The following is a 144,179-nucleotide window of genomic DNA, read 5'->3' as shown; positions in this document are numbered from 1 at the left end:
CCTGAAAGATCACTCTGCGGATCTCAACCACCTTCTCAGGCTGCCTGTGCATCTTGTCTTCATGGAAGACGACATCATGGCTGCGTACTATTTTCCGCGCCTGCGGATCCCATAGGCGATAGCCCATCTCTCCTGACTCACCATAGCCAAGGAATATGCATTTAATGCTCTTTGGATCCAATTTACTCCTCTTGTCCTTGGGCACATGGCAGAATGCCTCACATCCAAAGACATGGAGATGCGCATAAGAGGGTGGCTTACCAGTCCAAACTTCCTCTGCAACCTGGAAATCCAATCCACTGGAAGGCGATCGGTTTATGACATGCACTGCCGTACTAACTGCCTCAGCCCAAAAACTCTGGGGTAGGCCTGCATGGCTAAGCATAGAGTGCACACGCTCCTGAATAGTCCTGTTCATGCGCTCAGCCAAACCATTCTGGGGTGGGGTGTAAGGGGTGGTCAACTGACGCTTAATACCCCTGTCATCACAAAACTGCTCAAAAGCATGCGAGACATATTCTCCCCCATTGTCAGTCCTAAGGCATTTCAGCCTATACCCAGTCTGGTTCTCAACAAGAGCAAGCCAACGCTGAAAGACTGCCAAGACATTGGACTTTTGCTTTATGGGATAAGCCCACACTTTCCTAGAAAAATCATCAATGAAGGTAACAAAGTACTTCGCGCCACCCATAGACATGCAAGGCATAGGCCCACAAACATCGGAATGCACCAATGCCAAGGGCTCACTCATGCGTGGCCTACCCGATTTCTTATGCGTAGACCTATTCTGCTTACCATAAAGATAATGATCACACGAGTCAAAACATGGATAATCCAAAGGCGGAAGATACTGCAAACCAGATAACATTTTCATTCCCTTCAAAGACATGTGCCCTAAACGAGCATGCCAAAGTGATACATGTGGGATAGAACCCACTGCCAAAACATGGTCAAGTGAGGACCCAGATACGACAAGAGGATAGAGGCTGCCAGCCTTGGCGCCTCTAGCAAGCACAAGTCTGCCACGAGAAATCTTCCAGGCAGAATCCCCAAAACATACATGAAATCCTGCATCATCCAGCTGTCCTGCAGACATAAGACTACGCGTAAGCGCAGGTACATGATGTACATCCCTAAGCAAAAATGAACTGCCAGTGGGAAACTGCAACTGAATATCACCCATGCCCACAATGTCAAGAGACCTGTCGTCTCCAAGTCTGACTGAACTAGATATAGTGCGGTAAGAGTGGAACCACTCACGGTAAGGCGTCACATGGAAGGATGCTCCGGAATCCAATAACCAGCACTGTGCATACATACTAGATGTCTCAGTCAAGTGTGAAGCATCAGAAGAACTAGCTGCAAGTATAAACTCATCACCACCATCGGACTCCTCAGTCTGCGTGACATTAATTTCCTCAATCTTGACGTTGGACTTCGCAGGTACTATGCTGCGATCAGAGGACTTCTCCTGCACTTTATCTTTCCCCTTATCATTGCGCTTCTCATTGCGCAACTCATGACACTGTGGTCTAATATGGCCCTTTTTCCCACAATGATGACAAGTGACATTTGCATTGTGCCCACGCGACTTGCCACGAGATTTAGACCGACCCTTCTGCGAGTCACGGCCACGGTTATTACCACGATCATTCTGTCATTCCTGCCTCTAACTGTCAAAGCATGACTACCACGAGAGGCATCCAAGTTTTTGCGATTCATCTCTTCCTGAAGAAGAGCACTCTCAACATCTGCCAATTTTAGAGTAGCACTAGAGGCACAAAGAGCAGTGCGGAATACATCCCATGACTCATTCAGAGTCCCAAGCAAGAAAAGAGGAGTTACTTTCTCTCCAAAGGTGATATCCTGCGAAGTCAGGTTCTTCAGTATAGCATGGAACTGGCTCAAGTGAGCAGACATAGTCGCATTATCCTTCATGCGCAGATCCATAAGCTGCTTCAACCAGTACATCTGACTCGCCGGACTTTTCTTATCATAAAGATTCTTGATCTTATTCCATAGATCCCATGCACTCTGTGCTTCCTCAAATACATTATAATGTACTTGTTCAGTGAGAGACAATACAATCGTGGACTTGCATAGCTCATCAAGTTCAAGCTAGTCGTCATTGTCCATAGTTTCAGGCTGCTCCCCACTCAACCGAAGTGGCTTAATCTGAGATTTCTGCACCAAGACCTGCCAAATTTGACTCTTCCAATAAGAGTAGTTGGTACCATCCAACTTTGTAATGTTAAAGATGGCACTATTATGCGAAGATGACGCCATTATGCAGGCTAGAAATGCCCAAACAGTCCAAAACTGCTTGCTGTTTTACTGCAGAAACTGCCCAAAAATGACCAAAACGGGGTCCAAAGGGCGAGCAAAGTGTGCCAAAAGTTGCTGCCCACTTAGTACTAGGTGCGGTATACCAAATCAGGATATTTCAGCATGAAAAGTACACCTCAGTCCACCAATAACTACTTGCTGTAATAAATTGCAGGTATGCAGTCTAGAGAGCAAACTGTCCCAAAATAGGATCCAATGTCAAGCAAACAATGCTAGGTCCTAAGCCGGCATGAAACGGACATAAGCAAGGCCAATGACAGTGAAAAGAACATGAGCTCAACACCGAAGCATCAACAGAACTCTCAACCATGAGCCCACCAATGTCTCCCAAGTACCTGAGAGCAAGATAGGCAACATCACCACATGCATAGCCACGTAGGTAGAACATGGATGCCATGAATAGACAAACTGACCAAGAGCATTGGTAGGAAGCCCATGAGGCACAGGAGGGAAAGACAATTGGCAATTTGCTCAGCACACTTATATCAACTCCTATAACATTGCCAATGGGAGAATTACTTAGGTAAAACCTTGCAATGTGGCAAGTGTTGAAGCAATGGGTAGAATGACCCGATAGACATGAACTGCCAGAATTGCTCGATCATGATACTATGGCACACATACCAAGCCTAACATTGGATCCAATGTTTAAGTCCCCACAAGTGAATACCTTTTGCGAAAACACTGAGATGCACACAGTCTTACCTGTCATTGCCCTAGGATATACAACGTGAAAGGGGATAGTAGACACATGAGCACAAGTTAGTGTACTAAGCCATGTAGTCCTACAAGCTTGGGGAAACTCATCTGTAGAAACTACATGGTTCAATGTCACTCTAGCAAATGGGATAAAAGTCAACGAGAAGTTAGCGGACCCTTTAGAGTCCTAAAGGATTGGCCTTTAAAGATATCAGCAATTCAATTCTTCCTGAGCTTGGGAAAACTCATCTGTAGAAACTGCATGGTTCAATGTCACTCTAGCAAATGGGATAAAAGTCAACGAGAAGTTAGCAGACCCTTTAGAGTCCTAAAGCATTGGCCTTTAAAGATATCAGCAATTCAATTCTTCCTGAGCTTCATAGTCATGAAAGGAGTGGATTATGATATCTTGCTAGGCACACCTTGGATGAGGAATGCTTGAGTGATAGAGGATTGAGGTAATGTCCTGATATTCTTAGGCAATAGATCAAAAGCAGTCTAAGTAGAGGTAGACACTTGGAAAACCTCACCAGTGGGCCTAGATGCCATCTCTGCCATACTAAAGGGTGGCTCAAAGGCCATAAGCAATTATGGACCTCTAACTAAGTACATTCATTATCCTGAAGATGAGTGCAATTGGATGTATGTGTTGGCAACCATTGATGTACCATTCTCGGATTGCGAGCAAACAATTCTTTTCATGATTTCATCCTAACACAATGTATCATTGCTAAGGAAACACCGAGGTAATTCGTACTACTACCTTTCTTTAGAAACTTAAAATGAATGAATTCTATATGTCAAGCTAAGCATAAAGTCATATTTCAATGGATTCTTAACTCCCCACAATCTTTCCCCCCTATGGTTTAGGATTTTGCATTCGTTGGTAGGTGTAAATAGTATTTTTGTGTGTTTTTCATATGCAAAAAGCAATAAATATGCACTTTAACATAAAAAATGGGAATAAGCTAAGGCTAAACCTCATGCCCTAGCCCCACCATACATTCATAGACATATTCATAAATTTTTGTAAAATTTTTAAGCATAAAATCTATTTTTTCTTGATTTTTTCTTAATTTATATTATTATTTATTATTGGTTTTTCTGATTTTAGACATGTAGATCTTGCATAAACTAAGAACCAACATTACATTTTATATGAACCAATATGAATACCAAAAGAACCATGAAAACTCATAAAAGTCTTAATTTTCTCAAAATCCTACAATTTTCACATTGCAATTTTTCTCAGTTTTCAATTTTATTACACAAACAATAAGAACTAATTAAGAATTCTGATTTTTCAAGCAATGGAAATCATATTCAATCATTTGAAACCATTTCCCATAATATGCGTGAAAAGATTCATCATGAAAAGACCAAATTGAGCACTTATGCGATCAATTTAATACGAATCCGCACGTATTTCAAAGTTGGGAAGTCATTGATGCTCTTCCATGGCCACTGACACATCCTCAACCTTTGATTTATGCTCCATAACACTTCAACATTATCATACGTCCAAAATCTATCACTTCAGCCCATCTCCCTCTCACATAGATTAAGCCATGGGAACAAGATGCAAAGAGGAGAGAGAATGACTAAAATAAGAGATTTTCATTCCTTGCATCATATTATGCATGCATACGCTTGGATTGAAGCCTTCAATGCATAGATCTAGGATATGCCTTCCATCTCTCTCTCCAATTGGCCTAATCTGAAAAGCCATGATCATGCAAATCAAGGAGGCGCCAAAAAAATGTGCCCCCCCCCCCCCCCCCCCTTCTCCACACTGCAATTCATGAATTTTTTCAGTCTTTAAGCTTTAAACATTAACCTTTGAAGTTAATCTATTCAGTTTTCTCATGTACACACTTCCCGAAAGTGGTTTCAAATCCTAGATGGAGGGCAAAACGAGCTCTAAATTGGGAATGGACTAGATGGCTAGCTTTGTGGCATCGAAATTTATTAAGTTGGCCTCCATCACACACTTTTTGGCTCTTGAATCCAGTAGCTGCTTCATAATGCTAGACCTTGTGAGGATTAAATGGGGGGTCAAATGGACTCTGATTGACAATCAAATACTTATGTTAGGTTCATGAAATCAAAATGCATCTAGGAAAACTCCAGCTCCTTGATTCACAACATTTCATTTTCCATGAAATTTTTCTCTTTTACATCTCGTGGGCCACTTTTCGCACTTTAAATTGGCTTCAAAAATCGGCTCTCATCTACAAGTTTAGTTCCAACCTAGATTGTTGGGCAACTAGATGTTGCCTTTACTTGGCCATCCAAGTGGGCTTTGTGACTGTGCAAGTGGTCAGCTGAGGGTGCCCGTGTCTGACTGTCCAAGTCTATTGTCCGAGTGGACTGAAGCAACTTGATCATCTATTTTTTAGTGGACTTGTCCGAGTCCGAGTGTTTGACTGGGACTAAAGTTACTCGAACATCCAAGTGCTCGGGAGGATCTGGCCATCCGAGTCCTAGGGATGCCATCTAAGCAACAAAAAAACACGTTGAATGCTAAGAAATTAACTAGAACAATTAAATGCACTACTCATTGCTACAACCACGATTCTAACTTTATTCAATAAGCATCAGGAAAGACTCATAGTATACCCAAAACACATGAATGCAATGACACCACAGATTGTTGATGTTGCTACCCTCTTGACCTATGGTTCTCTCTCTTCTCTCAGTAGCTCTCTCTCTCTCAATCTCTCAGTATCTAAATGAGATATTTCTAATTCCCCCTTTCTCACCTTTTGTTTCTCTCTTTCTTCCCTTAGTATCTAATTTTCTTCCCATGTACTCAAAATATTTTTTTCTTTATATGTTCCCCTATTCATGGTTATTATAGAGACTTATCTTTTCCTTCTTTTTTTCTTATTTTCCAAACCTTAATGCATCCTACTCATGAAAAACACCATAGCACTAATCTAACTAATTCTCTTAGATCTTCCAACATCTAAACTATCAAGAAAAGGAGATCGAACACCCTCCACTCTCTCACTTCTTATTTTCCAAACCTTAATGCATCCTACTCATGAAAAACACCATAGCACTAATCTAACTAATGCTTCTAGATCTTCCAACATCTAAACTATCAAGAAAAGGAGATCGAACACCCTCCACTCTCTCACTTCCTACCCAAATCAAGCACCATTTCTCAAAGATGAACTCTTACTCCATTGCTTGATTTGGAGCATGCAAGCACTCAAGTTTAAATCCATTTGTCTCGACAACAAAACCAAAATGTCAACTCTCTCACAAGCACATCACCAAGACCCACGGATCATGTATTGCTTCAAGCATTTCAATCTGAGAACTATGGGTACCTCTCACATAGCCATGTTCACTCTCTCACACACAAGTGTAGTGAGCTTACCTTTGAATCTGATCAAGTTACTTCCACCCACAAATCCATAGGTAGCTCCATGATCCAAAATGTGCTTTCAAGCAAGCTCCTTCTCCAAGCTCCAAGCTTCAATCTCTATAGCAACGCATGCGAGAAAAGAGAAGAGAAGAAGGAGAAGATGAAGAGAGGAGAAGAAGAGCTAGAAACAAGAAGAGAGCAAGTTTGGCCACACACCAAGAATGAGCTCCTTTATTCACTTTTTGGCTTTTATACATGCTCTACCTCCTCCTTGGGTGGTCATCCCCTTTTTGGGGCTTTTGTCTTGGCTTTTATCCATTCCTCCACTATTTTTCCTCCTCCTTTCCTATTAGTATGGCCTTAATCTATGCCTCTTACTCTTCACAACTTGCATGAGAGAGAGCCCGATGCTCTTTTACAAAATAAATTACAATGTGCATGGCACTCTTTTTGCAAAAATATTAAGATATGCTTATTCTTATGCTCCTCCCTTCTAAATTTAGAATTTTTTATTACACTTTGTGTCTTCAAATTTTCTTAGTGCGCCTTTGTCATCCATCTTCTTCTTGCCTTGGGACTGTCTTTTGCTTTCAATTTTTTGGGTCTTCCATCTTGGTCTTCCAAGGGTTAACAAAAACATTAGAAGAACTTGTGTGAGTGACTCGAGGAGACAGGTTTCCCTATGTATGTCATGCCCTTGATGTTTCCTAAGTTTACATGGGAAACTAGGAAGGGGCTAGGGGATTAGGGGGCAAAACCAGTTGACCAAGGCAACCGGGCATACCTAACTTAAGGACCCCTAAGTGCGGTGTCATATTTATGCATGTATTATTTTTGTATTTTCTTCTTTTCTTTCCTTTGAAATAAAATACAATACAAAAGGACTTTCCAACCTCGATGAGAAGAATATGGAAAGTTCACTTAAGGGGGGATAACTCAATTGATGTCAAATAAGTAATGATGGAGTAGTTCATCTCTAGGTGTAGCTAAAATTATGGCTTGGATGGTATTGTGCCTTATTTGTTGCTAGAAAGAATAGCCAAGAGAATGCCTATGGAGGCACACTTGTATATGGAGCATGATCTTTGTAGATATGGTTCTTAAAGTCTCTTCCACTGATATGTTTTAGGTAGGCATTCATCTCTTGGTTGTGCTTTTGGTAATTCTTCCAGGTGATGGTAGTCTTTGGTGGCTTCAAACATTTGATTCACAACCTGCATAGCTAATTGTACTATCCTACATTCACTTGATAGAAATATAAGATTACATGTAGTTGACATGCTCCAAACTTCATTAATAGGGCTCTTTTAGAAGAACTATCACTTACTTGAATATTGTTTTATTGACCTTGATTCTGATTACTTCTTGTTGAAAATCATTGCTTATAAGGTGTGCAATTTTTTTCTTGTTTTTTTATCTATAAAAATTTATTGAAACCATATTAAAAGTCTGATAGAACTTAGAATTATATTCTAACATAACACAAGCATCAATAAGCCATGGGAACTTTTCTAGGAAGGATAAGTATTGTGCAATATCAAGGAGTGCCATTCCTTGTCCTAGTCTGCTACCAACCTATGGCTCCTCGTTTGTTAGAATTTTTTCAAGAAAGGGATAGTCTAGGATGGTTTCTACTAAGGCCATACCATGGACAATAGCAAATACACACAAGCAAGTAGAGGCTACATAGGTCAAGTCTCTTTGAGACTACCATATGGCTCATCGCTCCTCTAAGATAGGTCAACCATCAAAGCTTGATTTATTAAATTAGCATTTCTCAAATTGGCCTCATCCCTCAACTTGTTTTTTTAACTCCTCTATCTTCAACAAGTCATGTTGACAAAAAATTTCATTGAATGTAATTGTTAAACTGCACTCTTCAACTTCCTCGTCTGAGATGTGTCATAGAAGTTTGTACATAAGCTCAATGCACTCTTTTCCAAGATATTCTTGCTCTTTCCATGAGCACGGGTTGCTCCTTTGAGGAGAATAACGAGTTACAATCTCCAACCGCCGTCTAGCCCTCTCAGCACATTCTGCTTTTTGTATTTCGGCTTGATGGTCCTTGTTAGAGGACATAAACTAACTATTTGATCCTTAGAAAACCTAGATTCGAGAATCACCACTTGTTGGCGGCTCCCAGCAGATGCACCACTGATGGGACCTAAAATGGGTCGACACTGGCTAAGGCATTAGCCGGACCTCATGCCCTCAACAGACAACCCCACCTCACGGCCTCGCGAGCCAAGAGCGTCTATCGAGGGATACGCTATCCTAAACACTAATTACTGCGCGTTTATAGTATGTAATCCAACGAATGTTCCCTTTCCCCCGTCTCCTCAGAGGGAGATTATACATATATTGACAATAAATGCCACATATCACAAACACAAGGGCACCCCATCGACTGATTGCCGTGGCCCTACTGCAGCTCTCCTACAACTTGGGGATTGGCTCCTCGTTGATGCGCTGCTTCCACACATAGACACATTCAAAACAAACTCCCCTCTTAGTGCCAATATATTTAATGTTCCAGGAATGCACTTATCCTCACTTATCCATCCCCTTGGACCCACCATCTAGACCTACAGCCAGGTTGCTCACTCTCTCTCTATGTGGGTCAAGTCCTAAAGAAACCAAGTGCTATGCATCCAGGAGTTTGTAATTGATACCATTTAACAATGCTTGATGAATATGTGTATATGATTAAGTGTTCAAAAAATTGGAAAACATCATCGTGCATTGTGCAAATCCATTCTTTTCATGTTTCCATACACTAACGCGTAATTGCTGCGATGAGAGAAGACACCGAGCCTTACACTTGTGCTGTACTTCCCTTTATTTAACTTAACGTCATCCTTTATGAGTAACGTAGCAAATACAACAGATTTTATATTATATTTCAGCACTCAAACTTCCCTCCTCCCCTACCGTTTAAGGTTTTGCCTCGTTGCATAGGTAAAGGGGTGATTTCATGTGTATTTCACACGAAATAAGCAGTAAGTACTCACAAAAACATATAAATGGGGATAACCTGAGGAAAACCCTCATGCTTTATCCTCATTATACACTCACAAACACATCCATATATTTTCATAATTTTCCTCGTCCATTTCCTATTTTTTTCCCTTTTAAAAAGCATTTTTTCCTATTTTTCCTTATTTATTATCAATTAAAATGGAAGAAAATTAGCATTATTTCAGAGCTGTGGCTCTTGAATCCTTAAACAAAAAACATGTAGATTTTATTGGTGTTTTGTTTCATGCTTTTCACATTTTAAGCCCAAAAACTCCATTTTTACTCTAAAAACCATGCTTTTCGGGTTTTTCCCATTTATTTTCCACACTTTAAGTGTATATTTTTTTATTTTTTTAATTATGAAAGACTAAAGCCAGGAGAAAACAACGTGTCCATCAATTTTCAGCCCATATGAATATTGCTAACCTCATCAAATGCGGAAAAAGAGCCATTTTCTTTGTAAAAATGCCATTGCCGTGTATCTTTTATTATTTCGGGTTTTGAAACTTGTTGCGGGTCTGAAAATCAGGCCCCGCTTGATGCTCAGCCCACCTCCACTCTACCATCTTCAGGTCACCTTCGGTTTAGAAGCAATCGAGTACTGCACCGAACAAGCATTTATCAACCGGGCTTCATTCTTCTTCACATGCAGGAACTGTCCCTTGCAGGAGAGAGAGGGAGGAGATAGAAAGACTGAAATCTGATCTCCACAATTGGGCAACCATTTTTCGTGCGGTCTGGAGCGATGGATTTCGAAGATCAAGTGTAGAGCAGGCATGTAATCGGTTGGGGGGGTTGCTTACAGTCCCCATAACCCATCCTCAATGATTGGAGATGGCGCCCTCTTCCTGCACGTCGCATGAAAATCGACCCTGCCCCCCCCCCCCCCCCCCAACCGACAAATTCGTTTTTTGGGGGGGGCTCCCTAAAGGGAGCCCCCAAAGGTCATAACGTTTTGGCTCTCCTAAATTCCTTTCACACTTGACTTTGAACTTGGCCTCCCGGGCACTCCCTCTCCCATGTCCGGTACCCGAATTGAAGTTTGAAAAATCTTGGGCATCCATCTTGAAGTCCTCCACTATGGGGCATCTCCCAGGGTCCCATCTAACACGCCAAATAATTATGAAAATTCATCAATTGTCGCAAGTGGGACTTTTAAGCCTTTTTCGGGCATTGCCGCTTAAAATTGTACTGATTGCCACCGCTGCCTTCGACGAAGTCTATTTTTTCCTTGAAATTTGGAATTTTTTTGCTATTTTTAAGCACTTCTCGGCATAAAAAATCATCTTTCACTTCTTCTTTGATGCGGATCTAGTAGTATCCTATTCTCAAATCAATCTTGGAGAAGATTTTTGCTCACTAGAATCGATAAAGTAACTCGTCTATCCTTGGGATAGGATATTTATTTTTTATGGTTACTTGGTTCAGGCCTCTATAATCGATGCAAAGGCAAAGTGTACCATCCTTCTTCTTTTGAAACAAGACTAGAGCTCCCCAAGGAGGAGAACTGTTAGGCCATATGTACCCTTGGTACAATAGTTGTTTGAGTTGTTCCTTTAACTCAATAGCTTCAAGAATGGACATCTTGTAGGGCCTTTTCGCGACTGGTGCAGCTCCTGGTATAAGCTTAATCTCATGATCCACTTTCCTCGGTGGTGGTAATTCTGTCAATTCCTCTGGGAATACATTCGCATACTCTTTTAGCCATGATCGTTCTTCATTGGAGTCCTCTACTTGTTTTGGTTTGTTTAGCTTGATCAGATAGACATGTAATCCTTTTCTTATTTCTTGAGCTATTTGCGTTGCCTTAGCTAGCTGGATCTTTGGTTTACTTGCTTCTCCTTGAGTTGTAACCTACTCACCCTTAGGATTCCAGAAGGAAACTTGACCCCTTCCACAATGGATGTGAGCGTCATTGGGGATTAGCCATCCATCCCGAGTAGGCACTCATGGACTTCTAAATTCATTACCCTGAACTTAACAAATGTGGGCTCATTTCAGTTCGACAAGAAAAATAGAGTGGCTATCCCTAATCTTCTTGCACAAGCTAGTGAGATGAAAGAATGAGTGTTGCCACAGTCAATCAAGGTTTTGAATTTCTTACCTTGGTGATCCGATGGTGTTTGGATCACCAAAAATTGGTGGTTTAGGCCCTTTTTATGGAGAGTGGCATGAATGGATGTCCTCTCAATCTTAGCTTCCATGGACGGGTCTTCTTCTTCATTGATTCCCTTAGTGGTGATATTGGAAGTTTTTTCCCTTCCAATTGCTACACGATCGTGGCCACGGGTAGCTCTGGCTTGGCCACTAAATTTTCATTGACAATGATCTTCGCCAAGTTTGGGACATTCCCTTTTGAAGTGGCCAAGTTCATTGTAGTGAAAACATCACAGGCTTTGATCACTTCTTTGAGTGGGGACAAAGTCATTGATTGCATTTGCCCTCGTCTTCTTCCATTGGCCTTGACTGTGTCCTTGCGCTCGTTTAAATTGAGCTTTCAACATCCCTGGATTTTGGTCTTTGTGAGACCAAGGTCTATTATTCTTGGACTTCGGTGGACTTCGGCTAGACTTCTTAGGTGATAGGTCCCACTCTTATCAATGCATCTTGTAAATCCAAAGGACGCATTGATTCCAACTGAGTGTTCATTGGTGGATTCAGCCCATCACAGAACTTTGAGACATGTTGGGGAATACTCATTGTCGGGGTGTATTTTAGCAAGGAGACAAATCTCGAGTAGTACGCCTCTAGAGACAAGCCCAACTGTTTCAACTTGAAGAACTCATTCATCTTCTGAGTTCTGTATACAAGTGGCATGTACCTTCCCTGCACTGCTTCCTTTAGCTTATCCTAAGTTACTGTGCTTTCAGTCATTGCTTAGTCTTTACACCATTGCTTCCACCAGAGCCTAGCTTCGTCGGTAAGCTTGAGCTTGGCAATCATAGCCTAGTTTATAGGTGATGTTCCTGCTGCACTGAAGTAATCCTCCATGGATTCAATGCATACTTTGGCATCAACTTCAACAGTCTTCCCTTTTTCGTCAGATTTTGGTGGTTTAATTTGTTTGATAAGAAACCTCTTCTCTTGTGCCTCCACTGGGGCTTAGTGCGGAAACAAAATTTTGGTTCTACGCTTGGGGTTGTATATGGTTTTCCATTAAAACCTTCGCGTTAAGATTGCATTTAGAAATTTCTTCACAAATTATCTCAATGCGTAGATTATTTTTCATCAATACTATGCAACAAATCACATAAACATAAAATTATTATTTATTCATAAAGAAGCGTAAGCCTCAAGTACAATTATTCAGGAATAGATAGAGATTGAATGGGATGATTTTCTTTTCAAGAGATACATCAATGCCATGTTAATAATTCCCTATTGGATTCAACTATAGGGGTAGAATAGCAATATAGATTGGGGGAATGGATTCTCAGGAAGTGGTAAGTCATGGGAAGTTCCCGTTTTTTATAGCCATGACGTTCGTTTCACCCCATTACTTGAATTCTGTCTACTGGCAAGACTTTGACCATCTCCTCATAGATATAGTGATTCTATTCTACTTGCCGGCATCCGAGGTGTAGGATCAAGCTCACACGTTGTCGTATTGCTGCGCATTCGAGGTGTGTAAACCACCCAAAAGTCGTGTGTGTGATTTGATACTTTGTACATATTTAGTTGTTATGTTTGTTCTTTTATTCTATGCTGAAGACGAAGAAGAACAAGGAGTTTTGGTAGACTGGTAACTCGAGATGCAATCTCATGGGCTACACTTATTTCAAGATATGTCGATTATGGGCTTCGTGAGGATGTTTCTAACATCTACAACTAGATGTTCTATGTGTGAAATGGCAGTAGTATGGGCACAGAACCAATTGATCATGATGAGTCTGGAGAGCTTATCAAAGCGTATCTTAGCAAGATGTGCGAATGCCTTCCGAATCTGAATGGAGAGAGTGTTGTGGAGTGTGATCAAGTTTCTTCCATGCTCACAGTGACCTTTATGATAGGAGGGAACATTTTGATCTTACGCTTGAGTAGTATATCTTGAAAGTTGGAGAGGGTAATGAAATGTAATGTGTTAGTGGGTTTATGGGTCTGGATGTTTCTTCAAGGCCTCTATGGATTCTTGGAGATGTTTTCATGGGCCTTTTTGGGAGGTTTTGAAATGCTTTTATGCAATGCAGTTGGAGGAATTCTCTCCAGATAATTGGACATTCTCTTGCATCTTGAAAAGTGGCAGCCATCTAAGAGCAAAAGACCAGGGCAAAGAAATGCACATAGAAGTTGTCTCGTGTACCAACAGAAGCAGAACAAGCATGCTGAGTTTTCCAGAATTGTGTCTAACTTTCTGCAAATGTTGATCTATGAAGATATGTTTACTATGACAAAGACTTGATACCTATGTTGAGAATGCTCAAATGTTCGGGTCGTATGACATTTTTGGTTACAAACAGTCTGTGGGATTACACGCATGTGGTAATGAACTTTCTTTGTGGCAAGTGTGGGACCGATGGTAGCATAGCTCGAGATGTTGAATGGCTGTAATTCTTTGACCTTGTTCTAACTGGCAGTGCCAAGCCTGTTTGTTTTTGCTGATGGCAATCGAGCTCTTTTTTTTTTGAAGTAGACATCCGATCTGGAATGCTTAAAAATAGTGATAATGGAAATCCATTGGCACAGCCTGTTTTTTTTTATATACCAGTTCAGTATGAAGCATAACAGAAAGGAAGGATAAATAGATGGTCTAACGAAGAAGGGAGGATGCTCATGAAAAGTGATGTCTTTAAATTAATCTTACCAAGTGCAAACGAGATTGCGTTTGGACAGTGTACAAGAAGCTGAAACCATGAGAAACTATCTAGCAGAAATTGAAGCTGTAGCAACTGGCCTTTAGTCACATGTCAAGGAGCTAGAACTTTCAAATAGTGGATAGAGTGCTACTCTGTGGAAGCGTGCAGAAATAGAAGATTTAGTCAGAATCAACAAGTCCTTCTTGATAGCATCTCATCCATATGCCGCTTTTTCACCCCATCTACTCCATCACCAAAACACATTAATTATTCTAACAGAGAGACACACATGATATATACTATGCAGAACTCTTCTATGTTTTTAAAGATGGTTCATTCAATACAAAGAATTCTATATGATCATGATCATTTTTTATCTTTCCAACTGATCAACATCACAGGAAGTTTTTGCAGTCATAACTGATTTGACTTCATTCTCTTGCTTGATCTTCTAGCCTGAAATTTATCAAGGACTTCTGAAGTTGCGACATTGCTTTCGAAACCCTTCGACATCTTTGGTGAACCCGACGTGAAAGCGTCGCAGAAATTTCAGGATGGGAGATACTTCAGCCTCTATTTCAGCCTCTTCTACAACTCCAGCTGCGTCTACTTCAACTCCATCAATGACTGCTGCGTCAAGTACTTCAACGGAGGATCTAAAGCAGATTTTGTAGAATATGTCCATGTATATGCAGCTCCAAAATCAGCAAACACAATTGTATATGCAGCAGCAACAACAATTGCATCAACACCAGTTGTCTCAGCAAAGGCAACTCTATTCGGAGCAGGAGAATGCAAACAGCGCGACTAAGGCTATTGAAGCAGTTGAGAGTGAGAAGAAGCTATTTGACGGCCATAATGTTTCAGCATATTTGAAGACATATGAGATCAAGATGGGGTTTTTTGGAGTTCCAGCTGGACTTATGAGTAAGTACTTCCTTCGTCTTGTCACACCCGCTTTGAGGACAAAAGTGACTGATCTTTTTATTCAAAATACACATTGGCAAGATTTTAAGAAGGCCTTGAAAGAAGAATACTTCCTTGAGGACTTTGGTATGGCTACTCGGCGGTCATTCCGAGAGTGGGTCTACATGCCAAACAAAGGTCTAGCTGCTTCAGAGTTGATTCGAGAATTTGAGGAGAGGTATAGTCAGCTTGATGCCATTGAACAAAGAGCATTGGATGTTGAAAAAGTTGAGCTTTTCTTGCAAGCTGCAGATCTTGCTCTTCAAGAAGAATTGGGTGAGCTTCTTGAGGATCGCACGAAACCTATGGGTCTTAAAACGGATTGGCAAGATGCTCAGGATGCAGTCTCGACTTTGACCAAGAGGAGGATATGGAAGACTCGTCTACAGAATGGTTCCATGACACCTACACCATCATCTCCTCCTATGCCTACTTCTATCCCTGTTATTTCTTCTCCTCCTCAGCCAGTTTCTTGGCCTATGCCAGTGCCTACTGTTTCCACTCCACCTATTCCTCCTATTCCACGACCGATGCCTGCACCTTCTGCTCCAAAACCATCCGCTCCATCGGTGCCTACTTCTCTTGATGACATAATCAAAGGCATAACAGATTTGACACTGGAGTCAGTCAAAGCGGAGTTGGTGGGAAAGTTGAAGGAGCAGTTTGCTTCGACTGCGCCTACTACTTCTTCTAGTGCTCCTACTGCACCTAGGAGTGCTCCTAGTGCACCTAGGAGAGATCAGAGATGTATTTGGTGCAATAGTATGGACCATCAGCATTGCAGGGATTGTGAATCTTTTCAAGATGCAAGGAGGAAGAATTTGGTATATTGGGGGCAAGATGGTAAGATTTGGTTGACTGAGACAAGAGCTCCACTTGCTACCAACTTTGGTAAAGGTGGAATGAAGAAGTTAGTGGATGATATGGCTGTGCGTACTTCTTATGTGACAGCTAGAGGTGATGCTTCTGCATATGGAGTCCAGATTGAGAAGGGATCAGAGACTCAGTTAGCGCTATGGACTTATGCTATGGAGACTGCAAACAAGGGGAAAATTCAGCAAACTGTTTTGACTAGTGCAGGCTCTAGCATCAGATCAGAGACAGGTTGGGACTCGCCTGTTGACGGGTACTCTATTTATGCTTATTTAGCTAAATCTCATGGTCCATATGTATTTGTTGAGGAGAAGCGTAAGAGGGATGAAGAAAATCCAAGTGTAGCTAAGAAGACTAGAGGGGGTGAGTTTGTTACTCCACCTACTGCAGGACCGTCTTCAAGACCAGGGCCAGATCGACAGATGGAGGATGCTCAAAAGAGAGAAAAGAGGCAAGAGCCTAGAGAGAGAAAGCAGCCATGATTCAGATTGATGTCCGATATTGAGACATCTACGGACATGAAGAAAATCTTTAATGATAAGATACTTGGCAGTGAGGTGACTTTCACTATTTCTGAGATTTTGGGCATCTCAAAAAGAGAGTTTCAGGATCAGTTTCAGGAGGACTTGAAGAGGAAAAGACATGCATTGTCTACCACTGATACACAGGGAGTTTTGATTGGGGAGTTGGATGAGGATGGTGATGAGGTTATGGTTGATAATGCTTCTGTTTTTCCGTAGGTAGAGAAGAGGGTTCAGCCTATGCATTATGCTGAAATTGATGAGCCTGTCATGATACCGCGTAGTCACTTTTCGCGGAGCCATTGGGCTAGGGCAACTACAGAGACGATGGTAAAGATTGGAGAGAAACAGGTGCCTTATGTTGCATTGGTTGATCATGGTTCAGAGATTAATCTCATAGTTCGTGGAGTTTATGAGAGTAACAGATGGCCTATGGATGTAGAGCATGGGTGGCGTATGAGTATCAAGATTGTGGGAGAGAAGGAAGGAGTCTCACTTGAAGCTTTCTTGCTTGCACAATGGGGGAATACACACAAGGGTGGAGGCTGAAAACAGTTTTCCTCTTCTTAGTTGTGTAAGCCAAAAGAACTCAAGTACAAAGAAATAGAAGAACCCTATATATGGGTCTCAAACCAAACTCAACTAACTAAGGTGGCATACTAACTGAGCCATGAACTAGAGTAGATAAGGATAGCTATCATGTAGCTATTATTCATGGGTGGTGTACCAACCGCGTCTGCAACTGACAAGTCGGTGACATAAATACACAACGGTCACCCTGGCGTATCACGAGTGGAGCTCGATATCTCAACAATGAGAGCCGCCAATAACACTGCAGGTGATTTGTATGCTGCCTGTCCTAGTGTCAGGGTTTCTATTGGTGATGTAGAGGAGGATTTTCATTTCTTTGTGTAGGATTCATGCTCTTATCCCATAATTCTTGGTCAGCCATTCATTACAAAGATGCGCATGGAAACAAAGGTCATGGATGATGGATCTGCTTATGCATGGATTCGCAGTAAAGATGGTATGAGAGCAGCTCAGTTTATGACTATATGTGTGAACCATGTTAGAAACAGAGATACTCTCAGAGATGCACCTTTGCCCACTGTGAGGGATTCGGGTTTTCATTAGGTACCGCCGTTTCGCGAGACGACGGTGGTACAGAGCAGAGGAGATTGGAGTTCTCGCCTCTTGGCAGCAGTGTTTTCTCCTCCGGTTTTGTTGGGATTTCAGCAAACAGTTCGATGAGTTATCAGAAGACTTCTAGGTTGCCTAGAGCTGCCAGGCAGTATATATGCAGGAAGGAGAAAAATTTGAAAAATGCAGGAATTTTGGAGGATGATGAGCATATAGATGGGATGTATGACAGTGTGATTTGTGCAGATACGATGACAGAGATGGGAGATATGCTGAAAACTGATATGCTGAATTGTCACGGTAATGTATTAGTGCAATCCCTGGACATGTTTCATGAAATTGCAGATTTTATGTCATAGATTGAGTCAGAGGCTGAGGAAACTCAGCAAAGAGTGTTGAGTGCTGAAGAAATTCAGCAAACAGAGTTTCCAGCTGGTTATGATCAGCTTTCAGAGAGACAGAGGGCTGAAAATTTTCAGCCAACAGAGTTTACTGCTGAAATATTTCAGCATTCAGAGTTTGGGGCTATTCCTATGCAGTCCATAGAGCAGAGGGCTGAGAATATTCAGCCATTGGAGTGCAGAATTGCTGATTTACAGCAAGGTTTATGTAATACAGAAGAGCATAATGAAGCCAGGGTTGATACGAAATACAAAACTGTGGATAAGAAGGTGAAGCCGGTTGCTGTACCGCTTCCACCTAACAGTGATCAGCAAATAGAGAGGGCTGCTAAATAGCAAATTTTGAGGAATCCGGAGCATATTGGTCATAAGTTTTCAGTAGAGACTCTTGCTGAATTGAAAATTGGAAATGGTGATTTCTTGTTACCCATAGAGAAGAAATGCTTTCTGGATATGCTTGAGCATCATGGAAGGGGATTTGCTTTTTTCCCACATGAGATTGGATGTGTGAATCCTGATATTGTTGCTCCTATGGTCATTTTTACTATTCCTCATATTCCATGGAATCTCCGACCTATTCCAGTGCCTAAAGCACACTTGCCAAAGCTGATTGATTTATTGAATGAAAAAATCAGGATGGGAATCCTTGAGCCTCCATCTGCACCATACTCAAACAGGTGGTTTACAGTTCCAAAGAAGAATGGCACTCTTCGATTTATTCAGGACATGCAGCCAGTGAACAGAGTTACTATCAGGAATGTTGGTATAGGTCTAGTTGTGGATGAGTTTGCAGAGGCATTTGCTGGATGTGCCATCTATTCTTTGGGTGATTTGTATTCAGGATATGATCAGTTTCAGCTGGCTTTGGAAAGCAGGGACATAACCACCATGAGAACTCCTATTGGGCTTGTCAGGATGTGTATCTTGCCTCAAGGTGCCACTAATTCTGTTGCACATATGATGAATGCCATGCATAAGGTTCTTCGTGATTATATACCTCAGCTTACTATGCCTTTCTTGGATGATGTGCCCATTAAGGGGTGTGCAGAAGAAGAGAAGAATGAGAGCCTAAATGAGCAGGGATGCAGATACTTTGTGGCTGATCATATTTCAGCATGTGAGAAGATTTTGGCCAGGTTAGAAGAAGTGAACTTGACACTTTCAGGGCAAAAATCTGTTTTTGGAGTGAATGAGGTTGTCATTGTTGGGCATATGTGTGGATATTATGGCAGGAAACCCTCACCTGATAAGGTGAATGCTATAGGCAAGATTGCAGAGTATTGTTCTACTACTTCAGAGGTACGGAGATTCATTGGTGCTTGTGTGTTTTATATGATTTGGATACCTCATTTTGCACACATAGCAGATTGTTTGTATCAGCTGCTTCGAAAGGGGCATAAATTCTATTGGGATGAGAGCCACACTAAAGCTATGCGGAAATTGAAGAAGTTATTGCAGAATGCTCCTACTCTCAGGAAAGCGGATTATAATTGTGATAGGCCTATTGTATTGACAGTTGACACTAGTCCAATTGGCATAGGTTGGGCTGTGGGTCAAGATGATGCAGATGGAAATAGGTATGCTATTCGGTTTGGGGCGAAAGTCCTAAACGAGAGATAGAGGAGATATCCGCAAATCAAGAGGGAGTTATTGGGGATTGTCACGGCTCTCAAATGTGACAAGGAGTACTTTATTGGAGCTTCAGTTGTGGTAGAGACAGATTGCTTGCCATTGATTGGTATGATTACGAGTTGCTCTACTCCGGATATAGCCATGTTGAGATGGATTGCATACATCAAGTCATTAAATTCGGAATTTAAACACATAGCAGGGAAGGATAATCCAGTGGCAGATATGTTGTCTAGAGCCAGATATGATGATGAGGAGACTCTACTTGCAGAAGAGGATGATGCAGAAATTTCAGCCACTATGGTTGATCATGTTTGTCATGTCTATGATATTGTGGCTTTTACAGAAGAACTCTATGTTGGAGATTGGTTGCAGATTGGCAGGTACCTTAGTACATTAAGCAAAAGAGATGAATGGACAGATGAAGAGTTCAAGAAGATCAGAAGGAAAGCCTATGGTTATTTTCTCAAGGACGGATTTCTTTGGAAGCATCCGAAGAAAAGAGGCGGATTACCTTTGCGGGTTGTCTATGATAGAGAGACACAGTTACAGGTGATGAGGGAATTTCATGAGAGTCCTTGGGCTGGTCATAGAGGAGTGTGGGCTACTTATGAGAAAATCAAGGAGAAATATTGGTGGAAAGGCATGTACAGAGATGTTTCTCACTTTGTTGAGACTTGCAGAGACTGCCAGATGTATTCAGTACTGCGTCATCGAGATGAGCTTCATCCGACCTATCCGCTATGCATTCATTATAAGTGGGTAGTTGATTTGGTTACCATGCCTATGGGTCTATGGCAGATGAGGTACATTGTTTTGGCTAGAGAGGATCTTACCAATCATGTTGAGGGCAGATCTTTGAGAACGAAGACCACTAGTGCAGTGTGTAAGTTCTTATTGGAGGAAATTTTCTGCAGGTATGGTTGTGTGGGTAAGATCACTGCGGATCGTGGTGAATTGGATGCAGATGAAGCTAGGGAGTTTTTCTCTCAGCTAGGAATCAAGTTGGCTTTAACAACAACATACAATCCAGAGGGAAATGGAAAGAGTGAAAGAGGGCATCCGCCGATAGTGAAAGCATTAGCCAAAGCATGCAGAGGACGGATTGGAGAATGGCCAAGATTTCTACCATTTGCTTTGTGGGCTGATCGTACGACTCATAGTGTTACCACATGATATATGCCTGCAGAGTTGATGTATGGTCAGAAACCTGTTATGCCGATTGAGACTTGTGCTTTAACTTGGTCATTTTTACCTTGGCAGGAGGATTTGACGAGAGAAGAGCTCTTAGCTCTTCGGATTCGACAGTTGGAGAGGAGACAAAAGGATATAACTATTGACAGGTTGAAGGTTGCTAGACTAAGAAATAAGGACAGGTTTGATAGCAGGCATCGCTTGCGGCCTAGAGCAATAGAAGAGGGAGATTGGGTATTGGTCTTTGATAGCAGCCTTGAAAATCAGCATACTGCACTTCGGAAGATGGTGAAAAGATGGTTTGGGCCGTATATAGTCAGACATGTCTTTGATAATGCAACATATGAGCTGACAGAATTGGATGGAACAGTGCTTAGAGTGCCTATTGCTGGAAAAAGAATCAAGATTTTCAAGAAAAGAGATGATGAGGAATATGCATTGGAAGAATTTTCAAGAGAAGAGCAACAAGAAGAAACTCCAATGGAAGAAACAGATGATATGACAGATAATCTTGTTGATCTACCGGAAATGCATAACGAAGAGATTGATCTGTTTGTGGATCTTGATGACAACGATCATGGGTAGTTGGCCCATTCAGAGGATGTGCAGGATTAGAGGGGGTGGATGTCGTATTGCTGCGCATTCGAGGTGTGTAAACCACCCAAAAGTCGTGTGTGTGATTTGATACTTTGTACATATTTAGTTGTTATGTTTGTTCTTTTATTCTATGCTGAAGACGAAGAAGAACAAGGAGTTTTGGTAGACTGGTAACTCGAGATGCAATCTCATGGGCTACACTTATTTCAAGATATGTCGATTATGGGCTTCGTGAGGATGTTTCTAACATCTACAACTGGATGTTCTATGTGTGAAATGGCAGTAGTATGGGCACAAAACCAATTGATCATGATGAGTCTGGAGAGCTTATCAAAGCGTATCTTAGCAAGATGTGCGAATGTCTTCCGAATCTGAATGGAGAGAGTGTTGTGGAGTGTGATCAAGTTTCTTCCATGCTCACAGTGACCTTTATGATAGGAGGGAACATTTTGATCTTACGCTTGAGTAGTATATCTTGAAAGTTGGAGAGGGTAATGAAATGTAATGTGTTAGTGGGTTTATGGGTCTGGATGTTTCTTCAAGGCCTCTATGGATTCTTGGAGATGTTTTCATGGGCCTTTTTCGAAGGTTTTGAAATGCTTTTATGCAATGCAGTTGGAGGAATTCTCTCCAGATAATTGCACATTCTCTTGCATCTTGAAAAGTGGCAGCCATCTAAGAGCAAAAGACCAGGGCAAAGAAATGCACGTAGAAGTTGTCTCGTGTACCAACAGAAGCAGAACAAGCATGCTGAGTTTTCCAGAATTGTGTCTAACTTTCTGCAAATGTTGATCTGTGAAGATATGTTTACTACGACAAAGACTTGATACCTATGTTGAGAATGCTCAGATGTTCGGGTCGTATGACATTTTTGGTTACAAACAGTCTGTGGGATTACACGCATGTGGTAATGAACTTTCTTTGTGGCAAGTGTGGGACTGATGGTAGCATAGCTCGAGATGTTGAATGGCTGCAATTCTTTGACCTTGTTCTAACTGACAGTGCCAAGCCTGTTTGTTTTTGCTGATGGCAATCGAGCTCTTTTTTTTTTAAGTAGACATCCGATCTGGAATGCTTAAAAATAGTGATAATGGAAATCCGTTGGCACAGTCTGTTTTTTTTTATATACCAGTTCAGTATGAAGCATAACAGAAAGGAAGGATAAATAGATGGTCTAACGAAGAAGGGAGGATGCTCATGCAAAGTGATGTCTTTAAATTAATCTTACCAAGTGCAAACGAGATTGCGTTTGGACAGTGTACAAGAAGCTGAAACCATGAGAAACTATGTAGCAGAAATTGAAGCTGTAGCAACTGGCCTTTAGTCACATGTCAAGCAGCTAGAACTTTCAAATAGTGGATAGAGTGCTGCTCTGTGGAAGCGTGCAGAAATAGAAGATTTAGTCAAAATCAACAAGTCCTTCTTGATAACATCTCATCCATATGCCGCTTTTTCACCCCATCTACTCCATCACCAAAACACATTAATTATTCTAACAGAGAGACACACATGATATATACTATGCAGAACTCTTCTATGTTTTTAAAGATGGTTCATTCAATACAAAGAATTCTATATGATCATGATCATTTTTTATCTTTCCAACTAATCAACATCACAGGAAGTTTTTGCAGTCATAACTGATTTGACTTCATTCTCTTGCTTGATCTTCTAGCCTGAAATTTATCAAGGACTTCTGAAGTTGCGACATTGCTTTCGAAACCCTTCGACAACGTGCCTCATGGAAGATGAATAACTTGATGGTCTTCAAGTCTTCCAACCATTTTAGCCTCTTTAGATTGTTTTGAAGATAGGCGAGTTGGTTGCATCTATGTAGCAGTAACCTGCGATCCAAGTCCAACGCCTTTCTGCATACAACGGTGAAGGGTTGTAGAGTTGATTGAGGATCCCCATCATGTTGGATCGTCTGCAATAACTTGAAGAGTTCATAACTGTCCTAAACATGGTATGAAATACAAGGAACCTGCTCCATGCCTCGTAAGTATGGAAGCAGCAACAATCCACAAATGAGTTTAGAAAAAATATTTTCTAGTGAAAACATCACTTCACTCTTCCCGATGTATTCCTATCCTGATTGTTTTATTTGTTGGTTTTCTTTGATACCAACTGTAAGGTGCTTGCCTATCGACTTTCCAAGCACATTTTTAGCGGTCCATTGAGAGAGAGACGAATCTAAGCGACACTTCTCGACACTCCCATGGAAGGACCTAGGGTTTCTCAAGTCTGCCTTGCAATAGAACATTCGTAGAAAACCCACTGGGATCAACCTGAAATTAGGATTCCTAGTGGACAAGGTCTCCTGACAGCATTCTAGCGTTGGGACTTGGACATCCTACTTTACGCAGAGGTATCCAAGCCGAAGTAGACCCATGCCACACTTGGTTCAAAGAGAATAGGAAATGAGAGGCATGCACGGCTCAACTTCTCTGCCCATAGGGCATAGTCCCATTTTGGTCCCCTAAAACAACACGAATCGGGTTCTAACCTACTAATACCTAAAGCTCATACGACTATAGAAGCTTGTGAGAAGCCTCCCAATCCTCTGGGATCACCCTTCCATAGGATGAACCAGTTGGGGGTTCCGCCCACCCGCTTCCCTCAATAGATGTTCTTTAGTTATCTAATTAGGTCCTACCACATTTATGTGTGACATTTAAAATCATTTTCCTTAATTAAGCCTTTTAAGGAACATGGTTCATTTTCATAACTTATGGCACTGACACGAAAATAGTTCAGACAGGTTCCTTAGAAGTAATCTTAATATTAGAATTTTAATTGAGATACAAGTCTTGTCCAAAAAGGACGATTCCTACAATCCATGAGGATGTGTCTTATTTCCTCCAAGTTTCCACCATTGCACTAGTAACATGGCCTCAAGAATCCATCTTGAGTCAAGTAGATCATTTGACTAGGACCCGAAGGCAATGAATTTTTAGCCAAAGCCCCCCCTACCATCGAAGCATCCTCCTACGTTCAAACTAACCCACGAAGAGACCTCTCATGGCAGGTTCGGTATGCATTCCCATCACGATTATTTAAACCCCCTTGGATAGGGTTGATGGCCAGCTGGGGGTGGTTTGGCACACCCTCCGTGAATTTAATCTAATCCATTGTTCCAATTTATTTTGTGAGTTTGGGGCCATATAATCCTTTCACAAATGGTGTTCCTAAATTAACAAGCATAAAAAATAATGAAGGCGAGTGCTCAAGACATCTGCTAAGGTGGAGTTCCTATCTTTGAATAGTTAGCGTTCACCCTTCTTGAATCTTTCTTGCCTTGGTGTCACTTGCCATGACCTATTGAGGGGTAGAGAATATCCTCATTCCGAACTCATCCTTATGTGATAAGAGCAAGTAATTACACTATTGGATTTATATTTGATAGTTTTCGGATGGTAGCTGCCCTAATTTGCTAGCCTTTAGTCCGTTGTTCTTGTCTCGGAATCACAGGTCCTAAAATAACTCAATCTAGGATTTTAATTGGTTATTTGGTAACCATTTTTCTCCTTAGAGCCTTATCGAAATCCTCAGTTTTACCCTAGGGTTTCACTCCCTTAAGAATTTGTAACATAAACTTTTGTTCATTCCTTTCGCAAGCCAAGAGAAAACTAAGTCCTTTGAAATCCTTGAGTAGTTGCGAGCATTAAACGACATGTGGAAAATGGTCGTTCTTTCTTGCAGATACAATAGTTAAGTTTTCTTGTATTGTCATCGAGTTATATCATGATTAAAAATGATATCCCTAAAGGTGTTATTGGACTTATTGTGGTCAGTTGCTAGGATGGAGACCTGTGAGCGTATTTACTTGATACTCAGTCAACCTATGATCGTAACAATAACTTAGCTTATTTACAATTAACCCTAAATAAATCAATTTAAATCCTAGCCCTACTTATCATATAGGATTTCATTCTCCGAACTATCTCTTGTAGTTAAGCTAACAATTTACATGTGCATCTTGAGTCCATCTTTTAGGATGAACCCCTATCATGTGGTGCAGTCAAAACTAACCACCAAGCCACACAAATCTAGATGCAAGTCTTTCTTCAGTTGATGATGCGATGTGGGATTCCCATTCGTGAAAATTCCTTCTAGTGAATTTATGTAAATCATAAAGCGTGACCTATGTATTTAAGTGTGAATGTACATGAGTTCATCATACCTAACATAAATGCGAGTTAATTCACTCTAATGGTCTATGGGATGCAATCAACTTACATGGTATATTTGTATACATTGGCAACCTTAGATGCACTTGCAAAAGATTCAAGCCTAATACTTGGCTTAGTACACAACAACCCCTACATGCTTAATTGATTCGTGGCAAATCATGGTCATTACACATTTACAACTACCTTTCCAGTTAAGCAACTTACGGGATGCAAAAGTATGATTTCTTTTTATGATAATTATGCTTTACTATTCCATTCATAGGACTAGACATTGTAACAGTACCTATTTTTGGAGTGTCGAATTAGCATTTAAACTTGAAAACCCATTCCTATTAGGGGTGACATCCTTTCCAAATCCTCCTCCATGGCTACGGCTTTTCGGGTTACTTCAGAGAGTTTGTGCCTCTGGGCCATTTCGAAGCTTGAAATATGGCCTTCACTTCTCTCGAAGCACTCCTTTGTGCTGTAGTTCCCTATGCCTTGCGTTGACTTTCGCAATGTTTTGGTCAACTAGAGGCAATTGATGGAGAGATCTCATGAAATAGTGATGGGGAGAGAGGGTACTCGAAGCTTCATCCAAGAAAGGGATTGCCCTTGAGCATTCTCTCTCTCTCTCTCTCTTTCTCTCTTGCCCTTTCTCTCTTACTCTAAGTTTCCCCTTCCCTCTCCCTCCCTCCCTCCCTCCCCCTCTCTCTCTCTCTCTCTCTCACACACACACACACACACACACAAACTAGTAGAAGGGGGGGGGAGAAGAAAATTATTGTGCCTTGCTTAAGGAGGGGGGTTTATAGAGGTGAGAAGGGTATTGATTGGGGGGGGGGGGGGGGGGGGGGAGGCATTGTGACAAGGGGGCCCTTAGCTCCACTCCATGGCCTATATGCTTGTCCCATGCAGCCCTAATTAAGGGTAAAAGAAGGGGTAGGGGGGGAGGGGGATTGGAGGTGGCACACGAGTGCCCCTCCACCCCATCACAATTGTCATCTGATCGTTGCTACAGCTTCAGCACCCCCACCACGTCATCTTGCTTTCTCCCAATGCCACGACCACTCCAGCTCCCGTGTCGTTGTCGTCTTCTTCACCTACTTCCACTAAATTACGGATCCCGCTCCCTCCGCCAGCTAGAGGCATTGACAAAGGGAGTGTTAAAAAAATTTGTTTAATTTGATTTTAGGGGGGGTCTCACGGCCATGGGGAGGTGTTATAAACAGGATCTATTGAGCTTTCAAAAACCACTTTGTTTCCTTCGAACATACATACTTTATTGCAATGCCATGTGTCCTAGTAAGAAAATATGCTTTGAAATAGAACTTCGTGTCCAACTATTCATGATTCGAGAAAATATGCAATGTAGAATCTATGATATGCAACCAATTAATCGATGCTCGCACAAAAATTATGGATGCATTGAAGAAATTGTGCCTAGCCTATCTACATGTGCTTGTGTGACATGCAAAATGCAAACAGGGTTCCTTGTTTATTTAAGATCCTTATCCTCACCTCTTAACACTCAAAAAGAAGAAATGTCATTTTACTCCTCTCCACCCACCCAAATTCTCACTATCGCTCAAGAAATGATGGTCCTCAAGATGTTGGCCAAGGAAATAACCTATCTCACAATTGACGGCATCCTTCACGACGACCCTCGAACTCACCCAACCACCTTACCCACTCAACCAACTATTCCTAATTCAGTGATGAATATCCCAAATATTGTGCATGCAAGAAACAGTGCGTGTTCAATGACAGGTGCTCTCTCAAGTGTGCGTGCAACTAAAATTTACTGCATATAGCTGCAATGGGCCTCACGCCATGCAAGTGCTCAATGATGGTGCAAAATGTGCATAAACCCAACCCATGGCATGGAAATATTTGATGAGAATAGGAGATGACCCCCGAGTGTAGTGTATAGAATAAGTGCAATGTGAAGTGCTCATGAACCCATAATCCCCGTGATGTGCAAGAGTCTTAGTAAGAAAACAAACCTGTTGCACAATGTTCGACAATTATGGGAAATCTTTAGCTCCAACCTATCCAAAAAATACCAAACTTGACTAAGTTTATCATGTTTCCACACTCAAAAACCCAAACAAAATAACAAAAATAATTCCTAAGAGTGAAAATCGAGGTTTTTAGTTTTCAAAAAAAATCTTGACAATGGAATCTTCAAAAATCATTCTTACCATCTCGGTCAAATAAATCAAAAGACCTACTCCATAGCTATCCTTTTTGGAGGAGATAAATCTATTGTGGAAAGATTAATATAAAATGCCAACTTATGTTGCTGATAGTGCAAAAAGAAGGAGTGATCAAGAGGAATAAATTCTTGGAGCTGCTCAAAACAAGTCCATAACAAGTCCATTCTTGATTGAAGCTTTCCCACCTTGGCTTGGAATAAAGAACACAATGTTTCATTTCTTTGAAAAACAACTAAATTTGTAGGGGATAGAAGGAACCGACTGCACAAAAGGACTTTGTGAAGCTTAAGGGGACTGAGCCAATTATTCCTTAAGTTGTTGAATTTGAATGTTATTCTAGTGTATAATAGTGTTGGTTGATTTGAGAATTTTTGTTTGAACTCTTGGGCTTCCTTCAGCAGCCTATCTCTCTCTTTAGTCATGGTAATGACTTTAGATTTGGTATCTACCAATGGAGCTTAAAAGTAGACATCTCTTCATCAGGGTATCAATGAACTTAGTCTGTTGCTCCATTTGTGTATAGAGGTCAAAAAAAATTTATGTGGTAGAGGCTAGCTCAATATTAGCCTTGTTTAGCTCCTCTTTGGACTGTTGTACCTCCTCATAAAAAGAAGAATAGAATTGATGAATACAAGCGGTAACTGAGAGTTCAATAGAGCTTTGAATATCTTTGCACAGAAATGGAATTGCATCTCTTGTCACTAGATGTTACACATAAGGAATTGAAATATCCAGAGTACCATCTCCATGTACTTCTCCATGTACTCTGAAAAGATTGGGTGTTGTAAGGAAAGGGGGATCTTATTTTTGTGAGCTTTTGTTTTCATTATTTTGCAACCAATCTCTTTTTTTTTCGAGCTTCTTCATGCAACATATCGACACATATAAATACCTCAATGCAACATACCCCCATGTGGAAGCATCCTAGGTCATATATGATTTGCATATATACATTCATAGCACGATTATTAATTCATAGTCATACAAACTATAGACATGAAGTGACATAAAAATAAAAGAGAAATTCTTCGTCATTACTAAAATAGTATGACAATTTTCATTTGCATGGACACACATCAAGAAAACAAGACCAATGTGGCATATTCTCAACATAACCAACCAAATCAAATATCCTAATTCATGCGATTCCTTAGGCAATCTCCTTTTGTGGTAGGAAACATTTTTCAACATGATATATTGAGCACCCTCAATTGGGCTTCCATGTGAAATTTAAGGCAAAGTAATGATAGGGAAAGAAAAACCAATATAGTCACATGCCAACAACATAGTTGAATGATATGGTATCAACACAACCAACCACAATGCATAATGTCATACTAAACAATGTAATAAGTTTGCATGGCATACTCCCACCAACCATACAATCACATGGCATACTCAAAGATCAAACTATAGTCACAGGATGAAGTACATGATAAACATCTAGAAATAGCAACAAAATGAGATGTCTAGAGTCTCTCAAAAAACCCTCATTCCCTCAGCAAAGTATCGGTCCACAAACAAAGGTGGATAAACATTCCCCATAGAGCACATCATCCATCTCTACACACATGCAATGTCTCATCTCTTGTGCACTGGCTTGTGCCAAACCACCAGACCTTGCAAATGCATCCAAAACATAGGTGTAGCATCTGTAAATGTAACCAATAACCACCTAACCATGTTACTAGTTAAGATATAAAACATTTGCAACCATGCAAGTAGAAACAATGAAATAACCATACAAGGAAACTTGAGAGCAAAAACATACAAAACTACTTACTGATAAAAAAGATGAGACCTTTCCACTCTACCTCTAAGAATGACACCATCAATATCTCGCATGTAGCTATGATGTAGTGGAAACAACCTCTTTGAAATCTTCTCCCCAACCTCTTTGTCATAGCAAGGTATAACATGACCAGCATGATGCCAAAGACACACAGTGAGATCATGTACCTATTCATGAGTGGAAATAGAATAAGTGATCCAAGTTTATGTTCAAAGCATGCAACACAAATCTTGTTTTTGCAACATATAACAATATGTTTAAAGCATCCAACTTTTTTATCTTATTTCCTATCTAGTAATAAGGTGCCGATAAGCCTTGGAATCACACATGAGCATCCAAGTGTGGTGAAGCACAAGCCCCACTCTTGCTACATTCACAATGAACTCACCTAAATACTATATTAGGAAATTTGGGAATTTTTGTGCACTTTTGGAACCCTCAATACCTTTATTATTTGACCACATGGTCAAATATTGTTGTCTTACTTAAAGGTGGAGTCTATCCCAACTGCCATATAAGTTACGTTCCCAAATCCCACTTTCAAATATGGATCAAAATTTAGCCACGTGGTCAAAAATTTATCATTTATTTGAAATTGGGCCTTAGAAAATTCCCAAAATCTCTAAAATGGTGTTCCTATATGCTTTGCCAAGCACATATTGACCAAGAATCCCTCATCGGCCAAATACTCATGAGCAAGATCCATGTAACCCATAACTAGACCCTTTGAGAATGTATTCCACTTGGAAATAGTCATGTCCTCTAAAAGAAACATAAGGATCATAACATATGGGAAGTAGTTTTGATGTAAACATTGTATGAGAGAAAACATAGCTTACCCCCAATAGAGTGGGACCTAGAGCATCCACAAGCAAGCTTGTAGCAAAATCTGCAAATATCAATCGAGCTACTCTCGACATGGAATGCCATCTTTGCTATAAAAATGTGCCTTTTGTGTTGCAAAAAACTTGTTGATGCTATTAAAAAAACAACATATAGTCATTGATGCTAAGTAAACAATGATGCAATGCTACATGCAATAGGTAAATTGACATTCTTGCAAAATGTGGTCAGCATGTTTACATATCAAGGGAAAATCTATCAATCTGAATCACATGCATCAGCAAAGCATTAATGTGTGTTTGATATTGGAACCTTGCAACAATTATTTCAAGTAATATATTTTTAATTATCATAAATATAAGTCTTCTTCATGGGCACTAAACAAAGCAAAGTTAATATAATAGCTTTTCACCTCCCACTGAATGAGTCATGGGTTGCCTCTCCCAACTCTCTCGGCCATGACTTTGTAACAAAGGAGGTGGTGGGCGCCATAAAAGATTGTGTCGCATTTTTTCTCCGTGGATTTGTGGAGGTGCTTGGTTGTTTCATAAGCCCTTTTCCTCTCTTGTCAACGGTGCTAGCAAGAGGTGTAGTATTGTCTCCAATGGTAGCTTGAGTAGCTCGCACATTATCTTGAGTACCTTGGGTGGTTTGTGTAGTATCCTTGCAAGCTTCAATGGCCTGAGTACTTCCTTATACAACCTTAATATCTATAGTTTCTTGCTCGTCTACAATAGTGGGTGTGGCAAGTGAATCATGAGCAACAACCTTCTCCATGAACCCTACAAGCAGGATTCAACCTTTAAACCCTCATGCATGAGCACAAAAAGTAATTCTACAAAAGTGACAAGGTGCTTTACATGGGTTAAAGTACTTACTCTCATGCAAATCTTTCTCTTGCCTGGGGATAATTCCCACAAAGTAATCAAGCCACCAAGGATAAACATTTGCCTCCCATGCTATCAATTTCCTCTCACATAATGTTGGAGAATACATAGCATTCTCATCATGGATATCAATCCATTCTCTTATGAACTCTGGAGCTACATCCAACCTCTTCTCTTCTAGACATTGTAGTATCCACCTACAACATTCTCGGCCCAAATGACTCCATAATGATCAAAGGACTTACCACCATAAGAGAAAACATGATTACTCCTCATGCACAACCATCAAAATAAACCTATAAATCACATGTTTGGATGAAAGCACAATATTTGGCATCTTCTTTACAGTGTTTGAAGACCTCACTCCATCCAAGAGATTTACAAAAGCTTACAAACATTTTATAAAAACTTAAAATTGACATGTACATTAAGAAAAAGCTCAAGAAAGTAATATGAATGTATTACGTTGTGTCAACTTGCAAAACATGATTCTTCAAGTTAAGTTTGAAGAACTCCTCAAATGAGTCTGATAGTTGTGGACCTTCTACTTGTATCCTTTGGATCTGTAGCACTGCCTCCAAATGCAAATGAGCCCAATATGTATGTTTCTTCATCTAAACTTGAAAGCGCTTGTAATCACCAAAGTGAGGGTATTGGGGATCTTTCAAATTTGTAAGACGTAGCAATATCTTTTTCCTATAATGCACAACAACATGCATGAATAGAAAGCATTGACGAAAAAAGGCAACACGCACACAACTTGCTTTATAAATACAAATTATCTCTCTAGAGGGATTTTTGAGCTTGTAAGACAATACAACTTGTCTCTTGTGATCTTGAGCATGCTCGCATCATCCCACCTTAGGCTAAATAACAACTTAAAGAAATCATCCCCATTTCGGCGATTGGCAATGCATAAGTACTTGTAACCCCTATCTTTGAGGCACTCCTCTTCTGCTCTTATAGACTTATCTAAATGTTTCTTCCTCTCTGTCTCATCTTGTAATGTCCCCCCGTGCCCCCTTGCCTTTCCCCATGCGAACCCCCCCTCCCTTAAGAATTTTTTTTAAAAATTAATTCAAATTTTTTTACTCTCCCCCTGCTGACTACATGGCGGGGAGAGAGAGTGTGTGTGTGAGTGAGTAATGATTAGAGGGGGGCATGCAGCCCCCTAGGTGGGAGGGGTGGCGGCAGTTAACGGCCGTCTCCTCCCCCTCCATACCTCCCTCCCTCCCCCATTATAAGGGGATAGCGCCCCCCCTACGGGACAGCAGGTAGTGGCCCCCATCATCACGGATGCAGCCCCCCTTCCTTGCCTTTAGCAGCACTCCCCCCTGGTCGTGAAGGAGAAGAAGGAGAAGATGAAGAGAGAGAGAGAGGAGAAGAAGAAGAAGAAGAAGAAGAGAGAGAGAGAAAAGGAGAAGAAGAGAAGAAGAAGTAAAACAAGAGTGAGAGAGAAAGGTAGAGGAAGAGAGAGAGAAAGAGAGAGAAGGGAGAAGGAGGTTGAGAAAAGTGGAGCTGAAGAAGAAGAAGATCTTAGCACAGTTCTCCACGATGGCACCAAAGCCAAGTATTGCGATGAGTCTTGATCATAAGTGGAGCCAGAGACATGAGAGATGCAAACGAAGAGGCAAGCATCAACTATGCCCCTACTCCTACGAATCAAGTCCAGGTTCCTCAAACTCTTGTTCTCTCTAGATGTTTATATCATCACACTTAAAATTTGTAGACACATTAGTGTTGCACATAGCTTGCCATAGGAGTTGAAATAATAGGACAATGTTAGCCTTGATCAAATCAGGATCAAGGGGAAGACCACTTAGATCATTTAAAGGATCTAGAAGGAAATTGTTAAATTGACCTTGCAAAGCCCTAACCCAAGGGGGAGAGCAAACTTTATGGTAGTTGATTTATGCTAAGCATGTTACTTAGGACTGTTGAAATGGTTTTAACAAAGGTTGATCTTGTTAAAGATGGAAAAAGTGATTGCTAGGTAGAGTGGTTACTTGCTGGATTAGGAAAGGATGTTTCCCTAGTTAAAGGATGTTAGGCTGGTTGTTTCAGCTTGATTGTTTTCGAAAGGATACTTAAGGATTGGTTGTAGTTTTGGATGAATATCCAAGTGATTATATTTTCATGGCGGGAACTGTAAGGAGAAATTGCCATTGGGACAAAAGGGATGTTTTCCCTAGTAAATGTTATTAGGCTGGTTGCTTCAGTTGTGGATGATTTCCTAAAGGGATAATTAAGGAAGGATGGCGCTAGCTACCCCCCGCGAACCACCAAACCCTAACCAAGGGGGTTATGAATCTGCATCGGGAATGTGGACCAAACCTGCCGCAAGAGGTCTCTCCGTGGAAATTACTCGGCATAGGAGGACGCTTGGGTGTCAGGGGGGCTCTGGCTATAAATCCCAATGCCTCCAGACCCTACACAAGTGTTCTATGTGACTCGAGATGGGATCTCGAAACGGAAGGTTTTTTCTGCAAAGGTAGAAAGGGACACTTAATTCTCATGTATGGGCGGGAGACAAACATTAATCTGAAGATAAGTTTAAAACCTGATTCATACCATTTTAGGGGACCGGAATGGGACTATGCCCTACGGGCAGAGAGGTTGAGTGATGCATCCCTCTCATTTCCCATTCTATTTGAACCAAGTGCGGTATGAGTCTGCTTTGGTCCAGTTGTATGTGCGCAAAGTGGAGCAGTTGTAGACCGACGCTAGAAGGATGTTAGGAAGGCCCAACTACAAGGAACCCGGACTTCAGGTTGATCCTAGTGGGAAGGGCCAGATAAGTTCCATTGCGAGGCGGACTCAAGAGACCCTAGTTGGAAAACCCTGTGTCATTCCTTGGGAGTGTCGGGTGGTGTCTTCTAGATATATCTCTCGATGGACTGCTAAGACGTGTCCCGCGATTTGAGGAGCAGGCACATTATAGTTCTTATCAGAGCGAAAACGTTAAAGGACTGAGTGCTGCATGATTAGAGTTGCGCAACAGATGCATGGTGGGTCTTAATCCACAGGTCATAAGCCCCACTAGTGCTTGTCTTCCCCAATTTCTTGTCGAGATGAGGACATCTCGATTCCTCTAAGGGGGAGAGGATGTAATGTCCCCCCGTGCCCCCGTGCCTTTCCCCATGTGAACCCCCCTCCCTTAAGAAATTTTTAAAAAAATTAATTCAATTTTTTTTACTCTCCCCCTGCCAACTGCATGGCAGGGAGAGAGAGAATGTGTGTGAGTAATGATTCGAGGGGGGCATGCAACCCCCCAGGTGGGAGGGGTGGCGGCCGTTAATGGCCGTCTCCCCCCCATACCTCCCTCCCTCCCCCATTATAAGGGGATAGTGCCCCCCCTGCGGGACAGCAGGCAACGGCCCCCATTGTCACAGACGTAGCCCCCCCTTCCTTGCCTTCAGCAGCACTTCCCTCCCCTCGTGATTACAGCGCTCCCCCCTGGTCGTGAAGGAGAAGAAGGACAAGAAGAAGAGGGAGAGAGAGGAGAAGAAGAAGAAGAAGAAGAAGAAGAAGAAGAAGAAGAAGGAGGAGGAGGAGAAGAAGAAGATAAGAAGAAAAAGAAAAAGAAGAGGGAGAAGCAGAAGAAGGAGGAGAAGAAGAGAAGAAGAAGAAGAAGAAGGAGAGAGAGAGGAGAAGGAGAGAAGAGGAAGAAGAAGAGGGAGAGAGAGAAGGAGAAGAAGAAGAAGAGGAAGAAGAGGGAGAGAGAGAAGGAGAAGAAGAGAAGAAGAAGGAGAGAGACGGAGACGGAGAGTGGGAAGGTGGATGAGAGAGAGAGGAGGGATAATCATAGGGAGAAAGGTAGAGGAAGAGAGAGAGAGAGAGAGAGAGAGAGAGATAAGGGAGAAGGAGGTTGAGAAAAGTGGAGCTGAAGAAGAAGAAGATCTTGGCAGAGTTCTCCATGATGGCACCAAAGCCGAGTATTGTGATGAGTCTCGATCATAAGTGGAGCCAGAGACACGAGAGATGCAGACGAAGAGGCAAGCATCAACTATGCCCCTACTCTTGCGAATCAAGTCCAGGTTCCTCAAACTCTTGTTCTCTCTAGATGTTTATATCATCACACTTAAAATCTGTAGACTCATTAGTGTTGCGCATAGCTTGCCATAGGAGTTGAAACAATAGGACAATGTTAGCATTGATCAAATCAGGATCAAGGGGAAGACCACTTAGATCATTTAAAGGATCTAGAAGCAATTTGTTAAATTGACCTTGCGAAGCCCTAACCCAAGGGGGAGAGCGAACTTTATGGTAGTTGATTTATGCTAAGCATGTTGCTTGGAACTATTGAAATGGTTTTAATGAAGGTTGATCTTGTTAAAGATGGAAAAAGTGATTGCTAGGCAGAGTGGTTACTTGTTGGATTAGGAAAGGATGTTTCCCTAGTTAAAGGATGTTAGGTTGGTTGTTTTAACTTGATTGTTTCCGAAAGGATACTTAAGGATTGGTTGTGGTTTTGGATGAGTATCCAATTGAATATATTTTCATGGTGGGAACTATAAGGATAAATTGCCATGGGGACAAAAGGGATGTTTTCCCTAGTAAATGTTATTAGGCTGGTTGCTTCAGCTGTGGATGATTTCCTAAAGGGATATTTAAGGAAGGATGGCGCTAGCTACCCCCCACAGAACTGCCAAACCCTAACCAAGGGGGGTATGAATCCGCACTGGGAATGTGGGTCGAACCCGTCGCGAGAGGTCTCTCCGTGGAAATTACTTGGTGTAGGAGGACGCTTGGGTGCGAGGGGGGCTCTAGCCGTAAATTCCAATGCCTTCAGACCCTACACAAGTGTTCTACATGACTTGAGATGGGATCTCGAGGCCTTGATACTAGTTACAAGGGAGAATCTTGGTAGGATAAACCTTCGAGTTTTTATTTCTGGGATACGGAAGGTTTTTTCTACGGAGGTAGAAAGGGACACTTAATTCTCCTGTATGGGCGGGAGACAAACATTAATCTGAAGATAAGTTAAGGAAGTGTTTGATCTTGTTTTATCTTGTCTTCGTGTCTGTGCCCTAAATTACATAAAGGAACTTGTGATTAATGGGTTAATTAAGGAAGCTGCTTTTATGTGTCAAACATAATGTGATAGGTAATTAGATAACTAAAACAACCCCCGAGGGAAGCGTGGTGGATGTGACCGTCGAGTCCATCCTACGGCAGGGTGGTCTCGGTTAGCCGAGAGCTTTCCTTAATGGAATTTATTTGATGCGAACGTTAGATAGACAAGGGCCTTAGAACTTGTAAGTTAAAAACCTGATTCATACCGTTTTAGGGGACCGGAATGGGACTATGCCCTACGGGCAGAGAGGTCGAGCGATGCATCCCTCTTATTTCCCATTCTCTTTGAACCAAGTGCGGTATGAGTCTACTTTGGTCCAGTTGTATCTATGCAAAGTGAAGCAGTTGTAGACCAACACTAGAAGGCTGTTAGGAAGACTTGACTACAAGGAACTCGTCGATCTTGGTAGGAACGGCCGGATAAGTTCTGTTGCGAGGCAGACTCGAGAGAATCTAGTTGGAAAACCCTGTGTCATTCCTTGGGAGTGCCGGGTGGCGTCTTCTAGATATATCTCTCGATGGACTGCTAAGACGTGTCTCGCGATTTGAGGAGCGGGCACGTTACACATCTATACCATGAGCCTCAACCTTCATAGGTTCCATACAAGCTGAGATATTAAACCGTAAGGAGAGTTATACCATGGAGCGGCACCATGATAATACCTTCCCTCTATACTCATCTCAGCCTTAGCCCACTTCCACATTTCTAGACCCAATCTATCTAGAATGGATTCTTTGTTTGCAGTACCAAACTTTTGGAACATGTACACCTTCATGAGCAATATTTGGAGCAACATGCACCCTAGAAATACTATTGGAAACAAACATAAGTATAATATGAGAATGTAATCATAAATATGCCAATGAGGAGCATAGTTGAAGGAAGAATACTTATGCTTTGAAACCTCAATGCGAGTAGTAGCTTTGCTTCTTTTCTCCTTAAGAACCTCAATGAATTGCCACCGTACACAAATATAGAATTAAACATTCTCAGAGTACTCTAAAATTGAAAATCAAATAACATAATAAGAGGATACATATATTCAATGCCTACATATATAATGGACAAAGTATAAATGATTACTTACTTTATTTTATGTGTCTCCACCATGTTTTTAGCCTATGGTTCCTAGCCCAAACCAAGAACTTCTTGCCCCTAAGATCTTGCCATTCTCTCCCAAGAGTCCTCTCAAACTTCTCATTCCTTTGACGCCAAATTGGACCCTAGCCATCTAGATTGTTGGTTGTCACATGCATGGTCTCCCCTTTGGGACCTACAGTTGACAGAAGGAAGTGTCCCATAGTCTTAATATAACCAGTGGAACCAATGGAAGGAATCAGTTCCACTGAGCATCATCTGTGGTAAATTTGACTGCCTCATGAGCCACCAATCTATAAAGAGGCATGGTAGGAGGCAACATCCTCTTCTTGACATAAAACACTAGCTTAGTACATCCTTCATCAAGCCTAGAGATACTTCCTTACCTAGGTACCTTGAATGCTTTTTTCCATCCTCAACCTCCCCTTGACCATTATCACCACTCATCTGCTCATTATTGTCCAGACCCTCATGGTGCACATTGCTCTCTATAAACATGGATGTTAATAAAAAAACAATAGTAGCAAAATGAAATGGATATATAAGTAACTACTTGTATGCTTAGAAGTCTTGTAATGGTATTGGAGTCCCTATCTACTTGTGCTTTGTCATCAATGAACACACATCTTTTTGGACCACATCCTTTCTTCTTTGGAGGAGTGTCCAAAGGTTTCATAAGTGATGATGCTTCCTGGTCTGTGATCCACCTCTAGGAGTACATCTTGAATATAGCTTCATGCTAATTTGACAATTACCATGAGGTGAGACATACTTCTTTCTGTAATAAAGCTAAATTCCACAACAAGCTTTTAAACTGAAAATACAAGAAATAGACATAAAATGCCAAGAAGCCATAGCCAAGGTGGCTTGGCAAGAAATGGTATTACCAATGTTGATTGAGAATCAAATGATGAAAGGCTGCAGCAAGGTATGCACCCCAAGCTATGGTGGCCAAGAGTATTCACCCTCTTAGATGGTGGGAGGTTGAGACCTCAAACAAGTAATGTTTGTAAAATGGCAAAAAGATGCTACACATGTTACACCTCCACCTTTTATACTTACCCTAGACTAAGGCATTTATGCTAGACATTTATGCTTTATTACAAGCCATTCCGGCCTAAAAAAGGCTTTGTCCTCAAAGCTGGAATTGGGATAATTGATGAAGAAAGATTACAAGAATAGCTTGTAAATGATGAATCCATGCTGTAATGAAACTCCAAGCTGAAGACGATCTTATATATCAATGAAGTATAGGTATGAAATTTGAGTATATTGCTGGAAATTGTCCAAAATAGGCTGTTGCACAAGAATGGCCATAACTTGAAGAAGGAATGTCCAATCATCATGTATGAGCTATAGAAATGTAGAGGAAAATCCCTAGTATCCAACCATGCCATAAAAATCTAATTTTGATGACCATAGAGTAATTATTTTTATAGCAGAAATTTAATACAGCAAGCTGTCATGTTCAGATATTACTCTGTTTCTTGCAAAAGCCATGGAAAAGAATCAAGGTATGATGATGGTTTCCAAGTAGACTCCTCCATGGGTAAACCTTGCCATCTAATAAGGTACTCCAGCATCAAACGAATCCTTAAAACCTTTTCTCTTTTGCCAGTAACCTTTTCAGGCTCATAAATGATAATACCATCTTCATCCATGGGAGGTAACTCTTCTAAATCCTTTATGGATGGACCCACATATTTCTTAAGTTGGGAAACATGGAAGGTAGAATGAATCCTTGTTGAAGAAGGCAAATCGATCTTGTATGTGAGCTCACCAACTCATTTGAGGATTTGATAAGCCCCATAGTAACGATGACCCAACTTATTATGACCGCCTTTGAGAGAAGCATATCTAGATCTAGGAACTTTCAGGAATACCCAATCTCCTTCTTCAAACTCCAAAGGTCTTTGCTTTTCATCAGCATAAGCCTTCATAACATCTTGTGCTTTCCGAATATTTTCCTTGCGTTGATGCAAAAGAGCTTCCGTTTTCTCAACTTCAACCTTGGCTTGTGGATTCACGTCTTCATGAAAAAGGGCTGAAGGTATTTGCACTTTGTATCCATAAAGTGCCTCAAATGGTGACATGCCAATGCTCATATGATGAGTGTTATTATAATAGAATTCAACAAGATGTAACCAATGATCCCACAAAGCTTGAGTGTCATGGTAAAAATGACAAAGATAGAACTGCAACCATTTATTGACATGCTTTGTTTGGCTATCAGTTTGGGGATGATGTGCCATGCTAGGAGTCAAAATTGTTCCCATAGAAGTGAATAAACTCCTCCAGAAGCTTCCCATAAACTTAGTATCATGATCAGATACTATTTTTAATGGCATACCATGAAGCTTAAAAACACATTCTATGAACTATTTAGCCACTTGCTTTGCTGTAAATTGAGCCTTGGTAGGGATAAAATGAGTTGATTTAGTCAACTGGTCTAGCATCACACAAATGCTATTCCACCAATGCTTTGTTGTAGGTAAGCCCACAATAAAATCCATTGTAATATCAGTCCACTTGCCTTGAGGAATATGAAGGGGCTGAAGTAAACCACTGGGTAGAAAAGAGGAATCTTTATTTTGTTGACATGGAAGACATTGCATAACATAATCCTTAACATCCCTCCAAATGCCCTTCCAAGAGAAACTCTTATGGATATTGTCAAATGTTTTGAACAACCCATGGTATCCCGCTAAGGGTGAAGAGTATATCTCATGCAGGGTACGGTCTTTGAAAGAAGATTGTGGTGTCAAGAATACTCTACCACGATACCATAAAAGATTGTTGTGCCATTTGAAATTTGGATACTCTTCTCCTTTGCCTTGCTGAAATTCCTTCATCATCTTTGATGCTTGCTCATCAATCAAATACTCCTATTGAATATCATGGATCCAATCCTTATGCATGATTGAAATGGTAGAAATGGAACATGCTAGACGCAGGGCAAAGGCGGAAAAAAGGTAGCCGGATAGAAGAAAGAAGAGGAGAAAAGGCCAAAAGAGCAAGGGCAACCTTAAAAAGCCCAAGGCAAATACAAAAGGGGAAAGGTGCATTTTAAAATACAAAGGCGCACCCTGAAATCTTGTAGAAGAGGGCCAAGCAATGGAAAATCTGGAAAGCTAAAACAGAAGACAAAGACAAAGGCCAAGGCAAAGAGAAACGGAAGACAAAGGCGCACAAGGAAAAGTGCAAGTCAAAACTTTTGTAAAAGAGCGCAAGCACATCATGGTTTAATTCAAGGAGCGCCGGGCTCTCACCCGTGCAATTTGTAAATATAGACGAGCGGTGGAAAGGAAGCTAGGAAGATAGAGGGACAATGGAAAAAAGGGCCTAGGCTACGGTTGGCCATGTAAAAAAGGGGGGAAAAGGGGATGACCGCCCAAAAGGGATTTAGGGTTTTGTATATAAAGTTGAAAAGTGAATGAGAAGCTCATTCTTGTGTGGCTAAAAGTAGCTCTCCTCTTCTTCTTCTTCTTCTTCTTCTTGCTTTCTTGAGCTTGTGCTCTAGAGAGGGAGTGTGAGAGTGTGAGGGAGTGAGTGTGTGAGGGTGAGGGACCGTGGGGTGGAGAAGCTCTCCATCTTCTCCTCTCTTCTTCTCTTCTCCTCTCTTCTCTTCACTTGCTCGCGGTGATGGAGCTTAGAGCGTGGAGCTTGAGGATGGAGCTTGCTTGAAGCTTGCACTTGGATCGTGGAGCTATGTGAGTGCACGGGAGAGGAGGTAACTCGATCGGCATGGAGGTAAGCTCACTACACCCATAGATATGGATGGCGCGTCGGCTATGTGAGAGGTAGCCATTAGTGCTCGGCTTGGAATGCTTGAAACAATAAGCGGTCCGTGGATCTTGGCAGTTGAGCGAAAGCTCCCACATTTTGGTTCCGTTGCCAGGACAAATGGATTCAAGCCTTGAGCACTTGCGCGCTTTTCGAATCGAGCATCGAAGTAAGGGTTTTCCCCGAACCAGTGCTTGAGATAGGTAGAAAGTGAGGGGGTTGAAGATGGTATTTGATCTCCTTGGCAAGTAGATTTTCTACTTTTTTGAGATTTATATTGTGAGATGGAGTAGTATAGGTATTTACTTTGTGATTTTGATGCATTAGAGTAGGAGAAAACAAAGAAAAACAAAGAAAAAAAGCATTAGGGTTTACTATTGTAAAACAGGATAAAAACAGGGCAAAAATCGTGCAAAAAATGGTAAAAAGCTCACTTGTGATGCCTAAGATCAGCAAGTGAGTGATTAGGGGCATCAATACCATACTTGGAAAGGGGTATAAAGGCTAAGAGTGGCAAGAAAGGCCACATTGTGCATTGCAAGGTTTCAAGAGAGCAAGAGAGAGAGGAAAGTTTCGTGAGTGGATCCGCTTCGATCTTGTCATCCGAGAGATATTTGCCCAGCCTAGGTAATTCTACACCTTCCCCTACATGAATAGGATGGATCTCGAGTTTCTTGACTAGGGGAAGGCCTCCAACGCTCGGTGCGGCAGATTTCGTGAGGTTCGGTGAAAAAATGCGCTGCCAAAATCGGCCCTCGGACCACTCGACTCGGCCTTTAGACCACCCGACTCGGCCTCGGCCACTCGGTCCTCAGATCATTCGGCCCACTACCACGCGAACACCCACCGCTTGGCCCGTTCGAATTGAGCACTCAGACTAACTTGGAATTCGGCCCTCGGCCCTCGGCCCTCCTGACTCGGCCCTTGGCCCTTGTGACTCGACCTCGGCCCACTCGGTCCCCCCTGACTCGGCCTCGGCCATTTCGGCCCTCGGACATCTAGGTTCGGACTGGCCGAATTTAGCATTCGGACAGTTACATACGGCCCCTTCTACTCGGCCCTCAGACGGATCGGGCATTCGGCCCCTATAATTCGGACCTGTTGGGCCGAATTTAGATTTCCTCAAATTTTTACCTAAAGATGGTAAAATTGACCAAGAGACCACATAGAGCCGAAACCCTATCACAAGTCGATCACTGGGTTGAATCTTAGGGCAAGTAGTTCAAAATTTGGCTATAAATGGTCTCTCAGATCACGTATGGCATTTACCATAAAGGCCCTATGGGCCGGGGAGGGACTGCCCCTCCAGACCCCCGCAGAGGGGGCCTCCGCACCTCCCCCAATGTTAACCCCAACATGAAGAAAGCAAAAGGAAGTGGAAAAGACACAGGGCAAAGGCGGAAAAAAGGTAGCCCGACTGAAGAAAGAAAAGAAGAAAAGGCCAAAAGCGCAAAGGCAACCTTGAAAGTCCAAGGCAAAGGCAAAAGGGGAAAGGCGCATTTTAAAATAAAAAGGCGTACCCTGAAGGCGCACCCTGAAATCTTGTAAAAGAGCGCCGGGCTCTCACCCGTGCAATTTGTAAATGTAGACGAGCGGTGGATAGGAAGCTAGGAAGATAGAAGGACAATGGGAAAAAGGGCCTAGGCTACGGCCGGCCATGTAAAAAGGGGAAAAGGGGATGACCGCCCAAAAGGGATTTAGGGTTTTGTATATAAAGTTGAAAAGTGAATGAGAAGCTCATTCTTGTGTGTGGCCAAAAGTAGCTCTCCTCTTCTTCTTCTTCTTCTTCTTGTTCTTGCTTGCTTGAGCTTGTGCTTGAGAGAGGGAGTGTGAGAGTGTGAGGGAGTGAGTGTGTGAGGGTGAGGGACCGAGGAGGAGAAGCTCTCCATCGTCTCCTCTCTTCTTCTCTTCTCTTCTCTTCTCTTCTCTTGTCTTGCTCACGGCAATGGAGCTTGGAGCGTGGAGCTTGAGAATGGAGCTTGCTTGAAGCTTGCACTTGGATCGTGGAGCTACCGGAGTGCACGGGAGAGGAGGTAACTCGAACGGCATCAAGGTAAGCTCACTACACCCGTAGATATGGATCACGCGTCGGCTATGTGAGAGGTAGCCATTAGTGCTCGGCTTGGAACGCTTGAAACAATAAGAGGTCCGAGGGTCTTGGCGGTGGAGTGAAAGCTCCCACATTTTGGTTCCGTTGCAGGACCAACGGATTCAAGTCTTGAGCGCTTGCGCGCTTCAAATCGAGCATCAAAGTAAGGGGTTTCCCCCGAACCGATGCTTGAGGTAGATAGGTAGGAAGCGAGGGGGTTGAAGATGGTATTCGATCTCCTTGGCAAGTAGGTTTATTGCTTTCTTGAGATTCATGTTGTGGAATGAAGTAGTGTAGGTATTTACTGTATGAATTGGGTGCATTAGGGTAGGAAAAAACAAAGAAAAAGAAGAAAAAACAAGCAAACAGTAGGGTTTTATGTTGCTGTATAACAGGCTAAAACAGGAAAACAGGGGACCAGATTCAAGTTTCTGGGTGAGACAGTGATAGGGAACTAGCTGTGAGGTTCTGTAGTGCTGGGAAAGAACCTTAAGAGGCCTGGGAGGCTAGGACAGACCTCATTTCCTTGGTTTGCCTTGTGAGAGAGAGAGAGAGAGAGAACTTCTGGTTCACAGGACGAGGAAGCGCTGCCCCGATTTCTAGGCGCCGGTGATTCGTGCTGCTCCAGGTGAGTCTGGTGTTTTCCAACAAGTGCCCTGATCAGATCTAGAAAGTCTGTGGTGATTGTGTGCACCAGACAGTGAGGAGGGGTCAAACGCGCGGGAATCGCGCCCGCAGCCGACGCTCTCGGACCAACTCGTTGTGGTCTGATTCCCAGAATCGGACCACCCGAGTTCGGGAGTCGGACTGTCTGATTCCCAGAATCGGACCGCCCGACTAAGAGTGAGTCGGACTAGTTTGGTCCGATTCCCAGAATCGGACTAGCTCGGAATCGGACGTGCCACGTGGCACTTGGACCAACCCGTCCGATTTTGAGAATCGGACGCTCGGACCAATCCATCCGACTCGGACACTCGGACGAGTCCATAATCGGACCACTCACAATTGGACCAAGCCGTCCGAGTCCCAGAATTGGACCAGCTCAGAATCGGACCACCCTGTCCGATCCGATTCCCAGAATCGAACCACTTGAAAATCGGACGACTTTTTGATCCGACTCCTAGAATCGAACGTGACCAAAATCGGACCACTGGTCCGATCGGACCCACCCAAAATCGGACGTCCGATTCTGATAATCGGACTCCTGAAAATCGGACATCTTACAATCGGACCAAAAACTGTCAAAATCGGATAGGTATCTAGAACACAGATTATGACGCATCTAAACCCCAAAATTGACCCCAAAGACCATGAAGAGCTAAAGGCACATCACAGATCCATCACTGGGCTAAAATTTAGAGCAGGTAGTTCAAAATTTGGCTATAAACGGTCCTCCAAATTGTGCATGGCTTTTACCGTAACGGCCCCCTCCGCACCTCCCCCAAGTAGATTGGAGAAAAAACACGCGCCGTGACAGGTCTTTTAAATTAGACCCTAGTATAGCAATGGCTCTGCACCAGCATGGAGTCTCACTTGCAATAGAGCAACCAAAAGCCCATACCCAAACAGAGAGAAACAGAGACCCTAGAACATCAATTGGCCAATCTAGCCATCAAGGGCAAAAAGGCCACACCACGAGAACACAAAGACATTGTGTTCAAACCGTGACTAGTCAGAGAAAAATGCAACTTCAGCAAGCTACAAATGCAAAGATGACTAGATATGACACTCTTGACGAGAGATGTACCTTGAATAGCACTGCACTGACGATCCAAGACAGCAGTGGAGAATCCACATCTGGTCGTGCAGTTGAGAACTCAAGGGCATCGGTCAGAAGGCTTAAATTTACAAGCCAAGACCCGGAAGATGAAGACATAGTGCCACTTGCTTATCTTAGGGTCAAACTCACCGCGAAAAGAGAGCATACTATCAATGCTCTGATTGATGAAGGAGCAGATTTTAACATCTTGACCTATGAATCATGGACCCTACTAGGCCAACCAGAGCTCACACCGACTAGTGCAACTCTTAGCCCTTATGGGGGACACCCACAAGCACTCATAGGGAAGTGCAAAATCCTTGCGACAATTGAAACGGAAAGCTTGCCTTTCCTATTTCATGTTCCTCCAAAAAGTGCTAGCTGTAGGAAAGAAACCCTCCTAGGAAGACCCTTCAAAAGGGCGACCAAATGTGAGGCTGACTATGTGGCACAGAGGATACACCTGACACTACCGGGTGTGAGGATAGTCATCACCTTTAGCAAGGGTGACCTCATCGAACCTCAAGGGAAAGGCAAGGAAGGTGATGAGATAACAGTCAAGCCTACAAACGAGGGCAAGGACTTGTTGGAAGAGTTGATACAAGCACAGGTCGAACAACGAGAACCAGTGAGTGAGGCCATGCCGGAGACAAGAAGGTCAAGAGACAAGGCCAAGGACAAGGTTTGGACTCACAAAAATCGTAGAAGACCACGAAAGAAGACCAAGCCTTATAGGCGAAGGCATCGATGGAGAGCTAGCACAATGCCGCGATGGATATCCAAAGCGTTGCTTCGTTCTCAAGGGTATTATGCAGGCAACCAATGGATTTGGGTACCAAAACCCCCTGCTAAACCACCTCTATCAGCTGAAGGCCAGAGTGCATCAAAAGCATGGCACACGAGGAAATCTAAGAGAAACTCTAGGTCTCAAGGCAAGGAACCAGACATGATTGTTCGAAGGAAAGAGCCCCAGCCTAGCATGCTAAATAGGCAGATGTCATACGTAGCCATTGAGCAGGCACAAAAATCATTAGTGCCCAAGGAGCCTTTGATTTCCCAAGGGGAGAACAAGCATCATAGGCACAACATTGCTCAAAGCAAGGCTGATCGCTCAACAAAGCAAATGGCACAATCGTCTAATAGCCTCGAGCAAATCATTCAGCGAGTGCCAAGTCCACCTAAGAGTCCTAGATCTCCTACATCCTCTTTTTCCAAACGGACACAGGAAGCACAACAGCAGTTGTCAAGGGCGACTGCTCAATTCCAATCTCTACCTCCATCTAAGCTTCCAACCGTCAAAGAGGTGGGACATGATGCCATCTGTACCTCTCGACCCAAGAATATGCCTGAGCCACCTAATGCGACTAGATCAGCTCATGTTTGATCTACACAAATGAGTGCTCAAAGGCCAACGAAAGACACAGCCACTTCTGATCGCCCTAGGGACTTGACACCGCAATCCACCAAGGGTAGCCAGCCCACTGAACTAGTTGCTACTACTTCCAATCAGGGATCACAGCAGTCACAACCCTTGGCCGTGACAATGCCCCTTGTGGAACGTGTCCTTAGTAGTTTACTTGTGGAGGAGGTGTCGCAACCAAATCCCTCGACAACTCCAGTACTTTCAAAGTACCTGAACCCTAGGCTTGAGGAGAAACCTCTCAAAGCTGTGGTCAGGGAGGTCACGCATCGAACCACTCAACCTGGCAAGGCTATTCAGCAGGCCACGGCCATGTCCCATAAGGACACACTAGAAAAAGAGAATGCTGAGGCCCAACCAAGCACATCAACAGTTGACCCAGTCCAAGGTCCTGAGTCATTGAGAGATGCACCTTCACTGACCAAGAAAAAGAGGAGAAAACAAGGAAGACAATAGCAATCACAGGTGGTTGTGGACCCCAAGAGCGATGGAGAGCTGGGGAAAAAAGCATCGAGTCCCATCCACCAATGAACCCATTGATGTCTCTCCTAATAGCGGTGAAACTTCAGTCACATCCGTGTGCTCTGAAAAATCAAAGCAGCCGTTGCCATCAACAGTTGCTTTCAACACTCAATCCACCGACAATGGAACTCACATCGACCAATCAAGAGTGGATACAACGTCGTCACAACAGGGTGACAAATCTATACCAGTCACATCCGAGAAGAACCATGACAAAATAGCAGCAAAACCTCAGGAAAAACATGAGAACCCCAAGAGCATAAGAAATCCTAGTGTTGACCAATCTTGCTCATCTAGGCCTGAGCCCCCAGCCATGCTAAAGCCTAAGGAAACTCTCAGAACTTTGCATGAGATAGCAACCGAGCAAGCCCTTGTTGAACATAGAAGTGTCGCAGAATGCTTAACTGAGTTGGAGGCTAAGCTCAAAGTGGTCGCGCGTGTCTACGTCCTTGCGGATATGGGCACGATCCCCAAGGAGCAGCTTGGAGATTACTTGACCTTCCCTCTATCGTGGGAAGAACAAGAACATCTTAACGGGCACTACGATAGGCTCCTGCATGAACAGATGCGACTCATCCCTGATGAGGAGGCTGACGAACTACGCTTAACCGTCACGTTCAATGAAGTGCTCTGCCGACCGAATCTCGTAGACATAAAGCTACTAAAGCGACTGTCAGCAGGCCAGAGTCAATTTGAGCAACGTTGGTGCAAAAGCCACGTTGTAATGGCCAAACTGGGGGCTCAGATCATGACAGTCTCTGAGGAGCGATTGGCCAAATGGCGATCCCAAAGGGACCCAACCTATATGGCACCAACTTCCCTTCGAGTACTCACTGACATTCGGGGTACGGACTTAGCTGGGACTAGGCTACAGGGCCCTTTGATTGATAAGGTTCTCACCGAGGAGGAGTTACATATTGCCAGTAGACTCGGTCAAGGTTCCATGCTACTCGACGTGGCAAAATATCTATCAGTATTAAGTCAACTGCCACGAATACTAGATGCGTGTGCCATGCTCCGGTACAACCCCGAGTTCTACACTTGGTTTTTATCCTCGTGATGTGACATGGATTCATAGATATGTATATAAATAAACACTAATTTTTGTGTCACCATGTATAAACAATATCGACACACACAAGCAATGATAGTCAAGCGCAGGGAGAAGAGTCGAGTTGGACAGGCTAAGCTCCTCAGGTCCTCCTCTCATCACACTTTTGAAAGTCGTGTGACCAGCCCCACCTCCAAGTGAAGGGCATGCAACCCATATTGCCGCCATAGGAGGCCTTGACCAACAACTCTGATGGTGTAGACAGGGTGTAGTCCCTTCCTATACACCTTCCCTTTTTTGGTCTATCCTTCCGAGGATGTACCCTATCCCACTCCACGACAACCAGTCCACGCGACTTAGCATAAACTAATATCCGCTAATGACTGGAGGCAACGCGAACATCAGCATGGGGACCATTCCTCTACAACAATCACCGCATGCCTCACCCCTCCCCTTCTTGTCATATGCGCTTCATAAACCACACTAAAATCCCTTCCATGCAAACAGTTGTACCCTGTATCAAGGTTTAACCCTTGAAGTGCGTCTTGCAGGTTTCCTTTTGCGGTGGAACGCATGGAGGATCATGGAGATCTAGCATGCAAAGACGCTCTGCGCACAAGGCGGGAGCATGTGGCACGCGCCCCTCCACCGGAGCGCTATGTGCCCACCATCAAGAGGTATGCCAAGAAGCGAGGCCCTAAGCGACATTGCCCAGGGCGAAGGCCGAAGAATCCTCGAGTCAAGAAAGTCGAGACTCGAAACGCGCAACAGGTGGCAGCACTAGTGGTGCGCACTCCCAGCTCCCGCTCAGGCCCCAGATGCTCAAAGGCAGAAAGGGCAGCTCGGGAAAGAGAAGAATTTAATGAATTATTTAAAGATATTCTGGAGACGGTAGCGGGCCGGGATTACACCATTCATGTCCCAGCCGACATGTTCCCTACTCACCCCCGTGGGAGCCCCACACCAACAGAGCCCCAATCACCCGGCCATCCAGACTCGCCCCGCCTCGTACAAATCAAGTAGCCCATAAGGCATAAAGGGCCTATCACATGATGACTGGCCAGGACTTTTTGTTTTTAAATGGTTAAGTGTTCCCGACTTGTTAAGTGTTGACATGTTCCTGACTTGTATGAACTTATCATATCTGTGTTTAATATATGCTACGCCTTTAGCAAAAGAAAAAGCTAATCAAGAACAGGTGATAAATGTCTAGTCAACACCATAGAATTCAAATGAGTGATGTCTCCTTGCATTGCACTGGTTTATTATAGTTGCGGCATACACAATGCATATGCTCTTATGAAGCGACAAGTGGATGCAGGATAATACAGGTCCTTGTGCGAAAATTTTCAATGCCCAAATCACCGCAACGCCCACAACCCCACAACGAGTAGCGGCAAAGCCACGCTGCCGAAAGCATCCTTGCCAACCGCCCACATTGCATGGCCCACAAAACATTCCTGGGCCACGCCCTCTTTCTGGGTCAAGCTCTATAGTTGGCTCACGGCAATCGTTACCTCAATTGTACCCACATCGCATGTGCCGCAAGGAGGGTTGCAATATCTCAAGTGTATCTCCCCCTTCCACCAACTGCTTCTCTAACAACGAGGCTAGGGCACCATCATCATTGTACTATTCATTTTCTGAGTCTTCGAAGCTTGACATTTTCCAACCCATTGAAAGGCCGATAGCCTCAACAGATTGTAATGGTTGTACTCAGGCAAAAAAAAAAAAGGAAAAATAAGAAGCACCCACGATCACAGCACAGCACCTAGGGGTCCTCAAATTAGGTACGTCTGGTGACCTTGGTCGACCGGCTTCGTCCCTAGTCCCCTAGCCCCTTACACTCACCCACAATTGCTCAGGGCACATCAAGGGCAGGACATACCTGGGGAGCTTGTCTCGCCTAGGGTTAGACCTGTCACCCTGACCCACTTGCACAATTTTCTTTTGCACTCTGCCTTAGTACCATTGCAATCAGTGGTGATAAGCACCGCACGATTGGCCATGAAAAGTACACCGTACTCATCAAGCAAGTCCAATAGTTTCCAGCTACTGAAAGTGCGGTGTCCTTGTATTCAATTATGCTACATCGTGCAGTCACAATGCAAAGGATGTCTCATATACCCTCATGTGTACTCCTTCTCCACAGGGACAACTTTGCTTCATCCACGCATTGTTATGAGAAACTAGCCACGGTCTTCTAACTATGTAATATCTGAGTATGCACGAGTACTCACATAATATCGGCACCGAAGTATATCTACACTTTGGGTCCTCAAGTGCAGGACAATACTCTAGGCTTGCTTAGAGTTCGACCTGTCTCCCAAATTAATCAAAATATGTCTAGTGCACGATGAGAAGCCTAGCACTACCCCTTAAGGAGAGACCACATGCGAGGTTTTCCAATTGCAGGTATAAGGTGTTGTTCGCTCTTCATCAACACTCAACTTTGAATGCTTGTCCCTTACCATCTGACAAGCCCGCAAAGAATCGTCATGTGCAGAATCCCCAACAAACCAACACTTGTGCGGCCATCAATGCAACCCCCAACACAGCATAGCCCTACCACCAACTCCACCAACCTTCCACCAGCCACCTTGGCCACCAACAGGCCCCCAGGACCTTCTGCCATACCACCATCAACACTCCTCCACGAAAACCACAGGCGTCCTTGTCACCCACGTCTTCGGTGCATGCTACAGCCTGCTACCTACGACGGTGAGTGCCATGGGACTGGCACTCGTCTAGGAGGGGGGTAATGTTAACCCCAACACGAAGAAAGCAAAAGGAAGTGGAAAAGATGCAGGGCAAAGGCGGAAAAAAGGTAGCCCGACTGAAGAAAGAAAAGGAGAAAAGGCCAAAAGCGCAAAGGCAACCTTGAAAGACCAAGGCAAAGGCAAAAGGGGAAAGGCACATTTTAAAATAAAAAGGCGCACCCTGAAGGCGCACCCTGAAATCTTGTAAAAGAGCGTCGGGCTCTCACCCGTGCAATTTGTAAATGTAGACGGGCGGTGGATAGGAAGCTAGGAAGATAGAAGGACAATGGGAAAAAGGGCCTAGGCTACGGCCGGCCATGTAAAAAGGGGAAAAGGGGATGACCGCCCAAAAGGGATTTAGGGTTTTGTATATAAAGTTGAAAAGTGAATGAGAAGCTCATTCTTGTGTGTGGCCAAAAGTAGCTCTCCTCTTCTTCTTCTTCTTCTTGTTCTTGCTTGCTTGAGCTTGTGCTTGAGAGAGGGAGTGTGAGAGTGTGAGGGAGTGAGTGTGTGAGGGTGAGGGATCGAGGAGGAGAAGCTCTCCATCGTCTCCTCTCTTCTTCTCTTCTCTTCTCTTCTCTTCTCTTGCTTGCGGCAATGGAGCTTGGAGCATGGAGCTTGAGGATGGAACTTTCTTGAAGCTTGCACTTGGATCGTGGAGCTACCGGAGTGCGCGGGAGAGGAGGTAACTCGAACGGCATCAAGGTAAGCTCACTACACCCATAGATATGGATGGCGCGTCGGCTATGTGAGAGGTAGCCATTAGTGCTCGGCTTGGAACGCTTGAAACAATAAGCGGTCCGAGGGTCTTGGCGGTGGAGTGAAAGCTCCCACACCCAAGTAGGTTGGAGAGAAAACGCATGCCGTGATAGGTCCTCCAAATTAGACCCTAGTGTAGTAATGGCTCTACACGAACATGGATTCTCACTGACAAAAGAGCAACCAAAAGCCCATACCTGAACCGAGAGAAACAGAGACCCTAGAACCTCAATGGGCCAATCTAGCCAACAAGGGCAAGAAGGCCACACTGCAAAAACACATACGTGTTGCATTCAAACTGCATCTAGTCAAAGCGAAAAGCAACAACATCAAGCTACAATGGCAAGAATGACTAGATATGACAGTCCTAACAATAGATACTCCTTGAATAGCACTGCAGTGACGAGCCATGACATCAGTGGTTGGAGAATCCACATCTGGTCGTGCAGTTAGGGACTCAAGGGAATTTGTCAGAAGGCTTAAATTTACAACCCAAGACCCGAAAGATGAAGACATAGTACCACCTGCTTATCTTAGGGTCAAACTCACCATGAAAAGAGAGCATACTATCAATGCTCTGATTGATGAAGGAGCAAATTTTAATGTCTTGACCTATGAGACATGGACCCTACTAGGCCAACCAAAGCTGACACCGACTAATGCAACTCTTAGCCCTTATGGAGGACCTCCACAAGCACTCACAGGGAAGTGCAATGTCCTTGCAATGATTGAAACTGAGAGCTTGCCTATCCTATTTCATGTTTCTCCAAATAGTGCTAAATATGGTAAGGAAACCCTCCTGGGAAGACCCTTCAAAAGGGCGACCAAGTGTGAGGCCGACTATATCGCTCAGAGGATACACCTGACACTACCGCGTGTGAGGATAGTCACAACCTTTAGCAAGGGTGACCTCATCAAACCTCAAGGGAAATGCAAGGAAGGTGCTGACGTAACTGTCAAGCTTACTAACGAGAGCAAGGACTTGTTGGAGGAGTTGATACAAGCACAGGTCGAACAACGAGAACCAGTGAGTGAGGCCATGCTTGGAATGAGAAATTCAAGAGACAATGCCAAGGATGGGATTTGGACTTACAAAAATCGTAGAAAACCCCAAAAGAAGCCCAAGCCTTATAGACGAAGGCATCGATGGAGGGTCAGTGCAATGCCGCGATGGATATCCAAATCATAGAGCGCTGGAGAGTTGATGAATAAAGCATCGAGTCCACCCACCAATGAACCCATTGATGCCTCCCCTAATGGCGGTGAAACCTCAGACACATCCGTGTGCTCTGAAAAATCAAAGGAGTCGTTACCATCAATGGCTGCTTGCAACACTCAATCCACCGACAATAGAACTTGCATTGACCAGTCAAGAGTGGATATAACGCTATCACAACAGGGTGACAAACCTATACTAGTCACATCCAAGAAAACCATGACGCAATAACGAAGCCTCAAGAGAAACATGGAAACCCCAAGAGCGTCAGACATCCTAGCATTGACCGATCCTGCTCATCTAGGCTTAAACCCGCAGCTACGCTAAAGCCTAGGCAAACTCCTAGAACCTTGCATGAGATAGCAACCGAGCAAGCCCTCGTTGAACATAGAAGTGTCACCGAATGCTTGACTGCGTTGGATGCCAAACTCAAGGTGTTCGCACGCGTTTATGTCCTGGCAGACATGCGCGCATTCCCTAAAAAGCAGCTCGGAGAATACTTGCCATTTCCCTTATCTTGGGAAGAGCAAGAATATCTTGACGAGCACTATAACAGGCTCTTGCAGGAACGCATGCTACTCATCTCGGGCGAGGAAGCCAACAAACTGCGCTTAACTGTCACATTTAGTGATGCGCTCTGCCAACCAAATCTCTTAGAGATAGAGCAACTAAAGCGACTACCAGAGGGCCAAGTCAATTTGAACAGCGTTGGTGTGAAAACCACGTTGCAATGGCTGAACTAAGAGCCCAGATCATGACAGTCTTCTCAAAGGAGCGAATGGCCAAATGGCAGTCTCAAAGAGACCCCACCTATCTGGCACCAACCTCCCTTCGAGTGCTGACTACCATTCGGGGTACAAACTTAGTTGAACCTAGCCAAGAGGACTCATTGTTCGATAAGGTTCTCACTGAGGAGGAGCTACATGTTGCCAGTAGAATCGGACAGGGTTCCATGCTACTCGATGTTGCAAAATATCTATCGGTATTGAGTAAGCTGCCACGAGTACTGGATGCGTGTGCCACGCTCCAGTACAATCCAGAGTTCTATAGCTAGTTTTTATCCTCATAAAGCGACATGGATCCATGGATATGTATATAAATAAACAATAACTTTTGTCACCCTGTATAGACACTATCAACACAGACAAGCAATAATAGTCAAGCGCAGACAGAAGAGTTGGGACCAATAGGCTAGGCTCGTCGGGTCCCCCTCTCACATGACCATTTCCACCTCTAGGCGAAGGGCATGCATCCCACATTGCCACCGTGGAAAGCCCTGACGAACATCTTTGATGATGTAAGCAGGGTGCGGTCCCTTTCTATACACCTTTCCCTCTCCGGCCTATCCTTCCGAGGATGAGCCCCGCCCAAACCCATGACCACCAGCCGATGTAACTCAGCGTGAGCCAAGATCTGCTAATGGCTGGAGGGTAAATAGACATCATCACTAGGGCCATCCCTCTACAACAAGCACAACACATCCCACTCTGCCTCTTCTAGTCATATGCATTTGATAACCCACACTATAATCCCTCCCATGTGAACGGTCTTATTCCGTATCAAGGCCTAAGCCTTGTTTTGCATATTGCAGGTCCCCCTACAAGAAAAACATGGAAAACCTAGGACAGCTGGCTTGCAGAGACGCTCTCCGTGGACAACAGGAACATGCGGCACATGCCCCTCCGTCGGTGTGCTATGTACCCATCCTCAAAAGGTATGTGAAGAAACGAGGTCCTAAGCGACACCGTCTTGGATGAAGGCCGAAGAATCCCCGGGCCAAGAAAGTCAAGACTCAAAGAAAGCGCAGCATGTGGCAACACCAGTTGCATAAACCCCCAACATACGCTCAAGCACCAAATGCTCAAGGGCAGAAAGGGCAGCCCAGGACAGGGAAGAATTCAATGAATTATTTAAAGGCATTTTGGAAACAGTGGCAGCCCGGGACTACACCATTCATGCCCCGGCCGCCGACATGTGCCTTGCCCAACCTCACAAGAGTCTCGCACTAGCACCGCCCCAGTCGCCTAACCAATCGGACTCGCCCTGCCTAGTACAAATCGACTAAGCCCCTATGATGTACAAGTAGCTTGACAAGTCATCATGCCATAACTTTTTGTCTTTTGATGAGTAAAGGGGCAAGATCCCCACTTGTACACACTTCCTTTACCTCTCGTTAATGTATGCGACCTTAACAAGCAATGGAATAGGCATCGCAATAGACATCATAGAATTCTGAAAAAATATGTCTTAATATGATTGCATTTGTTCGACGTACTTAACGCAAGCAAGCATATACTCTCATGAAGTGACAAGTGGTTGCAGGATGAGACAGGTCTTCGTGCAAACGTGCTCAACGGCCAAGCCACTGCAAGACCACCAACTGCACAAAGAACCACAACAAAGCCACGCTGCTGAACGCAAAAAATCACCCTTGTGAGTGCTCACATCGCACGAACCAAAGCATAGTCATGGGTTGCACACTCTTCTTGTGCCAAGCTCTACAGTGAGCTCACGACGGGTGTCACCGCAATTGCACCAATACCGCAACAATGTCTCCCCTAACAATGAGGCTAGGGCAAAATCATCACGGTCATATCCATTTCTTGAGCCTTTGAAGCTTGACATGTCCCAACCCATGGAAAGGCTTATAGCCTCAACATATTGCAATGGTTGTACTTAGGCAAAAAAAAAAAAGATAAGAAGCACCCACGATCACATCACCGCACCTAGGGGTCTTCAAGTTAGGTGCGTCTAGTGCCTTGGTCGGCCGGCTCCACCCCTAACCCCCTCGCACCCCCCACAATAGTTCAAGGCACATCAAGGGCAAGACATACCTAGGGAACTTGTCTCACCTATGGTTAGACCTGTCACCATAACCCACTCACACACTCCCCTCTTGCACTCTGCCTTAATACCCTTGCAATCAATTGTGGTAAGCCCTGCACGAATGGCCATGAAAAGTCCACCGTCCTCATCACATGGGCCCAATGTCCACAAGCTACTGATAGTGCAATATCCCTGTGTTCTATTATGTTAGGTCGTGCAATCACAATATACATGATGTCGCATATGTCTCCACGTGTACTTCTTCCCATCCGGGATGACTTTGCTTAATCCACACATCGTTAGGCCAAACCAGCCCGCGGTCTTCTACCTACATAATATCTAAGTATGCACGGGCACTCACATAATATCTGCACCACAGTATACACATAGTTTGGATCCTCAAGTGCAGGACAATACTCCAGGCTTGCTTCGACCTGTCTCCCAAACTAATCAAAATCTGCCTTGTGCACAATAAGAAGACTAGCACCACCCCTTAGAGAGAGACCACATGAGAGGTTTTCCAATTGCAGGTATTAAAGACTCCAACGAAAGCACCATAAGCTCTACATCAACACTCAACTCTAAACTCTTGTCCTTTACTTCATCATGCAAACCACCAGCGATTCATCACGAGCAGAATCCATCATGAGCATCCCACGAACATCAACCCCTGTGTCAGCAATGAGTGGCCATTCCCAACAAAGAGTAGCCCTATTGCCACCTACAATGATCATATCACTAGCCAATCGCAAGAGCAGAGTGCCACCAATGACCTTCATCCGCACCATCATCAGAACTCCCCCACGGCAAACCACAACAACCCCTTCCACCCATGTCTTCAGTGCAAGCTCCGCATGCTATCTTTGACAAAGAGTGCCATGGGACTGGCACTCATCTAGGAGGGGGGTAATGTTAACCCCAACACGAAGAAAGCAAAAGGAAATGAAAAAGACGCAGGACAAAGGCAGAAAAAAGGTAGCCGGACAGAAGAAAGAAGAGGAGAAAATGCCAAAAGAGCAAGGGCAACCTTAAAAAGCCCAAGGCAAATGCAAAAGGGGAAAGGTGCATTTTAAAATACAAAGGCGCACCCTAAAATCTTGTAGAACAGAACCAGGCGGTGGAAAATACGGAAAGCTAAAACAGAAGACAAAGACAAAGGCCAAGGCAAAGAGAAACGGAAGACAAAGGCGCACAAGGAAAAGCGCAAGTCAAAACTTTTGTGAAAGAGCACAAGCGCATCATGGTTTAATTCAAGGAGCGTCGGGCTCTCACCCGTGCAATTTGTAAATATAGACGGGCGGTGGAAAGGAAGCTAGGAAGATAGAGGGACAATGGGAAAAAGGGCCTAGGGCTGGCCATGTAAAAAATAGAAAAAAGGGGATGACCGCCCAAAAGGGATTTAGGGTTTTGTATATAAAGTTGAAAAGTGAATGAGAAGCTCATTCTTGTGTGTGGCCAAAAGTAGCTCTCCTCTTCTTCTTCTTCTTCTTGCTTGCTTGAGCTTGTGCTTGAGAGAGGGAGTGTGAGAGTGTGAGGGAGTGAGTGTGTGAGGGTGAGGGACCGTGGGGTGGAGAAGCTCTCCATCTTCTCCTCTCTTCTTCTCTTCTCCTCTCTTCTCTTCACTTGCTCGCGGTGATGGAGCTTGGAGCGTGGAGCTTGAGGATGGAGCTTGCTTGAAGCTTGCACTTGGATCGTGGAGCTACGTGAGTGCACAGGAGAGGAGGTAACTCGATCGGCATGGAAGTAAGCTCGCTACACCCGTAGATATGGATGGCGCGTCGGCTATGCGAGAGGTAGCCATTAGTGCTCGGCTTGGAACACTTGAAACAATAAGCGGTCCGTGGGTCTTGGCGGTTGAGTGAAAGCTCCCACAGCCATATAAGATATTTCAAAGTCATATCCTTGAAGAATAGCTAATCATCTTCATTGCTTGAGAGATAAATTTGGTTGTGAAAGAAAATATTTTAGCACACGATGATCGCTTTTGACCTTAAAATGGCTGCCATAAATGTAATGATGCCACTTTTTAATAGCATGCAATATTGCTTACATCTCTTGCTCATAAACATGTAATTTTTGCTCCTTGTCATCAAGCTTTCGGTTCTCATAAGCTATGACTCCATGATCTTGACAAATAGCTCCAATTCCTCTTCCACTAGCATCCGCATATATGATAAACTCCTTAGAGAAATCCGGACATACAAGGATGGGTGCTAAAATTAGAAGAGATTTCAGCTCACTAAAACTTTGATTGGCGATGGAGTTCCAAAAGAGAGCTTCCTTTTTTAGCCTATCCGTCAATGGAGCCGCCAAATGAGCATAATTCTTGATAAACCTTCTATAGTAGGAGTAGGCCATTCTTTGACACATTTTACCTTATTGGGGTCCACTCTAATTCCTTGTTCTTCCACAACATGACCTAAGTATTCAACTTCATCTTCCATGAAAGTACACTTCATCATCTTGGCAAAGAGTGTATGTCTTCCTAAAGTGTCAAAGACCTCTCTCATATGCTTCAAATGCTCATCCTTGGATTTACTATAGATTAGGATATTATCAAAGAAAACAAAAACTATTTTGAATAAGAAGGGCTGTAATATTTTATTCATGAGAGCTTGAAAAGTAGCGGGTGTATTGGAAAGTCCAAATGGCATAATCAAGAAGTGGTATAATCCTCTTTAGTCCTAAAGGTTGTTTTGAACTCATCTCCTTCCTTCATTCTAATTTGATGATAACCCGATCAAAGATCTATTTTGGTGAAGACTTTTGCATCTTTAAGCTCATCCAAAAGATCATTAATTCGGGGAATAGGATACCTATTCTTGACCGTTGACTTGTTCAAATCCTGATAATCAATACACATGCAAAATGATCCATCCTTCTTTTTTACTAAGAGCACGGGAGAGGCAAATGGTGATTGACTTTGCTGAATTAAACCCATTTGTAGCAATTCCTTGATTTGATGCTCCACTTCTTCCCTTTCAAACTTGGATAAGTGATAGAGAGGTTTGTTGCTGGATTTTGTATTGGGCAACAAGTCAATAGGATGGTCAACCTCTCTCTTTGGAGATAAAGATGATGGTGGCTGAAATAAATCTTTATATTCCTCCAATAGCTCTTCTAATCTTGGATCCCTTTCCTTTGAAGAAGAAGACGGTTGATTTGTTGATTGTCCTTCATCTACTTTCGCAAGCAAAAGAGTGAAGATGCATGACTTGCATTGATTTCTTTTTGCAATTTCTCCATGAAGATGAGTTCTATTTGTTTGTGGTTTATGCCTTTCGACTCTGTGTGCTGTCCTTGCCAATTAAATTCCATTTGCATTTACTTCAAGTCCAAGGTAAATTTGCCATGTGTTTTCAGCCAATTACAACCAATGACAATGTCAATGGGCCCCATATCCAAAGTGATCAAATCTACTTTTATTGTGCAAGAGGGCGATAACTCAATTGAAGTACATGGACACACTTCTTTACTAGACTCATTTGCACAGTTGGAAACTTGTATTCGCAAGGAAGAATCCATGTCAATGGGTAGCAACTTCAGCCCATTCAAAGATTTGGTGTTGACGAAGCTATGAGTGATGCATGTATCCACTAGAATATGTCCAACCTTGCCATTAATGAAATCTTTGAGTCTAAGTGTATTTTCCCCTTTGCAACCGGTCCATGCATAATGTGAGATGGTATACAAGGAAACATGAGAATCATGATGACCACCTGGATCAAAAAGAAATCCATCCATGGGATTATAGAATTCTTCATTGGTGGCATGGTCTTCTTCATGAATCTCTTCAACCATTGGGTATGCATCAACATGCAGTAAATTTTCCTCTTGATCTTCTTCTTCTTCAACTTCCACTTCCTGAGTGATCACCATGTTGATTTTTGAGTTCTTAGCTTTGCACTTCAGCTTATGATCTTGTGACCACTTCTCCCCACACTTGAAGCATAATCCTTTTGCATGAATTTCTCGAAGCTTGTCGTGAGAAGTTGCTGTTAGAATTGTTTTGGGGCAGTTTAGGAGCATTTTCAGCTCTTTAAAAAGTACTTCTTGGCTTAGCCACATTTTTGAAAGTTTGCCCCTGTTTTTATACAAAATTTCCAGTTTGTTTAGAGGTATAAACAGTGGGAAATGTTGGCATTTTGTTGCTATAATTATTTGGACTATTATAACCTCTATTTTCTTGTTTGAAAGAGTCTCTTGATTGGTTGAAAACTTGCCCATACTTTGTAGGTTGATTGGAAACATTATTGTCCATACTTCTTTGCTGAAAATTTCCTGCATATCTTTTGTACTTCAAAGAGTATCTTTCACCCAATTGTATGGCCTCATGTAATGTTTTTGGTTGTTGAGCTCCTATCTCCGATGATAGGGCAGGGTCAAGACCAAAAATGTATTTATTCAGCTTAGCAAAATTTGAAATAGCTTCAACATACATGGAAAGATTCAAGTAGGCATTGGAATAGTCTCTAACTGACATTCCCCTTTGAGCGCATGCATACCATCTTCTTTGAAGCCTTTCTTTTTCCTAAGGAGACACAAAGACATCAATCATTGCTTGCTTGAATTCCTCCCAAGAGTCAAAATTTTGCCCAATCTTTTGCATGTAATGCCACCAAGTATGGGCATAACCTTGAAGATGAAGAGACACGAAGTAAATTTTGGCCTCTTCACTTCTAGGGTAAAGGGTGAAGTACAATTCAAGCTTATTGATCCACTCCTCCAATTTCGAAGGTGATACATTATCTCCTTTGAAATTAGTGATATTGATCTTCTCTTTATATTCTTTTTCATTGTAAGATGGCTGCCATGAGATTGTTGTCTCCATGAATCTTTATTCCATGAATTTTGTTTAAAAGTAGGTGGTCCAAAGCCATGAGATGAGGGTTGTCCATTTGAAACATGCTTGGGATGTCATGGGCTGATCTTCGCTCATCATACCTTCCACCTTCATGAACTTGATTATTGACTACATTTCCTTTTTGTGCATTTGAGGGCTGATGATAAAAAATCTTGTAGAAGGGGTCACATCCATGATAATCATTGTCCCATTGAGTGTTGTCCTATTCCCCTTCATGTCTATGATTATCCTTTGGACTGCTAAACTGAGGCCTTGGGATATGAATACCATGAATTTGTGAAGGATGATGGTTGCCCCTCACTCTAGATGGCTCTCCTCTTTCAAAGGTGTGCATTATTGACTGAGACTTTTCTTCACTTGGATAGGAATGATTACCAACAAAGGGAATTGCATGGGATTCTTCAATATTTTGAGGTTTTCTTTGTTGTTTGCTTTCGATTTTCTTTATGGCCTGAGATGAGCTCTTGGAATAAGGATTTATTGCTTTGCTGCAATTCAGAGATTCCTAGGTTTACCTGTGCCATCCCTTGCAACAAACCTTGATTCATATGGGTTAAAACTTCGTTCAAAGCCTTCAAATCCTTAGAAAGGCCTTCATTGACATGTCCCGGCTCTTTTGATAGTAGGAGATAATCATTCATTGCATGCTCTTCATGTATGTCTTGTTGTCCTTGATGTGTGCTATAAGCAATCCTAATGCCTGATTCTTCATCTACTTGATCAACATTATGGGCTTCATTTGTGTAATTTTGATCCTCTTGGAAGTCTCTGACACCATCATTCAATGCCTCAGTAATAGGGTCTTTCTTCTTATTCCTGGCCATTAGGAAACGGTGCAGTAGTAGTAGACAGTCTGTCACTTAACCCCTTGTTTCTCTCGGAATATGGCACCAATCCAAATGCTTAATAGCTCTATGGAAATATTATTATATGGGGATATACCAGATTTATTAATATCTCATCTTGCAATAAGGTATATGGGTAGAATGAACTCAAACAGTGTATTCCAGAGAGCCTGTTTAGGTGCAGTCCACTAAACCCCCTGTCAGTAAATTGGACATAACTTTTGCTCCCGATGTCGGATCAACAAAATTTTTTATTCAAATCGGAGCTTAGGATCCCCTCTTAAAATCAAGCTATTAATATCCCAAATCAAATCACGATAGAATTTTCTGTAATAGCAACTATGTACCTGTGTAGGGAATTCCTGCAACCTGTTAACACCCTGTGGAAACCTTGTTTGACCCTGTATGAATACCTTGAGTGAAGGAAACCATTGTAAACCACTGTAGCAACTAGGAGAGGGTTATGGGGTACTTTTAGGGCTCAAGAACAACCTGTAGATGGGTATATACCTACTATTTTATCTGTCAAACACCTATAGGTGTCCTGAAAATAGGAGATGCTCTGCCCCTCTTCCAATGGTTCACCAACCACTTATGGAACCCTGATTATTGATGATCAATGCTTGTGGAAAGTGGCTTTGATTATGAGAAATTACAACTCTTTAGTGGAAGAATGAACTTTACAAACATCCATTGAATTCTTCTCTTCTTGGCAATGCCATTTCCTTCATTTTCAGCCGCTTCTGGTGCTTGTTGATGGCAAGTTTCCCCGGCTGCGCACCAAAAACATGGAGCCCCAAGAGGAACACCAAGGAAAAGGAAATTATCTTGCAAGAAAATCTATCTTGTAACATCAACAAGCTTTTATTTCATTCTTTTGATCATCAAAACAAAGAAAACAGCAATTCTTCACGCAACATCATAGTAGATATCTCCCACGGATTTGATAGAATCAACCATATTCTTTAACATCTTCACAAAATCCATCAATAGAACAAAGAACACAAAGGAATACACCATCTTTGAATGGAAATACATCACATAGTATTCATCTTCAATATCTTCATAGTCTTCTCTCTCAATCTCTCATATACAATCACACTGTTTTGATAGATTTGGCTATCTCTGACTCTCTCTCTCTCTCTCTCCATCAATAGTACATCATATACTCACTACAATCACTCAATAATAACCCTCAATAATCCTTCTTAGGTCGTGGATGCACCTCCCAAGAGGTATGTCTAATATGAAGAGGCACCAGAGCCACTACAGTGACTCTTCATAGCTCACCACTGTCACTTCACTCCAATATTTACTTGAGTCTTCATCAGACAACTACTTCTTTGACTTTTTTTAGCTCTTTTGCACTTGTATTCACCTCTTTCCAAGGCTAGAAAACTTTCCCAAGCTACATTCTCATCCAACAGAACACATATAGAGGTATACAGAAGGTCTACAGAAGGCCAACAAAAAGTTACAGAAAGTCAACAGAAAGCATCAAAACCACATAACTCATACCAAAACCATTCCAAACCATCAAAAATCACTCAATAAGCTTTCAAACAATCTCAAACCCTATCAATCAATACTCCATCCTTCCTTACAGAGAGAAAACAGAACAAAACAGAAGCTCAACAGAAGCTATTAGGACCAAACAAAACATATCAAAACATCATCAGAACTTCACATCTCTACTAATAAACATCATGAGCTTAATAAAACCATTCCAACCTATCCAAAACACTCTCAAACCACTTCCAAACCAATCAATCATCTCATAAAATCAACCGTTCAGCTCCCAAAAACAACAAAAATCAACCAAAAAATAGGTCATTTCAACACTCAACATCAATGATCACAACATAAAATAAGAGGATTCTCCCAAGGCTTGTGTAGGATTTTACTGCATTCTTACTCTCTTATGGAAATGCCTTTCTTTGTTGCTTGTCCATTATACAAGCTTCACATGGTTTCTTCATTTCAGTTACTACAGGTGGGTGAGCAACCATACCTTGCTTATGCATCTCCTTTAATGCTGCAAAACTAATACGACTAAATCTTTCATACCAAAGTTTACTTGTGTCCACACCAATGGTAGTTGTAAGAGTACTTAGCTCATATAGGTTATTCCTTCTTTCCCATTTGTCGATAACTTTGCTAGTATTGTCGATAATTTCTACACATGTATTGTTGAACCTCACTTAATGGCTAAGACCAATTATAGAAGAAACTGATAGAAAATTTCTCTTAATTTGTGGACCATACAACAAATTTGAAAGATTTTGAGTTCACCATTTGTAGCAACAAAGAAAATAGTACTAGTGTCCTCAATAGGGCATTTTACATAATTCTCAATCGTCATAGTGATGGATTCTTATAGAGGCTTCATATAACTATATAGACCTTTCTTGTTGGTCACATGGTGGTATTGGAGATGCTACTATCCAATAACAATGAGTCATTGGTAGACATTTCTTGCATCGAGGAACACACTTTCTGTTGAGATATCGAGCTCCACTCGTGATATGCCAGGGTGACCGTTGTACATTTATGTCATCGACGTGTTAGTTGCAGATGGCAGATGCGGTTGGTACACCGCCCATGAATAATATATGCCAAACTTTGATAATGGAAAATGTACCTACACCTAAATTTGAAAATAGCATGGGCTCGGAGACAAGAGGAGTGTGCAAAGTTCCACCTCAAGCCGGGTTGTGCACCCCTTCAGGGTCTTAATCAGGAAGGGAGGGTCACCTCTCTTTTGTCTTCATGACTCGTCTGGCATCTGCTTTTCCTTGCGTGAACCAATATGGCAAGTACATTCTAATGGCTTATCAAACAAGGATGCTATGCATTGACTGTAAAAGCCTTTGAACTTTTAATGAAATGCAAGTGGGTATTGGGAAATGACTGAATTGAAAAGGGATATGGATAGGGCATTACCCTTTTGCAGTGACTCACTGCTTTTACAATGTCCCCACTTACCATTTTCATCATTGTTTTAGTCGTGTAGCATCAATGCTCAACCATCCAACAAAATCCAAGTCAAGTAGGCATCGACTAGCATTTATGCAATCAATTGAGCTTCAACATTTGAATGGGCAGAAAAGAATTCATCATGCAATCATAATCAGTCCTCGGCTGAATTCTATATGCCTTCAATAGGAATCAAGAGGTTCTACTACACTTAATCTCTCTTATGAATAATAGAATTGGTTCAACAATTGGATAAGAGAGAGATTAAGCTGAAAGTACTAGAATGACCTCTTTAATGCTAATGGAAAGTAGTGGATGAATCCAATCAATCAACCTTCACCATAAGACACCATCAATAGACCAAGATTCAAATCAATAAGACCAATCTTCAAGAAGGATTTGCCCATATGATTGCTCCCAAGTAATCTTTAGCTCTCGATCAATAAGATTGCTCCAATGCAATCAAAAGAAGTAAATGACTTGATAGAAGTCCTCAATAACTTGTTGGAGAAGATCCTTTGAGCTTTGATGCGTGTAATTTCTCATTAGAATCATGGATTCCATGAGTTTTCAGATATTGCCATGTACAAGGGCAGAAAATTCTTTCAAACTTTAAGAATTTCTTCAATGTAAACCAAATCGTTGAAGAATACCTTCAATTGAACCTTCACATGGTCCTAGACAACAAAAGCCCCATGAAATTGAAGGAGATAATCCAAGAATTGGATTCTTGAAGCTTGATGCCCTGTTTTGACTCCATAGCCACCATATTTTGAAGCTTCACGTCCAAGAAGGCTTCAATGTTGGTCCCTTGAGTATTGAAGAAGCTCCAAGATACTTGTTAGAGTAAAAACCCTTTGATTCTTTGAAGAAATTCCAAGAAAATCACTGCTATCCTAAAATCTTCCATAGCTAGGGTTTGAGAACTCAAGAATGCTTAAGAGAATGGGCTTTAGTAGAGTATGCTAGATTGGAGACTCAGAGATTGATGATTATGGATTATACAAGCCATAGATGATGCCATTGACTACTGGAAACGTGGAGAAGATGAGCAAGAAATTCAACGCAAAATGCGCTGATGCTACTGTCTTGGCTGATCATACTCATCAAATGTGAGTACAATGCTACTCAATCTAAAGCTCTTGACACAAAGAATCAGGCTATGATGTCTCTTCAGGGGAAAATAGCTCTCGGAAAACGATTTTAGCAATTGACTCCATGGATTCTTGGAGAAAAGCTTGAAAGGAAGAAGAGAGAGAAACTGTCCCCAAAAAGTAATCTCACTTTAACCACTGTAACCCCACTTAGACTTCAGTTAGAGTCAAAATCCTTCAAAATGGACCTCCATTTAACCACATCTTGCTATTTCGGCTAAGAACCTCCATCTTCCTCACGATCTTCTTTAAGAAGGCTTCAAGATTAGTCCCGACATGTTGCACAGAACTCTAACTAGTCACGGTTTGAACTCTACCAAACCCTATGACCAAATCTTCGTGTTTCAGTTAACTGGTTCCTGTCCTGATGACTAAATTGTCCAAGAAAATGACACTTCCCATGGATCAAAGTCCATGCTCTAATACCAATGTAATAAAGCTAAATTTCACAATAAGCTTTTAAACTGAAAATACAAGAAATAGATATAAAATGCCAAGAAGCCATAGCCAAGGTGGCTTGGCAAGAAATGGTATTACCAATGTTGGTTGAGAATCAAATGATGAAAGGCTACAGCAAGGTATGCACCCCAAGCTATGGTGGCCAAGAGTATTCACCCTCTTAGATGGTGGGAGGTTGAGACCTCAAAAAAGTAATGTTTGTAAAATGGCAAAAAGATGCTACATATGTTACACCTCCACCTTTTATACTTACCCTAGACTAAGGCATTTATGCTTTATTATGTGTTCTCTTGCCAAGCACTCTTTTTGGTGCTATAATATGAAACTTGAGCATAAAGCACAAAAATAAAATAAAATTCATGATGCCATTATTTACTAAATATTTTTGAAATCCTCTTTTAGTATAGTCACAAAGTAAGCACATCCACATAACTCTTTTCAATCTTATGCATGTGTTAGCATGTGGACATATAGATATACACATATATGCTAAGATACACATTCTCTCTCATGGATACACATGAAAAATCACAAAAAAATCCTATAGACATCAACATACATGTCCACATGTGGACATATAGACATACACATATATGCTAAGATACACATCTCGTGGATACACATGAAAAATCACATAACAATTCCATCTCATATCCACATCATCCTCTCTCTCTCTCTCTCTCTCTCTCTCTCTCTCCGAATACCTCTAATATCCACATCCATCCTACAGTTTCTCTCTCCCATCTTTGTATCCATCTCCTCCTCTACCTAGTGGCATGTTGTCTTAGTGTCGCAGCGCGTAGGGTTGAAGGTCACCACACAGGGGTTTGGCAAGAAAACTGGACAAGATAGATGGAGATGTGTATTCAAGAGATAAGTAGATTACAATGAATGTTTAAAGGTTCAAGAGGTACTTTACGGTCAATCACAAGGGTTTGAGAGAGAAGAATGTATGGGGGTTCAAGAGCTTAGACTCCAGAGATGGTAGGGATAAGAGAAGGGTTGAAGGTTTCAAGCCAAGTTCTTGAAGATGTTAATAGATCTTCCAACTGCATGTTCTTAGCAAATATCACAAGAGTATTATCTCATAAGTTCTAACTCAAATCAAGCTTGTTTTCTTAACTATAAGAGCAATCACCAATTATAAAATCAAGTACAATATGCTGTCATGTATCATAAACAACCCTGCATCCCATCATTCATACTCATATGATGTCATAGCATGAATCAACTTTGCATGATTACATTCAATGTAGACTGTTAGGGAAAAAAGCTTATGAGTCAATAACAAGGCTTGTAGGGCAAAGATACTTGCTTCAAGAGAGCTTCAAATTGAGTTCCTGATAAGGATAAGTTACCACAACCAAGAAATAATATAAAAAACTCCTCTTATTCAACTCAAAGTATCTATGAATGATCTACAAACATTGCCCTACCATAGGGGTACATAATATTTGCATATTTTGATAAGATGTCTTTTGTACAATAAGAAATGGATTAAAAAAACACTACTGTAGCTAATTCTCTAAATATGGCTGAAGATATCAGCCCCAAATCAGCCCAAATATCTTTTGGAATTCACCTCTAATGATAGCATAAACTTCCCCTAACACAGTGTTGGAGCGTTTGGTATCGAAAGTCCACCATGAGGGTAAGAGACAGCAAGGTGAAGGGAGATTCAGGGAGAGGAGTAGACAAAAGAGAAGGGGTTTGAAGAAATAGAAGATGTAGGAGAATACTTACAGAAAGAAATAGAAAATGAAGAAGAATACTAACAGAGATAAAGCCTGTCAGTTTATTTCAGCATTGTGAGAAGATAAAACTATAATAGACAAAAACATGTATAAAATAATGCATTCCTCTATGCTGCTCAGATCACCAATCTGATGCCTCCATTGGCTCCAAAAGGGGGGTAAAATACTAGGACACCTGACCAAAACTCAGCCAGATCACTCCTTCTTCATCTCCCACTTTGGAGTGTTGTTCACTGCGTGAATACAATGATCGTGCGTCACGTGATTTCACCAATCTCTCTTTTTACATAAAATCCTCTCGAATTGGTTGAAAGCTACATGCTTTCTTTTACATGTCTTCTTAATCTAGAAGTTGTACAATTTTATGGATTTTTACAAGAGATAATATCTAGAATATCAAAAAATGGCTAAAACTTGTCTAAAAATCTTATATTTTTGAACCATGGACACTAACACTAATGTCTAAAATGGCATTGGCTCTCTAAATCAATAAGAAAGCCACACTCTAGATTTTTTTACATGGTGTGCACATAGCAGCACGACATCCATCCCCTCCTAACCTGCACATCCTCTGGCATGTGCCAAAGTCTTACGTATCTGCAGTGTCTGAAGAAGTAGCTTCTACCATGTCAATATCTTCATCTTCTAACACCATATTAGAGATTTTGGGAATTTTCCAAGTCCCACTTTGAATGAATGTCTTACTTTTGTGAATGAAAGAGAGCACTATGTTTATGTTTATCTTTAAAGGGCACTTTGTATGTTACAAATATGAGATCACACATCTTGAGAGCTTAAATGATGAATGTAAGCTATGTGGCTGTTACGAGATTTGGATTTCACCTCTATATTTTCTAGCATACTAACAAAATATGATGTTGTATGGTGGTGGAAACATCAAGGAGGTTTAACTAGTATATACCTAGGAAATTTCCAAGTTTAATGTAAGAATACAAAGGTTTGATGGAGTGGAGAGAGAATTTAGAATACAAGAGCCTTAAACATTGTATGAAAATATATTATCATGTCCAAAATTTATAATGCTATGGATTTGAAGATATTATAATACGAGTTTTTTCTTTTAGATATAGCATCATTTAAAGTGACATGTATAAGTTTCATGAACTAGGACCTTAAAAGAGTCACCACTAACTAGGTGTGGTTTAATAACTTGATCTAATACCATATCGTAATAAGTTTGGATAACCTATAATGTGATGGTTCTTTTTTTGTGTAAACCAATAGACACAAGTATGTCAAATAATTGCTCATTCCATTTACATTTTTTGTATGTATATGCATGATATATAAATATCTTTTATTCAAAATTTCTATCTATCTTGACAATATATGGACAAGATGGATATTGACTTTGGCCAAAATTAACTAGCTTCACACTTTGACTAGCTAAATGAATTTTCATATCATAAAATAAAGATTTATATACCAAGCTAGAAGTTTATGATTTTTCTAAGACTAAAGATTTAACCTTTGACTAATGGTTTGTGTTTCCAAAGAAATAGACATAAATTTTATTATCAATCAAGACTTATTTGTTAGCTAAGACATAAAGTACAAAATTGGACTTAAACCACTTTATAAGAAATTTCAACACAATTAACTAATGTTATTGAAAGAATAAAAAACATTAAGTAGATTCTCTCATTGATATTGGTGGCGTTTAAAAACACCAAGGTAACTACACAAAACACTTTAAATTTTTAACAAGCATATATTTTATAGCCATGCAAAAGCCCTTAATGTAAGGGATATATTTACTATGGAAGTCAAAATTAATCCATGTAGAGTCACTGTCTTATTGCATCATATATATTGGAAAAATACAACTTTTGTAGATAGCTGCACTACCATTTATGAAATGTTTGTGATATCCTAACTCATGAGCAAGTTGCATTGCTTCCATATCTTTCAAAGTAGAGACTAAAGGAGTGTGCTTCAACATGGATAATTGTGAGTTGTTCAATGTAAGTGATAGACGATGTGAGGCATTTATTGAGTATGCTTGTATAGTAGATGGTTATAAAGTACAAAATAGGATTTAAACCACTTTATAAGAAATTTCAACACAATTAACTAATGTTATTGAAAGAATAAAAAACATCAAGTAGATTCTCTCATTGATATTGGTGGTGTTTAGAAACACAAAGATAAGTACATAAAACACTTCAAATTTCTAACAAGCATATATTTCATAGTCATACAAAATCCTTTAATGTAAGGAATATATTTATTATGAAAGTCAAAATTAGTCCATATAGAGTGAGTGCCTTCTTGTTACATCATGTATATTGGAAAAATACAAATTTTGTAGATTTTGTATAAAACATTTAGCTACACTACCATTTATGAAATGTTTGTGATATCCTAACTCATGAGCAAGTTGCATTGCTTCCATATCTTTCAAAGTAGAGACTAAAGGAGTCTGCTTCAACATGGATAATTGTGAGTTGTTCAATGTAAGTGATAGACGATGTGAGGCATTTGTTGAGTATGCTTGTATAGTAGATGGTTATAAAGTACAAAATATGATTTAAACCACTTTATAAGAAATTTCAACACAATTAACTAATGTTATTGAAACAATAAAAAACATCAAGTAGATTCTCTCATTGATATTGGTGGTGTTTAGATACACCAAGGTAATTACATTAAACACTTTAAATTTCTAACAAGCATATATTTCATAGCCATGCAAAAGCCTTTAATGTAAGGGATATATCTATTATGAAAGTCAAAATTAGTCCATATAGAATCAGCGCCTTCTTGTTACATCATGTATATTGGAAAATACAAATTTTGTAGATTTTGTATAAAACGTTTAGTTTCACTACCATTTATGAAATGTTTGTGATATCCTAACTCATGAGCAAGTTGCATTGATATCTTTCAAAGTAGAGACTAAAGGAGTTTGCTTCAACATGGATAATTGTGAGCTGTTCAATGTAAGAGACGAATGACGTGAGGCATTTGTTGAGGATGTTTGTATAATAGATGGTCTCTTGAAGCAAGAAGTAATTGAAGATTGAACATATATACCATCTTTATCAATCATGGTCTCGTGCGGTGCTGATGATGAAGATGAAATACCATCATTCTCTGCTCTAGTCCATTCATCAATGACAACCTTGAATTGAGCATACAATTCATGTCCATATTGAACTGGATCCTGTCCATATCGATCAAACTTGATGACTTCACGTGCATCATGGTATTTGCTTAAGCGAGTCAAGTATGGTAGAAGTTCTTTGATCAAGATAGAGTCTTCACGATCAATATCAAATGTTTTTGGATAAATGCAATTCTCAACAAGATTTGGACATCCTTTGTAAGGACTATTATCTATGAGAATAGTCTTGGTATGCTGACAAACATCTCCATATTGATCCCATACATACTTCAGAGGCTTGAACATTGCTTCTACTCCCATCTTATCTGGCCTATATATGATTTTGAGTCGATGTCTATGACATTGTTCTTGGCCCCAAATCATGAAGAAATGATACTTCCTTTTTGCATGGATCTCCAAGCACTTAATAACTGCCATGACATTCTTATGTAAAGCTGTTGGCCAAACTCCCACTTGGAATCTTGCAAATAAGGCTTCAAGAAACTCCATACATCTTGGTCGAAGAACAAGCCATTGCTTTCCCATTTGAAAGCTTTGAAACCTTTTAGACTTAGCAAAGCATCCTTGTAAAAGAAGACCATTGAGATCAAGTATTACACATAATTGTGTTGCATTTCTTATCAAGGAAACATCAATCACATCATCGTGCTCTACTGTTGTTGAATCTGCTAGATATTCAACCATAGATGTCTTAATTGAAGTTACAAAGAAGAAAAAGAAGCACATTAGATTCATTTACTTCCTCATCATTCTACCTAATGTTGGAGCTATAAACTGGCATAGAACACTAAAGCAATTTAACTTCACATTGATAAATACATAAATAGGTACTACTTTAAAAATGATGTCTTAAGAAAAGAGACAGTTGACCATGTGGTCAAATCTAATCAAAATTAATATCATGAGGTGAAAAAAATATATATGACAAATTTTTTGAAGTAAAATCTATTCTAATAAAGTCATTTTTCCATACCTACTTTTTATCGCTAGTTATAAGTATACTTGAGATACATACAATAGATTCTTATAATTAGTTACACTAATTATATTATCATTATAATATTTAACATACTCAATTTTTAAAAATGCCTTCAAAATGGCATATACAAAGAAGATGTTTATTAGTCCTAATTATTAAAAGAAAATTTAAACATGATACTTTTGACCATGTGACCAAAACTATGTCACATATAAGTGACACATGACAATTTAATTGAGATAAGTTATACTCTATTTGAATAAGTTTTCATAGTTTCTTCTTAAGGACTAACCATTCTATTTTTGAACTAGTTATATCCCATAGATATTTAAACTCATGAATTGTAACAAGGATTTTGTCACAACTCTATAGAAACAGAATTTGTATCCTTTTTCATTAATTTGTCTATATAATGATTTATTAAATTTATTTACTTTTCACTAATTAGATATAAAGAAAAGTGCATTGGAGCTGGCCACTGATGAGTGGTCACAGGTTATGGTGGACCCACGCGGTGGGTTAGAGAAAAGATAGTTCACACTTCCACCTATATGACCCGATTGGGCGCCTGTGACTAGAACTCACGCATATCAGGGTTAGACTCGCACACAGAAAGGATTGATGCCTTGAAGTGTGGGCTAGATCCACCAGAACAGACAGTTATAATCAACAAGATGGCATGATCATGAAATGCTTGTATAATGTGCATGTGTGGGCTGAAAGCTTGAAATGCACATTTCTTTGCATAGGAAAGTCACATGAAGATTCGGATACCATTTTTGCGATGTACACGGAAAAAGCTTTCGTATGATACCCATATTGGGGGGGTCCCTAAATTTTAGGAGATCCCTAAATTTTAGGAGGTCCCTAAATTTTAGGAGCCTCGAATTAGCCTAAAAATGCTAGTCCTAAAAAATAGGGGTGTCATTCTAAAAATAGTAAGTTCTGTACTCTGACTGTGCTTACTAAATTTGGTTGTTTCTATTCTTGACAGTATTCAACCCAAAAAGGAAGGCCATAGAGAAGAGACAAGTGTCAAGACACTTGTCACACAAGTTTCCAAGTGTCCCACCACTTGTCACATCTCATGACATGTGGCTGGACACTTGTCTTGTGCTACTCCACTTTCCCCTTTTGTACTAGCTCTCCCCTCTCCTATAAATAAGAGCTCGTTTTTCTTCATTCATCATCATTTTTCTTTGTTGTAAACTCATGAACAGCACCCACAAATAGCCAGAAACTGGCCCCATCCATCCCCATCATCATCCCCCACTTCTCCATTATCAAATTCCTCCATATTCCCTCTTCTATCACTGTTTTTTTTTACAAGACAGCAAGCCTTTAAATTCATTACAGCACCTTCTTCTCGAGCTCTTTCTTCCATTTTAGCTACAAGAAGTAAGCCCTATCCATGTACTGCTGATCAACGATGGAGAAAGGCTGAATTTCCCTTTTTCTTCTCTCATATTGTAAAGAAATCAGTTCTTATCATTGCATAATAGATCATGCATGTGTGTTTGTACATCTTTGCATGATCTTGTGAGAGTGAGAATTACTTCTTCTCACTCTCAGGTTGATTGTAACTGAGCTCTTCCCTAAGGGACTTGGGTTGAGCAGAAATACATTCCTTCGGGGGGGGTTTGCCCATCTTCAACCCTCAATTTTGTCTCCATTACTTTTACATTTTCATGGCTGTAATTTTGTGAGAAATTTTCATTTTTAGCTTTAAGTGTTCATTCTCTTTTATATTAAATCTCGAAAACAAGCGAATATCATAATTGTTAAGCATACTACGTTGTTCGGGGGGTTTACAGTGGTATCAGAGCTTTGGCTCGGTCCTCACCCCCAACACTGGTAGTGCTTACAACTATAAGTTTGTTTGTTTTCAGCCCTTGCATTGAGTGCTTGAGCATATATTTTTTTTCTTTAGTCTCAATGGATCAATCGAGTGCTATCCTTCAAGCCATTCAAAGTCTTAGAGAGGAGAATCAGCAAATTCGTGAGCAACTTCTCAAACTAGAAAAAGTTGAGAATCCCAAAGAATTCAAGGAAAGAAGCCCCTCTACTTCAAGGAGACAAAGCCATACCAATGAAAGAAGCCGATCAAGAAGTCCAACTACTTCTAAGAGGCAGTCCCATTCTACTTCAAGACAAAGAAAGAGATCGCGTCGAAGCTCATCCTCTTCTTCAAAGTCATCTGGCGCCTATTCTGATGGATCCTCTTCTAGTAATGAAGAGTCACACCCTTCTCGTGGAAGACCTCATCATCGTCAAAGGCGTCGACATTCTTCACCCTCGTCTCCATCTCCATCCCCATCAAGCACTTCATCATCTTCAACCTCAAGATCCGAGCATGGACGAAGGCATAAGAAGAAGAAGAAGACTAAGTCACTATCTCAACTTGAAAAGAAGATCAAGTTCAGTACGTATGATGGTTCCCGAAATCCTGATCTTCTTCTGAAGTTTATTCGTCAATTTCAAATTTTGTATGGTCGTGAAAAGTATAAAGAAAAAGAAAAGATTAAGTTTGCAGCTTTACATTTAACCGACTTAGCCCATACTTGGTGGACGGGGTTGGAATATGATCATGCTGCCCCAAAATCATGGCGGTCCTTTGTTCGCCTGATACAAAGCCAATTTCTTCCTGTTCATTTCAAAAGAGATGTAAAAATGGAATGGGATCGGCTTTGGCAAAGGAAAAATGAGTCACTTGGTGACTATACCAAGAGATTTTGGGAGCTACTTTTGAAGGTCCAACATTTCAATAAGATTAGCAGTTCGGAAAAGCTTAGGAAGTTTCAAGGAGGTTTGCATTTTAAACTTCGTACTGCTCTTAATCATTATCATTGTTCTAGTCTCAGGGAACTCATTGACCATGCTGAGACATGGGAAATGGAGCACAATGGCAACAAATCATTCCAAAAGAATGATAAGAAGAGAGTAGCTGATGATGAGGAGTATTCAGCCCCAAATGAAGGACAAAAACAGTCGCAAAAGCAGCCATCAAATCAAAAGAAGATGAAGGCCTATGCACCTCCTAATGCTCCTCAATTTTGCTCCAATCTATACCCACAAGCAAAGCAACTTTCCGAAGAAGAAAAGCAACGCTTCATGAAAGAAGGAAAGTGCTTTAAATGTGGACAAACAGGCCACATAGCGAAGCAATGTCCAAACAAGGGACAAAGCAAGGTTTCTGACAACAAGCCTAAGTCGCCAGTGAAAATCAATGCTATCAGTGATATAGTTGCAAACACAACTCACACTCCAGAGACGCGCAAATTATTAAAAGCTTGGGGACAGTTACAAGGTAAGCAAGCACTATTCTTGATAGATCTTGGGGCGAATGAAAATATCATTTCCTTGCAATTAGCTAAAGAGCTTGGATTAAAGAATGAAGAGATGGACACTCCGGCAGAAGTTCGCCAAGCTTTAAATGCTGATGAAGGTGACACAGTGAAGACTGTGATACCCTACATTGGCAAGCTCAAGTTTCAAATTCAAGGCTACAGTGACGAAGATACCTTCTGTATCGGAGACCTTGATGGTTGCGATGTGATTCTTGGCATGCCCTGGAATCATAGAGTAGATTCAACCATCTTCTCTCAGAAAAAGAAGGTAGAACTCACCAACAAAGGCAAGAAGTACGAGATCCAAGCTGGAGTTTCTGGAGACACCATACCTATGGTAAGCCATATGCAAGTCTCTAGAGCAATTAAGGATTGTGTTCAATGTTGTCTGCTTTATGTCACTGATGTAAAAGATAATATGAATGCTGAAAACCAAGAGCAACTTCAGCTCTTGGAAAAGTATAAAGATTGTTTTTCGGAAGTTCTTCCTTATCAGCTTCCCCCAGAAAGGCCAGAAGACCATCATATTGATATTATCCCGGGCAGTTCTCCTCCTAATATAGCACCATACCGTGTGAGCCGTCCTCAACAAGAAGAAATCAGAAAGCAAGTCGAAGACCTACTCAACCGTGGGCTAATTAGGCCAAGTAGCTCACCATTTTGTTCACCAGTTCTTCTTGTTCAAAAGAAAGATGGCACATTCAGGATGTGCATTGATTATCGAGCCCTCAACAAAATCACTGTGAAGAATCGGTTTCCTATTCCTAGAATTGATGACATTTTGGATCGTCTAGGAGGCTCAAAGGTTTTCAGCCGCGTTGATCTAAAGAGTGGTTATCATCAAATTAGGGTAATACCACAAGATGTACACAAAACTGCTTTCCGCACTTCATACGGTCTTTATGAATTCTTGGTGGTTCCTTTCGGATTAACCAATGCACCAGCCATCTTTAATCGAATGATGGAGCGCATCTTTAGAGAGCATCGACAATATGTCGGTACTTTCTTTGATGATATTCTTGTCTTTAGCAAGAATGAAGAGGAGCATCATCAACACTTGGAAATTGTTCTACAATTACTACAACAAAATCAACTCTTGGTAAATGGTAAAAAGAGTGAATTTTTCATGCATAAAATAAATTACCTTGGGCATGTCATCTCTTCTGAAGGGATTCAGATGGATCCTGAAAAGATCAGGATAATCCAAGAATGGCCTCATCTTCGTGATGTACATGAGGTGCGATCGTTTCTTGGCTTATGTTCTTATTACCGCTGCTTCATCAAGCATTTTGCACATATGGCTTCTCCACTTCATGACCTTACAAAGAAGAAGATCTCTTTCCAATGGAAGGAAAAAGAGAAGGCAGCCTTCACAAGGCTGAAAGCAGCTCTTACTTCTGGACCTGTTCTTATCATTCCAGATCTGGTAAAACCATTTGTGGTGGAAGCAGATGCTTGCGGTGATTGTATTGGTGCAGTGCTAAATCAAGAAGGCCATGCCGTAGCCTTTGAAAGCCGCCGTCTAAATGATGTGGAGAAAAGGTATGACATTTATGAAAAGGAGCTCTTAGCAGTGGTTCATGCTTTAAAGATATGGAAACATTATCTTTTAGGCAATGAATTCCTTATTAAAACCGATCATCAAAGCTTGAAGTATTTCAAGACTCAAAAGCATTTGCAGGAGAAACATGCAAGATGGGAAAATTTCTTGTCTATGTTTCATTTTCAAATTATGTACACTCCAGGGAAACAAAATGTAGTTGCTGATGCACTTTCTAGAGTGCCTCGCATTGCAACTATTACAATGGCTCATCATGAAGATTTTCAAACGATGAAGAATACTTATGATGAAGATACTGATTTTGCAGCAATTTGGTCAAATTTACAGCAAGGAGATTCTCACCCAGATTATTCCATCAAAGACGGTTACCTTCTCATGAACAATCGCCTTTGTGTCACTCTTCCTGTTCGACAAAAGGTACTTAAAGAAAGTCATGAACCCCCTTATGCAGGGCATAGAGGGAGGGCAGCCACTCTAAGTGCAATTGAGCGCTACTTTTATTGGCCAACATTACGAAAAGATACACATAACTTCATTGAGGCTTGTCTGGTATGCCAAAAATCCAAATATAATAGGCAAAAGATTCCAGGATTGTTACAACCTCTTCCAGTGCCCAAAGATCCATGGGAATCTATCACAATGGATTTCATCTCAGGTATTCCAAGAACACCTCAAGGTCATGATATGATTTGGGTCATAATTGATAGATTCAGCAAACAATCACATTTTATTCCATGTCATAAAACATTGAAATCCGCACAAGCTGCAAGACTTTTCATTCAACATATCTTCAGATTACATGGTATGCCTTATGAGATCATTTCAGATAGAGACTCCAAATTCACAAGTAACTTTTGGCATGCTTTATTTGAGAATTTGGGAACCACTTTAAAGTTCTCTTCAGCTTTTCATCCTCAAACTGACGGCCAAACAGAGGTGATGAATCTCACTCTTTTGGATATGTTGAAAGCTTATGTTAGTGAACATAAGTCACAATGGGAGAAATATCTTCCATTATTGGAGTTTGCTTACAACAATACAGTGCACTCATCCACAGGGAAAGCTCCAAATGAAATAGTACAGGGTAAAGTGATTCCTCCTCCAATTATTCGCACTAAAGATAAGATTTTTGCTGCTGATGAGTTTGCTTCAGATTTAAAAACAACAATGGATCAAGTTCGAGCCACTATCAAAGTGGCCCAAGAGCGACAAAAGAAGCAAGCAGATAAACGAAGAAGACATTTGGCTTTTGAAAAAGGTCAATATGTCTTGCTAAAGTTTGATAAAAGCAGGCTCAAACAAGGTTCTGGTCAAAATTCATCTTTTCCAAAGCTCTCCAGTAGATACTTTGGACCCTTCAAAGTGATTGAGAAAATAAATGAAGTTTCTTATCGACTTGAGCTTCCTACTCATTGGAAAATACACAATGCTTTTCATGTAAGTTTGCTAAAACCTTACATAGGACCAGAACCAAAGGAACCCATTACTGAAGATCCCCCAGAAGTTGAAGAAACAGAGCAATTCTTGGAACTTGAAAAGATTTTGTTTCTCAAGGATCGAACCACGAGAAGTGGCCTTGTGACATGAAAATTCTTACTAAAATTCAAGAATCTACCCACAACAGATGCACAGTGGGTAGATGAAAAATTCATGAAGGATTACCCAAATATTCTACAGCAATATCAAGAAGCTTTTCAGCTGAGGACAGCTGAATAAAAGCCAGAGGGCTGTCACAACTCTATAGAAACAGAATTTGTATCCTTTTTCATTAATTTGTCTATATAATGATTTATTAAATTTATTTCCTTTGCACTAATTAGATATAAAGAAAAGTGCATTGGAGCTGGCCACTGATGAGTGGTCACAGGTTATGGTGGACCCACGCGGTGGGTTAGAGAAAAGATAGTTCACACTTCCACCTATATGACCCGATTGGGCGCCTGTGACTAGAACTCACGCATATCAGGGTTAGACTCGCACACAGAAAGGATTGATGCCTTGAAGTGTGGGCTAGATCCACCAGAACAGACAGTTACAATCAACAAGATGGCATGATCATGAAATGCTTGTATAATGTGCATGTGTGGGCTGAAAGCTTGAAATGCACATTTCTTTGCATAGGAAAGTCACATGAAGATTCGGATACCATTTTTGCGATGTACACGGAAAAAGCTTTCATATGATACCCATATTGGGGGGGTCCCTAAATTTTAGGAGATCCCTAAATTTTAGGAGGTCCCTAAATTTTAGGAGCCTCGAATTAGCCTAAAAATGCTAGTCCTAAAAAATAGGGGTGTCATTCTAAAAATAGTAAGTTCTGTACTCTGACTGTGCTTACTAAATTTGGTTGTTTCTATTCTTGACAGTATTCAACCCAAAAAGAAAGGCCATAGAGAAGAGACAAGTGTCAAGACACTTGTCACACAAGTTTCCAAGTGTCCCACCACTTGTCACATCTCATGACATGTGGCTGGACACTTGTCTTGTGCTACTCCACTTTCTCCTTTTGTACTAGCTCTCCCCTCTCCTATAAATAAGAGCTCGTTTTTCTTCATTCATCATCATTTTTCTTTGCTGTAAACTCATGAACAGCACCCACAGATAGCCAGAAACTGGCCCCATCCATCCCCATCATCATCCCCCACTTCTCCATTATCAAATTCCTCCATATTCCCTCTTCTATCACTGTTTTTTTTTACAAGACAGCAAGCCTGTAAATTCATTACAGCACCTTCTTCTCGAGCTCTTTCTTCCATTTTAGCTACAAGAAGTAAGCCCTATCCATGTACTACTGATCAACGATGGAGAAAGGCTGAATTTCCCTTTTTCCTCTCTCATATTGTAAAGAAATCAGTTCTTATCATTGCATAATAGATAATGCATGTGTGTTTGTACATCTTTGCATGATCTTGTGAGAGTGAGAATTACTTCTTCTCACTCTCAGGTTGATTGTAACTGAGCTCTTCCCTAAGGGACTTGGGTTGAGCAGAAATACATTCCTTCGGGGGGGGTTGCCCATCTTCAACCCTCAATTTTGTCTCCATTACTTTTACATTTTCATGACTGTAATTTTGTGAGAAATTTTCATTTTTAGCTTTAAGTGTTCATTCTCTTTTATATTAAATCTCGAAAACAAGCGAATATCATAATTGTTAAGCATACTACGTTGTTCGGGGGGTTTACAGATTTTACCTTAATATTCCATATACACATCTCAAAAGATACATTGGAGAGAAATCTTTGTTGCAATATTTATAATTGAGATAAAACTCCTTTGGGAGGTGCAATGAATCTTTTTTGGGGTGTGCAATATATTGTTGGCTTTCTTATCCTAAGGTACATGCATAGACGCACACTAGTGATGTAATAAAAGAGGCTATAAGAGATAAGAGATTTGACCATGTGGACAAATCTAACCAAAACTAACATGACAAGATCATAACACAACACATATAAGAGTTTAATTGAAATAAGATCTAAAATAAACTTAAGTAAATTTTTCATAGCTAGCTCAAACTTTTCATTATGATAAGTATTCTTACACACTAGATTACAATTAAATAGTTATCCTTACAAAAGATGATAAATTTTAGTGAGCTCTTTAATACCGATTTGGTAAAATATTTACTTAAATAGATTTTTTAAACCAAACATGCTTGGTACCTTTTATACAAAATTAAAAAACCAAAGACATAGTTGATTTAATTAATATCATCAAAGAAAGAAAATATTGCAAATGCTAATGGAAGTAACTTCTCAAGAAAAAAATCAAAAATTACATCAATGTGTCTTCCTTGATGAAAGGAGAAAGAACGGAGTTTAAACACCTGAAGTAGCCCTTAATTTCTCTTTCATAATTAGACTTGCTATATCTTGGCTTGATTCTTCTATGCCCTCGGGTGGTACTTCAAGAACTTGAACTTCAGTAGGAGGAACCTCTTGGGAGTTTGAATTTTGTTTGGCACTCTCATGGACCCTCCACAATTGTGCTTCAACCTCTCTTTGATCTTGAGTGTTGCAAACCACTGCAATAGTCTTCATATGATTTATCAATGCCACCTTAGATGCAAGTCCACTTGCATATACATCAAATACAACCTCATGAGCATCATTTAATGCTTTGATTGTAGTTTCCATAACTTTCATTTTCTTTCTCAAAATAGCCTTTGCAATCCTTTGTTCTTCTTCAAGATCTTCATCATTGCACTCCTTGTCCAAGCCTTCAAAGTCCAAAATGGAAGGCTTGTTGACATTGTTTATATATCGCTCAAAATTGATGAAGCTTTTCTCCATGGTCATTAATGTCAAAACCACAAAAGAATCTATAGATCCAAAAGCAAATGTTCTATCCATTGGTAAGAAGTCAACACTACCAACTAGCATGTGATACTTGCAAGAAATTCTTTCAAGAGCATTTTCCAAAGCTGCCATTTGCTTTCGATCAAGAAATGATAATAACATGAATTGTTTAGGTTCACGTCATTTATAGTAGAGTGGATACAACCTTTCCAAACTTTATAGAGTCCCATTTCATTCCCTCAACCCCATGTGCTGCATCTAGAACAACAACCCCAATGGTAATTGGATCTCTGTAAACATTATGTATAAGATCAAAGTTTTCTAGATTGCATCCGACAACATATACACGCCAAGGGGAAGTAGTGGAGGATTGAAGAGGATTTTGCTTTTTTCCAATTAGGAAGTTCAATATATATTTTTCTCCATTTGGTAGGGACCATGCATCAGCTCCACGTGTGAGCTTCTTTGATACCCAATCATTGAAAATGCCTAAAATCTTTGTGTAGACTTCATCATTGATATCATAATCATCAACAAGCTCTTCCCAAGTCTTCATCACAGCGCTACTTTCTGGAACTGAAGCATTGAAAAGAGTGACTAATTCCTCCTTTAGGACCCTATCTTGCTTGATTTGCTTAGCCCTTGGTTCCATGTCAATCATATCTTCCTTATCCCATTTGTTTCTAAGAAAAAGGATATGACCTTCATTGATCTCCTCTTGTAGTGTAAGGATGTCTCCATCCTTTAAACCCATAAGGCAATGAAATGCAGCAAGAGAAGGTAATCTCTTTAAACCCATAAGGCAATCATAACTCTCCTCTTGGGATATAAGTTCACCTCTAGAGTATCTCTTCATGATTTTGATCCAACTATCAAATATTTCTTGGGAGCTAACAATCATATGGCAATCTCTAGATGCAAAATTTTCTCCAATGTATGTCACAAATCTCTGCAAAAAAAAGATCAAAATAGTGAGCATAGAACAAAAGAAAGAGCATCACACTAATCTTCACAAAAAAAGAAGGTAAGCTTATATGTGATTACCTGCCATGGTACTCTTTGAGAGATTGTCTTAGAAAGCCCTTGTTGGGGTTTTGGTGGAGAACCAAATGCTAGCCATTGATCTCTTAATTGTTGAAGTTGCTCAACATAAGGTGCATTCTTCATAACATTATGTGATTCCATATTTGTCATTCGTGAAAGCTCAATGCACATTTCCGCAGGGCAATCAACTAATATTCTAGCATTTCTTGTGGTGTATAAATGCTTGGTTGCTAGACAACGTGTAGTATTACTCTAAATATATATCTTTGCTGCATGAATTGAGTGAAGCCCTGATATAATCCAATAACTATAAGTGTCCAACTTATTAGCATCCACCTCATCACAATGCATGGGTCTCTTCTCATTGTTGTCTTGTACAAAAGGCATAAGATATGCTGCTGTTGCTGGGTTCATGGGAGTCTTTATGAAAGATGTGGTTAGCTTCTCTACATAATCCCAACATAGTGACCTATAAGCATACAAAGGAGGTGCCTCATAACACCTATCAACGAGAATAGGAAATTGTGTTGTTGGACCAAATGGAAAGAATTTTTCAAACATGTGAAATCCTGATTCTTCCTTCTTTCCCTTCTTCTTAACTATTTCAGGAAAATCGAATGTTCTTTCTACTCCCTTGACCTCAAGAGAAATTATTGGCTTTGCAGGTGTAACTTCTAACATGGAAGGTAAAGTGGCATCATTCTTAGTAGTGTTAGCAGCCATACTAACAACAAGAGCTTATGACAAGGAACTTTGTTGAGGTGATTTTGACTTTGAGCTTGTGGGATTCCATGAATTATTTTCTTCTTGAGGAGAAGGTAAAGATCTCAAGTCTATTTGTTTATCTTGGAGCTTCATTCTTTTGTTGGGGAGATCACATTTTCTTGATAGGAAAAGTAGCTCACTATTTTGAACAGCTTGGAATGCTAATATAATGTCTTCTGTGCCCTTTACCTCCTCAAATAAGGTCCATCCCATTGTTTTCAAAGAGTATTCTTCATCCTCTTTAATACGGGCAAAGTGAAATGACAAAGGATCAAGTTTGTATACTACATTTTTTTCCCTTGATCTTAACAAGATTACATGGTATTCCCTCTTTCCCAGCACATCCATCTGTTATCTTCTCTATGACACCATCTTGTTGAAAAAATCCAATATCACTCTTCAAAGTGAATAAGAGAACATTGTTAGCCCTTTTTTCTTGACTATCATAAACATCCACATACCATGGATACACAAAACCACCACTAACTCCATCAATGGTTTGGGTCTCCTTTTTGGATGTGCTATCTCTCTTTGCCATTGAATAGTTCTACAAAGAGAAAAAGTTGTTAGACAAAAGTGGATTTAAAAATATTCAAAATTCACAAAACCCAAATAAATATACAAGATTTCTAAGTTGAAATTTGAAAAGACAACAACACAAGATTTTACGAAATACAAGACAAATGTACTCTAAAGGGACTCTTCCATAAAAATGAAATATTGAAATTTGAGATTAAGTGTGGTATGAGATCCAACCATAAATATGTGTGCTTATGTATCAAATCTCATGGATTATCCTGGCCCTAAGTTAGCATTAATTATGTTTCTCTTGCAAGAATCATATAGTAAAAACTTTGCCATGGACTTTAGTGAGAATATCAAATTCTATTAATAGTGAGACTTGACCATGGGCTTAACCAAATGGTCAAGTGATAATGAAATGTTGAGTGTGAGTGTGGTATGAGATATAGTGAAAAATCATTGTGGTTATGTAGAAAATGTCATGGATGATTTTGTCCCTAAGTTAATATTGGATTTCTTCTCCATGTAAGTTTCCTATGCAAGGATCCTACTCTAGGAACCTTGCTAAGATTTTTGGCCATGTGGTCAAATCCTATTTAATCAAAGAATGAGATTTAGTCCAATATGAGATCCACCTATATATCAATGTGGTTATATAGCAATCTCACAATTCCATTTGGCCCAAAGTTAACATTTTAATTACTGCACATGTAAGTTTCCCTTGAAATGAGCTATATTGTAGAAACATTGTCATTGGTTTTAGCCATGTGGTCAAATCCTATTTAGTCATAAGACTTATCTATCAGATTAGAAACTTTGCCATGGTTTTTTACCATAGGGTTCTTAAAGGCTAGTTAAAGACAGGATGCGGTTTATTGTGATATGAGATTCACATATAAACAAATATAGCTATGTAGCAAATCCCATAGATATCAATATAAGATAAAGTGAAAAACACTTGAAAGGTGGAGATTTGACCTCATGGAAAAACCTACAAGATAAGACGGTTTCTATAAACTAGTTTTAACCATATGGCCAAATCTAGTTTCATAACCATATGAAGAAAGTGATTCACTTGTTGTAACATGCTGTGAAATTGGATTTAACTATATAGCCAAATATTGTTTTATAATGGAATGAAAAAGTGGTCTCATGGTTTGCAAGATTTATGAGATTAGATTTGATCATATGGCTGAACAAAACAAGAATGGGGGATTCTTGGATGCTAGCATTGATAACAAAATGAAAGATTTGACCATATGGCCAATTTTTATTTTGTAGTGGAATGGAAAAAGTGGCTAATTTGTGGCAAAATGATATGATATTTATAGGAAGTTATGAAAAATTGAAATGAAAGAAATGATTAATGGAAACAAAGTGGTTTGCTTGTTGCACAACAAGTTTTGACCACATGACGAGACGTCCTATAAATATAGTAGGTAATCAAGGAGTTCCAAGTAGAACATGGTCTTCCTTTTTTGGAGATAATATAGAAGATGTTTTTCTCAGAACATTTTTCCATACAACCAAATCTAGCATACCCAAAATTTGTGTGATTGAACCCACCATAGATTTAGTCTTAATTTTTTAGGATCAAATTTCCAAAAAGTGGTTTGTTTGTTTCAAGACAAGATTTTACCACATGGCCAAATTATAGAAAGTAAGGAATTCTAAGTAGAAACTAGCCTTTCCTTTTGGAAGTAAGCAAGGGTTGATAATATAAGAAAGCATTTGATCAAATGGCAAAATGTTATTCTTGTAGTAAAATGAACAAAGTGCTTGATTGGTTGCAAGAAATTGTGATACTACAAGAGTCCTTATTTTGGCCAAGAGATAGCTTAAGGAGAAGATTTGGCCACATGGAAAAATCTCACAATATATTGGAAAAAAGAACATAGATTACTTCTTATATTATAAGAAAAGATTTGACCTCATGGCCAAATCTCAAATTATATTGAATAAAATAACAGAAAGTACTTCTTATATTGAACAAATATAAGGCTAGGTTTAGCCTTGAGGCAAAATCTTGAGGTATATAGCATCACAGAATAGAAAGAAAGGCTAGTAATATTCACATCTAAGAGACTTTTTTCAACATTACACAAATCATATACTTTATATTCACAACAAAAAGAGTATTTTCAACAGTGCAAGAAGTCATGTTTTCAATATTGACATAGAGTGAAGCTATCACTTGCAAGGTAGTGGTTGGACAACAAAAAACGCAAGTACTCCAGGAGATCAATCAAGCAATCGAGAAGAAGAAGAAGACATTGAATTCTCAAGAGTGAGTGCCTAATCTCATTGCTACAGAAATACATATACAAAAATACATATTGCATTTAGTTTTCGTACATGATTCTTATTTAGAAAATGCTTTTGGTATTTGATCTTAATATTATTCAATACTAATCATACAAAGGAGTAGTAGTGTGATTTGTAGTAATTGTATGGATTGAAATCGTCATAATCAATGTAGTCTAACTCAAAATCAGAAATGAAGTGGGAAAAAGTTGAAAACCTATTGAAATTAGTAGGTCAGTAATGTGTGCCAACATAACAGAAATCACCCATGAAGTAGGAGTAGGCACGGTGTGGACTGGCGATCATTCACTACCTTGTTGAATTGTTGAAGCCTTGGAGCAAGATTTCTGATTTGAAGACGCACGTAGTTTTGGTCATAATACCCTGATTCGAACCAAAAATTGCACTGCACAATCTGTTTCAGTTTGAGAAAATGAAACAGTGGAGAGTAGTCAAAGAAATACCCTGATTCGAACCAGAAATTGCACTGCACAATCTGTTTCAGTTTGAGAAAATGAAATAGTGGAGAGTAGTCAAGGAAATACCTTGATTCAAACCAGAAATTGCACTGCACAATCTGTTTCAGTTTGAGAAAATGAAATAGTGGAGAGTAGTCAAAGAAGAGGAGGGGGATAGAACCGCCAAAGATTAGGGCTGCAACACCTGTAGTAAGAGAGGGGCGATAGGAGCAGAGATAAAAACGCAGAGGATCAAAGATGTGAAATATGCAACTGTAAAAATGCAACAGAGAAAATGCTCAGGTTAGAGAGTTACGTGGAAGAGAGAGGGAGGGGAAGAGAAACTCATTTTGAAAAATGTAATGATTAGTTGTAAAGACCGACTCATGAAACGAATCATTTAATGTATCACGCTATTCGAATAACCATAACTTGTTACAGAATACGAGTAGATTTAGATCTTATTTTTGTATCTATTTTTTAATTTTATTAAAGATTTCAAGTTGCGATTTTTTCAAAAACCACGTAATGGCTATACCGTCGGCCGTCGTTGGGGTCTACTGGCAACCCCCGGACCCCGCCGTTGGGGGCGTTGCCCCCAGACCCCCACCGGGGCTCTGCCCCCGAACCCCCGCTGGGGGCGTTGGCCCCAGACCCCCATCAGGGGGTGCTGCCCCCCGAACCCCCCGTTGGGGGCGTTGCCCCCAAACCCCCATCGGGGGCGCTGCCCCCAAACCCCCACTGGGGGCGTTGCCCCCAGACCCCCACAAGGGGACGTTGCCCCCCGGACCCCCCGTTGGGGACATTTCCCCCAAACCCCCACACTGGGGGCACTGCCCTCGAACCCCCGCTAGGGGCGTTGCCCCCAAACCCCCATCAGGGACACTAACCCCCTACTAGGGGTGTTGCCTGCATACCCCCACCAAGGGCCCTACCGCTTAAATCCCCCATTGGGAGCTTTGCCCCCAAATCCCTACAACCAGCACTATCTTGAAACCCCAACTAGGGGCATTGCTTCCAAACCTCCACTGAGGAAGACATTGCCCTCAAACACTTACTAGGGGCATTTCTCCTAGACCAGCTCCTTCCCCCTCGCCCCTCCTTAAGAACCCACCATTGTGATATTGCCCCTATTTCCACAGCTAGAGATTTTTCCTGCATACTCTCTATCCTACCCTACTAGAGATTCTACTCTCGAACTATCACTAAGGTGGGTTCAAAATCCTCAATGATATTACACATTACATATTAGATACATTTAATATACATAATCTTACAAAATATAATTTAATATATTTAAATTATATCTATTAATTATTAATAAATTAATTTAATATATATATTTTGATAATATATTCCATAATATGCACATAGTACGATATACTAATATAACATGATTTAGACTGAAATAGTATAACTTAAAAATAAAATGTAATATTATACATTTTACTATTATCAACAAGTAGGTAGTATAAGATTTATAAATATTTAACCATGATAAAAATTATCTTTCCTTCTCAAATAGCTTCTAATTGATGCTAAAATTTCCTCAATATTTATAACTTTGTGTCATAGGGAATGAAATCTCCTATTCTTTAGAGGTCATTGTGGTTTCAACATTTAAGCACAAGGTCAAAGTTTCTCAAAAATATATTTATCCTTGTTGTCATGTGGAATACATGAAATAAAGGTTTTGATCATTTGATCAAATATTTTCCAATGGAGATCATAGAAATTATTTATTCTTGTTGACATACAATAAAGACTTTGAACATTTGGCTAAATCTTGTTCTATGGACATCACAAAAAATTATTGTTCTTGCTATCATCTAGGTTAAATACATGTTTTGACCATATGGCTAAATCTTTTTTCGTGGATATCACAAAGAATTTTAATCCTAAGTCTTGTTAAAATAGTTGCAATAGAGGTTTTGACCATTTGGCTAAATCTTTTTCCATAAAGATCACAATGAACTTTTATCCTTGTTATATGTATTAGGCTTGAGTTTTGACCATTTGGCTAAATATTTTTCTATGGAGACCACAATGAGCTTTTATCCTTTTTGTCATGTGAAATACATACAACAAAGGTTTCAATCATTTGACTATGTTTTCCCCTATGGGGATCACAAATAATTTTTATAGTTGCTATGGTATGGAATACATACAATAGATTTTTGACCAGGTGGCTAAATCTTTTCCTATACACATTATAAATAATTTTAATCATTGTTCTCGTGTTGAATAGATATAGTACAAGTTTTGAACATCTGCTATATCTTTTCCCAATGAGAACACACAATGAAGTTTTTGCTTACTCAAAGAGTAGCTAATAAAATAAAGTAAAATTAAGGCAACTAAAAATAATAGAAGAAACTTTTCTTATTTACTTTAGGGCGGCACAGTTCATGAGAAAGTTTGTTTTTGGCCATATGGTCAAATCTATCCCCTTCTTTATGTACGATGTTTCCATTAATACTTTCTATTATGGAAGTTGGACTCATTCTATCTAATGTTTAAGTACTTTTTTTGTTTCAATGAAATTTGATACTTCATTGTATTTAGCAATTTCATCACTATTTTCTTCTTTCTGAGATGTGACAACATACAAATGATAAAATCTCAATTTTCTCACTTGTATAGGTATCATGAATAACGAATTTTATTTTGGAGAAACTGTGAATTTGCTAGTTGATCATGAGATTGTTGCACTTGGTAGAGTGCATGCAATACATCCAAATGAGACACCATGGAGAAACACTTGAAGATGGATATATTTCAGTGGCTATTGATAAATGTTTAAATGTAGCAGTGTATTTGCCATTCCCAACAATTGATGCAATGAAGGTTCATGAAGCTGTAGGTGGTTTTGCAAAATGGGGAAAGAAAGATGTGGTGGTTGTTTCAAACTCAATAACAATTCATGACAGAGGAGATGATTACGAATCAAACCATGTCCTACCTTCTGAGGATATTGATGTGCTTAGCATTCGTGAAAGTTGGAGAGAACGTAGAGTGATGCTATGGACAGAAGGCAACACTGTGTGTGTTGGGACAGGGGTTATATTATTAGCTTTTCCATATGATGTGATAAACTTTGAATTGCTAGGAGAAGAGGATGTTGGTGTGGTGGTAGATAAAGCCCTTGATCAAACCACAGGAACATACATAGATGATAACCTCCACTGTGTCACTTTGGGAAGATGGCCTATTAAACAAGTCACCTTTGATGATGCAACATCACTGTTACAACAACAATCATACATGCAATTTGTCTCTACAAATGCTTGTGCCAAAAACATGGAAGATACCAATGAAGATTATGTTTCTGCAAAAAAATCAATTTTTGTTCAGAAGAGATCATATTGTATGGTCAATAGAAAGCCTCAAATTATTGCCCCTAAAGGTGCAAACTTGAGGACTTCTATGGACTCCATTTCACAGGTTTCCATGATTGATTGTTGCCAAGAAAAGTGTTGTCAGTTTGCTGATAGAGAAGCAATGCAACAATTACATAAATATTTTTGGGGATTGCAATTTGAAGACCGCACAAACTATGTTTATGACAAGTTTGAATCATCATGCAGGATTGATTACTTGGGAACAAGGAAGTACAGCTTTATCTTCAATGGACAAGTGGTATGTGAAAGGGCATGGTATGAGATTCATGGAATCCCAAAGACATCTTTTTACGGGTACAAAACACAATTTGAGCATGGCATGAGAAGGGCAATGCATGGAAACAAGGGGGTAATAAGAGCAGCTTGGGATCACACAGAGATGAGAAGAGCCATCCTTAGAGACTTTGTTAAGAAGAATGCAGAGCAAATGCCACACAAGAGTAGAACAATGCAAGATGGATCAAGGGAGACACAATTGGTCATCCCAGATGTTTACAAGCAGGTAGATATATGGGCAGAAGTAAATACAACATTGAGTGGTATTGGATGTAAGCAAATGTCCTTGTCCACCTTCAATCGTATTTGGAACACAGAGTTCAAGCATGTAACCTTAGCAAAGACAAGTGAGTTCTCCAAATGTAGTATTTGCTCAGAGATCAAAGAGCAACTTGCAGCAACAAAGTGTCTTCAAGAGCGAAATGTGCTTCTAAAGAAGCGTCAATGTCACATGCCACAACAACAAAATTGCCGGAACATATACTACAGTTGGCGCTTGGCCTCAACATTAGATCCAGATAAAAAATTGTGCATCATACATGATAAAATGGACCAGCAAAAGACAGCTATCCTTAGGTTAAGGCTTCAATCAAAAGAGACTGAAAGATCTACTCAACTACCAGTTTCTTTAACAGGCATGATTACACATGGACATGGAGAAGGTAGATATGGACATTTCTCACTCGATCTATGACCTCATGATCCTAACTTCACAATTGCCTCATTGTCATTGTGCTTTAGGAACTTGAAGCAACTACATAGGCATGCAAATGGTGATCTACAAGTAGATGGAATGCCAAGATCAACCTCTGTGCTACTAAATGCCCTCAACTCGAAAAAAGCACTAGACCACCATCAAGGTGTTGCACAAAATAAATCATGCATGGAAGATAATACACCACAGGATGACCATCATCATTTCAAACAATTGCCAGAGAACTTACTTCTTCAACTTGATAATTGTGGGTCAGAAAACAAAAATTGCTATCTCTTTGCATATCTATCATTGCTTGTTGCACGAGGAACATTCAAGATGATCCAGCTTGGGTTTCTCATGGTGGGTCATACACATGAAGACATCGATGCAATGTTCAGCAAATTTTCAGAGAAGCTAAGGACGAGCATGACCTTCACTTTTCCTCATCTTATGCAACATTTTCAATCATGCCAGATGACTAGTCTTACACCTTTCTTATTGACACATGTGCCTGACTTTAAGAGATACATTGAGGGATACTTGTGTGATTTGAAAGATACACTTGTTGGTCACTCAAAACCTCTTCAATTTCGATTTTATATGCAAGGAGATACACCTGTCATGCAATACAAGATGCATCCAAAGTCCCCAGACTGGTTACCAAGAGAAGGTGGCATTGAATTATGGAAGAGAGACCTTGCAGGAAAGCCTACTCTTCCAAAGGGTGTTCCAATGTTGCTGCCCATGTTTGAGTACGTTAAGGATCATCAAGAAGTAGTAAGTGGAGTTAAAGATTATTTGAAGTATTGGGAAAGATGGTCAAATGTACAAGGACCTAAAGCAGAGTTCACAAAGTTTATAACACCAGTGATTGATTATTGGAAACATATGATCTACGCTCTTCAAACTCCAAATGTCCAAGAAGATTTATTTTTCATAGATTTTTGGCCAAGAACACAAATTGATGTAACCAATATAGATGTAGATAATGCAAATGACTTCATTGGATTGGAAGAGTTGAATGATCACTATTGTGGTCCTCTAAGCAAACGACTCAAACATGCATTTGAACCAGTGCTTGATGTTAAGAAAGATGACTTTGTGCTTGTTAGACCTTCAGATCCAATATATCCAATATGGCTTGGTGTTGCACAAAGTAAGGTCGATACAAATAGACATTCCAAAAACTTCAACAAGGTACGTATACAATATTGGGCACTAGTTTGTAGTCATCAAAATGCTACAGATGAAAAGGTGTATTTTAATTGTTGGGATAAATATTGGATGTGCAACAAAAAAGATCCTGAACGATGGGAAACAATAGATAGCATTGTCTTCTCTTGGATGAAGAAAGGTACAAAATCTCCCAAAAAAATCAAAATTCCCCCAAAGGTTGTATTGAAGGCTGAAGAAAGTCTACATGAATCCATCGACTGAAGATTTTCCTTGAATATTTCAAGGATATTAAAACTAAGGTGTTTATTAACACCACCTTTTTGAGTTTTTTTAAATCTCTTGGAAACAACCATAAGCAATAATAAGTTTAATTGCACCAAGTTCCAAATTAATAAAATTCCCAAAATTCATGAAATCCATTTTGATTTGGTTTTCCCATATTGATGGGAAATTCCCAAAATCCCGAATATGGAGTTTTCTGCCTCTTCTTCTTACTCTATGTCTTCATGCTCTTGAATTATATCCAAGTCTTCTAACTCATATGTTGAACTTTCTCTTTGTTTGAATAGCTTGATTCTTTTTCCAAGTACGGGTATCTTCATGCTTGTCCCATCCAATTTAGCCAATGAATATGTGGCATTGCCATGAACGACCTTTACTACATATGGGCCAAACCAACGCTTTACCATCTTCCTAGAAGCACTGTATTGATTATCTAAGCTGATGTCATAAACAAGCACCCAGCCATTTTCTTGGATAGCTCTTGGCCGAAGTCGATGTTGCCTATCAAATCTTCCTTTGTTTTTTAGTCTTTCTATTTTTAACTTCTTAATAGCTACTTGAACATCTTTAGGCCTTCTTTCTAACTGCCATATGTGCAAAGTCAACAACTTTTCTCTACTCATGCCTTCCTCCCAAGGTAGAAGACTCCATCTGAGAATAGATTCTTCAATTGGCATAATTGGTTGTTTTCCATGTATAAGTTCAGTTGGCATATAGCCAATCATTGTACTGTGAGTAGTCCGGTCAGCCCATAATGCAAAAGGTAGCATTTTAGGCTATTCTTTGATCTTTCCTCTACAAGACTTTGCTAGAGCTTTGAGAATAGATTGTCCTCTCTCACTCTTTCCATTGCCTTCAAGATTGTAGGCTGATGTTAAAGCCAACTTGATACCCAATTGAGCAAAGAAATTGTGTGCCTCATCAGCATCCAATTCTCCTCTATTTGTGGTTACCTTGCCAACACATCCTTATCTACAAAATACTTCTTCAAGCAAAAAGAGACAAACAACTTGAGTGGTCTTGGTTGTTAAAGCTTTACCTTCAACTTGATTGGTTAGATCTTCTCTTGCAAGCACTAAGTACCACATATTCCATATTCTTGTAGGCATGGTTACAAGATCAATAACCCATCTATAATGTATAGACAAGTGATAAGTGGGTTGTAACCCATCTTGATGATTGACCATAGAATACATCTGACACACATAACAAGTTTCAACAAAATGTGCTATGTCCCGATACATGTTTTGCCACCAATATTTTTATTAGACTTTACTAAAGGTTCCCCATATGCCTCTATGGTTAACCCACATGCTTTCATGAAATTCCTTTATTACCTGTTGTTGCAATCTTTTGTTACCTAAAACTCAAGCATGCACTCCTTTCTTCATCTTTGCATACTTCCATAGATGCCCTTTTTTAAGAAAAAATCCATAAGCTTTCCTCTTAATATGCTTGAACTCTTCATCAATCCAAGACTCCTTCTTCTTCATTGTGCTCAAATATCAGCCAATCTTCTTCATAATTTTCTTCAAGGAAATGAACTAGAACTTGAGCAATGCAATGAGCATGCTGGCTTCTAGTTGACCACCCTTCTTCCATAGATAAAACTTTGACCTTTGTTGCTGTATGTTGATTTACAGGAGTACCTTTTCCTATTCTTATTGTACTTAATGCTATACCATTAAAAAGATTAGCTTCACTTGCAAGATTTAGCTTTGGGTTTGTATATGCAGTAATTGAAAAGGCACTTTCAGTAGCTATGGAATGAAATTTAGCAAGTATAGATTCTTCAGCTTCATCTTCTTCCATCAACTCTTCTTCATTGTCATATCTTACATGTAATAGCATGTCAGCAATTGGATTCACCTTTTCTGAAATATGCTTTAATTCACGGTTGAGAGATTTAATATATGCAATCCATCTTAGCATAATAATGTCGGGTGTAGAGCAGTTGGCAATCATGCCCAAGAGTGGAAGACAATTAGTTTCTACCACTACGGAAGCACCTATAAAGTATTCATGATCACATTTTAATGCTGTTACAACACCCCACAATTCCCTTTTTACTTGTGCATACCTTCTTTGATGTTCATTGAGAACCTTTGCTCCAAAACGAATTACATACCTATTTCCTTCAAGGTCTTCTTGGCCAACATCCCATCCTATCCCAATGGGACTTGTATCCACAGTAAGGATGATGGGTTGACCATTTGAATAATCAGCCCTTTTGAGAGTGGGGTTGAAATTAACAACTTCTTTAGTTTGCGTAGTAACAGTGAGAGTATGCTCTTTCCCCCAAGAGAATCTTTGGCCTTTTCTTAATAATTGATAGTGATTTTCGGCTACATGAGCAAAATGTCATATCCATATGAGATAGAATACACATGTACCAAGAAATCTTCTCACCTCTGAAATATTTGTGCATTTTTCTGGCATTCTGCTGATGGCATCTATCTTGATTGGTGAAGGTTTATGTTCATAGGGGCCACATAGATGTCCAACCACTAGGACTTCTTCTTCTCCAAAAATTGACTTAGCTCCAAAAAGGGTAAGATGTACCTCTTCTCGCCTTGTCAATATCCTGTACAAGCATGAATATGGTTAACTATAAATGTCTTGCAGCCATCTTTGTCAAGCTCCTCATTCTTTTCATTGACTTCACATCCCTTGATAGGTACATAATCAAGAAATGGAAGAGTAAGTTGTGGAATAAAGTCCCTTAAGACTTTGTGCATGGCATTCATCATATGGGCTACGGAGTTTGTTGCACCTTATGGTAGAGTGCACATGCAGACCAATCCAAGAGGTGTCTTCATTGTGGTAATGTCTCGACTTTCTAATGAAAGCTGAAATTGGTCATATCCTAAATATAGCTCACCCATAGAATAAATTGCTATACCTGCAAAAGCTTCAGCAAACTCGTCAACAATTGGACCCAAACAAACATTTCGGATTGTGACATGATTAATAGGCTGTAGATCTTGAATGAATCGTAAGGATCCATTTTTCTTGGGCACAGTAAACCATCGATTTGAGTAAGGTGCTAAATAAAGTTCTAAAATCTTCATTATGATCTTCTCATTTAGAAGTTCCAATCATTTGGGCAAGTGTGCCCTTGGAACGGGAATGGGCTTGAGGTTCCAAGGCACATGTGGGACCATAAAAATGACCATAGGAGCCACAATATTTGGATCAACACAGCCTATTTCACTTGACTGAAATACAAAATCTTTTCCAAGTTTCATTAGCATTTTCATAAAAGAGTGTTTTTCAGCCAGCAAAATGAAAGAATTTTCACCTATTTTGAGCTCTTTTATACTTTCGGATGTGAACTTGTAACCAATGTTGGAAGGATCATGAAGAATTGATTGATTTGCTGCCCTATCAGCTAGCCCTTCACTTTCGAGAGGTAGTGAGTCTTGACTTTCTTATCCACCATCTTGTATTTTGTCTCCACTTGCGCATCAGCCTTATTGAGTAAACCAATGTCTTCCTGCTCAACAAATTCTTGAATTGTTTGATAAAAATCCAATGTACATAATTCTATGGAGTGATTTTTAGCTTGATTTTCTATATGAGAAGTTGCATATATTTCAGCCAATGTATCAGTAGTAATTAGTCCCAAAAAAATGCCATAAATATCTTCATTTTCAACCATCATGTCATAAGTTTTCAGCTCCCTTTTTACATGACATAAATATTTTCTTTTAGCTTTAGTCATGGCTGGAAGAGACTTATAACATCCCATACTATTGGATGTACATCCATACAGACTTGCTAGAGACACAGTTTCTGTAGCATAAGGAGGTTCAATCTTTTTACATGACACACTGCCATAGCCTTCTTTTATAGCAATGCAACCCGAAAATCCTTGAATTCTCAGGCATTAGGAGGCACAGGATAATCACGCAGTCGATCTCTATTTCAATGATGGTTAACACACACAGTAAGAAATTGGACAGCTTGTTCATTATCCTTGCTTTGGATTCGAGCATAGGAAGAACCATCATCAAGAGCTTTTGTTTCCAAGCAGGCTTCAGAAATGTAAGGTTTCCCAAGAATGATAGGGTAACTACAAGAGTCTTGAAAAAAAAAGTGAAATTTGTATTTTATATCTCCAATAGGTACCTGCACATTAGAACATGCAACATATAATTCTCTAGAAGAGTTATTTGCAGCTCTCATTTGCCAACCTGGATCAACGTCTATGGGCCATCCACCACTTTCATAGAGACTACTTGCCATAACGTTTATCTCTAAGCCATGGTCTAAGAGTGCAATACATGGTCTAAGACTCCTTGCCATGACATTTATCTCTAGGCCATGGTCTAAGAGTGCAATACATGGTGTTTCTTTTTCTCCAATTTTGACCACTGTCTCCGTTGTTGCTCTTTCCCAATGCGTATGAGAGTAGTGATTGCTTGGAATGAACTGAGCCTCTTCCTCCTCATGCATGTGATGGCCTTCTTTTTGAGAGGTGGATTACCCAACTGGTTTGGACTAGCTGACCATTACATTTTTGGCTTTCACTTCTTTAATTTTTGTATTCATGCTTTCTTTATCTTCAGCTTCAATTGTTGCAATTAATTCTTTAACTACTTCAAGATGAATTCCTTGTGAAGTCAACTTCTCTTCATCCTGCACAAAAACTTGAAGAACTTGCAAAAAAGCATGCATTGTTTCTTCAGCTTCATCACCAACATATTGTCTTTTACTTTTGATTACATTAATAATTACATCATGGAATTCACTTTGGCAATTCCAAGAATTTCGTCTAAGGTGAATTCAATTTTGCTTCCTAGAATTCATTCTTCTAGGACTCGTTGTAACGTGTCTGCTCCTCAAATTGCGGGACACGTCTTAGCAGTCCATCGAGAGATATATCTAGAAGACGCTGCCTGGCACTCCCAAGGAATGGCACGAGGTTTGCCAACTAGGGTCTCTCGAGTCTGCCCCGCAACGGAACTTATCTAGCCGTTCCCACTAGGATCGACCTGAAGTCCGGGCTCCTTGTAATTAGGTCTTCCTAATAGCCTTCTAGCGTCGGTCGACAACCGCTCCACTTTGCGTAGATACAACTGGACCAAGGCAGACTCATACCGCACTTGGTTCAAAGAGAATGGGAAACGAGAGGGAGGCATCACTCGACCTCTTTACCCATAGGGCATAGTCCCATTCCGGTCCCCTAAAACGGTGTGAATCAGGGTTTCAACTTACAAGTTCTAAGGTCCTTGTCTAACTAACTTTCGCATCAAATAAATTCCATTGAGGAAAGCTCTCGGCTAACTGAGACCACCTTGCCGTAGGATGGACCCGACAATCACATCCACCATGCTTCCCTCGGGGGTTGTTTTACTTATCTAATTACCTACCACATTATGTTTGACACATAAAAGTAGCTTCCTTAATTAACCCGTTAATCATAGGTTCCTTTACGTTATTTAGGGCACTAACACGAAAGCAAGATCAAACACTTCCTTAACTTATCTTCAGATTAATGTTTGTCTCCCACCCATATAGGAGAATTAAGTGTTCCTTTTTGCCTCCGCAGAAAAATTCTTCTGTCTCCCGACAATAAAACCCGAAGGTTTATCCTACCAATATTCCACCTTGTAACTAGTATCAAGGCCTCAAGATCCCATCTAGAGTCACGTAGAACACTTGTGTAGGGTCCGAAGGCATTGGGATTTACGGCCAGAGCCCCCACTGGCACCCAAGCGTCCTCCTATGCCAAGTAATTTCCACGGAGAGACCTCTCACAGTGGGTTCGGTCCACATTCCCAGCGTGGATTCATAACCCCCTTGGTTAGGGGGTTGGCGGTTCGCGGGGGGTAGCTAGCGCCATCCTTCCTTAATTATCCCTTTAGGAAATCAACCACAGCTGAAGCAACCACCTTAATAACATTTACTAGGGAAAACATCCCTTTTTTTTCCATGGCAATCAGTCATCTCAGATCCGGCCGTGTGTGCATTGAGTCCACTAGGACGTCCTTGCCCTAGTAAGTAAGTCTCCCTTTCCTGGAAGAATAGGAGAATTTTTCCATCCCAAGTTCCAATGCATTTAAACTAACTTTTCAAACTTATAAGTTATCATAAATCCCAGGTCTTAGAAAAACTTGATTTTGATCCGCAAGAGTTGAGACATTAATAGTTCCACTTGATTCAGTCGGCTTCTTTTCCCGTTTCGCAGCTCCCACTTTCGTACTTCGATCGCATCGAACGAGCTCTCGTTGTCATCGTGTTGGGGGTCGAAGGTCTACCACCGGGGTTTAGAGCAGTAGAGGAGTGAGAGATTCAAAGGGGAGAGAGGAAAAAGATTGGGGTTTGATGGATTCTTGGGTTATGGAGAGAGTAGATGAGATAGAGAGTAACCAATATCTTACATAGCCGTGTCATACAAGTTTACCATAATAAACTTGGATCCAATTACATCAATAACCATGAGGTTTATGTATAGATATATATCAAATTTTGTTTCATTTCCTACAACAAATTCAAGTTCTAATGCCCTCCATTTCATGAAGATACATGTATTGAGACTTCAAGATACAAGGTATAGAGAGATAGAACTCATTACAACTGACATAGAGTCCAAAGGATGATAAAAATCTATCAATAGAACCACAAATGTACTTCAGCCCTGCATTAAAACAATAATTTTCAGCCCTCAAACTTGACTCAAAAATGTATACAAACTCATGGGAAAGTCTCTCATTACAATCTCAACCAATGCCCTATTGTTTCGGGAGCATTGTCTACACAAGGAAGTGATTAGATTTTAAGAAACCCCTTCAAATGAATGAGTTTTAATGGCTTCCCTATTTATGATAGTTTTGGGAGATCCTATTCAGCCCATACATTGGCAAAAATCACCTCTTGACTTGCCCCAAAGTCACTCAAATACTTGGGCACAAGAAGGGCTTCAATGGTACATGAATATGGTAAGAGAATGGAAGAAGAAGCTCATAAGAGCAGGCTGAAAATTAAAACCCTATTTTGCCCTCTTTGGGACAGCCACTTGTGGCTTGATTCATAGCCAATGCATGAAAAGAAAGAGCCCTTACTTGACAAGTGTTGGAGCATGATCACTGTCCAGACTTTGCACTGGAGTTGCATGTTGATCTTCACCTTTGTGTGCTTGGAAATGCTTCAGCCATTGCAGCCACGAACAGCCCTTCAAGTGCGCCAAAAATTGGGGGACAGCTCCTCTTTTTCTTCATACACTTCAAGTAAAACATATAGACTATAGACAAGTCTCTTAAGTCTTCTACAAAGTCCTATATCATGTCTCATGTAAACCAAGAATACTTTGGGCCTTCCACTTAAACTTTGAAGTAAATGAACCTCATGAACCAATGTAACATAACCTATAAACTATCAAAGAACACCTATAGTCCAAGCTGAAGGGCCTCATAGACTTTATTTTTATCAATTTTCATGATACAAACTGAAAATTATATGCCAAGTTACAAAGGAACTTATGAACTTAAATGACATCTAAGACTAATGTAGGGGTATAATAACTGAATGATGTATGAAAGTGTCTCATCTGTGTCCTAATGAAGTTCATTTGCAATCATAATAACTCCATGTTTTATACCATGAACTGCAAACCCTTTGACATTCACTCCCTCCTAACTTGCACATCCTCCGACATGTGCCACTTCATGAAATTGCAGGTTAAGGAGGCTCTTCTTCTGACATATTTTTATCTTCCTCCTCTAAGTCTTCTTCTTCTTCCTTGTCTTCAAGTAGATGGCTCACATCCAAGTCATCAAGCTCTTAAGTAGAAGACTCTCTTCATTTGAAGATCTTGATACCTTTGCCAGCTATTGGTATCTTGATCATGGTCCCATCCATTTCAGCCAAACTGTAAGTAGCATTATCATGTACTACCTTCACCACATATGGTCAAAACCATCACTTAGCTAGCTTCCTATGAGCACTATATTGATTGTCCAAGCTGCTATCATAGACAAGTACCCAATCATTCTCTTGGATAGCTCTTGGACAGATTCGATGACACTTGTCAAACCTCTTCTTATTCTTCAACCTCGCTACCTTCTTCCTTTCAATGGCTGTCTTGACATTCTCTTGCCTTCTTTCAAGCTGCCTTATGCGCAAAATCAACAGCTCTTCTCTATTTATGCCTTCATCCCAAGGTAAGATACTCCATGTGATAATAGACTCCTCAATAGGCATAATAGGTGGCTGCCCATACATTAGTTCAGCCCGGCATATAACCTATCACTGCACTATGGGTAGTTCTATCAGCCCATAATGTGAATGAAAGCATTTTAGGCCATTCTCTCATCTTCCCTCTGCAAGACTTTGCCAAAGTTTTGAGAATCAGTAAATGACCTCTTTCACTCTTACCATTGCCTTCAGGATTGTAAGCCGATGTAAGAGATAGCTTGATTCCCAATTGAGCAAAGAAATGGTGAGCCTCATCGGCATCCAATTATCCTCTATCAGCAGTTACTTTGGCAACACAGCCATACATGCAAAACACTTCTTCAAGTAAAAATCTACAAACAGCTTGAGTGGTCTTTGTTGTCAAGGCTTTACCTTCCACATGATTTGTGAGATCTTCTCTAGCAAGCACTAGATATCTCATGTTCCAAATTCCTATAGGCATGTTTACTAAATCAATAACCCATCTGTAATGAATGGATAAAGGAAAGGTAGGCTGAAGCCCATCTCTATGCTTAACCATAAAGTACATTTGACAAACATGACAAGACTCAACAAAATTCTCAATGTCTTTATACATGACATTCTTGCATGACCTGTCTTTGAAAGTCTTGCATGACCTGTCTTTGAGTCTTCTTGTCTCCTAAGACACGAACAGGCGCTCCTCCTTTCTTCTTCGCATGCCTCCAAAGGTAGCTATCTTTGAGAAAGAAGCCATAAGCCTTTCCCCTTATTCTCTTGAACTCTTCATCAGTCCAATCTTCCTTCTTCGCCATAGTTCTCAAGTATTGGCCAATTTTCAACCAATCATCTGCATAATATTCTTCCATTAAAATGAGAACAAACTAAAACAAAGCATTGAGCATGCTATCTTTCAGCTGCCCACCGTCTTTCCATGGTTGTTTCTTCATTCTTTGCTACTGTAAATTCTGTCACAACAGCAGTACCTGCTGTACTTGCTGTAATGATGTACCTGCATTTATGACAGTTGTACCATCATTAAGAACAACTTTACTTGCTTTTTTCTGATTTGAACCTGCAATTACAGCATCATTTTCAACAAATATAGACTCTGTTACTTCCTCATCCATCATCTCTTCTTCATCTTTATATTTGGCACGTGAAAGCATGTCAGCAACTGGATTATCTCTTCCTGCAAATTCAAATCAAGATTTAAGGATTTAATATAGGCTATCCATCTTAGCATAGCTATGTTGGGAGTGGAACAGTTGGAAATCATGCCCAAGAGTGGAAGACATTCTGTTTCAACTACTACATGTGCACCCATGAAGTACTCCCAATCACACTTCAATGCAGTTACAACTCCCCAAAGTTCTCTTTTAATTTGAGCATACCTTCTTTGACGTTCATTAAGAACCTTCGCTCCAAAGCAGATTGCATACCTATTTCCCTCAAGATCATCTTGACCAACAGCCCATCCTATCCCAATAGGACTTGTGTCTACCGTGAGTATGATGGGCCGTCCATTAGAGTAATCAGCCCTCTTCAAGGTGGGGGCTGAAATCAACAATTTCTTCAATTTTTGAACAGCTTGAGTATGCTCTTTTTCCCACATAAACCTTTGGCCTTTTCTTAACAGTTGATAAAGATTTTCAGTAACATGAGCGAAGTGTGGGATCCAAATAAGATAAAAAACACACGCTCCACCAAGAAATCTTCTCACCTCCGAAACATTTGTGCATATCTCCCACATTTTGTTGATGGCATCAATCTTGATTGGAGAAGCCTTTCAGCCATATGGGCCACACATATGCCCAACCACAAGAACTTCTTCAACTCCAAAAATAGATTTAGCTCTTGAAAGAGTAAGATGGACTTCTTCCAGTTTAGACAAGATTTGAGCACAATCATTAATATGATCGGAAACAAACTTGCGGCATCCAAGATCATTGAGCTCTTCATTCTTCTCATGAATTTCACATCCTTTGATACATCATCAAGGAAAGGAAGAGAAAGTTGGGGAATATAATCTCTCAATACTTTGTGCATGGCATTCATCATGTGAGCCACTAAATTTGTAGCTCCTTGGGGTAGAGTACACATGCAGACTAAACCAAGAGGCGTCTTCATTGTGGTAATGTCTCGGATTTCCAAAGCAAGCTGAAATTGGTCATAGCCCGAATATAAATCACCCATGGAATAAATTGCTCTACCTGCAAAAGCCTCAGAAAATTCATCAACAATTGGACCTGAACCAACATTTCTAATAGTGACTTTATTGACAGGCTGTAAATCTTGAATGAATCGCAAAGATCCATTCTTCTTAGGCACGGTAAACCATCGGTTAGAATACGGAGCTAAAGATGGCTCCAATATTCGCATCTTTATCTTTTCATTTAAAAGCTCCAATAACTTAGGCAAATGAGCCCTTGGTACCGGAATTGGTTAAAGATTCCAAGGGATGTGTGGGACCGTGAAAATCACCATTGGTGCCACAACACTTGGATCCACACAGCCAATTTCATGAGGTTGAAATGAAAAAGCTTTTCCATGTTTCTTCAATATCTGCATAAAAGATTGCTTTTCAGCTGGCAAGAGAAAAGATTCTTCACCAATTTTTAGCTCCCATAAGCTTTCAACTGCTGTAAATTGGTGACCAATATCTTTGGGGTCATGAAGACTTGGCTGTTTGGATGCCCTTTCAGCCAGTCCCTCACTTTCGGGAGGTAGTGGAGTTGCCACCGGCTTGACCTTCTTGTCAACTGTCTTGTACTTTGTTTCTACTCTTGCCTCATCCTTGTTTGGTTGTCCAAAAGCTTCATGATCTGTAAATTCTTGAATTATGTCATAAATATCCAATGTGCATACCTGTATGGAGTGATTTTCAGCCTGATTTTCTGCATGAACAGCTGCATGTATTTCAGCCAATGTATCATTATAAATCAGCCCCATAAAACAATCCTGAAATTTCTTCATTTTCAACCAAAACATCAACTTGCTTCACCTCCCATTCCACATGACATAAATGCTTTCTTTCAGCCCTATTCATGGGGCTGAAAACTGTTTATAACAGCCCACACTGTTGGCTGTAAATACCTGCAAATCAACCTTTGACATAGCCCCCTTTACATGTGGAGGCAAATTTTTATTACATGAAGCACTGCCATAGACTCCACTTATAGCAGTGTAGCCTGAAAACCCTTAGATTCTCGGGCATTAGGAGGCACAGGATGATCTCTCAATCGATCTCTATTCCGGTGATGATTTACACAAACAGTCAGAAATTGGACAGCTTTGTCATTATCCTTACTTCTTATCCGAGCATAAGATGAACCATCATCAAGGGCCTTTGTCTCCAAACGAGACTCAAAAATAAAAGGTTGACCAAGAATGATAGGATAGCTATAAGAATCTTGAACAAATAAATGAAATTCATCTTCTACATCACCAATAGTAGCCTGTACATAAGGACATGCCGCATAGAGATCGCCAGAAGAATTATTGGCTGCTCTCATGCACCATCACAAGTCCACATCTATGGGCCATCATCCATTCTCATAGATTTTCAACAGTGGCGGTGGATTTTCAACAGCCTTCTACTGATCCGGTTTACTTCTTGTCACACGTTTGGTTGGCCCTGAAGAGGAGGGATCGGCAACATCTTCTTCTCTTTTCTTTTACCATAGCTTCTTGATTATTGATTTTAGCCAACCGAGCGAAAGCTGAAAATGAATCAACTCGCTCGGTCCATCCGATTCTTCCTCAGATGCATTGATCGGTAGTAGTCAAATCATCTTTGGACGCCTTGCCTCGCTGCATGCGATATAAGGCCTGCATCCACACTTTAGATTTTACATCAGTGTTACATGCTTTAATAATCTCATTGGTTGGCTCAATTTGCAGCCCATAGGTAGCTGCATCAACAGCTACATAGGCTATTCTTGTTGCCAAATCCTCCAATCTTTTCTTCATGCCACCGTTACCGAAATTCGGCTCAAGAGGAAGCCCAATTTCGGTCGCATGAATTTTACCATCCTTCCAAAATACTAATTTTTGTGCCTCGGCTTCATGGAATGCATTGCACTCTCTCTTATCATGCTGTAGGCTATCACACCAGATACAACGTCTTTTGAAGCCTTCTCGTATGGATCTTTGGGCAACTATCTACCCTCTTTCTTTCACTTTCACATCAAGCCTTTCCACCTTGGAATTAATCTCTGTTAGATTAAGATGGAGATCCCGCATGCTCTTGATCAGCTTGTCCATGACATCCTTCTTTGGAGGTGGAACAACAAGATTTCTTGGTTGCTCGGCCAATCGAAACAGGAGGTCGAGATATAGGAACATGCTCTTTTATGGACTCACATGGTGCAGAGGTAGAACCCCACCTTAGACGCATCCGCTCTCTTCGAGCAATCATATTAACTGCTTCAGTGACATCACCCCAAGCAGTCTTCAATCCCATCTCAGAGTCAGGATCTTCAAGCCGATCAGTTAGCTTCTCTTGAAGAAGAGGATCCGCAGCCTTCAGAAACAATTCAATCTTTTGGCTCTCCATACTCTGCTGATCATCAAGATCTAGTTGAGAAAATTTGCTTTCAAATTCGCAGTGAAGAGTGGCAGCTAGTCCCTTATTGGGCCTTTCAACCCATTCAATGAAGATTTTCTTTGTCATGAGGCCAGAATCTTCAAGAAAGAATTCTTCTCGAAGAGCCTTCTTGAATGCAGATCATCCCGCATCTTTCTGGAAAAGACCATGAATTCGGTCTTGGAGGCCATGCACGGCCAAACGGGCGAAGTATCGGCTCCAAGCATGATGAGGGACCCCAAAGAAGACCATCTTGTCAGTATAGATGCGGATAAAAGAGGACACATTTTGCCCATTAAATTGCTTGAGCTCCTGCCCAACTGCCTTCAAAGCTTTAATGGCAGTAACATCACTCCTTCTTCCTCTTCCTCTTCTTCTTCTCTTCTTCCTCTCCTTCTCTCTTATCTCCTTCTCCCTTCTCCTTCTCTTCTTCTCTCTCTCTCCTCTGCCTCTCCTTCCCTCTCTCCCTCCTTCCTCTTCTTCTTCTTCCTCTTCTCGTTGAGCACACCCAGGGGGGAGGGGGGGTCTTTGTCAGAGCCTACGAGGGGGCGCTGCTGCAGTCCACAATGGAGGGGGAGGGGGGGCGTTGTACCGTCTAAGGGGGAGGGGGGCATTGAACCGTCTAAGGGAGGAGGGGGCGTTGTGTTTTATAGGAGGGGGAGGAGGTAAGGGGGGAGGAGTCGGTGCTCCCCGCCAGTTAGGGGGGTGCATGTCCCTCCCCACCATCACACACACTTCACTCTCTCTCTCTCTCCCCGACGTGCTATCGGCGAGGAGAGAGGGAGGGATTTAAAAAATTCAAAAAATTTTAGGAAATTTTGAAGGAGGGGTGTTCTCATGGGGGGGGAAAGTACGTGGGTCACGAGGGGATGTTACACTCGTTTGAGATTGGTTGCAGATTCTATGTCAGACTGCAATTTGTACCTAGCTGCTTGCCTTTCTTCTTTCCTTCAGTCTTCTTTGTTTGTGGTGCATCTTCCATCTCTTGATCTGGGGTTGTATTTTCAGCAAGCTTTGGTTGTTTAGGCGTTTTTCTAGTTACCCGTTTCAGAGGGCCAGAAGAGGAAGGCCCTGGTTCATCTTCTCTTCTTCTCTTTTCTTCAATCAAGACTTCTTTATGATTGACATCAGTCACACATGATTTTAATGAGTTCATCCATGGCATCATTTTTAGAAGAAGCATAAGAAGAAAGAGTTGGTTAATTAGTCAAAGGAATAGGGGATTTTGAAGGTGGAACAAGCTCCATCAATGGAGTTGTTGAAGTTGAAGTAGAGCCCAATCTTATTCGCATCGGGTCTCTTCGAGCAATCATGTTAACTGCATCAGTAATATTTGTCCATGCAGTCTTGACTCCTGATTCGGAGGTAGCATCTTCTAGGCGATCATCAAGCTTCTCTTGTAGAATGGGATCTACAGCCTTAAGGAATACTTCAATCTTCTGACCTTTCATACTTATGTTGTCATGTATCATAAACAATTCTACATCCCATCATTCATACATGATGCCATAGCATGAATCAACTTTGCATGATTACATTTTCAATGTAGACTGTTAGAGAAAAAAGCTTATGAGTCAATAACAAGGCTTGTAGGGCAAAGAGACTTGCTTCAAGAGAGCTTCAAATTGAGTTCCTGATAAGGATAAGTTACCACAGCCAAGAAATAAGAGAAAAAGCTCCTCTTAATTAAACTCAAAGCATCTATGAATGATCTATAAACATTGCCTACCATAGGGGCATATAATACTTGCATATTTTGACAAGATGTCTTTTGTATAGTAAGAAATGAATTAAAATAATACTATTGTAGCTAATTCTCTGAATATGGATGAAGATATTAGCCCCAAATCAACCCAAATATCTTTTGAAATTCACCTTTGATGATAGCATAAACTTTTCCTAACACGGTGTCGGAGCGTTTGGTGTCGAAAGTCCACCACGAGGGTAAGAGACATCAGGGGTAAAGGGAGATTTAGGGAGAGAAGTAGACGAAAGAGAAGGGGTTTGAAGAAATAGAAGATGTAGGAGAATACTTACAGAATGAAATAGAAAATGAAGAAGAATACTAACAAAGGTGAAGCTTGTCAGTTTATTTCAGCATTATGAGAAGATAAAACTGTAATAGACAAAAGCGTGTATAAAATAATACCTTCCTCTATGCTGCTCAGATTGCCAATATGATGCCCCCATTTGCTCTGAAAGGGGGGTAAAATACTAGGACACTTGACCAAAACTCAACCACATCACTCCTTCTTCATCTCCCACTTTGAAGTGTTGTTCACTGCTTGAAAATAGTGATCGCCCATCGCGTGATTTCGCCAATCTCTATTTTCACATAAAATCCTCTCGAATTGGTTGAAAGCTACATGCTTTCTTTTACATGTCTTCCTAATCTAGAAGTTGTACAGTTTTATGGATTTTTACAAGAGATAATATCTAGAATATCAAAAATTGACTAAAACGTATCCAAAAATCTTATATTTTTGAACCATGGACACTAACACTAATGTCTAAAATGGCATTGGCTCTCTAAATCAATAAGAAAGCCACACTCTAGAATTTTTTACATGGTGTACACGTAGTGATACGACATCGGCTACTTTTTCTCAAGACTAGGATTTACCTAATTTTAAAAGAGGATGTATCAACAAGCAACCTATCACATGCACATCTTGGGACAAGGTCTACTACAAGGTTGTTTATTATCCTATAAGCAAAGAACTATATTAGGAGCCAAAAGTAGTCTTTGTCTTAGTAGCTTGGGCATCATAAGTAGCCTCATTTTGGTAGTAAAACCTAGGATAAGTGTACTCTAGACAAAGACCTTGCAATATCCTAAATTGGGCATCATAAGTAGTAAAACCTAGGATATGTGCACTCTAGACAAGGTCCACTACAAGGTTGCATATTATCCTACAAACAAAGAACTAGTGAGGTCCAAACTTCTAGTGTGCGAATGACAACTATCACCTCACACACATGCAAACACGCCATATCATTGATAAAGAGAAACTAGAAAGTACATGGACTACAAAGAGATGGAAAGTATAAGCTATAAGTATCAATAATGTATGCTTATGAATGTATCATAGTAAAGAGGCTGTCTAGGTCACTGGTGGTCTATACTCTATACGATAATAAGTGATAGGGTGGAAGCCCTAATGATAAGACTTGAGAGAGAGTACAAAGTTAGAAATAGTTTCATCTCATCCCATTCTCAATATAGATCTCTTCATGATATAATCTTTGGTCACAACCATAATAGTCATATCTAGTTACAAGTATATCTAGCAACAACACTTCATCTTTTAAATGGCCACCTTATAAACCACAATTATAGATCTCAATAAAGAATGTAGTCACATTAGCATTGAATGTTGTTCAAGAAAACACTCGCAGTTAATATTTGCAGTCAACATTGGATGATGCCACTAAAAAATGAAATTTGTGTTGCTAAGGACTAAGAAGTATGCAACAAAATCTCGTTTATGTATATGCTAAGTGTATGGCACATGGCATGCATACTAGAGCCGGATGCAGCATTTGTGGCTCTTGCAATTGCCTTGCTTCGAAAGCCTATTTTTGCCACTGTAAGAGGTGGTTTGATCATCACACAGCTTGGCTATAAATTTTTTTATTTCTAGTGAAAGGTTTTTATTTGACAGTCTTCTCTCTCTCTCTCTCTCTCTCTCTCTCTCTCTCTCTCTCTCTCTCTCTCTCTCTCTCTCTCTCTCTCTCTCTCTCTCTCTCTCTCTCTCTCTCTCTCTCTCTCTCTCTATACGCCCGTTGCTAATTTTCATTTCTTTTGCACTTAGCGTAGGTACTAATTGCAAAATGCAAGGTAGAAATCTGTGGAGCCATTAGGAGAAATATGGACTCTCTTTTTTGCCCCTTAAGGGGTTTCTCTCACCTCTCTCTCTCTAAAAAGAGATTCCAAAATAATATTATAAAAAGAGATCTTCTACAATCAAGCAAATCTTGTTTTTGTGTTTTCAATAGATTTCACCTATTATTTTATTCCCAAACTGCAAGATAAGGTCACTTTTTCTCAAATTCCTCATAACTAAAAAAAATACAATTCTATTTTTTCTAAAAATGCAGCCAATCATTGATACATGACTCTTTAATGCCCTCATGACTTTTCAACATTAAAATATATTAGAATCATTCTCATTCTCGCTTCTTAAAAGGGTGGAAGTTAAAAAACGATATAAAATGACGTACACATCATATTTTAAGATTATTTTTTACCCAGAGACACCTTTTTGACTCGAGAGTTTCCTTGTAAATTTTCATCTTTTTTGGACAAGTATATACCTATTTCTAGGCATTTTTTCATTCCCTCAGAAAGCTCTAGTTTTGTCCCAAATTTTGTGCATTCTTCTCTTTCCCTCCAGAATATGGTTTCTTGTATACGAGTTCTTCTGAAGCAGCATTGAGGAGTAGTTTTGATACCATTTGTTGAAATCAAATAATCTCTATCTACAACACACTCTACCCTGCTACAAGCCATCTTCCTCTTCAGAAATATGCAGTAAGAAATCTCCGTCTTCAACAGTCTATACTACAAGCAATCCAGTGATAATGGAGGTATCTTTATTTTTTTAATCTTTGTGATGTTATTATTCTTCACAGTTGTTGTTCAGTCCTTAAGCATCAATTCATAGAGAGAGAGAGAGGGGGGGAGAGAGAGAGAGAGAGAGAGAATATTTTGGATAGAATAGAAGATAAGATTTGATGCTAATTAGAGGTAGATTAAAAGCCAAGATTACAGGCTGATTAGGGGTTGATTAGGGTCTATCAAGGCTGAAAGCAAGAGAAAGAGACAAGAACCAACTGGGTTTTTAAAAAAACACAGATATAGTGAATCAAAGGGGTGTAGTTCTGCAATTTGAATGTTAATCCAAGTTAACATTTGCATACTTTTTTTTTTGCAGAATGCAGGTGCAGGATGTACCAAGAGAAAGAGAGATATTCACTTTCAATTGGAGGATGAATATGCACCAATGTTCAAAAGAACTGTGGAAAGAGATGATGCAATAAGATGCAGGATGCAACAAGAAAGAAATGCAGGGAAAAAAAATGTGGACCTTTGGGTTGATGGGTGCATTTATCCACCCGATCCACTCACTCGAAGGCCACCACAATTTGAAGGCCTTACATCATTTGTAAAGTTTACTTGTGAAGGCAATGAAGGATTGTATGGATACACATACAGACTTGTCACACAAGGATTAGCAGGGGCTCATCAAACCTTGACAAATATGCAGACAAGATTACAAGGGAATATGCAGTCTTTGATGGAAAAGGATAGATTATTGGCTGAGAAGGATAGAGAGAACCAGAACCTACAACAAGCAATGTCTGTCATTGAAGATGCTATGCATGCTACACACGTGCAGAATATGGAGTTACAGTCTAAAGTCAATGACTTGGAGAAGAAGAATCGAAACATAGAGAGGAAGCTCACAAAAACTTTGGAGATTGGGCCCACTTTAAAAACCAAAGAGGCACGTCGGCGCATCCGATCCGTTAAACCAATTCACCAATTAGCCAAAGGAAGTGGACAATATCATAGATGGATATATGCTCAATCTATTACAATGAGAAATATGTTTCCTCATGCAGAGAATGATACTATTGCCAAAGTCCTTAGCAAGGATATGGTCAAAAATGCATTGGAAAATCGTAAATTCAGGGACATTGTGGATGGTGTTGCTAGTGAACGTCTTAGGGATGTGAGCAACTTGTTTACTGCTACAGATGCTCAGGGATTATGTGACAAGGTGGGAATGAGTTCTGAGTCATATAGTATGCTCTATCAACAATTGGATACAGGTTTTAAGCAAGTCTTCAATACTAAGCGAGTAATGCCTCTGCCAAAACCATTTCACGTGAAGAAGGCTCGAAAACAACTAAATGAGAAAGTTTTAGAACTAATTGGTGAGCCTACGCATCTAGAACACACACACATATTGAGTATGGTTCCAAAGAAGTTGCCTTTGTATTGAATGCATCCAACTACTTTGTATTGGATATATGTAGGGTTCAGATTGCTATGGTCAAGTTATACAATATGTCTATGGAAGAATGTAGAGGCAAGCTTAAGTTTGTCCTCAAACTTGATGAGAGTGAGATTATCAAGGGGCAAAAACTTGAGCATGTGAGTATAACACTTATGAATCGAGCATTGGATCCCAACATCGATGAAAAACATCCTTTATACTTCAGTGTACAATCGGAGAATGAAATATGGTGGCTTGGAGCATTTGAAGTACCAAAGGAGGACCATGAAGTACTTAAAGTTTTTTTTAACCTCACTAATATACCCAGTGTTATTCAACAGCAAAATAATGGAGCAGTTTTACACATTGAGGGGTTTGGGGACTATCAAGTTGAATGGCATCTTGCAGGTGATTTAAAAACATTGAAGTGTATGTTTGGTTTATCAAATGCAGCAAATGCAAAATTTTCGTGCATATACTGCATGCAAACTAGGAAGAAAGGGAAAGATGGAAAGAAAGAATGGCTTGCCAAGGCAGGACAAGAGGGTGCTCCGACACGTGATCAGAAAGTCATGAGAAATGGAATGCTAATTCCAGTGGATCCAAACTGGCGCCCTATTTTGGAAATACCACTAACAAGGGTTCACTTTTGCACATTGCATTGTTTGGTTAGAATAATTGAGAATCTAGTATATGAATATATATGCTTTGCATACAAGATGCAGCCCGTGTCAGAATCTGATGCTACATGCAAGAAGGTAGAACAAGTCCTCTCTGAAGTTGGATTGCACGGAGGCCAAGTAGAAATAAAAAAGGACGAGAAAAAATCGGGGAAGAGTGGAAATGTTCCTTGTAAACCATGCTTTGGCGGACCCAAGGCTAGGAAGTTTTATCTCCACCTCGAGATGAGGAAGGCAATATACTAGTAAAACAACCAGAGAAGTACGAAGCATGGAAAAAGTTGCGCCTTGCTATTTCAGATTGGAGCAATGGGGGACGAACGAGGATTGCGAAGGCAGAAGTGTGGATACACCTAGATAGATTAGCAGCTCTCTTACAGAAGTTGAGGTTTATGGATGGTGATGCCAATGCATTTAAAGAGACAGCTGCTAAATTTCATAAGTCCATAGTGGAGGCATGGACTACAAATAGCATAACACACTACATGGTCAGTATTATCACCATTGCAAAAAAAAATCATCATTTCGAATTACTTTGTGTTTCTAATCTCTTTTCTTGTGCAGCATATACTTGAAGCACATGGTCCATACTTTGCAAATCAAGGAAGTTTGGCAATATGGTCAACTCAAGGCATGGAAAGATCTCACTAGCAAGCTCGCTGTGCTTTTCAAAAGGCAACTGATCATGGAGGTGGCATCAATGATTCCAATTCTATGAGGCAATTATTCCAATGGTGGTATAGGAGACTAGAGATACGATATGAGGAAAAAGAAAAGAAGTCCAAAACATCTCAAGCAGAATCTATAAGTAGGGCAATATATGAAGTGAGAAAAGCAAGATATGAAAACAGCACAGCTAGACAACGGCACACAGAATGGTTGGCAACCCAAGAGAGAGATGGCAAAAAATGGAGACCTAGATAAAGATAATAATTTTGATGCATTTAGAGTCCACAAGAGAGCACAAGTCCCAAGGATATGACACATCAATACTCATATCTCTAACATGAGATGTCTTATAAATTTTCTTTAAAATTTCAAAGGTTTGTCACTATGTTTTTCAAAGTCGATTTCGAACTTTGTTTTTTAATTATGAGAAGTCAATTTTGAAATCTTAAGACAAAGATATGAAAATTCCAAACATTGGAACATTCACTGGCCTAGAGAGAGAGGGGGGGCATGAGGGGGGTGTCAGGAGATAGAGAGAGGTAGGGATGGGGTGGAGAAATGAAATGAAATGATAAATTTAAAATTCATTTACACCACAGTAAGTTTGAAAGTTTCGTATTTAAGTCGTCTCTCCTTTCATTTTTTCCCATTGCTCTCCACTCTACCCTCCACCTTTCTATCCTTCATCATCACAGCCATGGCACGTTCCAAGCTTCCTATCAAAAAGGCGCCTGCGAGAGCAAGAGCTCAACACTCTTTTGAATCTAGTGAGCGTACTGTGAGTGACAAAGATCCCCTGGTGACCGATAACGGTGGCCCTACTGCAGCCAATAATGGTGGCGCTACTGTGGCCAACAATGGTGGCCCTAGTGTGGTCGATAATGATGGTTCGCCATTGTCCAGAAATGGTGGTCCACATGCTCCAGCTGCTCCACCTCCCACTATTGCTCCAGCTCGTAATACACGCCCTCCAACACATAAAAAGCGAAGATGGAGACCAGGCACAGCTACGCTACGCGAGATAAGGAAATTCCAGAAGAGTGCCGACTTGATTATTCCTAAGGCACCATTCTCCAGGTTGGTGCGAGAAATACTGCAAGATCTACAGTCAGGGCATCATCACAAGTTCTTTTCGAGGAATCAGGCAAGGAATGTGGGGCGATGGTCAAGCCAAGCCTTGCTTGCTCTCCAAGAAGCAGCTGAAAGCTACTTGATTGATCTAATGAGTGATGGTCAACTTTTAGCCATTCATGCCCGACGTATCACTATTAAGCCCATAGATCTGGTTCTTGTTCGCAGGATCCGCAATAACAAGGATGCATTTAATCTTAATGTCAACAATATGCTTTGAGAAGCTACCTTGTAATTGGATCTATGTTTTTAGCTCAGGTTTGGTTGTAGATTGTAAGGAGCTTAGTTTTGGGTTATCTTTCCAGTAGACCTTCAAGTATTTGATAGTAGTGGCTTGCAAAATGGAGCTAAATTTTCCCTAGCTCTAGTTGTACTTGGTGCGATGCACTATCTACCGTGTATTTCATAGTTTCGCAATGGTAAATCCAATATGTGATATTCTATTTTGACCACGTTTCGCATTGTGTGAATTTTTAAGTTTCCAATTTTTTAAGTAGTTTTGTTGAGGATAAATTCAATGTGCAACCACGTACACGTCGGTGATCGGTTGTACATGGGCCGATGCACTATATCCTTACTATATTTAGTGGTTTGGCAACAGTATATCCGATATGTGATATTCCATTTTACCCATGATTTATTTTTTGTCAATTTTTAAGTTTTCAATGTTTCGCGTTGCGAGGTTGACAATACATTTAATCTGCAGTTGCGCACACTCATTATCAGTACATTTAATCTACAGTTGCGAGGTTGACAATACATTATCAGTGCAGTATAATGCAGTTAACGCATTTTCAAAAAAAGATTGAACCGTCAAATTTATAAATCGGAATCTGGTGAAACTTCACCCTCATGCTGGGCATTAGAAAAACTCATTTATATTAAAAATTTGGCCCCATCAGAAGCCTCTGGGTCACCTGTCCGGAGGCTCGCGTCTGGGGTCGGGATTCAGGGCCCCAGACGCGAGCCTCCGGACAGGTGACGAAGGACAGGTGATCCAGAGGCTTCTGTTGGGGCCAAAAAACTTTTGGGTGGTTGATGTGTCCTTAAGGAGTCTACAGGTAAAGTTTCATGTGAATCGGAGCACTGGTGATATTTTTCCAAAGCGTGGATTCATTAATTAAAATTTTAGGGTTTTTGAAAAGTTTGGCTATAAGTTTAAAGTTTCACCTCATTTTACACATTTCACTTTTGAGTTCTGAGTTCTCTCTCCTAGAAGACATGGTATGCACCAAGCAAGTGGCCCGGAGATACCCCCTGGAAATTCCATACGGCAGCCACGTCCTCCAGCTCCACCACCACCATCACGACGCCAGCATCGCAAGCGTCGATGGAAGCTAGGCACAGTGGCTCTTCGCGAGATCCACCACTACCAGAAGACCACTCACCTCCTGATACCGAAGGCTCCATTCCAGAAGTTGGTGCGGGAGATCATGGAGGGCATACTGATCAGGAACAACAGGACCCAGTTTCCAGATACATCACGCGCGAAACAACTGGATCGCTGGACTGCCCAGGCCCTCCTCGCACTACAAGAAGCTGTTGAAGCCTACCTCATCGACTTATTTGGAGACTCAGTCTATGCAACGGTGCATGCAAGGAGGGTCACCGTCACCAACAAGGATCTGCGGATAGTCAGGTTCTTTCGGCGATGGAAAGATAGTCCTCGCGAAGGTCAGCAAGGATAGAGGTGTACAACTCAAAAGCACATGGAATGTAGCTTCTGAAGACATTTTGTAAAGCCTTGGTTGTAATGGACCCCATGTAAAATTGTTATTAATACAAATACAAAGTTTTTGGTGCGTCTTATTTTTGTTTAGTCGCTTGATATTTATTTTATTTACGTCGTTGAGTTATCGTTACATGCATTCAAACAAATACATGTTGCGCATGAATTCGATAAAGCACTGCATATTAAATTTAGGGTACGAATCGTGTTACGTATAAATTCAACAAATAAACATAACATTCAAGTAAAAAACAACAGTAAATGACACGTATCACAAACTACATTGCACGCGAATCCAACAAACATCGGTTTTCATTACTTGAAGAGAAGATTACAAAGTGCAGTACATCAGTGATGGGATATCAGTAGGCAATAAGTACATCTATTCTCTCCTAGGCTTCTTCGAGCTAGGCTCCCCATGGCCAGAGCTATTCTTGATCATAGGCAACAATACATTTTGCCCCAATAGTTCCTGTCTAATGACAGTGGGGTCTTCAACACCGGCAACCATGCCACGGGCCACCATGGAGAAAAGTGGGCCAGACCTAGTACTCGTGAATAAGTAGAGTAGCTTCGAATGTCGAAGCAACACTACTTTCTCCAGGCTGGAGTTGGTCGGGATGGTCTTGAAGGGCCCAGCCTTTGTTAGTGCCCTCAACTTCAAGAAGTTCTTGGCAAAAGTAGGGGAGCATGTCTTATGAAATACAATAATGTCATTGACAAGCTGCCCAACGTACTCCTTCAATGCCGAGTCTTGCACCCTTCCTTGGCTACCAGATCGGCCACCCTGCCTAGATGAAAACTCATCTATATAGACAATCTTCTGCAACACACAAGTTCAGTATCAGACTCACTATGCATGGAGTGTGCTGAAGATATATAAATCATATTTATATGAAACTTAACCAGTAGGGCCTCTAGGGCATCGGGAGCGCACACATGTGTTTTTGTCGGGATCGGGCCCCCATATGTGCCCCGGCCAGGGCACATCTGGGGGCCCGATCCCGACAAAAACACATGTGTGCGCTCTCGATGCCCTAGAGGCCCTACTGGTTAAGTTTCATAGGAAACCGAGAACATTACCTTCTCTGCATCATCTATCTGCCACTGTAATGGAGCATCCAGGTCTGCTCCTACCCACTGGGCCGCCCTCGTCTCTCTCCTGGGTAGGCACTGCATAGTCGGGTCGAGGACCAAAAAGTCTTTCCTGCAACCGCTCGAACTCCTCATCAGAGATCTGATACTGTGGCGCCGCATCCTCAATCTGCTCCTGGATGCTCACAATGGCAGAGATGTCATCGATGCTCGTGCCATCATAACGAGCCACCTCATCAACATGTGGTGGGGCATCCTGTAAATCAAAATCTATGAAATCACTAGGTGCATCACGCACCATGATACAGTATAGTTCTTCTTCCCTAAGCTCCAACAACTCTAGCACATCCTGCATGAGTAGATATTCCACCCCCTCGATGGTGATAGCATGGAGAGAAGAGAGGGGTGGCTCTTCGCTCGTGGGCATCTCATCAGGGCAGGGAGGTGGGTGCACAATGGCCAAGCTCTGTGCTGCCTCAACACTCAGATCGAGAGTGATCTCCTCAGGCTCCCTCTCAAAGTACTCTAGTAGTGGCCGAGAGGGTGCGTCGATGTCCTCGTCACTGTCCTCTTGCACCTCAGTGCACATAACATATATGGCAAAGGCGGCATCCCTCTCATTGAGATCCATCGTGATGTGGTCCTGTGACGAGGTGGGCACTGCTCTAGCACGGAGATGTTGCCCCACATGCACCAAGGCTCGACTTATCACCTTTGCATGGCTGGATCTGGCACGCAAACTATACAAAAAATCCATGGGAACCCACCTGAGAGTGGAGTCGGGAATAGAGCAAGTGAGAGGGTTCACTGCATCACAAAACGATGCTAATATACTAGAGTCAGGGTCTACAGCGGAAAGCGAGCTCTCTAGACTCAAGGTCACACAAAACCTAGGGTATATCTGGTCCCCTATGTGCGCGTAGCATGTGGAGTTGATCCATGCGGCGAAGGCGGGAGTGGTAGCCATGGCACACAAAGAGAGAAGGAAGGAGAGCACAAGTGTAGGAAAGTGGAGAATGAAAGTGAAAATGAGTTTGGAGTTATAGCTTTTATGTGTCGAAGGTTTTAAATAAAGGTTCTTTATAAAGTTACTAACTCTAAAGTTTCAAATTAAAACTCTTACCTTAGTTTCTTTATTTCAGTACTTTAAAGTCACTGTTAAAATTACTCATACAACACAATATTAGTGAGTTTGGGAATCTCCCAATTCCCATTTTTTGAATACGAAAAAGGTGGCATCCGGATAACATGCCCATAAGTTTCTCAAAACCATATGATGTGACCTATCATTGGAAAGCGCTTGAAAAATGGAATCTATTGAGCTATAGAGCGCTCAATTTGGAGCTATAGTGTTCAAGTTATGACAAATCTAAAGATTTGACCATGTGTCCCAAACTTGTGGGAAATTCCCATATTCCCCAATATGGTGTTATACAGACAAACACTTCATTCTACATTATTATATCCTCGAATATGTTTGGGCCGTTGAGTATATTTAAGTCTAACGAGAGAAAATATATAATTTTTTAAAGAAAATAAATCTAAAAGGCCTTGAAATTCCCTTTGGATCCAATTTAATATTAAAATTTAAGAAACGAGCAGCAAAGATGCGCTACAATATATCATTGTGCAAAGGCAATATTCTATAGATTATAGACCTCTAACCTGCAATTTAATTATGATTTTTAACTACACGATTGAGTAATTACAGTATGTATTATCGCACGCTTGGATCACAGTAAACTAAAATTTAAAGTACTCAGAAGTTCAAAAAAGGTATGTATTCGCTCTTTATAAAGTTTTTTTACAAGGATTCCACTATCTCAAGGATATGTGGAGAAGCACATTGTTTACATGTCATGGATTGCTCACTACGAGTCCTGACTTTTCTATTATCTAACTTGAAATAGAAGTTGTAGAGGGGCTCACTGGACATTAATTGGATTTCTTGTCTCAGAAAATAAGTGGGCCAATGACTCTCTGCGCTGACTACGAAAGGATTATGACCACTCCACAAGATTACCACATCTACGAGTGTTGTATGTGTGTCATCTCGGATATCTTGATCCAAGTTGATCCACTCCCCTCGCAAAAGTCGCCATCTTCTATATCGAAAGCGAACACACAGAGTTTGTCTAGCAATGAAATACCTGTAATAAAAACAAAAATAATGGTAAGTGAATGCGACTAACATAACAATTCATCTAAGCGAGACCTATGTCAATTAAATCAAGGTATGCAAAGTAGTAAAAAAGTTTTACCTGAATGTAATATCAGATTGGTTGACCCTGCACTCAATCGTCTCATCAAAATGTGTTCTTTTGACTTGCCAAGACTCACCCAATAGCTGGCTCATCCATTCCTCGGATGGACACTTGCATTGATAAGTAATCTTTGTTTTCTTCAAAACATCATATGAACCAAACAAATGTGCAAACAATGAGAATGGAATAAACCAACTAAGATGCACATCTTTGGAGCCTGTGGTGGGTTTCATAGCACTATTGATGTCAGATTTTATCTTCGACTTGCAAGCTCCTAACAACTCCAAGCTACCAATGAACCATTCACCACTAGACAGTGGCGGCAATGGGACATGCTACAATCTCTGGCTTTCTACCACATACAATGAATTATAAAAAAAGATATTTTGAGTGGAAAGTTGACTTGCAGAGGTATTATCATAGATCAAAGAACCTATCTCTTCATGCCAAACATGTATCTTGCCGCTTAAACATTCCACATTCTGCCATTCATGCAAAGTCGATGGATATAGAGCTGTCAATCAAACAAGACTGAATTAGAATACTGCAAAGACTTTTAAAAACAACTCTGATACAAAAGAATAATCAATGATAAATTTTAACAACTTACTGTTTTGTTTATAATTTGCAATATTGTTCTCGTCGTGTACAGAGATTTATTTATGCGTATAAACATGTTGAATCAACACTTCTGTTACTGCACTTGTGCCATTAAACACTTTTCTGAACTCTAGAATTCTACCTTTCCAATGTTTGCTAGGGTTTGCAACATCCTTACGCTTGACCTTGAAACTCCCTCGAGTACTTGGGTGCATCAAAATCCAATCCAACTTATAATACTTATCACAAATCCAATTACCGCCATTATCTTTCCTCTTGAAGACCTCCACTGCAAGTATGCTACTGATATTTTTCCTCCGTGAAGACATCTGTAACAACCAAATACAAAATTTACCTATCAACATGTATATAATTTGCAAATGTTCTCTCCAAATGAAATTAAATTTAAATGGATCAATTTAAAAAAGAAACATTGTACCTGTAATTTCTTTCACAAAGATCCCTAGATATGTTGAACAAGAAGTTGACTTATAGCAAGACCATTGTTCCTTCACTGACAGATTCCTGCAGTACAAAAACAAAAGAAATCTTGGGTCAACGCATATATATAACTTATATAGGATTTGTCCAAATGTGTTGAAATTTAACCATGGAACAGCAGTAAAAAGTGGCAATATACCTGTGGCTTTCTCTACAAAAAATCCTAAAGATGTTGTAGAAGTTGAGTTCTTAATAAATCATTGTTCTTCACCCTCGGAGATTCTTGGAGTAAAAAAACAAAGGAAAGCTCAGTATGCATGTAACTTGTACACATTTTGTCTAAACGAGATAAAATTTAACAGTGGAGCAACAAAAAAACAAGACAATATACATGTAACTTTGTTTACAGAGAAACCCTAAGATGTTGAAGAAGAAGTTGTGTGTTCAAAATATCACTATTCTTGACTGTAAGAGACTCCTAGAGCATCAAAACAAAAGAAATTACATGTCAGAGAATGCACATAACTTGCATAGGTTTTCTCCAAACGAGATAAAACTTTACCATAGAACATCTATGGAAGAGAAAAATATACCTGTAGAGTTTTGTGAATAGAATCTTAGGGCATTGGTAAAACAAGCTCTGCTCTCATAAAACACATGAAACTCTCTCTGTGCTTGTGCAAAGCAAATGAAATTTTACAGGGTTACAGACAGGGCAAGCAACAGTGAGGCTGTAAAATTTCGTCAGGAAAGAAGAAGCGGGGAAAGAGATATGACAAATTTGAGTTCCGCCTAAGAAAGAGGGGGAAACTAAAAAGGGGAGAAAAGAAAAGTCAAACATAAAAAATAAGAAAATGAAAATTCGAGGCACAAACTTCCAAGAAGTGACAGCATTGTAGTCCCCACATTTTCCCTTATTTTATTGCTAAGGGAAGATTTGGTCCAAGATATGGCTAGAAGATTCATGTTACATGAATCTGGAATCCCAGCTCTCTCATTGGTTAGGCCTATATTTGTTTATTCACTCCTTAAGGGGCAAAAAAGAGAGTCCATATTTCTCCTAATGATCGAGTGATTACCAATACCACTCTTTCCATATCCTCCTTGGTTCTAAATTTTGGACCAAGCATGGATACCAGCATGGATACCAAAACTGCCCCTCATCCATGCTCAATTGACAAGGAGCACCCACAACAATTTTCAGAGATATAACATTTGAGCAACTATTATGCCTCCAATCTCCCCCTTTATAAGACCACTTTCAACTTTGCCAACACCAAGCATGAAAAACCTTGGCTATCAATGGTTTTGACATGCATCGACCTAAAGCTTTCGAAATGTCTCGAAATATCAACCTACATTTTGTTTGATGTTTTTGACCTGCATTTCATCTGAAGCTTTTGAAATCTTTTGAAGTCTTAACCTAGATTTTGTTTGAAATCTTGACCTACCTTTGAAATCTCATTTGACCTTTGATGTGATAGGAGCAAAAAATAGATGCATAGGATGTGACAAGAGTTGAGATTACCTCTAATGCATGCAAGGAGTTGAGATCAACTCTGATCCACGTGCATGTAGATGACTTGGTGGCTCGCGTGGTCTACTTTACATAAATCTGATTGTGCATGCCCTCTCAGGTTCTTCCAACAAGAGATAACCCTTCTTCTAAGTTCCCAATGATATGTATAATCCAAATCTTCATATAACTTATTTAAGGTAAAACTCTAAGGAACCAATCACCCCTAAGGAAGGGTCTTTTTCTACTTTTGTGCATGCTCTCTTCTTTAGAAAAATGAACAATTATTTTTAATTGATAACTATCTTGAACAATTATTTTTTATAGAAAGCTAATGTAACTCCCATAAAGGTGACTACTAGAGGGTTATGGAGGGTTTTAACGTGGCTCACTTTTTTCTTCAATATCTAAAAAAGTAATGCAACTTCCATGAAGGTGATTGTTAGAGGGTTATAGAGGGTTTTAATATGCCTCGCCTTTTGCTTTGGTTGCTTTACTAGAATTTCCTTTAAACTTGCTATGGTTTTGAAAAATATTAGACTTGATTTGAAAGTGTGCATGTAGACCTATTATTGGGTAAAATGTAGGATATGTGCACTTGGGATGATGCATGCAAGTAGGTTGATGCTTGAAAGTGGATATTACTATTTAGAATAATCTAGGCCATGGTGGATTTAATGCTAGAGAGAGAAAGAGTGGATTTAAATCCTTTAACATGAGACTACACCCAATCATGCCTACTCTTATATAGTTCTCTATTACAAAAAACCAAGCATGTGAAGGCCAATTACAACAAGGACATGGATAAGGCCAAGAAATCCGCCCCAAACCTTTATGTGGAGAACTGAGTAGCATGTGGGAGCATGGAGACATTCATACCACTTATGGGATAGTCTATAAAAAAAACTGCAAATTTCTTATCTCTATAAGATGCACATACTTGCAATAACATAAAATAAGTTATACCACAAAGTGGCCATGCATAAAAGAACTTGTACCACTTATAGTTGGTGCATCAAAGGAGTCTATTCTCACCGTTTTACAATTAGTCTATCCTTCGCAACAAAACATATATACTCACACGTGCACACACACACACACACTCTCTCTCTCTCTCATATCCTGGCCTATGCATTGATTGCCTAACATAAAATGCTTACATCATCATAATGTGTGAAAAAAGGGGGTGGTAGCCCACCCATCCTCTCCGTGCATGTAGATGATGGGGAGGTTGCTAGCCCCCTTGTTTCTTAGTGTAGGTAGCAAGCATATGCAAAGGACAAGATTCTAAGTGAGTTCACCTATATAGCTCCCCTGTGATCTGTGTGTGCGCAGTCAACCTGAATGCTTTGTGATCTTGAGGATGATGACTTGGGGCTTGATGACCCAATGCTTCACCATCTTGAGTGAGAGAGAAATACATATTCAAAGGTTGAGAGAGAGAGAGAGAGAGAGAGAGAGAGAGAGAGAGAGAGAGAGAGAGAGAGAGAGAGAGAGAGAGAGAGAGAGAGAGAGAGAGAGAGAGAGAGAGAGAGTGTGTGTGTGTGTGTGTGTGTGTGTGTGTGTGTGTGTGTGTGTGTGTGTCTTGGCTTGAATTAATCAAGGTTTGAGAGAGAGAGGGGGGGGGGGGAGACACACACAAAGGTTTGTGAGAGCGAGAGCGAGAGTCATACATTGAACAAATCAAGAGTTCATGTTGAAAGACATCTTTTTTGGGAGGGCAACGTTCTTAAGTAGGATTATATCAAGCTCTTGCCACTTAGATAATTGGCAGTGACTTTGGAGATTATATTACTAGGCATGGAGGGTCATACTAATGCATGTGTAAAATGTCTGAGCAAATAGCCCAAATCTGTCTTGTTTTCTTTACATTTGTCTTGCAAGTATCTCACTCAACCTAATGATATTTTAGAGTTATTGAGCCATCACTACTAAATGTTCTCTACTATGATGTATCATAAATGGATAGTTATGTGACCCAATGAATCTGCTCATTCATTCTAACTCTTAAATTTTGATGATTCTACTCATTCATTAGTTAGTCTTCTCAAGTTGCAATGACACCCACTACAACTTTTACCTTTTCCAAACTCTCTCAAGACTTCCTTTGTGACACCCTTTTTCCTTTGCACATTCCTCAATTCGTGAGCCGTTGCCTTCTCTTTGAAAAATCCACACTATAAGCTCAATATAGAGTTGTCTTATTTTTCATCAATTTTCGACCCAACAGAGAGTACAACATGTCAAGTTTTACCATTTTGTCATGGAGAATAGCTGGTGATTACATAGAGCACAGGGTTTCATTAAGAAATGGAGAGCCTTCATAGAGCATGAAGGTGGAGCAAACAAGGTCAATGTGTCTCCAAGATGGGATCATGAAGGGCATGTGTACTACATGATTAGTAGCACACTATCAACCACCTACTCCATAATGCACTCAAATGATTGTGTGCACATGTCTGATAGTATTGAGTCAATAAAAGGTGGTATTGGTAGCAAGTCAGCTCCAGTGTATCTTGATATACCCTCAAATGATAACAAGGATTTTGATTAAGGGATAATGTCAAAAACCTAATACAATGATAGAGGTGTGTACATAGAGATGCATGACACAAATATTGAGGAGGAGTTGCATGTAGGTAGCCAAATCAAGGATGTGTCTTCCTATGATACGTCCATTGTGGCTTTCATTGAGGAGAAAGCTAGGCCAAGTAGATTAAAAAGTTTACTAGCACTTTGTGGATCTCTGCAAAAGGTGGATGAGCTCCCAGTAGGTGAGTATAGTGGTATGATTGCTTTTGAGCTTCTAGCTACACACAATAAGAAATGAATTTTGGGTATTGAACAGAAAAATGATGGTCACCTTTGGTCGCGGCCCTCACAAAAGAATATGGCAATAGAGTGCATAGTGCATTTGAGCTATTGACTTGGAAGTCTTCAATATCCTAGGGTAACTTGTCCTTCCCACATAATTGAGAGGAGATACAATGATGCTTTTTTCCATGGTCATTTAGACAAACAGGTGAGCATGGGCTATCCTGCAAGTGAGAGAAACTCAAAGATAACATGTCACTATTGTCAAAAGGTTGTTAGTTGTATAACTGTTTGCAGATGCTCAATCTATTATGTGTTGCTACCACCATTAGACCCTACAATGACCTAGTTGGTGATCCATGTTGGGGAGAATGCTCACAGTGTTCAATATGCCACAAAGAAGGCAACTGTTAAAAAGGTACGGAGCCTTGTCAGGACAATCCTAAAAATAAAAAGGGGGGACCCATGAAAAATACAGATGCTAGTTGTTTGGCAGATGTTTTTTGAATCTTTGACAAAAGAAGATGAATCAAAGGCGACTGAGGTGGATCTTAATCATTTTTTAGAAGAAATGATGCCATTGGTGCAGAATAAAGGGTAAGCTTGCATATCATTACTTTCTAATAATTTTGTATGCCTTACATTTGAAATAACCATCTAGCAAACACACAGGTTCAAAGATTTTGTTTCATAAGAGAGAGCTAATCAAGTTTAGGTCATTGCTAATGGGTATGACAACATACTTCTTTTGCAAAAACGTTGTGTCTTTCCATTTTTCCATGGAAGTAGATCTCATGGGCAAGGTGATGCCAAGGTTCTCGTTTTTCCATAATCGTGCACAATTTCAGCAACATGAAGATTCATGTGGTGCTATGGGTGTTGCAGGGGGGATGCAATCACCTATGGGTTGCAAGGGGTGCAATCATCCATGCTCCCATAGCGGTTTGGTAGTCCCCCAAGTGGCCTTATAACCTTAAAAGGGTTTGGCATAATTCTCTTTCTTTTGCTCACATAGAGCAAATTTAATCACTGTCAAACAATCATATGATCCAATTGCAAGTCTAAAGACTCATTCTTGAAGTTTCTTCTTCAACAACAGGGAGCACATGCGATTTTACTTAAGCTTTAATCACCTTTCTTCAATGAGTATCTAATGAGCTTAGTTGAGTGGTGCTTCTAAGCATCAAGAGTGTGTTTACACATTGAGCCACTATTGGTTTCAATTCAAATTAGTGTTTTTTAGCTCTTAAAAGAAGCTCAATAAACCAACACAAGTGGACAAGCATTTGTTTCAAATGTATGGGCAACATCTAAATCTACATCTCATCACTTTTTCTATACCATTGTAAAAGCTATGCAAAAGTGTAAGCATAGGGTAATCCAAAGCATCATTTGTGTGTTGCTGGTTATTTAGAAAGCTAAAGGTTTTAGGTCCTTAAGCACACTCACTAAGTGATTGATTCAAGCATTATCTTCCTTTTGGAAAGCTATATGTAAGCTATAAACACATAGACCACTTCATCTCTTAAATCACTTTCAACTTGATATCTATTGATTTAAACATCAATTTACTTCTACTTATATTGCTCACCTTGTAAAGGATTAGACATTTCCATTTTCCTATGCAATCGGTATAATAATGTTGCACCTGAATGAATCCTTAATCCGCCACATTGATTAACTTGCAATTGCAAAGGAGAAGTAGGATGAGCTCAAGAAATTGTATGGTGCAACGGAAAGAACTCCAAAATCTTCCTCAAAATAGAGTTTTTCAACTTGGAAGACAAGTAGGGAGAAGAATTGGGAAAGTTCATTTCCCACATGAAAGGACTAATTGCCTAGTCCAAGCTCAAGAAGATGCCATTGCAATACTTTAAAAGCTATAAGGAAAGTCTTTTGAACTCTTGTAACTACTCTAACAAACATATTAAATCCTACACTTGAAGGTGTCATTCAGTCTTGTTTGGATGAGGAGAAAAGAAATCAAAAGGAAGGAAACACAAGCTCAGTATCTACCTTAACAACCCATGACCCATATTGTTTCTACTAAATGTTCATTTTGCTATAAAAAGGGACATATTTGTAAGAAATTTCTAGAAAAAATTATCCCAATAAGATGAAGTGTAAAAAATGCAAGCGAACACAGGACATATCACTAGTAAATGTCCTAACTTCAATGAAGCACCCAAAAAATCGAAGATCAACTTTGTTTGCAAAATGCACCTGATGGCCACCTTTTTTAGTATCTATTGTATCATCTTTTCATGAACGTCCTTATAGCCTAATTTATAAAGGCATCCCATTGATTCATTTAGGGGGGGAACCATTTACATGCTATGTAATCCAATGCCACCTTGGCATTGAGGGGGGTGTTAGAAGAATAGCATGGGAACCATGTGTAAGTAAGGATGCATGAGGGAAGGTGAGGTGTGAATGGACTAGAGCATAGGGAAAACCCTAACCCTAGATCTAGTAAGGATATATATACATGGCCAAATGTCACTCTCAATGTAGATGAGAGAGTGTACTAGTTCTACTCCATAAGAAACTTAGTAAGCAAGATTTTATTCTTATACTTTGAGCTCTCTTATCCCTCTTGTGCACACATTTCCAAATTGCCACTTTGATATTTCAAAAAAACCAAGTCTGAAAAATCAAGGATATCAACCCCTGTATTCATAGATGACATGAAGTGCTTGTATTAATCTCCAAGTGCATCTAAGCATACATGCATAACATCACCATCAACTACCACACTGATAGATCCCAGAGCTTCCACAATACTCGATCTTCAAGGCATAATCATTAACGGACAAGTTCCTTCTTTTCACTTGGTTCCAGCTTTGACTTGAGCTGTGACTTTCTAGCCTTTGTATTTACTTCAAACAGCCTTGTCAAATTCTTCCATGCAATAGCAAGGGTTCATATTCTTGCAAATAGCCCATCATGCTATCTATGCCATTGATAGATAGTCAATACATGATTTTACTTTCTATCTGGTCCCAATCTTTCTTAGCCTTTACCTGTTCTATAGTAGCATTTTCTACAACTTCAGGTGCTATTGCCATGTTTCCTTCAATATAATTCTAAACACCTTTGTTCTTCAAGAAATTTATCATCTGAACTTCCATATAGGATCATTGTTCTTATCAAGCTTCTCACTAAAAATATGGTTGAAGTTGTCACTCATTTTGACAAAACAAATTATGGAACGTAAAATGGGCCGGCACTGGCTATGGCACTAGCCAGACCTCATGCTCATGACACACAAACACCCTCACGGCCTCGCGGACCAAGAGCATCAATCAAATGCTAAAGGACAAACTGCCCTAAAGCTTAATTCCTGCGTTTATAGTTCATAGTCCAACATTTCCCTAAAACTCCTTGGAGGGAGATCCCAAAGTACATTGGCGATGCCACGATCATACACATATGGAGGCACTCCACCGACTAATAGTCGGAGCCCCACTGCAGCTCTCCTATATCGCAGGGATTGGCCCTTTGATGCACTACTAGACATATAACACAAACGAACACAAACTCCTCTCTTTTATATTTCTCGTAGTTCCAGGAGATATACCATGCTTCCTCACTTCACAGTCCCTTAGGAAACCGACCCTCTATCCTACGGCAAGGGATAACCTCACACTCTCAATCGTGGATCAAAGTCCTAATAAAACAATTGCTATGCAGTCCAGGAGATTTTCCTTCAATACCATAAACCATGCATAGTGCATAATGTGAATGGTTTAGTGCACAAACAAAAGAAAATCAGCATTGTGCATCGTGCGAAACCAATCTTTTCATGATTTCCATGCTAACGTTTATGTATTGAAACAAGGAGAGACACCGAGCCTTACGCTCATGCTGCCTTTTCCTTTATTTTAAACCAACGTCCTATAGCCATGATGCAACACATAAATCAGATTTAAGATTGTACTTTGATGCTCAAACTCCCCTCTCACCCTACCTTTAATGTTTTGCAATCGTTGATAGGTGTAAGAGTCGTTTTATGTGTATTTCTTTGTAGAGAAAGCAATAAATACGGACAAAACATAGAAATGATGGTAAACCGAGGCTAACCTCGTGCTCTACCTTCATTATACATTGCACAACCACTTATATGATTTTTTGGAATTTTCCTTTTATCGTTTCCTAATTTTCTCCCATTTAAAACCCATTTTTAGTATTTTTTCTCTATTATCTTCAATAAAAAATGACTAAAAATTGAGATTCATTATGGGTTGTGGCCCTTAGGTTCTTTGACAGCAAAATTTTAGGTTTCATTGATGTTATATCTCATATTTTCCCTTTATTTTGCAAAAAACCCCCATTTTGCCTCTTAAACGCGTGTTTTACGGGTTTTATACCATTAATTTCAGTCATAACACTTATAATTTTCTGATTTTCTGAGCATAAACTGATCAAACTCATAGGAAACAACAACATAATGCATAATCAGCCCATGGAAACAATATTTCATCAACCACATAGCATAAAAACTCATTTTTTCTTCATAAAAATTGAATTACCGCTTAGACTTTGTGTCTCGGGATCTCGGTTTTGCTATGGGACTGCATGTCAACCCTCATTCAATGTCCAGCATCTTCAAAATCAGCACTCTTCATGTCTTCATCCACCCGGAAGCAATCCGGTCTCATCAGGACAAGCTTTCCTCCATCATTCTTCATTTTCTTCATCCACACAAGAACAGCCCCTTAAGGGAGAGAGAGGGAGGAGAGAGAAAGACTAGAATCAGAGATTTCCATTGAGGCCACCATTTGACGGGGGAGAGGCGGCGATAGAGTCAGCATCCAGAGGGGATTCACTGCCCAATGTCCATTGGGTAGGTTGCATTGAGGCTAGAGATTGAAGATCCACCCATGGAGCGCAAATTTCGAGCGCAGACAGGCACCTTCTTCCCCACGTTTTTTGCTCATGCTTCTCATCAAAAATTTCATGCTACATTTAAAATTTGGGCTCCCAAGGGTCACTTGCCCATTTTGGCCAAATTTTGTCCACCCCTTCGCATCTTGACCGGTTTCTTGGCCATTTCCCCGTCCGGACTCCGAATTGAGCTCTGAAAAATCCTGGGCGTCCTTGACATCCGGCATTGGCCGGTAACTCTTGACAACCCGCACAGCAATCTGAAAAATTATCAAAAATCAACAAGTGTCGCTCGGGCGCCTTTAAAGCACTTTGACGCTTAAAATCGTCCTAGGTCGAGCCGCCGCCTTCGACGTTGAATATTTTTCCCTTGATATTCGTAATTTTTAGCTATTTTTAAGCACTTCTCGGCATCAAAATTCCGCTCTCATTGGCAACCATGGGATAGGGCGACTCAACCTGTCGAATCCCACAGTAGATCTGCACAAAACAACCAAAGGAAGCATCAAGCTGATACAAAGTAGATACGTATTAAACACAGCACAATGCTCACCCTACCCCCTGACAAAACCAAGGCATGACATCCACAAGGAGTAGGCCTAGCATAATCTGATAAAAGGTCCGAAGCGAGTCACTAACCAACTGCTCCAACACGGCCAAACTAAAAAGAACTATCAAAGAGGTTTCCCTAAGTGGTGGTCTGAACTACCTACCTAACTAAGGACAACACAACCAGGAGCTCCTACTAGGCGAGGACTCCTATAGCCTGATCAAGAAGTATCTTCTTATAGCACATTTCTTCTCCCAGGGTTTTATTTTCCATACTCGGGCATGTAAAAAGGAGGGAGCTGAGCGTAGTGACCCAAGGAGGACAGGGCATCGGCCTCAGGTCTTGTCTCAGTACCCAAGAACCTACCAAGCCCTCGCAAGGCGACACTTAATCATTTTCTAACGCTCACTTTTATTTTCACTCCAACCTTCCTTATTTCCTTCTTTTCTAGCAAGATGCCACCCCTAGGAAGACAAGGCATCGGCCCCAGGTCAGACTCGTCCCCAGGAACCTACCAAGCCTTCGCTAGGCAATGATCAACTGCTCATAAATTTTCCTTTCTTTTCTTTTCTATTTTTATAGGGGTTAGAACCCCTTTTTACACACCTTTGTATATATTGATTGTCTTTAAGATATTCAGGGTTTCTTTTCCTGTATCATCATCATTTTTCTTCTACAGGCTTCGGTAACTGCCTCACAACTAACAAGAACTCCTAGAACGGCTGCCTAGCAGGCTAGCAGAATAGGGTCACTAGGACTCCCTTCTAAAACAAGTTTTTTGATGTCTGGCAATGTCTTTACAGGAGGCAACGACTATTCAAACCTCCCTCAGACATGCTGAACCTAAACCTAGGACTTCACGCCTTGGACGCCAGTCCCCAACAAGAAACGAAAAACCTCTTAACAAGTACACAAACACATATAACATAAAAACCACAGTACTCATAAAGGAAAGATATCACCTGGATAGGGCCACAAGAAGCTTCCACGCAACAAAAGGCTCCTTTCAAGCTCTTCTTCCGAACCTGTCTAGCACAAAACTAAAACAAGAAACCATTAACCGCACCTACACTAAACAGACAACTGGCCCTCTTGGCCTAATGAAATAAAGCACTTCACCACAAAAAAGGATCGACCCTCTTGGCCTAACGAAATAAAGTAATAACACCTCACAAAACTGGCCCTCTTGGCCTAACGAGATCAAACAGAATAACACTACACATCCTTCCCAGGAATAGCACAGATATACAATAATAAGCTCCTTTCCAAGGAGGAAAAACAAGCTCGTAGCCCTAAACTAAATGCATAAGGTTATGACCCATCCCTCCTGCATATATAGCAAGAGGCGTACGCATAACATGTTGTCTAATCAACCTATGGGCCCAGGATAATAACGGTAGATTAGTCTCGGCTACTCTTTGCATCACCCATATCAACCATCATCTGCCATATATTGCATGCTCTGATAACATTCCCCACAAGCAACCGGGTCCTGATCGTCATTGATCACAATATCCAAACTAGGACCACAATTAAAGAAGAGGTCTTCCTCATAAGAAAGATTTGCCAGTGAATCCGCAAACTGATTCCAGTAATGTGGAATCAACTGAAAAGACACTCTCTCAAACTCTTCAAGTAGGGTCATAGCAGTCCGATGATACATACAAAGAATGGGATTCCGCACTGTGTATGTCCCATCTAGCTGATTCAAGATCAACTGGGAATCCCCTTTTACTAACAACCGACGAATACCACCTTGTTTGGCAATATGCAGTCCCATAATCAAGGCTTTATACTCCGCCATATTGTTAGTGAATCCTACCTCGAGATAAGCAGCTAACTTCATCGTAACTCTACGTCGGGGATCTCGGATTACTACTCCAACACTCCCTTTTTTATTAGGGCCCATGGACGCTCCGTCAAAATATAATGTATACGTCCACAATGGGTTTACACAGCCTGCCATTGCAAACTCCTTTATTCGTAATTATGGTAATCAAAGTTTAGCATGTTGAGAGGATGAACTGACGGCTCCATCCCACCTTCTTCATTGAACTCAATAGGGATACTTGTCGGCAGTCGTAAGCAATGATGGTAGAAGACTTTAATCTCCCACACAAAGGTTCCGTCTTCTTGCTCAATCACTTTGTATCCTTTGCTCCACCAGATAAGTTTCCCCTGATGGTATCTCTGCTCCAGATATGGGTGCTCCAAATAAGGGATTAACCGACCCATCAACCAGCTTTTAAGCTCTTTTGCAGGTCTCAAATCATCCCCAGCATGGACCTGCAATGCATTTCTCTATATTAGCATACTTAGAAATAATAAGGTTTAATCTTATTAAGATTAACCTTATTCTTAAACTCTACTCCCTGTAGATCAGCTTATAGGGCCGTAGACCTATTTTTCCCTAACCTGACAATCTTGTAGGGGCCATCCCATTTAGGTTCCAGCTTCCCTGGAAACAACTCCCTACGTGCATCGTAATATAGGACTAATTGCCCTTTTTTGAAGGTATATTTCTTTGCCCTAAGGTCATGCAACTGCTTCATCCGACGCTTGGCTACCTCTTGGTGTAATAAGCTCTGCAACTTCAGCTCATCCAGGTGGACTATGGTCATGAAACGTTCAAAAAGGGAATCCTTATCCCCCCAAAGAATGATTAATTGCAAACCGTATGGTTGGCAATTCGATTTCGAGGGGTAACACACACTCTTCCCCATAAACCAATTTAAATGGAGTATGGCTGGTAGCTCGCTTGAACGTGGTATTATACGCCCATACTGCCACATACAACTTCCTGTCCCAGTCTCGTTTCTTCTCAGAGACTATTTTAGACAAGATCCCCACAAGCTGCTTATTAGTACTTTCCACCTGCCCATTTTCTTGCGGATTATAAGGAGTCGGTTTATTGTGCTTGATTTGCCAAGCCTCAGTCAAGCTTTTGATCACCTTATTCAGAAAATGGGTTCCGCGGTCCGACACTAATTCCTTCGGTGGACCGAAACGGCAGATAATCTGCTCTAACAGGAAACTTGCAGTCTCTTTTGCGTTGTCCTGCCTCGTCGCCCGCGCTTCTGACCATTTTGTAAAATAATCAGTGGCTATAATATACCCCTTTTGGGTAGTAGACGACGGAGTAATAGGACCCACAAAGTCAATGCCCCACTTCTCAAATGGAAGGATAGCCATGATAGGTGTAAGTGGACGTTTCCTATTCTCTCTACTGTCATGTCTTTGACAGGTATCACATCTGTTTACATACTCAAAAGAATCTTGGAAGATGGACGGCCACCAATATCCAGCTCTTAAAGCTTTCTGCGCTGTCAACCGTCTCGCGAAGTGCCCTCCACATGTAGAGTCATGACACTCCTCCAAAATGAAAGGAACCTCGTCAAGCATCACACATCGGTGGTAGATATCATCAACACCCTGCCGATATAGTGTCCCTGCGATCAAGGAAAACTTCAAAGCCTGCTATTTGATTTTCCTCTTTTGAGACTTTGACAAACCGGCTCCCATCTCTCCTGTTGATAGATAATGCGTAATAGCAGCATACCAAGATGGGATAGAAGCTGTATCAATTTTAAACATTTCTTCAATATCACTTCCTTCAGCCAAAGTATCTTTCGGCTCCCCGAAATCCACAAGGCATTCCACAATACCCTACAACCTCGGTGGCTTACTCTTAATCTCATAATCGAACACCTACAAAGTGATTAACCACTTTTCCAAACGATCAGGCGGCTGCAGCTTGTTCATAAGCAATCTAAGCCCTTCCGCCTTCGTATAGAACACTACCTTTTCATAGAGGATGTAGTGCCTGAATTTCTTAGTCCCAAAGACCATCGCAAGACACAACTTCTCCATGTAGGAATAATTAATCTCTGAAATGCCCAATTTTCAACTAGCAAAAGCTATCAAATGATACCACTTTTCCTCCCAGATTTAGGCTAAACAGCAGCTTATACTATGCATGGTGGCTGCTGAAAATATGTAGAACACCTCACCTCTTTTAGGTGCTTCTAAAACGGGTGCTTTTACTAGCTCTTGCTTCACATCCTCGAAAGCTACCTTACAAGGATTGCTCCACTCAAATGAATAGCTAAAGGATAATAAATTCGTTAATGGCAACGTTCTTTCTACCAATGCATTTATAAACCTCCAATAGTACCCTATTGACAAAAAGCTATGAACCTCTTTCGGAGTGCGCGGTGGACTCATAACCACTATAACCTTGATCTTTTCAGGGTCAGTTGCTATTCCCACTGAACTGACCACATGGCCTAGCAGTAGCCCATAAGGTACTCCAAAAACACACTTCCGTGGGTTAAGAGCGATACAAAATTGTATGCAACGCTCAAAGCACTTTCTTAAAATAATCAATATCCTTTCCCTTATAGTGGCTGCCCCCAGGTCATCAATAAATACTTTCAACTCATCTGGGGAGATGTCACCAAAGGTCTTGTCTGCTATTCGTTGCCACAATCCAGGTGTATTGCATAAACCAAAGCCCATCACATGGTACGCAAAAGTACCAAAGACCGTAATAAAAGTGGTTTTCAACTTGTCCTCTTCTACAATTGCCATCTGGTTATACCCCGCAAAGCAATCCATAAACGAATATATCTCCCTACCCGCTAATTGATCCAAGATTTGGTCAATAAATGGCAACGGGTAGTAATCTTTAACCGTCTGCTTATTCAGCTCTCTAAAATCTACACATAGTCGGATCTGGTTGTTTTTCTTCTTCCTGATAACAACTGGTGAACACCATTCTTTGTGTTGTACAAGAAAGATTAAACCAGCTTTCCTTAACTTCTACAACTCCTCAAACAGCCCGTCCCTCAATTCAAAAGGCATACGCCTTACCTTCTGACGCACAGGACAACTGCCTTCTTTTACAGGAATAGTATGAACAGCTAGGCTGGGAGGAATACCTCTCAGCTCATCATAACTCCAAGCAAAGATATCGCGGAATTCTTGAATCAAGGACACATAGTCCTCCCTTTCTGGTGAACTGAGCATGGAACCTAATTTGATTGGCTGCGAATCATTCGGCGTGCCAAGGTCTAACTCAATCACATCCGCATCTCTTATCCTATCTTGCGGTTCTATCGGCTCATTTAGAGTTATCTGATAGATATCCTCTGTAGTGGACCCCTCTTTAGATTTATCACTGGATGATGTCTCACTACCAGATGGATCGTCTGCTGTCTCTAATTCAGTAGAAGATAAAGGAGCTCTCTCACTTTGAGGAGACTCAGGATAAGCATCGACTATTACTCGATTAGCACCTCTACCTAGAACCACTCGACCAGTGGGTATATCAACTTGATAGTCTGTTCGTAAGATCCAAGGCCTACCTAGCAAAACTTGATAGCTAGGGCGTCCTGCAAATCTGATCACCCTAAAGTCCAAGAAACATTCTACACTTGCAACTGTAACATGGACCTTAGTAACGTAACCTTTTGGTTGTCTTAGACTATCATCAGCCATTCTCAGAAGGGTGGAGCCGTCTTTCTGAATGCCTAGACCCAGCCTCTCCATCAACTCTGAACTCATGATATTGACAGAGGATCCAGTGTCTACAATGGCATGTTCCACTAATATTCCATCCACATAAGCTGGAACCCTAGGGCAGTTCTTTTCAGCATGGTCAAACCAATCTTCCCCTACTCATGCTATGCACAGAGGTTCCACAATATACCCGATACGCATGATCTTCTTAAATTCCTTGCGTACTCCTGGAGATAATTTGATCAATTGCAAGAGATTCACATCTGATTTAACTTCGCAAAGAGAACTTGCTAAATCAAAGTCATGATAAGTAGCCAAAGCTCTCTTTTCTCGCCAAACCATCCTCTCTTTTGGTCTTTGGACCGGTTTTGGTGCTTCTTTCTTAGCTCTTGCCTTCTTTCTTGGCACTTCCTCATCCTTCTTAGGGTCAACTTTCTTGTCAACCGACCTTAGCGGTCCCTCTTCTATGCTAGGACTCTGGACTTGCGTCCCCTTATTCCCTTGTTTAGGGTTTGTCTCAACCGGTTTTTCCTTATCTTTGTCAACCTCTTTAGCCTTTTGGCCTCTTGCCACGGCTCTTAAGTTAGAGGTTTCAGCATCATTAACTCGTACAGCCTCAATAAGGCTGACTCTGTTGCCTTGTGGCAACTCTTCTATAGTTATTTTTCCCCTCTGCAATATTTGCCTAGGTGCATCATTCTGCTGCAAGTTATTTCCTTGCGCTCTATGATTCACTGGGCCCCGCTATTTACTCCCTTGTTGGAGGGAACTAATCTTACTCCAACAGGTAGCAGCTAAATGGTCTGACTTCCCACAAATGTCACATTTCACATTTGGACAGTTTCTGGGGAAGTGTTGTCCACCACACCACTTACAACTGAATCTAGAGGGTCCACCCTCTTTAGGGAGTCGACTCCCTATCAAATTTTGTTGCTTTTTCAAGAAATTAGCGTCGACCGCTATTTGTCGATATTGTTCAGAAATCATATCAGTATAATGCTTCATCATATCCTTGACTTCACCAAGGACATTAGATGCACTCGACTCGTAGCCTCGATCATCAACCTGTCGTTCCATTGGCCTAACAATCTGATTTGGCATTGGCTGTTGACCCACAGGAACAACATTAGAATTTGCACCTTGGCCTCCAACATTTGGTGGAGCCAACTGACTTGCCATGGGCATAGTCACACTGGGTGGAGCCGGTAGTAAAGGTACATTCGAAAGCATACTCCCTCTCCCAATAGGGTTAGTCATAGGCATCCCTTGACTTTCATTCGGCAATGCTGGATTGCCACTAGGTAGTAAACCCCCATTAACATTCATTCGAGAGGAGTAGGCCATTTGTAATCGTGCTTCTACTCCCTCTGCCCGCGTAATAGTGGTGTCTATGTCTGCCAAGGCCACACTGCTCAATTGTACTTGCATATTAAAGTCCAACTCATGCAAAAAGTATTGCAATTGGGCAACCGGCGGAATGGGAATGTAAGTTTGCAACTTAGGAAATACTTCCTTCAACTTCTTGGCATATGCTTTCACATTCTCGTGAGGATCTTGGCGTGTTACATTCAAGACCTGCAACCAATATTGGCCCCCTCTTTCAGGGGCATATTCCGCTCGGAAAGCTGCATAGAATTGATCAATTGTGGTTATGGTTCCAGACTCTATGCTGTGATACCATACCGTAGCCCTTCCTTTTAACGTCATATTGAAGAACATCATGAGATGTCCCTCATCTTGGATGCGATAACTGAACATCAATCTTTGAAATTCACAAATGTGAAATTCTGCATCCTCTTCCGCTAACCCATTAAAAATGGGCAACGGAACTCCTAAGGCTGGTAAATCTGGCGTCCCTGCAGGAATCACAATAGGCTGTGCCATGGTGACAATCGGATTAGCAATAGGAGCTTGAACGGGTGAATTCACCCCCCACTTGAAGTGGGTAGACTTGGTGGAGAAGAGGAAGAACTTACGCTTCCCCCTACACCTAACAGACTATGTAGAGAAGTTGGGTTACTAAGACCACTGCTTCATATACATATTGGGCTACTCCTTTGAGGAGAATAACGGCTTACAATCTCTAACTACCCTCTAGCCCTCTCAGCACGTTCTGCTTTTTGGATTTTGGCTTGACGGTCCTTGTCAGAGGACATAAACCAACTTCCTTTTGGTCCCTAGAAACCCTAGATCTGAAAACCACCACTTATAAGTGGCTCCCGGTAGACGCACCACTGATGGGACCTGAAATAGGCCAGGACTGGCTATGGCACTAGCCGGACCTCATGCTCATGACACACAAACACCCTCACCGCCTCGCGGACCAGGAGCGTCAATCAAATGCTAAAGGACAAACTGCCCTAAAGCTTAATTCCTGCGTTTATAATTCATAGTCCAACGTTTCCCTAAAACTCCTCGGAGGGAGATCCCAAAGTACATTGGCGATGCCACGATCACACACATATGGAGGCACTCCACCGACTAATAGTCGGAGCCCCACTGCAGCTCTCCTACATCGCAGGGATTGGCCCTTTGATGCACTACTAGACATATAACACAAACGAACACAAACTCCTCTCTTTTATATTTCTCGTAGTTCCAGGAGATATACCATGCTTCCTCACTTCACAGTCCCTTAGGAAACCGACCCTCTATCCTACGGCAAGGGATAACCTCACACTCTCAATTGTGGATCAAAGTCCTAAGAAAACAATTGCTATGCAGTCTAGGAGATTTTCCTTCGATAGCATGAACCATGCATAGTGCATAATGTGAATGGTTTAGTGCACAAACAAAAGAAAATCAGCATTGTGCGTCGTGTGAAACCAATCTTTTCATGATTTCCATGCTAACGTTTATGTATTGAAACAAGGAGAGACACCGAGCCTTACGCTCATGCTGCCTTTTCCTTTATTTTAAACCAACGTCCTATAGTCATGATGCAACACATAAATCAGATTTAAGATTGTACTTTGATGCTCAAACTCCCCTCTCACCCTACCGTTTAATGTTTTGCAATCGTTGATAGGTGTAAGAGTCGTTTTATGTGTATTTCTTTGTAGAGAAAGCAATAAATACGGACAAAACATAGAAATGAGGGTAAACCGAGGCTAACCTCGTGCTCTACCTTCATCATACATTGCACAACCACTTATGTGATTTTCTGGAATTTTCATTTTATCGTTTCCTAATTTTCTCCCATTTAAAACCCATTTTTCACCATTTTTTAGTATTTTTCCTCTATTATCTTTAATAAAAAATGACTAAAAATTGAGATTCATTATGGGCTGTGGCCCTTAGGTTCTTTGACAGCAAAATTTTAGGTTTCATTGATGTTATATCTCATATTTCCCCTTTATTTTGCAAAAAACCCCCATTTTGCCTCTTAAACGCGTGTTTTACGGGTTTTATACCATTAATTTCAGTCATAACACTTATAATTTTCTGATTTTCTGAGCATAAACTGATCAAACTCATAGGAAACAACAACATAATGCATAATCAGCCCATGGAAACAATATTTCATCAACCACATAGCATAAAAACTCATTTTTTCTTCATAACAATTGAATTACCGCTTAGGCTTTGTGTCTCGGGATCTCGGTTTTGCTATGGGACTGCGTGTCAACCCTCATTCAATGTCCAGCATCTTCAAAATCAGCACTCTTCATGTCTTCATCCACTCGGAAGCAATCCAGTCTCATCCGGACAAGCTTTCCTCCATCATTCTTCATTTTCTTCATCCACACAAGAACAACCCCTTAAGGGAGAGAGAGGGAGGAGAGGGAAAGACTAGAATCAGATATTTCCATTAAGGCCACCATTTGATAGGCGAGAGGCGGCGATAGAGTCAGCATCCAGAGGGGATTCACTGCCCAATGTCCATTGGGTAGGTTGCATTGAGGCTGGAGATTGAAGATCCACCCATGGAGCGCAAATTTCGAGCGCAGACATGCGCCTTCTTCCCCATGTTTTTTGCTCATGCTTCTCATCAAAAATTTCATGCTACATTTAAAATTTGGGCTCCCAAGGATCACTTGCCCATTTTGGCCAAATTTTATCCACCCCTTCGCATCTTGACCGGTTTCTTGGCCATTTCCCCGTCCGGACTCCGAATTGAGCTCTGAAAAATCCTGGGCGTCCGGCTTGACATCCCGCATTGGCCAGTAACTCTTGAAAACCCGCACAGCAATCTGAAAATTTATCAAAAATCAACAAGTGTCGCTTGGGCGCCTTTAAAGCACTTTGACGCTTAAAATCGTCCTAGGTCGAGCCGCCGCCTTCGACGTTGAATATTTTTCCCTTGATATTCATAATTTTTAGCTATTATTAAGCACTTCTCGGCATCAAAATTCTGCTCTCAACAAAAAACCTTGCAAAAAATTGTGATCTGCAAGAAAGTTGATACCATGTGCACCACTACTAAAAACACAACCTTTTTTACTAACTATACATAAATATTTGCAATTTGCAATTTGTATGCAGATGCCTTCTGTGTCTGCAACCTAGCAAACACCTAAAACCTTACATATTTGAAATATGTAATCTATACACCTGTAAATAGCAAACACAACCAAACTATAATATATCCAAAATCTATTGTCAAGACCACTTGCATGTCTGGAAGGGAGGACAAAATGACTCTAGATGCCAAAAATCATAGTGTGGAAGCAATAAAGGGCTTATTTGCAATATATACACCATTATTTTTTCTCACCAAGTTTCACTATGATGAGAAACTACAGCCTTGCTAGCCTTAGGAGCCTCCTATGATTATAGCCTAAGGTAAATCAAGCAAGGTGGAAGAGCTTCTTACCCATTGCTTGCTTGCTTACTTTCATGCTCCAATTCCTTCATCTCAGCCTTCAATCGAGCTCCTGTAACCTTGGGATAGCTCTAATACCATGAAAACAAACAAGAGGGGAGAGAGATAAAGCACCTAAGAGCACACATACAAAAGCAATGGAGACTTGAGAACATAGAGAGATATGGCTAAGATATTCTTCTTCTTCTTTCTTTTTCTTCCACACAAAAGAAGTAAGTCTACAACATGATAAAAAACTAATATAAAAGTACCATAACATATGTACATGTAGTCACTAAGTATGAACCCACTAGGAAAGAAGAGGTATCATAATGAATGTGCCATAACCAAGGATAGATTACGTGGGTATAGTCTAGCTGTAGAATCATTGGTGTAGTAAATAATATTGTGCCATATCACCAAGGCATGTAGTGGATACTAGCTCATGTAGAGCTTGTCGGCGTCTCAACAATGAAGGGGTTCCATCAAGGGGATGGCATGGTGCTCTAGTCCTTTCCAAAGAGTATTCATCCTAGGTCTCCTAAGTTTAAAGAACTTGAGAAATTGGTCATTCAGCTACATGATAATATTAAAGATTCCATTCTATGCATCCAATTCATGAATGCATCATATGGTAAGGCTTTGATTCATCAAGATTCCTAGAAAAATTAAGAAGTTTGTGTGCATGTGAAGTTAAATAATGTTACATTCAATATCTTGATATTTGGAGTACAAGAGCCCTACATTGTGATTTGGTACATGTTCTTGTTCTTACCATTGTTGGCAGAAGTAAAGTGATTTAGTAGTAGACTACCTTAGGTTTTGGGGTTTGGTGGGGGTAGATGTGTGCAATAAATGAGAGAGGTTGGGAAGACTTATAGCCTTAATATCTTTCTTTGCAAGTAGTTACTCATATGCCATCTTAACCCACTCTTTGACTTTATCAGTCATCATAGCCAAGTACTACTCAAGATTGGGATATTCTCCCACTTTCATTGTAGTAGGTTTCTCACTTTGGGATGCCATCAAGGTACTCTCTACATTAGAAGCGGGTGTAGCTCATTGAAAGGTGGTCAATCCTTTGCTTTTCAACCTAATGCCAACATTATTTTGCCTTTTCTTAGCATTCTTCTTACCTATAGTAGATCCATTCATTATCACTAGTGCTTCAATGCTAATTTCTCCTTTCTTGCTTTATGCTAGAGTGATGGCATTAACTAGAATTGGGATAGCATCTTTGTCCTTGATCATTTCTATAGTGAAGAGACTCACAAAGACAGAAGGTACGACTACCTTACTACTATTGGATTTTCATCTAGGGAAATATTGGTGTATGTGAGTGATTCTGCACTCAAGGCACATTGATCCACTTCATGCTCAATAGCCTACTCTTGTTTTTTAGGGCATTGAGAGGATACGTATCTATGTTGTTTGCAATTCTAGCAAGTTATTGTCTCATGTATCTAGATCATTCCACACCATTGTCCCTATCCCAACATCATCAAGATGGGACTAACAATCCATCTATATCGGATGGCCCTCTTCATCATAGTAGACAAAGGGAATCATATACTCTTCATCTTCTACTAGTTATTTAATATAATGGATGGGAGCATCACTAGGAGGATGTGTATAATGATTAGGCCCAAAGGTTGAGGGATTCCCAATGGATTTATTTTTTCTCTTTGGGTTGTTTGTCTCTACTCCTAGGAAGCTAATAGAGCTAGTTATAACACTAGTTGAGGTTTTGCCCTACATAATAAAAACCATGATTGAATGGTTGATAGCCATAGTTTGGGTTGGATTTGAAAGCCTTTTAGGATCTTGACAATAAGCAGATTCATGCCCGAAGCATCCATAGTTAGTGCAAGTGTATTTGCTGCACAAGTGTGCACTGCACAGTAGCCTTGAGTATTCGGAAGAGAGATATTCTCCACCACAATGTATTCATTGCACATTTTGGCAATCAGGTCAAAACAACTTCAGATCCTCAACCATCTCTCAAAGCTCATGTTCCTAGCCCTTAACATTAGCCATAAGGACTTGCATGTTTCAACTTTGCCACAACTTGGTTGAGGGCCTTGCTAGGTATTCATGGCTTTCTTATTTCTTATCTCTACTTCTTTTTGTATGAAGATCATTCACACCAATAGTCTCATTTAATATGTCATTGATGTTGAGTGATTAAGATCCAAATTTTGTGCCATGGTTTCATGGATACTTTCATTGTGAATACCCTTGATAAATGCATTTTAGAGATATTCTAAGCTCAATACCAAATCTAACAAAATTCTTATTAGTTCAAGTGCTTCAAGTGACACACACCTATGGCTACCTCTCACATAACCATTGCATACTCTCATGAATACCATAGCAAACTCATCGATTTACCTTAAAGTCTATCTACAAAGGCTCTTTGTCTTGATGTCTCAATGATTGAAGCAATACTCCTCAAGTGCACTCCATCTCTATATATTCGATCACTCCAAGCTCGCTCTGCAAAGAAGAAGAATATGAATAATAAGAAAAGAAGAAGGAAGAAAGGAAGATGCAAAGAGGTTCACACATCAATATCTCACTCTTTCTTACAATCTTCCTCCCTCCCTCACACACTCTCTCTACACAAGCAAGAGGGTAGAAGCAAAAGGCAAAATGATAGCCCTCTCAAGATTTCATATCACAAGAATGATCTTATCCATGTATTTTCCAGCTTTTATATATGATCTTGGTTTGAGCTTTCTACCTTTCTTTTTGGGGCCCAAAACTAGAACTCCTTGATTTATGCATGCATTCTTGCTACATGGCTGCAATACCTCATGCTTGTTGTGGATGGCTATTTTAATTTGAAAAATATTTTATAATTTCCATGGAAGTGATCCCTAGCACTCTTTAAAAATGTACTTACAACATAGTCTTGTTTGAAAAATTATAAGGATTCACAGGTTTATTTTACAATTCTTGATCCAAAGACTATTTACTTCCTTCTCTATTTAGATTTTGTTATTAATTCCAAGAAGATGGGTTCTTCTATGTGTTTAGGCTCTTGTGGTGTTGACTGTTAGAAATCAAGCTCACCGTCAGTGTGTCTTCATCTATGACCGACATCTATGACAGCTAGTGTGTACAGCTATCTACATGTGACTACATTAAATAAGTCGGGTTAGTAGTCAGTCAGTGACCTGACTAGAGTTAGTCAGTCTAGTCTACATTTACACTAGGTCACTTTATCTTGTAGTGGGTGTGTGCTTTTCATAGAGTGTGTGGAAATGAAGGAATGAGCTTGAGAGCCTGAAGGCTCATGGATATGGAGTCTTTCCCTTTCTCTCTCTCTCTACTCTTTGAACATGGTATCAGAGCTTCATTCATGAGGCTGTGGGAGAATGGGCATGACAACTTGCAAATGTAGCCATAGTCAAAGGAAGGAATCAGCGTGGACTGCCTTCTGAAAATCGTGGACTGCCTCCTGAGTCTGAAAATCGTGGACTGCCTCCTGAAACCTATGTCTGAAAATCGTGGACTGCCTCCTGAAACCTGTGTCGTGAAATCGTGGACTGCAACTTGTGTCTGAAAATCGTGGACTGCCTCCTGAAAAACAGCAACCTGTATCTGAAAATCTGCGCCTGCTGATCTGAGTGGACAACAACCTGTCAATCTTCAGTGGGGCACCTGGACAAGGTTCATAGAGCATGTATGCTCACTATTGAAGGTATTTGAAGTGTGCAAGGAGTAAATACTTGTGTGGGAGCTCTGTTATGAGCTGGAGTGACAGACACAGACATGTAATCATTTCTAAACTGCTGTAAACATGAATGGACAGCATGCATTCAGTCATTACTGACACACAGGAGCCTTGTACTACACTCAGATGGCATCTTTGGAGCACAAGAATGTGTCAAAGCATGTATACATTGGATCAAATGTCTTGAAGCTGAGATCTCTTGCTCAGAATACTCAGATCTGAAAATCAATGACAGGCTGAAAATTGTCATACACAGTTGCTCAGAATACTCAGATCTGAAAATCAATGACAGGCTGAAAACTGTCATACACAGTTGCTCAGAATACTCAGATCTGAAAATCAATGACATGCTGAAAACTGTCATACACAGTTGCTCAAAATACTCAAATCTGAAAATCAATGACAGGCTGAAAACTGTCATATACAGTCAATGACAAGTACTGTGCATTATTGAACAGGTCATCTTGGGGGTTCCATCATCTATATGAACTGGCCTATACATGCTGAATGCATGGAGAATTGAAGCAAGCAATGAGCATCATTGAAAACTGAATTTTGAAGCTGAAATAAATGCAGTTACACTGTCCTGGTTAATTACAAATAGCTCATGAGGTTTATGCCATTGGTCAATGAAGACAGGTTGTCTATGCCTACTCAGATGCTCATGTATTGAACTTGCCACTACAAAGTAAATATATGACATGGTCAAAAGACATTTTGGAGCTGCTTGGAGCTTGGTATGCTGAATTCTGGTTGACTGCAACCTGAAACTGAATTTGTTGACACACTCAGTTTTGGACTTGAAATTGCTGCTGGTTACTCGCAGTTTACAGTTTTCAGACTGCATGTATGTA

This window comes from Lygodium microphyllum, chromosome 18 (genome assembly GCF_053477565.2).
Source record: "Lygodium microphyllum isolate KBCC chromosome 18, Lygodium_microphyllum_v1.1.10, whole genome shotgun sequence".
NCBI classification, from domain to species: Eukaryota; Viridiplantae; Streptophyta; class Polypodiopsida; order Schizaeales; family Lygodiaceae; genus Lygodium; species Lygodium microphyllum.
The sequence above is the reverse complement of the archived record's forward strand: the minus strand, read 5'-3'. Positions refer to the sequence as shown.